Below are 144,179 nucleotides of genomic sequence, written 5' to 3' on the forward strand. Positions count from 1 at the left end.
TAATAGACTCTAACTCATTTGGCAGGAGCTGACTTCATGGGAAATTGATTTATTGTTTTTAATCATTATTATTTTTTTATTTACTTTTATTTTGTTTTTGTACAACTTCTGAAGTGATCTACTGAGCAGCGTTCCATATATTATTTTGTTGAAAATTATTCTAGAGCAGAAATAGTTGCATAATCTTCAAAATACCTACTGGACTAAAAGTATAAATTTACAAGCATCTAAAAAAGTAAAATGAAACAGAAACCCCTGGAAGAACATGGTGATGTCTTAGCCAATATATCTAATGCACAAGATCATGCACAAGAACCTCACATTGACAAAAATTAAGATGAGAAACCCCAACATTTTAGGTGGCCTCACAACCCACTGCACCACAATGCCATGTCAGGTGCCTAAATGAATTCAAGCTCAAGTGTATGAATAGCTATAGAATAAGTTAATTTTTTGTAACAAATATTTTAATGTGATTGAACAGTGCAATTGTGTGTACAGGGTATTTTCTTAACATGCTCCCAACATTGGTTCTCTTGTGGTCCTGGTGTTTAATCCTTAAATCATGAACTTTAAACCATCGTCCATTTTTATTTATAATTATTTTATGTATTTTAGAATGATTCAATTCTACTGATTAAAGCATAAGGTCTTAGCAGCTGCTCAAATCTGGCAACCTTGTACCAATTCAAGAAAAACACCAACATATTAGTAGTGCGCCCCCTGGCCACTGTGTTTCGTACTGCACCATGGCTGATAGATCTTTTGGCTGCTGACTGTTAATGAGGACATGAAGATGAAGTCGTGCTGATTGGTTTCCCATTCAGAGTGATGATTTTGACGGAAATTGGTTCCAGATAAATTACCACCCTCCATGAGGAACAATAGCTTACTAAAAATAAAGGAATGAATGATTCAAGTTACAATCAGACACTAGAGATTTAGGTTATTGAGATGGCATATTGTTATTATTCTTATTAGAATTATTAGTAGTAGTAGTAGTAGAGGTAGTAGTATAACTAGAGGTAATAGTAGTATAATTTATTTGTTTGTTTGTTTGTTTGGTCAACTGAATATTCTATCCTTAACATTATTGTTAGAAAGAAAACACAGATTGAGGTTCACTCAGACTTGAAGCTTTAAAGCAATGCAGTCAGGTATAACATAACATCCCACTAGGTGATAAAAAAAAAAGATCATCCAGCTGCCACATGAACTATATAGACAAATGTATTGGGACACCTGTTTTTTTCCAGCTAAACCCAAACTGTCACCACAAAGTTGAAGGTACATAATTGTATAGGATGTCTCTGGATGCGGTAGCATTACCTTTTCCCTTCACGTGAACTAGGATAACCAAAATTGTTCCAGCCTGACAGTAAGTATGCGCACAAAGCCAGCTCCATGAAGATTTGCTTTACATAAGTTGGAGTGAAAGACCTTGATTGGCCTGCTTTAGAGCTCTGACTTTAACCCTATTGAACTAATTTGCTAAATTTACCACAATTTCCCTAATAATTTAGCAGTATTAGAAAATGCAGACACCCAGGTTGCCACTGTAATAAGCATTTTTTTTTCTAGTAAAATTACACACTTGATTAAACCATCAGCATTAATGATAGAGTGTCTGGGGACACACAGTATATTATTATTAACAAAACAGGGTTCTTACATTTTCTAGCTGCTTCTCTAATTGATGTAAACATTCCATAATCCTGAAATGAAATTTTATGAATGAAAAAAAAAAAAAAAGAACTCACAGAAAGTGTATAATTCTGAAATCAGATAACATTTTACTGACCGATTTACACACGACAGTAGCTCCTCATAACACATTTTTGTCACATCAGTGCCACGCTTCAGCCAACATGCGAGGAAGTGTCGCTAAAACACATTTACAGAACAAATATTCATAAGACAAAAGGACAGAAATGTTGCCGACAATTACAATGTTATGAAATTTTGCCTACATACATTTTCAATTAGTTTATCAATACCATTTTTAGGGCTCATTCTTTATTGGTAAATCACACAACGTACAAGCCAGACTGCTGTATTTTTCTGTTTCACAAACATGCTATGCTAATTTGCATGATACCTAATTTTAACATCTCAGTGCTCTACTAACAAATAGAAATTTAACTGAACTATTGCCATTGCTGTCATTCCTTACGCAGACTTTATTAAGGTCACGCGTGCCTTTATACACATACGATGCAACAAAGAGCTTTCCACACGACTTTACACTATACTGCGAGGTGAGGCGTGTTGAGTTTGAATTCAAATAGCAGCAAATCTTTGAAACGGTTTGGCCAAAAAAATGACATTTAAACATGACAAGATTTTCTTATATATCCCAATGTTGAACGCGTTCGCTTTTTCCGGTTTAGTCTCTGCCCATGCCAGCTGCATAAGTAAATCATTACACATTCAACATAAAATACATTATCTAGCACAATCATCTCATGTTATTTATATATATATATTTTTTTAAGCATTGTCAGAATGAGTCGGTTTAGATTGCACACAAGGCACCTGAAACTATATTATATGAATCACGTCTAATTACATCAGCTTTAAAATGTAAAAAAAAAAGCAAATGATGTTGAGATTTTCCCATAACAGAAAATTCAGTATCAGCTGCTTTTTTATTCCTCATACATGTGAGACAGTTCATCATGGTGTGCAGTCTGCGGTTTTGTATACGCTGTTACTTTTGAGATGATAACATATTAGATTCGATCATTTCAGAATTAATATCAAATCTGTAATTTGCAGTTTCACTGCTGTCAGAGCAGCTCTTATAGAAAATTTATCTGACCAATCACAATTGAGAATTCGGCTGCACCTTTCTATATTGGGTTAAATAATAACCTCTACAACCCTGGTTTTGTGATGATTTAAACACAAAAAAATGAAACAATTATTTTGCCTGTAAATGTGCCAATCATTTTGGAGTTGTCTATAAATTGTCTACTATTTGCTTAAATTCTACTTAGAACTGCAATTCGTTACAAAATAACTGAAAAACAAGGCACTTTGTGGGTAACTGGAGGGGTTGTTGTAAAGAACAGCTATGGAGGATGGAGAGGGTCGGATCATCCGAGAGTCCAATGCAAGTGCATACTTCAGTCCTCCTTTGTGTGCTTGAGGCTTTAGGTGGAGTTCAGGATAGACAGCAGCATGGAGAAGAGAGACAGGGAGAACACGAGTGGGGAGGAGTGTGTTCTGAACGCTGGCGAAAGATTGAAGGGTAATCCTTGTTTTACAGGTCGATATGTAAAGGAAGGGACGACAGGGCCTGTGGAAACAAAGACACACACATGTTCAGTGATGGAAGAGAGAAAAAGAACGATAGTGAGGGAGGGAGAATCAGGCAGGGAAGATGGAAGATAAGAGAGTCAGGGAAAGAGAGAGACTAATCCCAGACGTCCAAGGTGTGGGGTTTATAAAGTGCAGTTACTGTTACCATCCTGTAGTTCATTATTATTCATTATATTAATAACTGCATGTCATGAATTTTCTCATATCAAGTTCACACATTTTTTTCAGTCAACTTATGTGGAACATCTGCTATCCATATCCTCATGAAGGAGTCTACTGTTGAAATGAGAATGAGTGTAGTAATATAAACGAAATTGTTGTAATATAATACGAAAATGTTGCTGCTGCAGAAAATCAATACCTTGTTAATAATCAGAATCAAAAGTTTAAAAATGCTGTGCTATCAAAAGTTTCCTTGTGTTTCTAACATTTTTTTATATTTATAATATTAAATTGTAAATATTAAAAAATATTAAATTAAAGGCAAATGTTTTGCTATATATAATAAGTCACTATGTGGGCAAAAGTATTGAGACCTGACTTTTCCATCCATGTATGGTTCCCCCCAAACTGAATGCGCTAGAATTGAGTTTTCCCTTCACTCAAACTTGGAGATCCAAACCTGTACTAGCATGACAATGCCTCTGTGCACAAAGCCACTTAAAATACAAGTGTGTCGCTTGTTTGGGGTGAAGCATGCTCGGCTCAGCTCTCAAGGGCTCTCTCTGCATTGTGTACGTATGTCTATGCTCCCGGAGAGCGCTCTTCGAGATGGCCACGCTTCTTCTGAGGCAAAGGTCATGATTGTGGGTTTCACAAATGGATCTGGCAGAAAGATCCATCAATCGGCCACATCCCATTCTTTCCTTACCTGCCAGATCCAGCACTTTCTCTCAGGGTTCGGAGGTCTTCTCTCAGGTCTTCCCCCTGTGGAGAGGACGTGCCGTTCCACCTCTCTTCCTGCGAGGAGAGGGATGAGGGGGGCTACGTACTGGACGAACCTGTGGACTTGCCTCAGCAGCCAATCCAGTTTGAGGAACTTTTGGTGGTAACAACTCAAGCTGTTGTTAAGCTAAACATTATTTGGCCAGCTAAAAAGCAGGAATTGCGTCCTCAAAACAAAGTTGATGAGCGCTTCCTGTGAACTAAGTCACTGCCCCCATGCTGGGGCCTGACATTCTTTCCTGATCTGCACACCTCAGTGTCCAGATTATGGAATAATCCTAATTCAGACCAATTCTTCAGCCTCAATGTTATCTTCTACTCTAATGTAGTGGGACTAAAGGAGCGCTGTTATGGAACAATTCCTTTTGTTGAAGAGACGTTTCCCAGGTGGATTGTGGATGCTATGTCCTTCTTTGGCCCCCCCCGCTCCCCGAAGTGTGGCTGCCTCTTTTAAAGTGAAGCTAGGCAAAGGCAATGTTGGAGAAGGGAACAGAAACTATGAGGAGGTAATGGATAGGTATGGCCTACAACATTGAAATCACTGGACAGGCTCTTAAGGTCAAGGAACATTTCACAATTGACAAAGACACTGCTCGTACATAGTTTGGTCTTTTTTGTGGTAACATACAGATGTAAAACCTGGACTATAAAGAAACAAGACAGAAGACGACTTAGCGCCTTCAAAATGTGGTGCTGGAAAAGAATGTTATCAATACCATGGAGGGCCAGAAGAAAAAATGTTAATTTTGATACAAATCAAGCCAGATCAAGGATCATCAAGCTATGACTTGCCTACTTTGAACACATCATAGAGAAGAGGTCAGACAGGGGTTTAGTGGTGGTGAAGAGGTGCTGGATGATTGGGCAACTACTGCAGAAGTGATAATGGAGACAGCTAGAAAGGTTCTTAGTGTAACATCTGTAAAAAGAAAGGAAGACAAAGAGACATAGTGGTGGAATAAGAAAAGTGCAGGAGAGCATAAGGGGAAAGAGGTTGGCAAAACAGAATTGGGATCGAAAGAGTGATGAGAAAAGCAGGCAGGAGTACAAGGAGATGCAGCAGGTGAAGAGGGACGTGGCGAAAGCCAAAAAAACGGCATATGAGGAGCTGTATGGGAAGTTGCACACTAAGGAAGGAGGACCGAAGGATTTGTACCGATTGGTAAAGCAGAAGGACAGAGCTAGGAAGGATGTGATGTAAGATGAAACAATAAAGAATGCAAATGTGTTGACTAGTGATGAGAGTGTGTTGAGAAGGTGGAGGAAGTATTTTGGGCAGTGGATAAATGAGGAAAATGAGAGAGAAAGAAGGTTGGATGATGTGAAGATGGTGAAGCAGGAAGTGGATAAGATTAGTAAGAAAAAAAATGAGAGCAGCTGTAGAATGAAGAAATAAAGAGATAAAAAGGGGAAAGTTGGTTGGACCACATGACGTACCAGTAGAAGCGTGAAGGTGTTTAGGAGAGATGGCAGTGGAGTTTTTAACAAGATTGTTTAACTAAATTTTAAAAGGTGAGAGGATGCCTGAGGAATGGAGAAGGAGTGTGCTTGTACCGGTTTTTGAAAATAAGGGAGATGTGCAGACCTGCAGTAACTACAGGGGTATAAAGTTGATCAGTCACACCATGGGTGTGAATATGGGAAAGAGTAGTGGAAGCCAGGCTGAGAGAAGTGAGTAACTGTATGGTATCATGCGCTACAGATGCAATATTTGCTTTAAGAATGTTGATAGAGAAGTATAGAGAAGGTCAGAAGGAGTTGCATTGTGTGTTTGTGGATCTAGAGAAAGTGTACGACAGGGTGCAGAGAGAGGAGTTGTGGTATTGTATATGTTATATGGGTTGGAGGAGGATTGCTACAACTAATTGATCAAATTGATAATAATTCATAATTAAATTTGTTGTCATAGCGTGACAGCAAGATAAACACAGCCGCTTGCGAAATACGCAACCGGTAGCTGTATTGCTACCGGCAGAGAAAAAACACAGGGCCGGGCAGGAAATTGGAAGCAATGACCAGCAGGAAACAGGAGAGATTGCTGACAGGAACACACGCTAACAGAACAGGATCCTCCTTAAATTGAGAATTAAGTGTTAGTGCCGGCCAGAAAAGTGCTTCACGGACCGGAAGTGCATGCTGGGAAATCCAGGAGAGCCTGACAGGGACAGCGCATTTAGGTTAGGCTCTGTGTTACTCATTAGATCGTCTGGGGTTCAAGCCTCAGGATCTCTCTGCCACTCTTAGGGCCCTTGAGTAAGGCCCTTAACCCTTTGTGCTTCAGGAGCCCTGTTTCATTTCTGACACTGCGCTCTACACCCAGCTTCCTAACATCCTGGGATATGCAAAGAAAGAATTTTACTGTGCTATAATGTACATGTGACCTTTAAAATCTAGCGGAACATCTTCCCAGAAGATTACAATAGCAAATGTGGAATAAATGTGGAATGGTATGTTCAAAGTCAGGGGTACGCTGTTACTTTTAGAAACAATACTATCAGAGAGGCTGTTGTAGAAAATAAATCAATGTCTGACAACAGCTCAGAATTTGTCAGATAATATAAAAGCACTGTGCTATAAAAAAGGTTTAACATGGTGATGCCTTGAACAATTTTCAATCCATTGCCAACATTTTCTTCTTGTTCTTTTTCTTCTATTGGCTGCTCCCATTAGGGTTCACCACAGCGTATCACCCGTCTCCATAACACTCTGTCCTTTACATCTGCCTCTTTTAAATTAACCAACTGCATATCTTCTATCACCATATCCATAAACCTCCTCCTTGGCCTTCCTCTTTTCCTCCTGCCTCCATCCTCAGCATTCTTTTACAAATAAATCTTTTGGCAATATCATGTTTAAAATATGCTCGTTTAGAGACAAAAGTATTGCACTGTGACCTTTTTCAATTCAATTTAAATCAATTCAATTCAATAATTTGAATTTGTAGAGCGCCTTTAACAATGGACATTGTCTCAAAGTAGCTTTACAGAGATAAAGCAGTAATAAAACAATGTATTTTTTTGTTGTTTCTTATAATTGTTTTAGTTTGTCAGTGGTCTGTGTCAAGTGAAAACTCCCTGAGATAGCATTAGGAAGAAACCTTTGGACTTGAAAGACTTAAAGGGAAACCTCATCCTCATCTGGGTGGTCCCGAATATTCATTCATTATAGTTCATCGTTGTTAAGGTGTGCAAAATGATAGTGACAGTGGGAAACTGTCTGTTCTGTTTTGAAGAAACGATCCACAAAGAAACAGAAACTTTGATAAAAAAAAAAGAAAAGAACGATAAAAAAAGCAGGTGGTCTTTTTCTTTTTTATAAACACAGTTCAAGAAGGTGAGAAGATGAGAAGACCTTTTATTAGCATTAGGTACCATTAATGTTTCTTTTTCACAGCCTTAGAATAATGATTCTATGTCTTATTTTAATGGTGGCCATTAAACACGAGTTGCTCAGAACAATACTCTCCTCGTGTCAGAGAAGGGAGTGTGTGGGGGTATCGAATGATAAAGTTAGAAGCAATCAGTGACAGAAAGAGAAAGTGAAAGAGAACAAAAACAGACTGAGATGTATAGGCAGAGAGAAGCCGAACAGAGCTAGAAAAGAAAAGAGCGAGAAACATTGAATTACAGAAGACTGATAGCAATACTAAAAAAGAGAGAATGAAGGGGGAAAAAGAGAGACTGAATAAGAATCCCCATTTTTCATGTGCGGTTGATATATGTGCAGGTGTTGCACAGTGAAATCCCTGAGATTCAGCTCTGCTACATCAGATAAACACACACACACAAACACACACACACACACACACACACACACACACACACACACACACACACACACACACACACACACACACACACACACACACACACACACACCTGTGATGGTTTTATGTGACAGTGTGTTAAAAAAATCTATCATATCCATAATTCACAACAGATGATAAAAACCATACATCATCAGGAGCAAGACAGACACACACACACACACACACACACACACACACACACACACACACAAATAAGAGTGCTGTATCAGAATGTGTCACTGTCTGATAGATGATGGCATTGGTGTCACTATATAGTATGCCGATGAGTTAATATGTCGACGCGCATTTATATATGGCTTGCTGTGTCTTTGTATGTGTGTGTATGTGTCTATCTATGAATCAACCTTAGTATCTTATTTTCACTGCGCCATCTGACTGTGTAATTTATTTCGCCTAATAATCTGCCACTTTTCCGTAGAACTTAAACCTATTTGTTTCCTAGCTTTTGATAACCATGGACACAAATTTCTTGTAATAACTAATTGTGAATTCACCAAAAAAAGCCCAGATTGGTATTGTTTGTGCTGTCAGGCAGGAGCTGCCATTATAACCGGCAGTTAAGAATGGCCTATTAGGCTGGTAGGGTTTTGATCATAAACTGTGCACCAGACCCAAACTTGGACTCGAGCTGCATAATGATGTACATCCGTCTCCTGGAGAAACCACACTGTATGTAAATTTGTGGACAGTAAAAATACCAAGCCCATGTATGCATTGTGAGGAGGTGAGGCAAAGAAGTCTTTCAAGAAAAAAAATATAATGATTAATGATTGGGAGTATAAATTGATTTGGTTGCAGACACACTTACAAGGACGTTTACAAAACAGACTTCTAAAGAAAAGCTGGACATCATGAGGGAAGGTCGGCCAAACCGTTTCTTATAATTTTTATTTCATTTACCTTTGTGTTTTTTTTCCTGTAGAATTTGCACAAAAACACACAATTTGCTTTCATTTCAAATTCACAGTAAAACTGTAATGTATGGAGAAAATGCACAAGAATGCACAAAAATGCCACCTGGGGTCATTGAATAAAGTTCATATTGATGCTACTGCTTAGAGATGATGCATGTAGGCAGTGCAGTTTTGGCTGCAGTGAAAGGAGACTTTGAATTGTGTTCATTTACACCACATACACATAGATACCTGTTTGTGATTAAGCACTGCGTTATACTGCATTTTTGTATCATATTGATGTTTTCTATAGCCATCATAATGATAAATGCATGGCACTGGTATACATGTGCATGTATATGTATATGTATATATTGCTATTAGAACTTTTGGTTTCACGCTAACTATATTTTATTGATTTTGAACTCTGCACTTTTCTTTCTTTCTTCATTTTAATTATATTAAGCTTACTTGAAAGGTCAGGATAAAAAAAAAAAAAATAATGAAATTGTCTGGGAAATTTCCTTAAGAGATTTTGAGTTTTGAATTTGAGCTTTTTCCCCAATATGGTTACTATTGAATATAAACAAGGATTTAAAATCGTCCATGTGTTTTCTAATTTCATATTAGTTAAAATAAATGCTGACTATCAATGTTATTGTGATTGCATTAGCCAGTAAACTATATATTAGTCTAACTGATACAACACTGTGCAACATAGTCTTCACTACTAGATCATAATGTCAGGCTATAATTGTTTAACTTTTGAGATAGTGTGTGTTTATTGATATATATATTTTTTTATTTAAACAAACTCTTTCATATGAGAGGAATTGTATATATATATATATATATATATATATATATATATATATATAATTATTAATTGGAACCGTTATGGCTTTGGTAACATGATTGTCTTGTTTTTTGTTATTTTTTCTTTTATTGCACAAGAAAAACCTCATTCAAGTATTCAATTACGAGCCTTAGACATGTATTAATTTGAGAATGCTGATGGCCTTTTTCGCTGCCCCAACCAGAATTCTTGTACACTTCCTTGTCATGAGCTGATCAGACACAAAGAGGGAAAAAATAGGTAGAGGAAGGCAGACGACAAAGCAGCAGCCACACCTCTACTGTACGAAACACGATTCCAGGCCCTTTTACAAAATAACCACAGAGATATAGTGCACAATGCACAAAGGAGTCATTTATCACCGATCTGGTGCAAGCTGATGAGAACAGAGAGCTCAGCCGATCTGTTTCACACTGAAGGTGAAATGCCTCAGGGGTTCCTTGGTGGTGGAATGAGAAGTGTGGGGAAGATAATAACCTGCACATGTGTGTGTGTGTGTGTGTGTGTGTGTGTGTGTGTGTGTGTGTGTGTTTGTGTGTGTGTGTGTGTGTGTGTGTGTGTTGGTTTACTTCTTGCTAATGCGTGATATGATCAGTGTTTTGTTACTATTAAATCTGCATAACAGCTATGAAATTCTCAGATTGGCTTTGAGAATCACTGCATAAAATGTTTAGTGTGCACCTGTCCACAGTCACAACATTCTCTCTCTCTCTCTCTCTCTCTCTCTCTCTCTCTCTCTCTCTCTCTCTCTCTCTCTCTCTCACACACACACACACACACAAACAAACAAGCACACATTCGCTAACACACAGTATGATAATTTATCACTTCTGAACAAATGTCTGTAATCAGAAGGGACAACGCTGGTGAAGTTCAATTCGATTTTAATTTGTACAGTGTTTTTTTTTTTTACAGTAAACATGGTAACGAAGCGAACTTGCAGCCACTTCCCCAAACTGTTGCCACAAAATTGGTGGCATAAAATTGTATAGGATGTCTCTAGATTTGGTAGCATTACATTTTCCCTCCATTTGAACCAGGAGACCAATATGTTGCTCAAGCACACTCCATAATCTAGTGTAACATCTTCCTCGAAGAGGTTGTTCTAACAGCAAATGGGGACTTAATGCATGGGATGTTGAAGCATCCTATATATCTTATAGTCAGATGTCCACAAGAGACATTTGTCCATATAGTGTATTTAGAAGCCTAAATTTTAAAAACAACACAGAGGTGACAGCAATGATACAAGCCCTGATATGGCATGATGAGGAAACCTTGAGAGAAACCAGACTAAAAAAATTACCTTCTCTTCTAACACCAAGTAGTGAATAAAGTGTGCTTCAAGGATTCAGTATAAGCAAAAAGACATGGTTACATTTTCAATTATAAATCCAGAGTAACCGGGTAATATTTATCCACCAAATGATGACATTCGGGAACAAGCTGCTTTTAGGAAATGCCAGTGGTTACAGTAAAAATGTGGGACCAGCAGAAGGGAAAGTAGAGCATTAGGATACATAAAGTGAGTTTGAAGTGTGAGAGGAACCAAAGCAAGAAAAGTGTGTCAGGATCAGGCACTGGTGTTATGCCAAGGTTCCGATTTTTCCAAACTTGGCATAGCCTAGATCTTGGCTTTCACGTTTCTCAATTACAAGAAGAGAAAACCGTACTTGTATGCTGAGAACATTTTTGCCAAAGATCAAATTGCATTTGCTGTTATTTCTAGCAATATCCAGATTTGATGATCCAGGACTAAGGTATTGTAACATGTCTGACTGGTAAAGCATTTGAATCCATGTGCATAAGGATAAAGGCAAATAAAGTGAAATTGCAATCCAAAAATCAAGACAGGCAACAATAATGCTGACAAAAGGCAACAGTCCAGAAGGGCCAGAACAAAGAAAACAGCATTACCAAAGTGGTAAGAACTTACATAACAAAATGTGTATTAAGACTTTACACTGAATAGATACACAAGAACTTCCAAAAGAGTTTAATTTGTTATATATTGATAGTTAGCTAATTCAAAGAGATTGCATGACTCAACTTGGCTTGAATGCAAACCACATTGTAACAGGCAGTAGTTAAGATTTTGAACTTCTAGAAGGTTTTGACCAAGCTGCTGTTGCTGGGGTACTGATCAATCCTCTTAGCCCTCAACTGCTCAGATGTAGAAATAAGATAATTGTAGGACGCTCTTAAAGAGTAAACATTTGCTGTAAATGCCATTACAAAAGTGTAATAAAATCAACAGTCTACTACAAAGGCACAGGCCCACAGGTTGCACACCTATGGAACTGTAATGAATGGACATTCTGTGCAACCAAGATGAGAATGGGTTCCCTTCGAGACTGGTTCCTCTGAAGGTTTCTTCCTAATGCCATCTTAGGGTGATTAATCTTGCCACAGTCGCCACTGGCTTGCTCATTAGGGACAAACTTAAAATTGAATTGTAAATGGTTTATAGGGATGAACTGATTTATTTGGCACCTGACACCCATTTGCACTACTGTGTTAATGTCTGTTTCTCAGCCTCGTTTTCGTGTGAAGTGAATACACAGACAAGAGCTCAAAAAAGGTTATGAGTGCTGAGTGAGCGAAAAAGAATCCAAAGTTCAGTTGTGTCATTGGTGTGTCACTATAGGAATAAACTAGACAAAAATTAAAGCACACATGCAAAGTGACTGGGTTCTTCAGTAGTGAAAAATTGCAACATACACTGGCCAGTAGTAACTTTATGGCCACTGATCAGGCATAATATAATGACCACCTGCCTAATGTGTTGGTCCCCCATTTGCTGGCAAAACCGTTCTGACCCGTCGAGCATTAACGCCATTAACTTCTTCAGCAATTTGAGCTACAGTTGCTCATCTGTTGAATTGGACCATATGGGCCAGCCTTCAGTGTACATACAGATCTAATATCAGGCGACGTAACCCAGCTGGTGATATAAAGAACTTACCTTATGTAAACCTTTAATTTAAGTAACTGAATCCAAAGACGTGTGCATATGTGAGCAGTAAAGTAAAAAATGTAATTCACATTATTTCTAGTCAATCCTCTAAGCCTGCTTTAAGATCAGTGTTTAAGCTGAAGCTAATACAGGAGCTAAAAGTAAATACACAGCTCTGCACACCGTAGAATAAAGTTCAGACCATATTTGATTGAAGAGGCTCGAGACGAAAGTCAGCAGCAAGGAGTGCCAGACAAAAGGTTTTTTGTTAATGCATCTTCACTGCACACAGATCTAAGCAGGCATGATGGGTTAATAATACACTTTGATGTTCATTAGACGAGACAAAATCTTGTCTCATTTGATCACCCACAGCTACAAAAGAGACAGCAGGTACCAAAAAATGCCGCCGTTTATGTGACCAGGGCGACGGCAATGCGATGCCAGCGCTGTCAGCATGTACCCTCGACAGGGGATCGACAAGCACAGCAGGACATCAAGGAGTAATAATGAATTCAGCTTTCTTTATAATCACGGATACAAAAGAATGACAGACAAAGAAGATCCAAAAAGGAAACAAAGGGAATTCTTAAGGCACCATTTCCACAAATTCAGCATAGACACTTAAAACCGTAGTAATTATTGATATTTTATTTATTATGTTTCAGTAAGGGGCACAAGTGCACATTTGCATAAGGCTATGCAAGATCATGATTGGTGCCCACCTTCCACTACCAAAAAAGTGGGGTAAATACAAGAATAAATACATTACATGCAATGGAGCCCCCACTATGTGCAGAGCCCATATTTTTTATCATATATACTGCATACCCCATTTTTGCACCGCTGGTTTCAGATCATGAGCTGCAAATTGCTTCTATCGTTAAGCTCCATTGTCTTGTTTCTAATGATTGTCTGGTTTTGAAAACAAGAAAAAAGGTGAATTTAAATAAGGCTTGTGCATTGTAATGTAATAAACATTATGCAAACCTGTGCTGACTTTGCGAGGTGCTATGCTGCATCAAAAATGAACTGGTTTAGAAACAGTCGGCTGTTAGGCTGTTAGGCAAACTGTGTGTGTGCCTGGGGGCAGGGTAAGCAGAGACACCCAGATTCCAACACCAACATCCACAATATTACATTCATGGCTCTAGCGCAAGATTCCGATCCTGCACCTGGAGAATATTATGTACTCAGACACGTAACACGGTAATAACAGATAAGGAGCAGAGAAACCAACAGTGCTGATCGACGTGTGGATTCCAAATGACTGTAACATTGAAATGAAAAAAAAAAGACAAGAAACTTGAGGGAACTGAGTAGGAACTGGAATGAGGATACAATTAGGATACTGTCTTATTGTTTAGAGGATTATCTGAAGTCATAGTGGTATCATGTTTTGTAGATGACATTGAGAAAACTGAATAAATAGAGTAGAATACCAACACAGGAATGTTTATATGATATTAAGTAATGTTCCACATGTTTTCTGAACATCTTTTTATCTCTCAAAACAGCGCTTTTTTCATGACATGGGTTCCAAAAGATGAAAAAATTCCATTTGACCTTCTGGTCAATATTGACCATATGACTGTCTCACATAATGCTTTATTGGATTCAGAACGGTGATTGGACCAGCCTTTAAAGAATGCTAAACAATTTTATTTTCACGAAACCAGTTAGAAGCCACTTTTTCTTTGTGGCTTGGTGCATTATTACATTGGAAGCTGTCATTAGAAGAAGGTAAATTGATGCCATGATGTGAGGGACATGGTAAGCAACAATAGTCATTCAGGCTGTGGCATTCAGGCAATGAATGATTGGTTTTAATGTGCACACATGGTGCAAAGAGACCATTCCCTCTATCATTACACAGGTCAGCTTCATGGATTCAAGCTGTTGGCACCAAATTCTAAGCCTCATCAGAGCATCAGCTGTCCAGTTTTGGTGAGTCTGTTCACTCTGCTGTCTCAGCTTCAGATGTGTACAATCCGAGATGCATTTCCACTCACCTTAAGTACATTTACAAAGGTGCTTTGAAGTCTCTATCAATGAATAAATCAATACTGGTTCACTAGGTTCCAATCTGAGGATACCATCACACTAAAATTCCTATGTATTCTGTTGGGAGCACACTTCTTTTTTTCATTTTTTTATTTATTTATTTTACATAGGACACAGAGAAAATAAGGGCTAGTTTAAGTATTTGAAATATAGGTAGGTCTTCGCCTATAGTTTGAAGATGATGCAGCTGTTTGGTCATCTAGAGAAAGTTCATTCCACCACCTCAGTGCCAGAACAGAAAAGAGTCTTGATGTATACCTACCTCTTACCCTAAATAATGGTGGGACCAGTCAAGCAGTGCTAGAAGAGCATGGTGCAGTGCAGAGGTGGCAGAAGTACACACATCCTTCACTTAAGTTAAAGTAAAGAAGTTTGGGCTCTGACATTTACTTAAGTAAAAAGTAGCCATTACAACTACCTGTTTTAGTGTCACGATGGTAACTGGACCTCACATCATATTAATATTAGGGCTGTCAATCGGTTGTTAATATTTAATCACGATTAATCGCATGATTATTGTGGGTTAACTCGTGATTAATCGCAACTTAATCGCACATTTTATCTGCTCTAAATGTAGCATAAATAGATACTTTCCAAGTTTGTAATGCTCTAATCATACATAGAGCATTAAGACAAAGTATTCTTTTAAATGTTTTCAAGTAATAGTGGTGTTTTAAATTTGTAAATCATCAGGACACCAAACAAAAATTTTGCTATGTTTCCACACAGACGTTTAATAAGGTGATACCGGATAAACTGTACCTTTTCTAACCTTCATACGGATTACATAATCATAGAATATTTCGATGTGAATGTGAGTTTATTTAAAAGTAGACATTTCAAACTTTCCATACATATATTTATTATGTCTGTGATGCAAATATTTACTGAGATTCATGTTGTTTTATTTGTGTGTGTGAAGAGTAATGACAGAAATGGCAGAGGGCGCCTCCTGTCTGTTTTCTTCATTTTACAAAAGCACAGCGTTTTGTTGTTGTTATGAGGGTATACAAATAAAAGTAGACCCTTTAGAGATTCAAATTATATATTGCTCTTAGCTATTCAGTTTGCTTCGACATCATGAGGAGAAAATGCCACAAAACGCAACGGTAAAAAGTAAAAAGTAAAAAGTACTTGTGATATTATTTGTGTAAAAATGTAATGAGTGAAAGTAAAAATTTGTCCGAAAAATAAACAGTGAAGTAAAAAACTGATACCAAAAAAAATCTACTTAAGAACAATAACAAAGTTTTTGTACTTCGTTACTTCACACCTCGTGCAGTGGGAGTAGTGATAAGAGCTTTAAGCTAAGAAGGTGCTGGTCCATTTTTGGCTTTCTGGCAAGCATCAGGGTTTTGAATCGGATTCATGAGTGCAGCTACTGGAAGCCAGTGGGGGGAGTGCAGCAGTGGGGTGGTGTGAGAGAACCTACAGTAGGCAGGTATAAAACAAGTCACGCAGCTGCGTTTTGGATCATTTTCAGAGGACGAATTGCATTCAGAGGTAGACCTGCCAGCAGAGAGTTACAGTAGTCCAGTCGCAAAATGACAAGAGACTGAACAAGCACCTAAGCAGCCTGTGTGGATAAAAATGGTTGAATCCTTCTGTAGGATGTAAAGAAAAAGCAGACAAGAGCTTGTCAAATTAGCAACATGTGAGGAAAAGGTCAGCTGAATATCCATGGATAATTTCACAAGCAGAAAGCGATTATTACCTTGAACCAGTGTTTCTGTCTGCAGAAAGGCTGCTTGCCAGAAGATCAGAAGTTCTAGAGATACACGAACCAGCCTGTCTGAAACCTCACCGATGGGTAAAATCATTGATGAAGCTAAATGTAACGATGTGTTAAAGTGTTCTTCACTACCATCATAACAACATCAGAAAAACATTTTGGTCGAATGTTGTAACAATGCAGTCGTACAGCTGCAGGGATCCTCATCTGATCCTGAATATAGGTCAGTGTCTGTTTGGGGTTTCGCTTATTCATTCCATGTTTCTTCCAGGCTAATATTGTTTCAATATAGTAAATATATTGTGAATAAACACTTTAGGCCTCATTTCCCCAAATTCAGCAACGCCATTTAACACAGCCAATCATTAGAAACAAGAAACTGGAGCTTAATGATAGAAGCAATTTGCAGCTCGTGATCTGAAACATTGCACCCTCATAAAGCTAGATGCCAAATAAAATCATAATAATTTCTTCTGTTTTTCTTGCGATATAATAAAAAAAAAAAGGAAAAGGTTGAATTTAAATAAGGCTTGTGCATTGTAATGTAATAAACATTAGGCAAACCTGTGCTGACTTTGTGATGTACATAGTGAATATGCTGAATTAAAACTGAACTAGCTTAGGAACAGACTAGCCATAAGCTCCTAGGTCTGCACGAGAATCGATGTGTGTGTGTGTGTGTGTGTGTGTGTGTGTGTGTGTGTGTGTGTGTGTGTGTGTGTGTGTGTGTGTGTGTGTGCGCATGTGCCTGGGGGCAGGGTAATCAGAGACAGCCCAAACTCACCAACTGTCTGACACTAACCATAACACAATGGTGAAAATCACTGATTTTTTTACTGGTTAAAAGTAGTGACGTGTTGGACAGTGGTTTCACCACCATGATCTCATCATCTACTGAGGGAAAATATTTATAACATGCCAGTTCTACAGCTCCAGCGATCCTTGTTAGAATTGAACCATGGTTTGATGTGGTTTCAATTATTTTTTCCATGTATTATCTGGGTACTACAGTCTACCATGCATGTAGGTGGACTGGCATCTTATATTCCGACCCAATTCTCTTAGAATAACTGCAGATGATTGCAACATTGGATATAGCTGATGTTTTTTTTAATTCTGCGTCACAAAAAAATGCACGTTAAGGGTTTGGAACGTGTCTTCGGCACGTTTCCCGCTCAAACACACCTCACACAGCTTCATAATGATGCTGATAATAAAATGATGATATAACGTGTCAAGCACGGCATGTTAGAGTTGGAAAATGCATGCAAGAGATGAAAACAGCAGGAATGAGAAACACAGAGCTCACATTCGAAACTGTTTTCGCTTGAAAAGGTGGAAAAGAAAGAAGCAGGTGAGTGCTGATGGTGTGTGTTTGGCACAGGGGCTGGAAATGAGGTCACTGTAATCACAGTTTACCAGGCTGTTGAAGCATGCCTGCTAGTGTGTTTGATGCTGGGAAGGTAATCTGGTAATTGACTAGGCAGATACACAGGAATGCCAAAGTCAATACAAGAACAGTCAGTCAGTGAAACATGGCTGGCAAACAGTGCCAAACGCTTTTGTTTCTTTCTTTTTTTTTTATATATATAATGCAGCCTTTTTCCGTGATTTGATATATGCAATATGGAGACAATGGAGCACTGTCTCTTTGCTCTCTCTCTCTCTCTCTCTCTCTCTCTCTCTCTCTCTCTCTCTCTCTCTCTCACACACACACACACACACACACACACACACACACACACACAGTCTTATTGTTTGACCTTCACTCGAGGCTTGAGGTAGGCAATATAAAGCTATCTGTCTCAGTGCAATCCTAGTTGAATTGGTAATGAGTTCTTCATTATCCAGACCACAATTCCCAAGAAAGGAAAAGGAGAAGTGTGTACACACACACACACACACACACACGCATGCAGGCACACATACACACACACACACACACACACACACCTCTAACCGATACCAGCTCACAGAAACACAGTCCAATACCTACGCATTGCAATCAACAACAAATACAAAAGTCAATGTAGACAACCCTCCAACAGCCCTCTGTAATATACAACATACAATATTCATGTTTTTAAGCCTGAAACTTCCCTCTGAGCCTAGAGGGCTGTCTGCAGACGGCAGTTTGAACGATGGCCCCTTCACCCTTATACCCTGAGGAATCCTGATTAATCAAAGAGGAGCCACATTCATGCTAAGGCCTCCTAGTTAAAGGTAGGAAAGTCAAACAGTTACACACAATGCATTTGACACAGTTTGAGAATTTGCAATGTCAACATTGGAAGGTGAACACACATACACCCATAATATGTTGACGGGTGCAAGACAGCAAGGACATTTGCTGAGTTTGCTACTTGACATATAGCATTTCCAGTATATACAACCATGCAGCTTTGAACAAACTGGTTAGTAGGTGAACTATATATTTTGTCATTTTGTCATTTGTCATAGCCTGACACACACACACACACACACACACACACACACACACACACACACACACACAAACTCATTTACACATAGACACACTTCTGTTTGGAGATTTTCTTACACCAGGTTCCAGATTTCAGTCTCAGCAACTACTTATCAGACCCGGCTTCTATAAACTGGGTATATAAAGTTACAGGCTAACTATACCACATCCGCCTTGGGCATTGCAGATTCAGGGGTCTGCCAGAGCAAAGAAAAGGACAAGTAAGGGGACAAAGACAGGAATAAAACACACAGGAAGCGTTTGGTTGGACATAACTCTCATCCCCACTCAACTATAAGGTCAAACAGCTCTAAAGGCCAGTGGAAGCTTCCAGCAAAATGAATGTGAAAAAAGCTTTGGGAGCTTGTGCGCGAATTTAAGAGTATTAGCATTATTGACAGTGAACACAGACTGAAGCAATCAATGTGTAATCCCAGGTCACACCTCAAAACACAAGCATATGGAATCTACAGCCAGAAGATTGAATCAATTGGAAAAACTGATATTGACAAAAAAGACTGTCTTCAGATAGCTTTTTTTTGTTTTTCTGTCATTTATTTCTTCCTGCACAAGCCTGATAATCCAAATCATTCCAAAACCAAACAAAGTGTACAAATGGCATATTGTTTGTTGTCAGTCACTATCAGATCATGGCAGACAGAGCAGAGTGAAAAGGACCTAAACGTGCCCTGATTCAGATGGTCATTTCTTGCAAATGAAGCACATAATTGATTGTGTCAAAAGCTTTGCAGGTGAAACCAATCTTGCATTAGAATCAAGCGTCTATAGTTTTAAATCAACTCTTGTCAATTTTCCATAAAGTCCTCATTTAGGCATGATCCATGTTTGTAGAACCTCTCTTTATCCATTTAAATAACGCAGTCCACAGTGGCTTTACAACTATGATATGTAAATTTCCACTATTCTGATTGGCTGTTTAACTTACAAGAAAAATGAAACACAATGCTCCTGCATGTATCAGGTACAAATCTGCATTAGCAATCTAAGCTATCTAGCTTTTATAAGGATCTGTTACGCTAATAACCATTTCTGAATCTAAGGCATCTAATTCATTTTAATATCAATAATTTGTTTGTTATTTAGCATAGTTAGCCCCCTGAAAAACACTCTCACTCACACACACACACACACACACACACACACACACACACACACACACACACACTTGTGCTTGTTGGCTGCTTTTCTATCAGTCTTTAGTCAAACTCATCCCAAACCATGATGCATCACACAACATCATTCTTCTTCTTGAACAAATAGCTCTTACATAACCTAGGTCCCACTAAGTGCAAACCAGATAGGATAGCATGTTGCCGTAAAATGCTGTGGCAGCCATGCTGGTTCAGTGTGCCTTCAATTTTAACTAAATCACCAACATTGTCACGAACAAAGCACCTTCACACTATTACACCCCCACCTTAGGGCTTTACAGTGGCAGCCACACATTCAGGAACCATCGATTCTCCTTCTGTACAGTGGTTAGAGCCAAAAATGTAAATGTGAACTCTTTAGACCAAAGGACAGTTTTCACTGATCTAATGTCAATTGCTTGTGTTGTCTCTACAACAGCAAGCCTCTATTGCTTGCTGTTTCTCCAAAGTAATGGTTCCTTTGCCACAATTCAACCATGAAGGCCTTCTCTGAACAGTGGATGTTGAAATATGTCTGCCAGTTAAACTCCGAGAAGCATTTATGTAAACTGTCAGTTGCTGAAGCTGGTAATTCTAATAAACCTATCCACTGCAGCAGAGAGACTGACCTTCACTTCTTAATATAATGATGGACTGTCTTTTCTATTTACTAAGTGTTCCTTGTGATATGGATTTGTACAGTAGTTGTGTTAGCACTAATAGGGCTGTTGACTCTGTCCTCAGCCTTTCCTCTGCACAAGACAACTGATGGTCTAAAGCACATTAAGAAGGCAAGAAATTTCACAAATTAACTCATGAATGTGAACTGAAAACATTCCAGGTAACTGCCTCGAGAATCTGATAAAAAAAAATGCGAAATGTAGCTATTTTATATGTAACATGATTGGAACATGTTTTTGGTTGTTTAAAACATATTTTGGTTATCACATAATTCCATATGTGTTCTTTCAAAGTTTGGATTTTTTTTGTTTATGTTAATGTTGAAGGTATAAAAAAACACTGAAGGAGGTCATATACAATATAGCATACATAATAACAAAAATTTATGCACACACCTGTGTGCGTCTATTTGTGTATTTTATATAATAATAATAATAATAATAATAATATTAATAATAATAATAATAATAATAATAATAGTGAGAATAATATTATTATTAATATTATATTATGAATTTTTTTTGTACGTATGTATGTATGTATGTATGTATGTATGTATGTATGTATGTATGTATGTATGTATGTATGTAAGTTTGGGTATAGATAGATTCAAAAGAAAATGCTGATGTAGAATAAAAATGTGCTACGTCAGTCATAGTGATTACTGAAATTGGCGAGTGATTTAGGATAGCCAGCTGGCTCTGAAATTTAACTGTCTCCATCCACAGCCTCTTTGGCCTCGATTGGTGTGAGTTTGGGAGCTGGAAGGGGAGAAAATCCTGCAAATGCTCAGACAGACTGCATTGGCTTAGAAGTGGAAACTAACAGCTTTTAGATTTAATTCTAAGAAGGTATGCACAGCACCATGGAAATATGTTTCTGGTCTCATATTGTAATTGTTGTTTTCATTGTTGCAGTTTTGTGAAGTCCTTAAAATCCCATAATACAACTTTTCTTAAACAGTCAGTGCTCATTTAATATATAATCCTCTCAGAAGCGGCCTTCTACTTCTCCTTTTCCCCAAGGCTACACCTAAGGTAGACAAGTTAGTTAGATGATGCTGTCTAGGACTAATAATATATTTGTTCTGTTTACAGTTTAAATATTAGCATTAAAACAATCAACCTGATTGATCAAACTGATCATATGCTCACTCCTCATATGGACCTATCTCCCACTTGTGCAGTCATAATCCCAAAGTTTTTGCATCTGTTATTATTAGCTAGTTACTTAGTCCCTCTCAGACAATCTCAAACAATATGTTTTCCAGTCAGTAACAAAATTTGTAAATGATTTCTGATGCACAGGTACAAAATGCATCATCAAGGCTAATTTATTTACAATTTTTACCTCAGAAAAATAAATATATTGAAGGAAACACTGCAGCTCCAAGCTTAAAGCCTGGTTAATTATTCATGTGTAGTATTGTTAAGGTTAGGGGTTAAACCTGAAAAGGTCAAGAAAAGGCACAGAACCAATTGCTTAACCTGACCTTCAGAAGATCAATACCAACCATGTTTTTTTTTTTTTTAAACTCATTGATTGTCTATTGACAGCAGTGTACAATAGATTTTCAGGTAACTTATTAGGACTTGATCCTTATTAAACAAACCCGCATCCCTTATACATTCATATCTGTCATTTTACAGTCTATAAATCTAAATTTGACCACCTGATGGAAAACTATGTATAAAATCTAATGAATTTGCTCTTAATGCAAACCCCACTCCAAATTCTAACCTTAACGAATATGTCTTGTTTATGAGTAAATACACAAAAAATGTTTTAACCATCAAGATTAAATAAAAAATGCACCTATTTCTTCCTCATCCTCCCCTGAAGCTTCACACCCATCTTCATCATCGCATTCGCCGCTGGTTTCGGTTCCACTGCCGCTGTCCACGTGCAAGAGGCCATGCTGCCCATCGTCTAGTCCTGTTTCAATCCACATATCCTGTAATACACCACAGACATCAAGGTCAGAATTTTATTCTGTACACTATCAAATCAACATACACAATCATACAGGGTATGACATGTAGTGAAATGCTTTTTTTTTATGACTGTTTAACATGTAGGAGAAACAGAAATAGAATATAAATAAATAAAATTAATTATATATATATATATATATATATATATATATATATATATATATATATATATATATATATATATATATACACTAGCGGAAAGTACCTGTGGAAAGTACATATATATATATATATATATATATATATATATATATATATATATATATATATATATATATATATATATATATACACTAGCGGAAAGTACCCGTGAAAAGTACCCGTGCTTCGCTACGGAAGGCAGAACGCTAAGCAATATGGCAATAAACAGTAAGCACTGAGCAGGACTGGATGATCAGAGATCAGAACGTAACGTCAACAAATAACGTACTACCCCTTTGTAGTACCGATACAGGGCAAACTACTTTGAAATAAATTTTTATCGTGCATCTAACATCTAATAAGAAACAATGTACTAAGTTTCATTAGGATCCGTAATGTTATTTAGAAGAGTTTACAATGCGTGAGAAATCGTGTTTTTCGCGAGTCCAGGCCGAATTTTTCAAAACCCTTTCTTAGTGAGCACCTAAGACCCAAGAGAAAGGTATGTTCCAAATTTCATTGCAATCCGTTCAGTGGTTTTTGAGATTTCGTGATGAGTAAGTGAGTCAGTCAGTGGTATTTGAGCTTTATATATATATATATATATATATATATATATATATATATATGTATATATATATATATATATATATATATATATATATATATATATATATATATATACAGTGAGGAAAATAAGTATTTGAACACCCTGCTATTTTGCAAGTTCTCCCACTTAGAAATCATGGAGGGGTCTGAAATTGTCATCGTAGGTGCATGTCCACTGTGAGAGACATAATCTAAAAAAAAAAAATCCAGAAATCACAATATATGATATTTTAACTGTTTATTTGTATGATACAGCTGCAAATAAGTATTTGAACACCTGAGAAAGTCAATGTTAATATTTGGTACAGTAGCCTTTGTTTGCAATTACAGAGGTCAAAGGTTTCCTGTAGTTTTTTACCAGGTTTGCACACACTACAGGAGGGATTTTGGCCCACTCCTCCACACAGATCTTCTCTAGATCAGTCAGGTTTCAGGCCTGTCGCTAAGAAACACGGAGTTTGAGCTCCCTCCAAAGATTCTCTATTGGGTTTAGGTCTGGAGACTGGCTAGGCCACGCCAGAACCTTGATATGCTTCTTACAGAGCCACTCGTTGGTTATCCTGGCTGTGTGCTTCGGGTCATTGTCATGTTGGAAGACCCAGCCTCGACCCATCTTCAATGCTCTAACTGAGGGAAGGAGGTTGTTCCCCAATATCTCGCAATACATGGCCCCGGTCATCCTCGCCTTAATACAGTGCAGTCGCCCTGTCCCATGTGCAGAAAAACACCCCCAAAGCATGATGCTACCACCCCCATGCTTCACAGTAGGGATGGTGTTCTTGGGATGGTACTCATCATTCTTCTTCCTCCAAACACGTTTAGTGGAATTATGACCCAAAAGTTCTATTTTGGTCTCATCTGACCACATGAATTTCTCCCATGACCCCTCTGGATCATCCAAATGGTCATTGGCAAACTTAAGACGTGCCTGGACATGTGCTGGTTTAAGCAGGGGAACCTTCCGTGCCATGCATGATTTCAAACCATGACGTCTTAGTGTATTACCAACAGTAACCTTGGAAACGGTGGTCCCAGCTCTTTTCAGGTCATTGACCAGCTCCTCCCGTGTAGTTCTTGGCTGATTTCTCACCTTCCTTGGGATCATTGAGACCCCACGATGTGAGATCTTGCATTGAGCCCCAGTCCGAGGGCGATTGACAGTCATGTTTAGCTTCTTCCATTTTCTAATGATTGCTCCAACAGTGGACCTTTTTTCACCAAGCTGCTTGGCAATTTCCCCGTACCCCTTAACAGCCTTGTGGAGGTGTACAATTTTGTCTCTAGTGTCTTTGGAGAGCTCTTTGGTCTTGGCCATGTTAGTAGTTGGATTCTTACTGATTGTATGGGGTGGACAGGTGTCTATATGCAGCTAACGACCTCAAACAGGTGCATCTAATTTAGAATAATAAATGTAGTGGAGGTGGACATTTTAAAGGCAGACTAACAGGTCTTTGAGGGTCAGAATTCTAGCTGATAGACAGGTGTTCAAATACTTATTTGCAGCTGTATCATACAAATAAATAGTTTAAAAATCATATATTGTGATTTCTGGATTTTTTTTTTTAGATTATGTCTCTCACAGTGGACATGCACCTACGATGACAATTTCAGACCCCTCCATGATTTCTAAGTGGGAGAACTTGCAAAATAGCAGGGTGTTCAAATACTTATTTTCCTCACTGTATATATATATATATATAAAGTATATATAAGTATAATACAAGTATAAAGTCTGTAAACAGTTTTAATAAATGAGTCTGTGTCTGTGAACTTTGGTATAATCAAGTATCTCTGAGGCCTTATACTGTCCATCCTCCACTATTGGCACAGCCACATTTAAAACAAAAATGTATGTTATCAAAATGTATTGCAACAAGACACACTTAGTAAAAGAAAATGCAGGACATTTGCCAAACAACAAGAAAACAAACATTGTCAAAATGCTATTATCAGCACGAACTATGCAAACTCAGATGATTACTTTGTTCATTAATTTTAGCTATACACAGCAAAACGGTTTAGTGGGAGCAAATCTAGAAGAAATCTCATGAGGCATTCTTGACATTTTCTGACTGATTCATCCTTTCAACAGAAAAACCCACTCCCTTCTTCAAAGCATATTAAAAAGTTAATAAAATCTAATTCCTTCATCTGTCTTTAGTTTGTTTAAAAAACAGGCTGTTCTTTATAGCCTCACATTCTTTGGCTGAAGTTGATAAAGCACAATTCCTTTTCCGTAGCATCCAGAAGAATGTTTTCTCAGATAAAACTCAGTGGACAGCATGGGATAGTGTATGTTTGTTGGATTTTAGAACAATCTTTATTGCCCACCCAGTGAATCGATTTACTCTTGGCTTATGTTCTAATGCAAATGAATATTTCGTGTTAAAAAAAAAAACAAGAATGGTATTCCAATACGAACCTGTAAATCCTATTTCTTTTCTACAAAATAATTGGTCTACTTCTCAGCCACCTGACAGAAACTGCTCTAAAGGAAAAATTCAACCAAGCAAAACACTTTGAAGCAAGTAAATAAAGCAAACCCACCCACGCAACCCAAATAAACGCCCTGACAATGGCTTCCAGGCCAGGAGTCACAGCTCATAGCTTATAATACCAGCCAAAACAACAACAAACGGTGTATGGCACGCAGAATAGCACATGGACTTGCTCAGGCGTAAATCCCAATTTTATAGAAGGAAAATTTTTAACATATGCAGCACTGGCAAGATGATGAATACTGCATAAACACAGGGCATGTGTATGAGCAATAGAACAATACATTGGCAAAATTTAATAATTTTTCTCTTTCTTTCATATGGGATTGCTCAAGCAAAAAAAAGAATTTGCTAATTTCTTCATTTTCTGATAGAGGGTAAAGGTTTCATTATTATTTATAGAAGGAAAGTTCCTCATATTCAGAATTGGGTTCAGCAGATGTCTAAGTTGGTATTCTGTGCTCTTGATTCAGAATATTATCATCACCAGCATTTAGTAAAAAATCCTCAGACAGATTTTTCTTCAGTAGAAATGGTCAGACCAGTCCTACTGAAGAAAAATCTGTCGGAGAATTTTTTATTATTATATTGGCTGAGAAGTAAAGACCAATTATTTTGTAGAAAAGAAATAGGATTTACAGGTTCGTATTGGAATACCATTTTTGTTTTGTTTTTTAGCACGAAATATTCATTTGCATTAGAACATAAGCCAAGAGTAAATCGATTCACTGGGTGGGCAATAAAGATTGTTCTAAAATCCAACAAACATACACTATCCCATGCTGTCCACTGAGTTTTATCTGAGAAAAACATTCTTTTGGATGCTACGGAAAAGGAATTGTGCTTTATCAACTTCAGCCAAAGAATGTGAGGCTATAAAGAACAGCCTGTTTTTTAAACATTTGAAAAGATTTGAATTACACACCTAGGTACAATTGTCAGTGGTATAATATATATATATATATATATATATATATATATATATATATATATATATATATATATATATATATATATATATATATATATATATATATATATATACAGTGAGGAAAATAAGTTTTTGAACACCCTGCTATTTTGCAAGTTCTCCCACTTAGAAATCATGGAGGGGTCTGAAATTGTCATCGTAGGTGCATGTCCACTGTGAGAGACATAATCTAAAAATAAAAAAATCCAGAAAACACAATGTATGATTTTTGAACTATTTATTTGTATGATACAGCTGCAAATAAGTATTTGAACACCTGAGAAAGTCAATGTAATTATTTGGTACAGTAGCCTTTGTTTGCAATTACAGAGGTCAAATGTTTCCTGTAGTTTTTCACCAGGTTTGCACACACTGCAGGAGGGATTTTGGCCCACTTCTCCACACAGATCTTCTCTAGATCAGTCAGGTTTCTGGCCTGTCTCTGAGAAACACGGAGTCCACCTCCACTACATTTATTATCCTAAATTAGATGCACCTGTTTGAGGTCATTAGCTGCATAAAGACACCTGTCAACCCCATACAATCAGTAGGAATCCAACTACTAACATGGCCAAGACCAAAGAGCTGTCCAAAGACACTAGAGACAAAATTGTACACCTCCACAAGGCTGAAAAGGGCTACGGGGAAATTGCCAAGCAGCTTGGTGAAAAAAAGGTCCACTGTTGGAGCAATCATTAGAAAATGGAAGAAGCTAAACATGACTGTCAATCTCTCTCGGACTGGGGCTCCATGCAAGATCTCACCTCATGGGGTCTCAATGATCCTAAGGAAGGTGAGAAATCAGCCCAGAACTACACGGGAGGAGCTGATCAATGACCTGAAAAGAGCTGGGACCACCGTTTCCAAGGTTACTGTTGGTAATACACTAAGACGTCATGGTTTGAAATCATGCATGGCACGGAAGGTTCCCCTGCTTAAACCAGCACATGTCCAGGCACGTCTTATCAGGTCAGATGAGACCAAAATAGAACTTTTAAGGTTGCCAATGACCATTTGGATGATCCAGAGGAGTCATGGGAGAAAGTCATGTGGTCAGATGAGACCAAAATAGAACTTTTGGGTCATAATTCCACTAAACGTGTTTGGAGGAAGAAGAATGATGAGTACCATCGCAAGAACACCATCCCTACTGTAAAGCATGGGGGTCGTAGCATCATGCTTTGGGGGTGTTTTTCTGCACATGGGACAGGGCGACTGCACTGTATTAAGGAGAGGATGACCGGGGCCATGTATTGCGAGATTTTGGGGAACAACCTCCTTCCCTCAGTTAGAGCATTGAAGATGGGTCGAGGCTGGGTCTTCCAACATGACAATGACCCAAAGCACACAGCCAGGATAACCAAGGAGTGGCTCTGTAAGAAGCATATCAAGGTTCTGGCGTGGCCTAGCCAGTCTCCAGACCTAAACCTAATAGAGAATCTTTGGAGGGAGCTCAAACTCCGTGTTTCTCAGCGACAGGCCAGAAACCTGACTGATCTAGAGAAGATCTGTGTGGAGAAGTGGGCCAAAATCCCTACTGCAGTGTGTGCAAACCTGGTGAAAAACTACAGGAAACATTTGACCTCTGTAATTGCAAACAAAGGCTACTGTACCAAATAATTACATTGACTTTCTCAGGTGTTCAAATACTTATTTGCAGCTGTATCATACAAATAAATAGTTCAAAAATCATACATTGTGTTTTCTGGATTTTTTTATTTTTAGATTATGTCTCTCACAGTGGACATGCACCTACGATGACAATTTCAGACCCCTCCATGATTTCTAAGTGGTAAAACTTGCAAAATAGCAGGGTGTTCAAATACTTATTTTCCTCACTGTATATATATATATATATATATATATATATATATATATATATATATATATATATATATATATATATATATATATATATATATATATTATACCACTGACAATTGTACCTAGGTGTGTAATTCAAATCTGAATGCAGCATTGTGCAGGAAGAACAACAGACACTCATCAGGCCACTGTTCACTACCTGTATTTCATCAACAAAAACACGTGTCCAATTTTTTCTCCCAAACAACCTTCATTGTAGCTGTCTTCCCCAGAGCTTTCGTTAATTAATTGACATGTAATGAATTAGTTACCATGTCAGGCTGATGTGTCTTCTAGAGATGGCATTTCTCTGAAATAGCATGGACGTTCTGCTTTGTACTGGCTTATTTATCATTTAATTACATGGCCACTTCAACTCTGTAGTAGAAGTTCAGTTCTCCAAAATACTGAAAAGTAATATTTGGGTAGAGTGGCGGTGAAACACTTGAGGTGTAGAATTCACTGCAATCCACTGCAATGCAAATGTGAAAGTAAGCAGTCCCATTTAAAAATGTGTTTTATAATTGTATTTATGGAGCAAAAAAATTGTTGATTCTAGACTGAAACTTTTATTGTGATAATGCTAAATACATCACTTATGATGGTAACAACCACAAAGTGCATCCTACAATTGTAAAATTACTAATTTGTATTAATAAGAAGAAACTGTAACCTGCATTTGCATCTTATTCAGACATTGTGGTAGGCATTAAGGAATTAACAACTTATTTCAGTAGCCTGCTGGGTTAAAACAATGACACTGGACCTTTTAAAAACTTTTTTTTAATATATATTTTTCTTCTTTCTGCAAGATATCAGACTCCTCAGTAAAAAAACTGAAATCACACACACACACACACACACACACACACACACACACACACACACACACACACACACACACACACACACACACACACACACACACACAAACCACCTTTTATGCTTAAATGACAGCTGTTAACTAATCACCAATGATGTATTAATTACATGTATATTCTATTATGTATAGTTTTAATATATAGATATTTTATTTACCTATGTTGTTTTCACCATGCACTTTATGGAATGTCCAATGTAGGTGTGTGTTCTAGTTAGTTTTGTGTTATCTTGTGTTAATTTTTGTTGCTTTATGGAGCACCCTAATCACTATGTCCAAGAGTCACTTGACATGAGTTAAAATGGATTATATTTCTTCATTACCTAATTTGATTTCCTCTCCAGTTTATCAACAGACACCTAAAAATTCTGTAATTATTTGCTAGTTAAGAAAACTCTAATAATGGCAATTATCCAATTCCTGAGGCAACAAAATATCTCCACACTGTTACTCTGCCATCACCATGATATGAGTTCTTATTTTAAGATTTTGCTACTAGATGCCAAAAATGCCTGGGGAACACTGGGTGCTTTCATTTCCCAAATCTTACAAAAATTTTGATGTTTCTCTTGGGTTCATCATCATTTCCTTCATTGCTATTTTCCCATGAATGCCATTTTTGGACAGACTGTTTCAAATGCAAAGTCTTGATTAGTGACCCTCACTAAGGCTACATAGCCCTGCAGCTCTTTGGCTGCTCTTTTGGGATTTTTTGACATCTTGGAAGTTTCATTGCTAGGCCCAGTGTTTTCATTTGGCCTAAATGGCTCTCGGTGTAGTTTAAATATTCATCTTGTCTTTTTAACCCTTTTTAGACTGATATACACTATATAAAGAAAATTTTGTGGACACCTGACCATAAGATTCGTATCTGCTTTTTAAAACCTCCCCAACAGCAAATGTAGCCCTCATTTGCTGTTGTAATAACCTCCACTCTCCTGGGAAGATTGTACTAGATTCCACTAGATTTTGGAGTGTGATTGTGTAGATTTGTGCTCACAAGGGTGTTGGTAAAGTCATGTACTGGTGTAGAGTGAAAATACTTGGGGTGCAGTCAGTGATTCAATTCATCCCAAAGGTTGAGGTCAATATGGTTAAGATCAAAGCTCTATAGCAGGCCACTCAAGTTCTTGCACTCCAACCCCTCCAACCCAACTCTAACTATATCTGCATGGAGCAGGTTTTTTGCACGGGGGCATTGTAATGTCGGAACAGGCATTCGGCCCAGGATCTGAAAGGAGGGCATCATGTACTGCTTCGGAATATCACAGTACATATTGGAACCCATGTTTCCCTCAATGAACCACAGCTTCCCAGTACCAGCAGCACTCATGTAGCACCAGACAATGATGCTACCACCACCATGCTTGACTTTAGGCAGTTTTCACCAGGGCATAGCCACACATGCTGGACACCATCTGAGCCAATCAAGTTTATCTCATCAGACCACAGGACATGGTAACAGTAATTAATGCTCTTGGACAGGTTGTCTTCAGCAAACTGTTTGCAGGTTTTCTTGTGAGCCAGCTTCAGGAAAAGCTTTGTTTGGGGATGATGGCCTTGCAAACCGACTTGTTGCAGAGTGCGGCATAAGGTCTGAGCACTGACAAGCGGCTTATCCACTTCTGCAACCTCTAAAGCAATGGTGCTAGCACTCATGCGTCTGTTTTTAAAGCCACCTTCTGCACCGGAGAAACAGCATGAGGACTCAACTTCTTTGGTCGATCCTTCCTTGCCAGGCCTGTTCCAAGTGGAACACGTCTTGAAAAAACCCTCTGTATGACCCTCGCCACTGTTCTGAAACTCAGTTTCAGGGCGTTATCGATCTTCTTATAGCCTTGGCCATCTTTGTGGAGAGCAACCATTATAATTCTCAAATCCTCAGAGTTCTTTGCCATGTTGAACATCCAGTGATCAGTATGAGAGAATTTTTACTCAAAGCACCAAATTTTACACAGATTACTTTATACTCACCTACATTTTGCATAATTAGTCTTTTCTTTTTTTTTTTTTACGAGTGGATAAAAACTTAACTGGTCAAGCACACAGCAATCCACCAATCAGGGTAGAGTGTGCGCACTGTTTTGAACTTTAACTGCAGCTTGGTGGTATCTACAGTACTTACATTTTGAGAGCAATAAATGATGGAAGGAACTTCTGACTCTACATTGCCACAACACCCATGGCCTCATTTGCCTGATTTTTTTTATAGTTAAAAACATGACTTGGGGCTATTGATCAAATAAGTGTTTGACTAATTAATATCATTCTATTAATAGATTGGTGTGTTAAAATAACATTAGAGGCTTTTCACATAAACTATAAATGAAAATAGGAACATTATAGCCATGTACGTTTGAAGGCAAATACTTTTGTAATTTTACTCAAGTGAAAGTTGAAAGGGAACACTTTTACTTTTACTTTGACTAAAGTAATATTTTACTTACTGTATCTCTATTTTAACTCAAGTACATGATCTTTGTACTTCATCCACCACTGAAAGAAACCAGGACTAAATCAGTTATTAGACTTTGATGTGAACATCTGCAATAGTCCCATTCATTAAAGGTTGCTATGGAAACTATAACATATTAGAACTTGAAATAATATCTGATAACTTTGTCAGAGCTGCTGCTTTTAATAAAATAAAAAAAAACCTTCTGCCAAATCATATTCAGGAATTCAGCAGTACTGTAGTTTATTAAACAAATGTGACCTGTAATAATGTGTTCTAACACTTCGCTTAGTTATTTAGCAAATGCATAAAATGCAGTTGAATTTGCACCAAATGAAAAGGATTCGTCAGATGTCTTCACATCTCCCTGAATGTAAGGAATGTGGTGCTCCAAAAAGCAGACTTGAGTGTTGTTTGTGTTGAAGTAGCTACTCACTTTCTGGACACCTTTTCACACACTCGCAGATCGATATGACAGCATGCTGGATGTGAGAAGGTTTTTGTTGCGAAACCCTGTCTCCTTGACAACGGGCCTATTTGGAAAGCCTAACCTCATCAATTGGGTTTTGCCACAACTCCAGTGGTCTGAGGAGATCAGCATGGAGGCTCATTTAGAGAAGGCCAAACAGCAGGCCAGACATATCACTCACTGTGTCTAAAAATGCAGGCTTTACACTTAAACCTCCAATAATACCACACCACCACTGTGTGTACTCCATCCTGACGAAGCCTCTACAACATAAACTCAAAGGAGGAAAGCAATACTGTTCTTAGCTTAGCTTAGCTTAGCTTAGCTTAGCTTAGCTTAGTGTGTGTGTGTGTGTGTATGTGTGTGTGTGTGTGTGTGTGTGTGTGTGTGTGTGTGTGTGTGTGTGTATGTGTGTGTGTGTGTGTGTGTGTGTGTGTGTGTGTGTGTGTGTGTGTTAAGGAACGCATTATTTTCTTTAACAGAATCAGAAACAGAACCAGGATACAACAATATTTAAATAAAACGCATTATAAGTGATAATCAATATACACTGTATGGACAAAATCTTAGTGGACAAATGACTATAAGATTGGTATTTGGGAGGATGTCAGTTCAAATCCCAGCCACACCAAGCTGCCACTCCCTGAGCAAGGTCCTTTACCCCCTAACTGCTCAGTTGAATTATTTAAAGTATGAATCGATGTAAATGCCGAATGCCATAAATGTAAATAAAAACTTTCTAAACCTCCCATTTCACATTTAGTCCTCATTTGCTGTTATAAAAATAACTCTGCTCTTTGGAAAGATGTTCCACTTCATTTTGGAGTCTGGTTGTGGTGATTTGTGATCTTTCAGCAGCAAGGGTTTTAGTAAAATCAGATACTGATGTAAGGTAAAGAGGCCTATGGTATCATTCAAATTTATTCCAAAGTTAGTCAATCGGGTTGAGGTCTAATCTCTATAGCAGGAGATCTTCCACTCCAACCCATATCTTCATGGAGCTGCAACATGTGTCATGCTGCAACAGGATTGAGTCTTATAGCTCAAAAGAAGGGAAAATGTAATGCTTACATTCCCAAGACACGCTATACAATTGTGTGCGTCTAACTTTCCAGTAACAGTTTGGAGAAGAACCACATATGGCTGGAAAAGTCAGGTATTTTTGAGTTTTATACACACACAGACACACAAGCTTGTGCAGTCATAAAGAAAGTAAGAAATGTAATTGCCTTAGCACTGAGACACTAAAAGATTAAATGTGTGGGAGATTTGTGCAGAGTGGCCTTGGGAATGACTGTCAAATTATTCTGCATTCTTCCCACAGCAAGCAATGGCCAGCATACATTCACATGCACCACACAGCCATAGCTGTGCAAGAGATCACCAGTTACAAATCACTTAGGAGAGAATGTGTGAACCCACAACTCCTATAGAGATCAAGAGGACACAATGTGAATGAGTCGCAAGAATAATTATTTTCAACTATCAGACGTTTTTGATAAATCTATAAAAGAGGAGCCATAGGTCTCTTAATTTGGCTTTTCGGTAGGAGGCCTCATAAATAACTTAAATTGCAGTTACATCATATTCTCCACTCATTGTAGGAGAGAGAAAAATAATAGCCTTTTGGTGTAGACTTGTCCTTGCAGGGCATAAATTCTTGTGCAGTCAGAAAAAACATTCACCCTCGGGAATGAGCAGTAACACACCTGTTTCTTAACAGTATTCAGCACATATTGGTGCAATGTGTGAATAAGACCTTTACATAATTCGCATCCAAAATACCTGCTTTTTTTTTTTTTTTTTTTTTTTTTTTAAGTCTGCGTTCTTGGAGGTATGAGCAGCTCTCAGACATGTGAAGAACGTGATCTAGGAGACAGGATGAGAGTTTGTAGATGTGTGACCGGATCACTGAGTGTACGACAAGGCAGTCGGCACAATGCGGCAAACAGTTCCGTAGAACAAAAAGTCAACTTTAAACAACTTCAAAACTCAGCAATGATTAAAGGCCCAACCAAACCACAGAAGATAAAACATGGTTTGTTCATGAAAAAGACATAATTACTAATGAAGTAATACTTAGTGATAATACTAAATATGGAATCATACTTAGTAGAATTCTAAGAAAGGGGAGCGTTGTATTAAGTGTGTGTCTTGTTCATTTTCAGACATTTTTCAAAGCCAAAATTCTTTGGTTTTGCCTGAAAGCAATATTTACATTTATGGCATTTGGCAGATGCCCTTTTCCAGAGTGACTTACATTTATCTCATTCATAAAATTGAGCAGCTATGGGGTTAAGGGCCTTACTCAGGGGCCCAGGAGTGGCAGCTGGGTGTGACTGGGATTTGACCTTATGACCTTCGGATCCAATACCTTAACCAGTTACCACCTCCCAACACAATGACATGATTAATTTCCTTAATGTAATAACCTAGACATTATTTAGAATGATATATAAGTTTCGTAGGTACATATACAGTAGCTGCATGCCAGTTTTATTAAAATGTGTATTTAAATATAAATAATTGTATGATATGTAAATAGAGAGTTTGGGACCTGAGTGTAAGAACTCTTATTAGTAAGAAAGTTTATTAGTAAGCTGTTTTTGAGCAGCTCAAAGTTCAGTTACAAATCACATGTATATATTATCTGGTTTCCTGACAAAATGCTTTGATTTCATCTCCAGTGTCAGCATTTTGCATGTCAGACGGATGTCCTTGGTAGATGTTCTTATCAACTATTGTCATGAATAAAGTCATGATCTATATTTCCCATCATCCACTGCACCTCATGGGACTATGTCATATTTGCGTACTTGAGTCATATTCACAATAAATAGCTTATCACTTAAGTCCACAGCTCTCCTCCCTTATTGGCTCTCGAATGTCATTCACTGTGCTCATGTCCAGGATTTTTTGCTTTCCTCATTTATGTGCTCTTGTTTTGTGTAAATTATTTCCTGTGTATATACTGCAGGTTTGCACTCGAAATGAAATTTCATACACTTTTATCCACTTCCTGAATCCAAATACCTGAATGAGGGTTAATGACAACGGTCAAGCACTATGGAGTGTCAGCTTTCAATCAGAACTACTGAGCTAGCACTTTCCTGATACAAGAGGACTTTGCGCATTGTGGTTTCTCTCTGAGAGCCAAATAGCGAGAAGCTGGTAAGGGAACGACTGTTTATTTAGAATTGATTGTAATCTAAAAGCACAAAAACATCAGGGCATGCTGCTATTTAAAAAAATAAATCAGCATTGGGGTTGGAATAGTAGCTCTACTTCTTTAACACACTCCGTAACACTATCATTTATCAGTGATTACACACAAAACATAACACCTAGCACCAAGAAAGCACTGTAGGCACTGTATATTCAGACAGTTTTGGATAAAAACATAAGGATAAAACATAGGATACACAAAATTAAATTGGACATGTTTCTGGCTTAAAATCCATAAAACAGAAAAAAAAAGAAACTCAATAACACCAGTTATTGACAAAAGCAGGGAAATAGCAGCTATCTGTAAACCATTTATCGAAAAAAATTACAAAATTAAAGTTAACCACCACTTTCTCCAAAATGTTACTAAATCTCATGTAGAAGCAGCAAAGAACTAGCTTTTTAACAGGTATTACAAAAAAGACACATCCCAGGAGACATAGAAATGAGCTACAGCAAGGGTAGGAGCAATTTGGACAGCTGAAAATTATCTGGAAACTCCTCACTCCCATGAAACCTATGTGGCAGAACCTTGAAAAGCAACGTCCAAGAACAGAAAAATGCATGTTCTGGAGAGATAGTTAAATGGGAACAATCAGATATAATAATAAACATGTGTGCCTTGCAAGTCAAAAGATATCCAGCCAACACAATCAGATGGTCATTAAACGGCACAAACATGGTCTGAAAACTCTGTAACTTCCAAAAAGCATGGTTCACTCTGTAACTTCCAAAATCCATTATCCAGAGGGTAAACTTCAGAAAGAAGGGAAATGTTCCAATAGACAAAATACAAAATCTTGCTGTCTAGATCCAAGTCATGTCCATAGCAAATAAGCTGCAAAAACAGCTCATCAAACAGATAGATAGGGGGCAGCATGGAAGCAGAGAAAGATGACCTTTTAAGACCTCTGGGCCCAAACAGATAAATCAGTAATAACAGATAAGGGAAAGCATAAGGGAAAGAATCTGACGAACCAAAAAATATAAGGCAGGGAATATACCTGGCTAAAGAAAAACTAAAAGTAAAACACTAATTAGAAGTTTAAACCCACTAGTGTTAAAAGCACTTGAAATGATGAGTCAAGAAAATCTAGGGGGAAAACAGTTGGACAAGTGGCGACAACAGTTCCAACAATGAAACCGAAGTCTAGAAGTGCATATTGGTGCCAGAAATGCTGCATTGTACATTTACCTTATTTGGCAGATGCCCTTATCCAGAGCGACTTAAATTTATCTCATTCACACAACTAAGCAATGACAGGGCTATGGTCCTTGCTCAGGGGCCCCAGAGTGGCAGCTTGGTGTGACTGGGATTTGAACTCATGATGATCCCAAGTCCAATGCCTTAACCACTAAGCAACCTCCTCCCTGGACCCTCAAATAAACCAAAAATTAATGAATGTGGTCTTTCTTTGTCCCAGGTGGAAGTTAAAACCTCCTGTTTATGCAACCTTTCTTGTTGTTGTGCCTTGCATAATCTCCACTGCAATGCACAACCTCAAGTTGCAAACATTTAACTTGTGACACGTACACATGAGCTTTCTAAAACAAGTGAACATAGGAGTTCCTCCTATATACATGCTATTAACTGTTTGTTCTGAAGAGTACATTTGTATTTGGATGCAAATCCTACATGAAAAAAAATAAATCCTGAATGGTTTACATGCAATAAAACAAGTGTTATGTGTGAAATGTGAAATTTCAGCAAATAAAAAAAAGTATTTCCCTCATTTGAAGTTAATATGGCTTTCTGTCAGGGTATATAAAAGTGATCCAGTGGCTGATATACATGTTAAGATAATACATTTAATTTATATTAATCCTTCATGGGTAAGATAAAATATGATTGTAAAAATAATAAGGAATTATATGAAGAAAGAATTATAATTAATATAATAATTAATATATTATAAAAAGCCCAACTGTCTTGGAATTGGGGTTGTATAATTAGAATATATTGATTATTATATTAATTATAATTTCCTTCTTAAACATTAACTATAATGTCTTCTATTTAAAATAATAAATAAAAACAGAAAAATAGTAAATAAAAACAGAATGCAATGATTTACAAATTTCATAAATCCATATTCTATTTTACAATAAAACAAATAGACATATCAAATCTGTAAACTGAGAATATATACCATTTTAAGGAACAAAATAAGGTCATTTTGAATTTGACTGCAACAGATTTAAAAACGTTGGGACAGGGCCATGTTTACCTCTAAGTTGAAGTTTGAGCAACAATATTCTGAATTTGTTTCACAATTTATAGACATAGTCTTTCACAAATTGGTGAAGCTCTGCCCCCTCTATGTCTGAGAGACTATGCCTATCTAAGATACACTATTTACACCCAATCATCCTTTTGTCCTGTTGTTAATTAACCTGATTAGCTGCAATATTTTTCTTTAACTCTTTAATTTTAACTTTTGTTGCCCTGCTTCCCTGTTTTTTGAGACGTGTTGTAGCAATCAAATTCAAAATTACCTTTTTTCCCCTTAAAATGGTACATTATCTCAGTTTAAGTAATGCATTTGTTTACTAAATTTTATTGTGAAAAAATATAGGTTTATGGAATTTACAAGTCATTGCATTCAGTTGTTATTTACAATTTACACAGCGTCCCAACCGTTTTGCAATTGGGTTTGTATAAAGTAGCAGCCTGATATGTGCAAATATAATCAATACAGAAAATGCTAAATTAAAAGTAGCTGCTTGATCACAATATTTATATATTTAGACAGTATTAAAAGATTAGTCAAGTAAATGTTGTAAGACACTAAACAGGCACATCAGGCTGACTGATTAATTGGAACATATAACTGTCATCTAAGCCAAATAAAATATTTCTTTCAAAGTTTTTCCAGTATTCTGGGAGCAGACACACAATTCATTTATTGTAATGAACATATACATACAACATGACCCCTCACCCATATACTCTGGACTTCCCCAGACTGCTGCCCATTGGTGATGCAAATTCTTTAGACACACACTGGACCACTTGACCAGGGAGGGGCAATGTGGGGTCAATCAGAGCATCTGGTTTTAATGGAGCAATGGAAGACATTACAAAAAAAGGGCTTCAGAGAGCCAAGTGGAACGGCCTGAGTCACCTCCCAAACACAGCTGCTGAGCCAGAGACTTGCTCTTGATGAGCCAAACTCTCTTTAGAGCAATCCAGTGGGACAAGAGAGAGGGATCAGAGCACAAAGTCTGGGTCAGTGAGGGAGGGGTGGGTTTTTAGTGGATTTACAGTCCAGTGGGATAGTTTTGTTGAAACAGCAGCTATGCTGGCTTTAGTAGATAATAAGGAAACAATTACATGTTATCCCAGGAAAGTCCATGTGTACACAGTTTCTCACATCAAGTTTTTTTTTTAGGGTTTTTAAAATATTTTTTTTTATTTTCAATCCATTTGAGCTATTAGGTATTTTTCCGCAGAGATTATGCTGTGCTGAACCATAAAGCATTTTGTATTTGATTTGTATCCTGATTGGGTTTTAAATACATGCATTTTCAACAAACCAATGTGTCTTTGCTTAGCCAGACTGCTGTATCATATCTTAATTTGGATTTCTCCACATTACATGAAACCCCTATCTCCCAGCTTCTAGCTTCAACCTCCAGAACACATTTTGCATTCAGTCCCTGCCAGTGGCATTTTCTTGGTCACAACATACACTATATGCACAAAAGTTTGTGGACACCTAACCATAAGACCCAACATCATAAAATCCACCTGATCATAAGAACATCCATTTCCACATTTGGTTCCTAGTTGTTTTAAAGGCAGATGGTTCTCTACTGATGTAGGTGAGGTGAGGAGGCCAGGGGTGCAGTCCGCATTCTAGTTCATCCCAAAAGTGTTCAGATGAGTTGAGGTCAGAGCTCTATAGTAGGCCATTCAAGATCTTTCACCACAACTCCAAAAATGTCAGGACATTGTACAAATTGTGAATAAAAAAGGAATGCAATAATTTACAAATCTCATAAACCTATATTTTATTCACAATAGAATATAGATAAAATATCAAATGTTGAAAGTGAGACATTTTGAAATGTCATGCCAAATATTGGCTCATTTTGCATTTCATGAGGGCTACACATTTAAAAAAAAGTTGGGACAGGTAGCAATAAGAGGCCGGAAAAGTCAAATGTACATATAAGGAACAGCTGAGGACCAATTTTCAACTTATTAGGTCAATTGGCAACATGATTGGGTATAAAAAGAGCCTCTCAGAGTGGCAGTGTCTCTCATAAGTCAAGATGGGCAGAGGATCACCAATTCCCGCGAAAAATAGTGGAGCAAAATCAGAAAGGAGTTTTTCAGAGAAAAATTGCAAAGAGTTTGAAGTTATCATCATCTAAAGTGCATAATGTCATCTAAAGATTTAAAGAATCTCACACAATCTCTGTGCGTAAGGGTCAAGGCCTGAAAACCATATTGAATGCCCGTGATCTTCGGGCCCTTAGTCGGCACTGCATCACATACAGGAATGCTACTGTAATGGAAATCACAACATGGGTTCAGGAATACTTCCAGAAAACATTGTCGGTGAACACAATTCACTGTGCCATTCGCCGTTGCCGGCTAAAACTCTATAGGTCAAAAGAGAAGCCATATCTAAACATGATCCAGAAGCACAGGTGTTTTCTCTGGGCCAAGGCTCATTTAAAATGGACTGTGGCAAGTTTTCTTTTTGGAAAACTGGGATGCCATGTCATCCGGACTAAAGAGGATAAGGACAACCCAAGTTGTTATCAGCGCTTAGTTTAGACGCCTGCATCTCTGATGGTATGGGGTTGCATGAGTGCGTGTGGCATGGGCAGCTTACACATCTGGAAATGCACCATCGATGCTAAAAGGTATATCCAAGTTCTAGAACAACATATGCTCCCATCCAGACGTCGTCTCTTTCAGGGAAGACCTTGCATCTTCCAACATGACAATGCCAGACCACATACTGCATCAATTGAAACATCATGGCTGCGTAGAAGAAGGATCCGGTTACTGAAATGGCCAGCCTGCAGTCCAGATCTTTCACCCATAGAAAACATTTGGTGCATCATAAAGAGGAAGATGCAACAAAGAAGACCTAATACAGTTGAGCAACTAGAAGCCTGTATTAGACAAGAATGGGACAACATTCCTATTCCTAAACTTGAGCAACTTGTCTCCTCAGTCCCCAGACATTTGCAGACAGGTATAAAAAGAAGAGGGGATGACACACAGTGGTAAACATGGCCTTGTCCCAACTTTTTTGAGATGTGTTGATGCCATGAAATTTAATCAATCAACTTATTTTTCCCTTAAAATGATACATTTTATCAGTTTAAACATTTGATATGTCATCTATGTTGTATTTTAAATATAATATTGAAATTTGAAACTTCCACATCATTGCATTCTGTTTTTATTCACAATTTGTGCAGTGTCCCAACTTTTTTGGAATCGGGTTTGTATATTTTCATAAAGCTTGATTTGTGTATTGTCATGCTGGAACACATTTGAGTCTCCTAGTTCAGCTACCACCTCTAATGACATCCTAAACAATCCTATACTTATACAAAGTCTCCAAATTTGTGGTAACAAGTTAGGTAAGAAACACATATGGATGAAAAAGTCAGGTGTCCCAATACTTTTTTCATATAGTGCAGCTTTCAAATCAAATAAATATATTTTAAGGTCCATTGTTTTTACATTCGGGCCAATCCAGTTGGGGGACAAGCAAGAAAACCAAACATGTAGGACAAATTATCAGTGAGAAAAGAGTCATGCAATTGAGAATTTATAAGATTTTCAATATTTACAAAATAATATGTGCATATAAATATTTTCCAATATTTTAATGACCAACATGGAGTCTGTGTTCATAAATGCACCTGATTTTTCCTTATTCTACAATATGCAATAATATTCTATAAATATAGATTCTACATATAAATAAGATTTTGCAATACTTTTATATTTATGTATTGTACTTGTATGTAAATGTATTTGATGTATTTACAAATTTTCATGTCCATTTGCTATTATAACTTTGCATAACTAATAAATAAATTAATAATCCTTTGTATGCAATACCACTTTAACTTTTTCTGCATACAAGCAGGTTACACAATTACTTGTAATTTACTGCCTCCAAGCTACAGCTAAAACCAACATCGTTCTCATCACTAAGGTTACACCAATTCTTTTTTTGAGATTGTAGCTTAGTGGTAATGCTTTGGCTCTAAAGGTCATGAGTTCAAATCATAGCCACACTTAGCTGCCACTCCTGGGCCCCTGAGAAAGGCCCTTAACCTCGTAATTTCTCAGTTGTATAAATTGTTTTTATATACATATATATATATATATATATATATATATATATATATATATATATATATATATATATATATATATATATATATATATATATATATATAATATAAAATATTATATTTTATTTATTTATTTATTATTTATTTATATTGCTCAACATAAAGTCTGCAACAGTTGAATTTCTTTATTCTTTTATGAGTCTCATGAACATGCTTTATTGTTTTGGTACTAGTGGGAGCTGTGAAATGTTTCTCAACCTGCCACCTGACAAAGAAAAATGTGTACAAAATGAGTTTTCACCTGATTAAATCTCTCCAGTGTCTCTTTGGCCTCGACTAAAACTGGGTCCAGACCTCTGACCTTAATCTCAGGATTTTGTCTTTGGGCCTGGAGGCCGTTCCCCACCACAAAACCTGTGTAACTGAAGAAGAGAAAGAATGATAAATAGTAAATATGGTGCAATCTTCAACATCACACATTCTTTTTTCAAAAATGCTGTTATTGAATTACTAATATTGTTCATTACTTACAGTGTATTGTATAGAAATGTGATTGTATAACATAACATTACCCAAGTACCTTGTATTTCTAAGACAGGGTATAGAACCGAAAAGTCAATTCAAACCATTTCTTTTTGCTTTTATACAATTTTTAATTTTCAGGATTAAAACACATGGCATACATTTAAAGAGAAAAAAATTATCAGAGTTACTGTTACCAATCCAAAGATATTTTTGTTTTATAACAGAATGTCCTATATGTTTTATTCCTTTTTTTCCCCGACAGCAATTTGTCAAAAATTATAGTTTATTTGAATGACACCTCACATTTTATCCATTTGTTGTATACAGTATGTGCAATGTTGTAGAATGACTGCAGTACAAGTACCTGTTATCACTTGTTTTATAACAGCTATATCATGCTGTACTTGCACAACAGCTGCACATTTATAGCTTTTATATATATTTGGCTATACAGTGGAACCCGGTTATGTCGCCGGCCTAGGGGACGCCAAAAAGCGCCAAGATAACCGATGATCGAGGTAAACGAAAACCAATATGGCGGCAATATATTAACGTTCTTGAAATTTCTTTATGTACATAATGTGCGTTATTAAATGAGAATGTGCATGCACGTGTTTTTGGAGTTTTTTTTACACAACAGCGTTGCCGCGATTTGTTTGATTGGTCATGCGAATTGAGATAACCTGTAATGCGGATAAGGAGGCGGAAGCCGAAGTAAACGCAAACAAAGTTTATTGAGAATACTCAGGAGATAATTCACCACTACTTGTAGCGAAGCAGTAATATCCAGCGGTGTGCTCCGAGAGCGCAGTCCACCAAGTTCTGTGAAAGCAGAGACAGTTCGTGTAGAGAATCCACGGATCCGCGCTATGGAAAGCGCAGCGCTGGGCAGCAACGGATAAACGTGGTGCAGACAGCGGGTGTAACAAAGAAAATAGATTTATTTTGAATGGTGCCAAAATACTTTTTTACTGTGAAATAGTTCATTATACAGTATATATATTTTCTGTGTAATTCATTTGTCTTTATATTATACCTGAGAAGAGGGGAATTAGCGACACCTATAGGTGAAGTAAGAAAAGAATAAAACGCAAGTTGCATCGGTCATTTACTCTCAGTTCCACCTGAACTGTTGAGGTAAACGGTAAGCAACAAATGTCCTCTCCGGTAATAATCATACACATGCTGTTAATAAACTTTTTATTTATTTTACAAACGATATGATTTCACTAAAGTGTTTTTTGACAAATTGGAGTAGTTGAGTTTTTCTTATTTCATAATTAAGTGTGCGGGCGCGCTATACGCGTGTGTAATTTGTGTTATCCCTTTTTTATTTTTGTGTACTTATTTTGTTTCCCTTAATTGTATTATTTAACATTTTTGTGACCGGATGAGCTGTGTAACTATGTCACCTGCGTGTCTTTTTATTTTACCCTCAGTAAAACACAACGCATGGATGAACTCTAAAATGGTGTGAAGGTGGTCTTTTTTCGGGCGAATCTGACATGAGAACCAAGAGGGGTTACAATGGTGCCGTGATTCCCGCTCGTGGTCAACGTGGTGCTGATCATCGAGGAAGTGACGTTGCAGGATTCGTCTGGACGGTCGGACCGTGGTTGCCAGATTCTCCGGTTATAGACTCTTTCCTTATTTTTTTTTACTTCACAATATAACCGATGGAAATCGGATTTCTTTCTCATCAGATTTCAAAACAACATTTAACTGTGACAGATCAAGGGTAGCACACTGAGAACCTGCAGAGCTATTATCACTAGAAGTCCTAGCAAATCCACCTCCCGATAAAAGTCTGGCGTTTACTGAATCACCAATCTTCCGACCCAATTCTTCAACCAAGGCACCAAATTCACTGGTGTCATGCCCGCTAGATGCCTTCGGTACACAGGGTTTAGGAGTAGACGTGATAGGGAAAGTCTGATTAATATCATAACCTTCCCCTGATATACAAGTATTGGGCTCATACTTAACACCACCTAACCCTATCTTAGTATCAGAAAACTGCATCAGATATTTTCCCCGCCCAGCCCCAAACAAGGGAGTATCTGTGCCACCCTCAGCCATCTATGATGATATCCATAAAAAGGTTTTCAAATAAAACACTAAGTTAAACAAAAACAACAATTTATATTAAGCAGAAACAAGATTTTCAATTACAACAACATCCACCTGTATTTAGGGGGGATGGTTCGGGGAAATGTAACGTTCAGGAGTGGGTTGATATGATGCAGCGTTATTTACGGAAGAGAAACATCAACGTCGCTGAACAAGCTAACGAGATAATCAGTCATCTCATGGGTAGGGCGAAAGACATAGTGAAGGTAGCTTTGCGTAGTAACTCTACATTGGACAGCAAACATCACCCAGAAATAATCTATAGTATACTTAAGCAACACTTCAGCAAAGTGTCCTATCCTAGTATGCCACTTGCTGATTTTTATAGCACACAACCTAAACATGGTGAGAATCCTGTGGATTACTGGCTTCGTTTAAACAAGGCAGCGGATATTGCCAATGAGTGTCTTGGAGCTCAAGGGAGGAAAATGGACAATCTGAATTCTGAGGTTGCAATGATGTTTGTGAGGAATTGTCCAGATACTGAAAGTGCACGCGTTTTCAAAGTGCGCCCGTTAGAAAGCTGGACGGCAAAGGATGTCCAGGAGCTTTTGGACAGTTTTCAGCATGAACAAAAGTCCAGAGTAAGCGCTAACGTGTATTCCGTTTGTCAAAATGCTCATATATCCTTACAGAAATGTGAAAATGTTGATATTGGTCCCGAGGCTGTACTTTCATGCTTTAAACAGGGAACCAGGAACCTTGTTTCTTTCCATAAAGAACGTTTGTCCTGATTCGCAAAGAGTTGTTTTTCAGAATACACAACGAGTTGCATGTTCAGTTACACTTTTCTACACACCTGTTGTTCTTAAGGACTCCGTTACTGTCAAAGCAGTGTTGGACACTGGCTCAATGGCCTGTACCTTGAGTGATTCAGTTTTCAGTAAGTTAAGAGAACATGGTGTTTTGGAGGCAGTTAATGAGGAGGACACAGATGTTGTTTTGATTGGTTTGATTGGTTGCAAACGGGTGTTCCCAAGAAGTATGCTTGAACTTAAACTGGATGTTTATGGCTGTACTGTTATTGTCCCATGTCTCGTTGTGCCAGGTCAAGGAGATGACCTTATTTTGGGAACGAATGTCATTAAACATATTGTCCATAGACTGAAGAGTTCAGACAGATATTGGGAACTGATTTCTGCACCTAGCGAACGTAATCGAGAGTGTGATGAGTTCTTGTCAATGCTGGCTGGCGTACAACGATGGAAGGGTAGGACAGTTCCTGATGTTGTCGGTACAGTGAAGCTTAACCATGCAATAACACTTTCACCTGGTCAAGAACACTTAGTTTGGGGTAAACTTCCTGCTAAATCCTGTGGCCAACTAGGCAGTACTGTTTTGGTAGAACCTTCTAGACTTTATTCTGCCACTAGGAAAGTTCTGGTGGGTCGTGTTGTCACTCAGCTTTGGGGTGATGGCAGTATACCACTTAAGCTGATCAATCCTAGCGACAAACCAGTGACGCTTAGGCGGAACTCTAAAGTGGCCGACGTTTATCCTTGCATTGCTTCGGAGGATGTGGGTGAAACAGAGAGTGAGTTGCCGCTTCGGTCGACTGTTCAGCAGTCAGTGGTTGAGACGGACATGTCTGAAGATCTACGTTGCAGGCTCAGGCAATGTGGTTTAGAGACTATTGATCTAGATTCCTGTGAGGTTTCTGGATCCTGGAAGACGAAGCTCTGTAATCTCGTTCTTGAATATGAGTAAATTTTTTTAAGACATTCTCTTGATTGCGGCGAAGTCAGCGGTTTTGTACATAGAATACGTCTGTTTGATGAGAGGCCGTTTCGTTTACCCTTCAGACGAGTTCCCCCTTCACAGTACCAGAAGTTGCGTGTTGCTCTGAATGAGATGGAGGAGAGAGGTATAATTCGTAAGTCAGTTAGCGAATATGCGTCTCCTTTGGTACTGTGTTGGAAAAAGAATGGCGATTTGCTGATATGTACAGACTTCCGTTGGCTTAATGCACGTACTGTGAAAGATGCACACCCCCTTCCTCATCAAGAAGACTGTCTTGCAGCACTCGGTGGCAATTCATTGTTCAGTACAATGGATTTGACTTCTGAATTTTACAATATCCCATTACATGAAGACGACAAGAAGTACACTGCTTTCACTACACCAATAGGGTTGCATGAATATAATCGCAAGGCCTTTGTAACTCGCCTGCTAGTTTCATGCGAATGATGACTAGAATATTTGGTGACCAGAATTTCTTGTCATTGTTGTGCTACCTGGATGACATGGTCTTTGCACCTGACAAAAACATTGCATTGCAAAGGCTTGAAATGGTTTTTGGAATGTTGAAAAAACACAATTTAAAGTTGTCACCAAAGAAATGTCATTTCTTTAGGCGCTCTGTGAAGTTTCTTTTGATTTCGGAGGATGGTGTCGCCACCGATCCTAGGAAGGTCGAAGCGATTGCTAAGATTACTTCTGCAGATTTGATGTGCCCTGATGGTGTTACCCCATCAGTTAAGAAAATTCAGTCTTTTCTCGGTCTTGTCGTGTGGTACCAACGTTTCATTGAGAATTGTTTATCCCTTGCACACCCACTCTACGCTTTAACTAGTGGTGTGAAGAAAGGTAGAGGTAGGGGTCGCAAAGGTGTTACATCATTCAGGAAACTTACTCCTGATGATTGGACCCCAGCCTGTGAGGCGGCTTTGCCCGCTTTGAAGACAGCTCTGCTTTCTAATGTAGTCCTCGCACACCCTGACTTTTCCAGGCCCTTTATTCTAGCTACTGATGCTTCATCGGAAGGGTTGGGTGCTGTACTTTCGCAACTACGTCCAGGAGAACGCGAAGCTCGACCCATTGCGTTTGTGAGTAAATCACTTACCAGAGCGCAAGCCAGATATCCAGCACATCACCTTGAGTTCCTTGCTCTTAAGTGGGCTGTATGTGATAAGTTTAGCCATTGGCTTAAAGGGCACCGGTTCACAGCTTGGACGGATAATAATCCCTTGACGCACATCTTGACCAAACCGAGGCTTGACGCCTATGAACAAAGGTGGGTGGCTAAACTAGCCGCCTTTGAATTCGACATCAAATATGTTCCTGGGCCAAAGAACACAATAGCGGACACTTTGAGTAGGCAACCTTTTGTAGATGGTCGTGTTAGCTACCGCATAGCTAGGGAACCCTATGTCGAGCTAGTAGTGGACTCGGAGAACCATACTTGTGCTGCTGTGCAGGATGCTTTCCCGGTTGTCAAATGCCAGTCAGCGAGTGGCTGATAGTGCTGAGGTTTCGGCAGGTGCCTGTGATCGGAAAGGATTTGGGTGTGGATGTGTGTGGTAGTTTGTCAAGTGCAGAAGTGGCTGCTGTCTTTTCTAACCATCTTCACTGGGATGAGGGAGCGAAAGTGGGCTACTCCCCTGTCTGGATTCGTCCAACAGATCACTGACGTTGGGTTTGATTCTCTTCCTTCATACTCTCACCAAGAACTGAGAGACAGACAGCTTGAAGATGAGCATTTAAAGAGGGTGATACACTATGTTGACCTTAAACGTAGGCCCTCGAGACGTGAGCGTGCAGTGAACCCAGTGCTGCATTAAAACTCCTAAAGCAGTGGGATAGGCTGTCTTTGACCAATGGTGTCTTGTATCGTGTTTCAAAAGACCCTTTAACACGTCACAAAAGATTCCAATATGTGGTACCTTTTTCTCTCAGAACCGAAGTTTTGAGGGGTTGTCATGATGAGGCTGGACACCAAGGTCAGTATCGCACCCTTCACCTGTCTCATCAGCGTTTTTACTGGATTGGGATCGAGCGAGATGTCCGTGACTATGTGAAAGTTTGTGGTCGTTGCGTGCTTGCAAAGGCACCAGTACCAGAAGGTCGGGCTTTACTGGAGAGTATTAAGACTTCTGCTCCGCTTGAGTTAGTTTGTATTGATTTTTGGTCAGCCGAAGACTCTCAGAATAGGTCTGTTGACGTTTTGGTGGTTACTGACCATTTTACGAAGCTAGCACACGCTTTTCGTTGTTTGGATCAATCTGCTAAATCGGTGGCTAAGAAGCTTTGGGATAACTATTTCTGTTATTATGGCTTCCCAGAACGCATCCACTCTGACCAGGGTGCAAATTTTTTTAGCGAACTCATCAGACACTTGTTTGACTTTTGTGGGATAAAAGTCACAGACGACCCCATACCACCCAATGGGCAATGGCGCTGTTGAAAGGTTTAACCGGACACTGGGTTATATGATCAGGGCTCTAGAGCCAAGACCAAAGCATGATTGGCCCCAGATGCTTCACACACTGACCTTTCTGTACAATTGTACTGCACATGAGACGACAGGGTTTCCTCCATTTTATTTAATGTATGGTCGTACGCCGAGACTGCCAGTTAATGTGATTTTCAAGAGTGTATTGAGGGACGATTCGAGTGACTCTCTTTCCAAGTATGTAGTATTTTTGGACAGAGATTTGAAGGAGGCTCTTGCTGTTGCTGAGGTTAATACTTGCAGAGAACAGTCTCACCAGGCCAGGATGTACAACCGAAGACATAAGGGCGTGAACATGGAAGTCAGTGACAGGGTTCTGTTAGCCAGTATGAGTAAGCGTGGCAAACGCAAACGTTCAGATAAGTGGGAGGGTGTGGTATATACTGTGGTCGACCGTGATCCCAGGACTCCAGGACAAGATAAAACACCCTGTATCGGGTCAGCTTAAGGTAGTACACAGAAATCTACTTCTTTGTGTGAATTTTCTCCCTTTATGTAATGTTGTAGGAGCTACTGATGATGAGAGCGTGTTTTCTGTGGGCGATGATGTTTCCGATGACGGCTTGTTGGCTTTTGACAATTCGGTGGCTATGAGTGGAAGCCCTGAAGTTTCTGGGTCTGTGGATGCTAGTGGCCCCCATGTAGATAAGTCATGTGATTCTCATGATTTCTCTGTTTTTGCAAATGTGCCGCCACTTAGTGTGATTTCTGGAAATACTCTTTCGGACCATTCAGTTCATCAGGACCATGTACTGGTCAGGTCAATGTCTGCGATCCTAATTGTGCTGTTAGTGGAACGGTGGATGGTGCTGAGTTGTCGGGTCGTAGATCAAGGTTTGGCAGATTCTTGAAACCGGTGAATCGCCTTATTAGTTCTATGAACCGGCAGACCCTGCTCAACACTGGACAACAGAACCATGGCAAATGGTATTTTTCTGTTCTTGGTTTGAAACATTAGAGTACACAGTTTAGGGTGTTTTTGTCAATTTTGGAGTGCATATAGGTATGAGTTGCCGGGATGAAGTGTAGAAGGCACTTTATTTGGGTCTTGATTAAGAAGAAGTGATATGCGCAGCACTTTTTTTCTTATCAGTTCTTTAGATGAACAGTTTTTTTCTGATCAACAGCATTGTGCTAAGAATGGCAATTCTGGGATTTTGTATCTGTGGGAGTTTTGTTTCTTTGTTGATTTCGTGTTTGTTATATTTTGGCACATTTAGTGGGGGTGAATGTAACAAAGAAAATGGATTTATTTTGAATGGTGCCAAAATACTTTTTTTACTGTAAAATAGTTCATTATACAGTATATATATTTTATGATATGATTTCACTAAAGTGTTTTTTGACAACTTGGAGTAGTTGAGATTTTTTTATTTTATAATTAAGTAGCAGGTGTTTCACACGTGTTCCACATGTGTGCGGGCGCGCTATACGAGTGTGTAATTTGTGTTATCCCTTTTATTTTTGTGTCCTTATTTTGTTTCCCTTAATTGTATTATTTAACAGTTTTGTGACCGGATGAGCTGTGTAACTATGCAACCTGCGTGTCTTTTTATTTTACCCTCAGTAAAACACAATGCATGGATGAACTCTAAAATGGTGTGAAGGTGGTCTTTTTTCAGGCGAATCTGACATGAGAACCAAGAGGGGTTACACAGGATCGGGGTAATCCGGGGGGTCGTTGAGAGAATGTGGAGTCCGAGAAGAAGGGTACGTAGCGGGATACGTATACGTGATTACACAGACCGCCATGAACCAACACATACGATCATGCACAAACAATAACGGACCGCGAATGTGTGGAGGTGAGGGGCTTAAATAGGAGATGGGATGAGTGAGTGAATGAGAGTCAGGTGTGTGTGATCAGCATGACTGCGACGAGCTCAGTGCTCAGAGAAGAAGCAGGGTGCTTCAGGGAATGCCGCCACCGAAGGGGGCGTGGCAGGGGGATAACCGATTAAAAAATGCCAAGACAAAGCGAGAATTTGGCGGTTCCACTTCAAAAACGTCGACTTAATAGGGTTGGCGAGTTAACCGAGGTCGAGATAAGTGGGTTTGACTGTATTTACATATATTTGCATATTCATCTGCACTTGTCAGTTTACATTTGCACTTCTGGTAGATCCTAAAAATGCATTTTGTTGCTGTGTACTTGTGCAATGCAATGACAAAATGTGTTCTATCTATCTATATAGCTATCTAGCTAGTCCAACATCCTAACAAGTCCAACATCCTAACAGCTAGCTATTTCAAGAGCTATTTATCTAGCTAAAGTGGTACCTGTTAGGATGTTGGACTTCTGATCAGAAGGTCGTGAGTTCAAATCCTCTCACCACAAAGCTGCTACTACTAGGCCCTTAAATCTCAACTGCTCAACAATTGTATCAATGAGATAATTGTAAGCATAAATGTAAATCGTCATTCCTTCACCAGTCTAATGTTTTTTCACTTGCATGAATTAACAAAAGAAACATAAAGGACAAAATTATCCTACCTGTTGTCATTAAATATGAAGGAAAGCAGATGCAGAAAAGTGCAATAAGGTGCTAATAAATAAAGCAGGGGTCGCCAACTGGCGGACTCCGAAACCTTTTTACATAATGAAATAAATATATGGCAAACGCTATTTTCAAATAAAATAAATGTATATAAGGCACATCAAAGTCAGCTCAGTAGAGCCATTTGGGTCCTACGGCACCACAGGTCACTACTACATTTACTATGTTTACTGTTGCTGCGATCAAGGTCCCCTGGTGGTCTAGTGGTTAAGATGCAGCGCTCCCACCGCTGCGACCCGGGTTCGATTCCCGGTCAGGGAACCATCCCCAGCCACTCTTAGTGCCGGTCCCAAGCCCGGATAAATTGGGGAGGGTTGCGTTAGGAAGGGCATCCAGCGTAAAACATGTGCCAAATCAAACGTGCGGAGGATCCGCTGTGGCGACCCCTAACGGGAGAAGCCGAAAAGAAACTTTACTGTTGCTGCGATCAGACGTGCAGTGAAGACAGCAGAGAGCTATGCGCAAACAGATAAAACTTTCAGTGAGTGAAAAACAATGGCATTCTCAGAAATAAGGAAAGTTGATGCTGAAAACAGAGTTTTACATGATGCTTTCATCTCAGTTCAACTCAGTTCAGCCTAACTGACGATTTATGACATTTTTATTTGAGGTTATTTACATTTTTTAGAACTGTACAAATGAACAGATACAGGGATTCTTGCACCTTTAATTTTTCCAACACTAACACTTTATTTTTGGCTGTTTCTGTTTCTGAATGAATTGCTGATGATATTTTACCCATGCAACTTGAAGCATAGAAGAGAGCAATGTTAAACATTAGATACATTTAGTTAGTTAGAGACAATATGTGTTAAGTTAAAATGTGACAAGATTTCCATTTGTTTTGTTTTTAACCAGTAGGTATGCATTCATTACCTATGATCTGTAATATCAGTTCAGCAAAAACAAAAGAACTTTAGCCTTTTCTTTTCTTTATCTTTTCTTTTTCCTTCTATTTATTCATTTATAATATGTGTCCAATAAAAGTCTATACTCATTTCTTTAGTCTGGCAAAAAGCATCAATTCATGTTTTTATTTAGATAATTGTTTGGACCTCTGCTGTCGAGGAGGGTTCATTTTCTGGGCCTCAAGCAATTTCAGTTGAAGACCCCTGATATAAAGCATGAAGAAAGTAACAAGAAAACCCTAAACTTAGCAAGACAATGAGGACCGTGGACAATAACAACCACCAAAGAAGTAGAGAATATGACAACAAAAGCCAATTGGGTGTGATGTGATATCCTCTTAATTTTGTCCTATCACAGTAAACACACTAGCGGTTTAAAATCCAGTCCGTATTGGGCAGAAATCGATGCAGTTCAGTCTGCTATTTTAGTGACATCAATGATTAATGATGACATTAATGGCTCGCTCACCATGACGCCTGAAAGCACAACAGAGCTGCAAATCTAACTATTGACCTTGTGGCCTGTTCTCGGAGATCGAGTGAGGGAAGGCAAGTTGGATATGTTTGACACGGGTAATAAGACTCATATGAGCTGGTGAACTAAATCGTTACTCAGTAATGTGAAAAGGGAAGAGCAGCTACTCATTAGGCAAGGCCTGGCGGCATCGCTCTCTAATGACCACACCGAATTTACTAAGGCCTGTGAATTAAGGGAGGAGATTGGCATGTAGACACAACTCCAGAGTACCAAATACTTCTCTCATTACTCTTGATAACTTCCCTAGACAGGATTCGGTTGAGATTCACGGTCACCTTCTCATAACTCCCATTAGCTGTGCCGAGGCAACGTAATAGCACAGTGAAATCATGGCGGAATGAGCTCGTCAAAAACAATGATGCAACTGCTCTCAGATGGGAACCAGGCCAGCGCACTGCCGAATGCTGGCGAAACAAATAAGGTCATTGTTGATTTAAAGAGGTGTAAATGGAATGACACTACAAGAATCTTCACTAATTTAGGTTCAGTGGTAATGCAGAGGTCTGAGATACAACCTGTTTAAAGTTAAAGCTCAAAACAGTAGAGTGCCGTTAAACCATTTTCTTTTGCCCAAACAAATTCTATTTCCCAAACAAATTATTTTTTTTACTTGTATATACTTACATCTTAAATGTATTGCATTCCATATTCAAAGATCACTAGAGTTATGATGGTCCAGATGTAGCATGCAGAGGATAAAAACTGAGCACTCAGAAAATGCTATAGCAAATTAAATCAGAATAAAATGGCTGTAAACATGAATCAAGCATAGCTTTCACTGTAGCCAATAACATGTATTAACCTCCACTCTTCTGAATAAATGTTCCACTAGATTTTTGAGTGTGCTTGTGGAGATTTGTGCTTATTCAGCCACAAGAGTAAAGAGTAAAGTCAGGTACTGATGTTGGTGAGGTGAGGAGGACTGGGGTGCAGTTACCATGTTCTACATGAGATTTTTCACTCCAAAAGTGATGCTGGAACAGATTTGGGTGTCCTAGATCAAGTATAGGCGAAATTCAATGATACCGTATCCAAAGGAAATCCTATACAATGGGGTGCCTTCAACTTTGAAGTAACAGTTTGGAGAACAAAGACATATGGCTACAAAAGTCAGGTCCCAATAAAAATCCACTCTCAGATTTTAACTTAGATAATTATTGAAGGCAAAAGTTATAGTTATAGTTTTGTTACTATAACAGTGTGTTACAATAAACCAGGATTCTGGTATATCATATCTTTTCTTATTGTTCTTATTAGGCAGTATTAGTATTTAATATGGCACAAGTACATGATGGGAGAAACCCATCAGATGTCACTGTTGAACAAAAAAAATGCGTTATTCGAAATCAGGTAACAAATTTGACACCTTTAAGAAAGAGAAATATATTTCATCTCAATCACATGGCAAGGTGTCTTATTATTTTAACAGAAAAAGGTGGAAGTGCTTTTTTTGTGTATCTATAGACTTCCTGCCAGCTCAAACCAGTCTGGACATTCTCCTATGATCTTTCATCAACAAGGTGTTACTGCCTGTAGACCCTCTTAGGACACACAAGATGTTTTTTTTTATTTATTGCACCATTCTGTGTGAAATTCCCAGGAGATTAGCAGTTAAAAAATAAAAAACTCAAAGCAGCCCATCTGGTCCCAACAGCCGTGCTATGGTTAAAGTCACAGATATCGCATTTTTACAGCATTTTGTAAAATGGTGCAAACATGAACTGATGCATTTTATCTTTTACGAGCTTGGAGAGAGACCAGACCATCACTGTGTTGAATCATAATTTCTCTACAGCATCTTTTCTTAAGCATCTTAAATACAGACATTTTGCATGGGCAGTAAGAAAATAGAAGTTCAAAAGGGTGCTAGGAAAACTAAAGTTGCAGTATATGGCAGGTTTGATGAAACTGCCTAGATGCTTTCTATGTTTTCTTCACACTTGTCTCCTGCACTTCCTCTCCAGCTAAACTGGACTGGTATTAATTGATTCTGTGTTCAGAGTTAAAGTTGCTCTTATTCATTCTCTATCTACATTGGAAAATACTGGCCATTTGCAATTTACATTCACATGCATTGCAAATATCTTCTAGAAAAGCAGCTGCATTAATCATATTGTTAAACTTTAATTTAATTATGTATTAAGGCATATGCAATTTTCCCCAATGATGTGTTATTTAAATATGTAAATTCTTTCATAAGTAACCAAAAATAGTGTTCTCATTTTATATGAATATGCTACCCAACTACTAAAAAATTATGCCGATTGCCATTCCAACAAGCACTTTTACAATATACGCCACTGTGTAGGAGTATAATGCCTGAGTGTACTGACTATTATAGGACCACTGTTTACGGGATATCATGCTGACTGGATATTATGTGATGGACCTTTCTCAGCACATCAGTTCTGTGTTTTTAAACACCTCTGCTGTGCTAAGAAACCAAACAGAAATATGCAGCCCACAGCAGCTCTGTGGTCAAAAACTTACAACTGATGATGGGGTAGAGGATGACTAACAAATCATGCATGGAAAAACATGAACTAGAGTCTGTTTCGGTACACCCACAAGGGTCATTCAAGGTCTTCTTTCTTTTAAAAGCCCATGTGAAATATGAAACTCAATATTTTCATCAGAGAATGAATTAAAATAATGAAAAGTCTTTCATAAACGTCTCATTAAAGTCTCATTAATTTGCTTTGGATCTAAAGATATGACTCCAGATGGAGACACGATTTGCTAATTGCCCTTTAAGTCTTTAAAACATGAATGTGCCAAGCAAGCAGTCTTTTTACCCTGCTAATGGAATGACTTCTTCCGTTGCATAAGGCTCTCTGGGGCCTTTTTAGATGACTGTTTATCATATCAGGCTCGTTGAAAGGTCAAAGCTTGCCGTAATCCCCAACTCATTGTTTTAGTAAAGCCATCTTTTTCCAATGTAATTTTTTTTATCTTCAGACAAACAAAAACTTGGCTTTAATGTATTAACAAATTTAGGCTAAGATGATGACAATGACAAAATCAAGACTAAACAAAGAAATGATGAACACAGTCTGACAGCAAAGAATTGACATTACAGAGATGGGAAAAAAGGATTGGAACACAAACCAAGATAAACATGAGCACATGTTATTGTTGCAATGCAAACCAGTCTACAAAGAAAGAAAGTGAGATAATCACCAATTGGCCACATGTACAGAAGGAATAACAATATTTCACTTTCTGTATAATAACATGCGCTAGTATCTAACATCTAATTCTAACTATATGCTAGCAAATGGACGGTCTTGTTAAAATTATGCTTCTCATAGAGCTATAAAAATGGCTTAACAATCTTACATATAAGGAGAGAAAGTGTCAGCTCATAGCCCAAACATCAAACGCCTTTTTCTTTGGGCCAAAACCTCGAGACATTATCAAGAGAGAATAAAGACTACAGTTCAGACAAAGTCACTCCTCCCAAGGGTCCTCACATATTTTCCATTGTCTGTACTGAGGCACATAATTAGCTTGTCATACAATGTAGTTAGATTACATTAGCTGCCACTTCTTTCCTTAGTTAATTGGACTACTGGGAGGCATAATATGGAACTGGGCTGCACAATGTATGAAGAGATCCACGTTCACAAGCGGGTAGGCCACAGTCAAGAGTTTTACACAAAATAATTACTCCTCTCTCATGCAGAGACCTGACAAAAAGTGATGTTAGGTGAAGAAGGAAAGAAGCAGGCTAAAATTGGTTCCATAGACACACATTTACACAGCCAGATAACAATAAAGAGCAAACCCGGCGGTTCCTTCAATTAATTTAAAATTATACAAATAATACAGATGTTTCAAGTAAACTGAATGACAAGTGATTGACTTCAGCCACAGCTTCCGCCAGCCTCCTTCTCCATGTTTGGCTCATTAGGAATGCACCAACACCCTCTCCCTTCATTACACATGCACCAACACCTGTTTCCAATTAATTATCCCATGGAAAGCTAAGCATAAATAACACACGCCATTCTTGCATACTAAAACCATGTTTGTTCTTATCACTTATAGCTCTCGGGAACCTCCTGCCTCACACCCTGGTGAGTGTTTAGGATGTTACCTGAGTGTTCTTTTTCTCAGCACTATTGTTCCAGTGTCTTATTCGACAATCTGCAGTGAACTGTATTGTAAAGCAGAAGAAAGAACCACCAAAATGTGCAGTGTTATTACCGTCAAACTAAATTATACTCCTTAAACTGTGCTTCAAGGGTATCTTTTGGTTCTCCTCTATCTGAGCTTCTACAAAGAACCTCCTCAGTAAGGCATTACATAGAGTGACTACATTTGATGAGACCATGCTTTTGCTAGCATATATTTATATTAGATGTTAGATATTAGCACATAATGTTATTATACAAAAAATGAAATATTGTTATTCTTTTTGTAGATTATGTGACCAATTGATGATTATCTCAGTGTCTTTATTTGTGTACTGTTTTGCATTTCAACAATACCATGGACAATATACATATATTAGGGTTGTCAAAAATTACGTGGAAATGAACGCAAATTCATTTTAACGGCATCAATTTTATTAACACACGATTAATGCCGCACTTTTCTGTTTGACCATTTTTTTGAAAAATATAAATAAGTAAATAAACAAATAAGATGTGAAATTTAAATCTTTAACCCAACACACATTTATTCACAATGGCTTTTTTTACTCAGATATATATTTAAAAAATACACCAAAAATATTTTTTTATCATTCACCACATGGGCCAGCCTTCACTCCCCCACATGCATCAATGAGTCTTGTCCACCCATGACACTGTCCCACTTACTTAGAACACTTTTGATAGATACTGACCACTGCAGACCGGGAACACCCCACAAGAGTTGCAGTTTTGGAGATGCTCTGACCCTGTCGTCTAGCCATCACAAATTGGCCCTTGTCAAACTTTCTCAATTCCTTATGCTCGCCCATTTTTCCTGCTTCAAACACATCAACTTTGAGGACAAAATGTTCACTTGCTATTTAATATACACCGCTCATAATGTTATGTCATATTGTTATGCCCGATAAGTGTATATATAATTTTTGGGGACCCACTGGTGACAGACAGAGAGTTACTAAAAAAAAATTATTGTCAGGATACCAACATGAAAATTAGTGACATTTTTAAATAAATGACTCGTTTCAAAATTTCAATCAATTGTTTCTTTTAAACAGTTTCAATGAATTGAGTTGGGTCGGAATCCCTCAAGTACAAATATAGTAACATCTAGCTATAGGAAAAAGTTATATATGTAAAATAACTTCTCTTTGGTCAACGCAACCTCTTCACAAGCATTTTCATGCTTTTTTTCATTATCACCTTCTCAAGCCCACATACAATATATATACACAGGTAAATAAGCATACCTTTCATTACAAATAAGTAAGTATCCAGTGTACATATGATATATGCTTGTTCATATCTCTGTTTTTTCGTAGGTTTTTTTTGCTTTGTTTTGGTGAGGTGTTTGTTTTGTTGCTGTGCAGAGAGCCGTGCACAGCAGGGTCTGTCATCCACAGGGCATTGTGAAAAGGTCAGACAGGTTAAGGGTTTCATTAAGTATGCAGAGTGGATGTTAAATACTTCTGTTGGTGAATAATAAACAAAGGTCAAGGATGGATTTAATTGTCAGCTCTGTTTGCAGTCGGATTATTTTAATCCTTCGGAGATACTGCGAGTCCACATTCTGTACAACAAGGAAAAATATTTGATATTTGTGTGCCGTGTGCTGTTTATTTCAAATAGTTAACGAAGGATCTCACTAATTTGTTTCTAGATTAAGTTAGGGAAAATGTATAGATATATCATGGAGGCAGCACACAGTAGACTAAAATCAATGAAGACAATAATCAACACATTCACTGCTAGTCTGAATGAACAATACTATATCACTATGTGCCATTATGGTGTCTCTATTTCGCACACTGTTTTTAGGGAACAGATTATACCCACTTAGTCATGTATCCTAAAGCATTTGCAATTAATCATTAGAATAGCCTAAGAATGGGTTTGAAGACGTATCAGGTAGGACAGGGTTCCCAAAGTATCACCCAACAGCTTTTCATTTATTCTAATTATGTTGCTTCGATGAATAAAATAAATTGCTGAAAAATGATATTTGATGTTACTCATGTAATGAGTCCCAAATGATTTATGACCTAATAAAACAGCTCTCAATTCTCGATCCATCATTTAACATCAGATTCCAAAGGGAAAAAACTGGGATTTCTCCTTTACCAGCTAGGAAAGGCAAGACTTATATTTTTTTTTCTTTCTTTAACATTACTGATTTTTTTTAACTCTCCACTGTAGTTCATTGAAATTTTTGCTGTAACCTTTTTTATAGTGTAATTAATTAATCTGTAATTATAAGATTGTAATTCTAGCTATAAAAATACAGTTAATACACAAATGCACAATATATGGTATGGATATCATTCTATAAAGTCTCTGCAATATGTATTTTTCAATAAATGTGGAAATCCACGAAAGTTAGGTCCTGTAAAGTTTCTACAATCTATTTGTCTAGTCTTTAAATGTCTCATAATGTTTATGATCTTTTTATTTGGGACAATATTTATTTCCGATTTGGCATAAATATTGTAATCAGGATCAGAATTACTGACTTATATACAGTATACATATTAAAAATGTATATGTATAACATTTTTCCCAGTAGTCTAGTCACTTAATTGCATAGCTTTTCTTTCAGTTGCACTGTCCCCAATAGTGTAGGTGTATGTTAGTTTCTATTCAATCGGATTTTAGCCATTATTTGCTGCTAGGGTCAAATAAATCTGCCTTGAGCAGATTTCAACAGTGCGGATGCATGTAGCTTAAAATACATGAGAATGAAACTGCTGCTTTTACCAATCAGTTGTCAACACCAGGGCAATCAAACAGACCTACAATAACAGCAGCATTTTTACATCCTTTGATTGGGTGGTCAGAGAGGGCACTAGTCAGAGCTCACACACCACATCTGTAGCAAATTGCACAAACTCAAATATATTTGTGTTGACTTTATAGCTGTTTTGTTTTTTTTCCCCACAATGGCTGACAGAGGAGAAGAAATTGATTTGGTTGTAGATATACTTAGAAGGCCATTTTCAAGACAAACTTTTTAACATGAGATGGACATCGTGAGAAAATGTCGGCCAAAATAGTTCAAAACAGTTGGTAAGCTTTTATAATAATTATTACAACATTGGTCTCTAAAATGCATAAAAAGGGGGATGCTGAGTTTAATTATAGAGAAATCCACAAATCCAGATACTGATGAGGCCATGGCTGTCTGTATTTAGAGTCTGACAGTGTAATCGGTCTTGATCTTTGGAGGTAAAGAACAGCCTTTCCATTTAATCAGTGCATTTCTAAGCTCATGTAGACGGAAAAGGGGAAGCAAATTTCTGCAAGTGCATTTATCTGCCCTAGGATGCCCTTTTAATGAATTAGTGGAAACCCAAGATGGTCTTTACCCACCATGGGGAGAACTATCTTGTGGACAGGAATTGCATGGGGATAAATTGGTGGGAATTATTCAAGCACATGTGCTCTCTGGATGGGAGGGGGCACATTTTTATCATCTGTGTAAATCACTATCCAGTCAAGGTATCTGTGAGCTCATGTATTAAAAAGAAGGCAGTTATTAGCTCTGAGTGTTTAGATACATACGTAGCTGAATACATAGCATGTTATGTAGCAAGTGCAGCATATCAAAATGGTAGCTAGCATATGGCGAGTGTGAGGGAATTGGATCACAGCTATGAAGAGCAGGTGTCATAGAAATCTACTAAAATACCTTTTTTTTGTCTATTATGCTATGTGATCTCTGGAGCTATGAAGCACTTCATACATTTTTTGGTAACGACACAGGTGGGCATGCCATGAAGGACTGGAGTGCTTTGTCTCTTCCTCTGAACTCTTATGTCTGAAGCCTGAAAAATGTCCTTGGAAAGAAGAATGTTTTAATTAAAATACCAAGTTAATATTAGCGCAAACAATAATCACAGAAGGGTCAGTGGATTGACATAAAGCTTCAGATCCCCCCCCCCCCCCAAGGTCAAGGCAATCTGAAATGAGAGATTTTATGATCAGAAGTTTCTTGTTCAAATTATTAAAAATCTTTTTTGTATGAAATGCCACTGTAATAAATTAGAAAATGTTAGCATTGCCAATCTGTTGTAATACATGAGGAATATAAGGTATAAGATATAAGATATAATTTTATTAATATTATACACTACAGGAAGTAACAGTAGCTGCATCACCCCATCCTGTTGATCCATTTTCTTACCTCCACATATTCATATCTTAAAACACAACATGGGTGTCAGAAAACCACCAGCCACGCCTCCCTCCAAGGCTCACACTCTCACTCAGCCTCTCCCTGCTACTAATCACCTACACCTGTCCTCCACCTACTAATCACCTACAACTGTTCCCCATTTACCTGTACCCATTATAAGGTCCCTATTCCCCTTCACTTACTGTCTACCAGTTACAACCATAGATTACCTGGATTTCCTACCGCTCTGATTCCCCATGCGTCCAGGCTTCCATGCTTCCATGCTCCTTGTGCTTCCATGCTTTTATGCTTCTGGCTACGCTTCTAAGGAAGCATTCCGTTAAGTGTGCCTATTTGCTACAGTCTCTTCTTAGGCATCATCATGTTTGTATGTTAAAGACAAATAAAGACATTCTGTATTACTCCCGGTTTCTGACGCTTGGTCTGTCCGTGACAATGGGTCAGCGAGTTCATTGTGCTCCAAAAGAGTTAAAAGTCATACTAAAGCTGCAGAGAAGAGTTGGAATGTGATGAGCTTTGCTGCTGCAGTCAGACATTTCTTGCAGCCCCAGCGCTGATCTCAAAGTCAAGGAAAATGACTAAAATTAAACTTAGCATGAAAAAAATGCCCAGACAAATATTTATTCAGCTAGAGACCAAAGAAACTGAACCATTCCTTTAGCTAATGGTGATTTTTTTTTTCCCCCATGGAAAAAACACAGACCTGTACACACACAAGCACACACAATATTTAGGAGCAGCATGGCTACAATTAGATTCATCTGCTCAATTAGATTAGCTCATTTATTTGTTTAGAAGGTTATAGAGCAAAGCTACTTAATGAGTCAGTGAATTCTGTTTTTTGATCTTTCTGATGTTCCATAGGTCTGACAGTGCCCCAGACATTTTCGTTTCAAGGCACAATTACATGCGAATGCAGCTATTCGTCCATCTTAACTTTTTCCAGGCTTTTTTCACGCTGAGATGGCAAAAGAGATTCAGTAGAGCCTCACATTTTTTCCCTTAAAACATCCTACCATCCTCCATATCCTGATATTTACTGATGTCACATAGACTTCCTGATTTGCTTTATGGCACAGTATGACTTTATGTCCTCTATAAACATGAACAAAACTTGATCATGTCTATGAACACTTAAATGTCATAGGGTGGCAATATTGTATAAGTATTCTTTCCTTGCAATATGATTTATTCTCACCCTTAAAAGAACATTGATATCAACCTCCAATTAGGAATTCCAAGTCAGATAATTAGGTGCTTTGTCCATATAAAAGCTACACTATATGGACAAAAGTTTGTGGAAACCTGACTGTAAGTTTCTTATGTGGTTTTTAAACATCCCATTTCACATTTAGTTCCCATTTCCTGTTATATAACCTCCACTATTTTGAGAAGATGTTCCACTACATTTTAGAGTGTTTTTGGGGAAATTTGTGCTCATTCAGCCACAAGGGTGTTAGTAAAACCAGGTACAGAAAAGTAAGCTGATTTTTAAGATAATTCTAGTATCTATAAGTATTTTTTCGAATGCTGTGAAGCTTAGCATACTGAACATCTTTATAAAGCAGATGCAGTAATTCACAAATGGAAAACCACATACACAGATCTAAGCCAATCATGGAGTGGTAGCTCAATGGTTAAGGTGCTCGGCTATTGATTGGAAGGTCAGGGATTCAAGACCCGGTATCGCCAAGCTGCCACTCTTGGGTCCTTGAGCAAGGCCCTTAACCCTCTGTGCTCAAGGGGTGCCGTATCATGGCTGACCCTCCACTCTGATCCCAGCTTCCGAACAAGCTGGGCTTTGCGAAGAAAGAATTTCAATGTGCTTTAATGTATATGTCACAAATAAAGTCTACAACAAAATAAATACAAAATTGGTGAAATTTTAACTTGTGTGTGAGTTATCACAAAGGTTTGTTGACACCAGACTGTTACATTTGTATGTACTTTTTTAAACATCCTATTTAATCCCCATTTGATGTTATAGTAACCTTCAAACTTTTGGGAAGGTGCTTCACTAGTCTTCGAAGAGTGGTTATGGAGATTTATACTCATTCAAATAAAGGGTGTTAGTAAAGTCGGGTGCTCTTGTAAATGAGGTTTGAGGTCAGAGCTCTATTGCAGGACACTAAAGATCTTCCACCATAACCCATGTAAGCCTTATCTTTCTTGAGATTGAGCTTTGTGCACAGGTGCATTGTCATCCTGGAACTGGTTAGGGTCTCCTTGTTCAACAGAAGCAAAAATGTAGTGCTTCTGCATCCAAAGATATCATAGACAATTGTGTGCCTCCAAATCTGTGGTAAGAATTTGAGGGAAGAACCACATATGTCTGGAAAATTCAGGTGTCACAATACATCCAGTCTTTCCCTCATTATTCCCAGGAAAAGATGGAAAATGCATCAAACTGCAAAGTTCTCTGTCCTAAAGGCTCTCATTAGTCAGAAAATGTAGTTAAAGCTTTATCTATGACTGTTACAAAGTCTTTATAATGTAGACTCATTCCATACATGTGAAAGCTCTTGATGCTCACAGTACTGTTATACTATTGTATATTCTACAGACAAATCAGAATAATAGGAGTTATTCACTTATAAGTAAAACTAAGAGCAAAGGTAATTGTTCTGAGAGTGAGAAATGTCTTTCGAGTAATGAGTGATCTACAAGAGACGTGAAGTCGTGCAATAAAGAGCAACAAAGAAGAAACACATGAACTCAAAAATTATAAAAGCATGGGAGATGAGAAAAGAAGATTTTTCAGGAGGGAGGGAAGTGGAAAGTGTTAGTCATTTTGGCTACAGAGGGGAGGAGATTATAACATTGTTATTATACGATGGTTGAGGGTGAGTCAACAGTCATGAGGGCTGGTCAAATGCAAGAACGACACAGAAAAAGTCAAACTGTTTCACCAAAAGCAGCCAAACGTAGAATAACCAGACTGACCACAAACATGAAAACAAAAAACAATATCTCCATGGCAACCATGCCCGTCCAGCCGCCTCCGGAGCAACCACAAAGCTCCAGATAAGACGCGGTTAAAAAGTTCTGCCGACATTTCCTTTGCTTACTGTAACAGCCCACAAAACATACCACATACACATTAAGTCAAGATGAGAACTGCTTCGGCTAAATATTTTTGTGTAAAAAAGAAACGACCCTGATCCATTTGTATCTATGATGTGTTTCATGAGGTGCAATACTCTATAGTTATGTAAATGAAGCATGACTTTAATGCACTACAAATACATGTGCATTTCTGACTAACTGCAATTACCCTGTTTGCACATTTCACTTCTGGGCTGCTGCTGCCGCCAAATAACATGACAAGTAAAATGTATACTGTTGCTGTCTTCTTTCTTTCTTTCTTTCTTTCTTTCTTTCTTTCTTTCTTTCTTTCTTTCTTTCTTTCTTTCTTTCTTTCTTTCTTTCTTTCTTTCTTTCTTTCTTTCTTTCTTTCTTTCTTTCTTTTTCTATGTTTCACTTTTCTATTTCTTCCTCTTTGATTTCTTTTTAATAATATTATTATCATTATCGTGTGTTATAATATTGCATACAATGTTCTAAATACAAAAAAATGTGTCATAAATCAGACAGATCGATCCTAATTTCAATAGAATCGATACCATCATTGGTATTAGTATCAGATCAAGACTAGCCTGATGAAATGGATATTTTAGTTTAAAGTTCTCTAATCTACGGTAAAGTGTTGCTCCTGTATCATCGAAGAGCAGACGTCTTGAACGCACACGTTGCTCCTCTTCTGCTCTGTTCTGCTGCTGTTTATTTCTCTTGCCATCAAGTGACGTGCATCAGTACGAGTGCAAGCAGGCACTTTTTTATGCTGCAAGACCAGCACTATGACTGAGAGATGACAGAAAGAAAGACGAGCATCGTGTGGAGTTATTTTACAGCTATAAATAAAAACGTTGAAAACGGCAGTGTGTGTTGGAAGGCCATTCGCTACTGTGGCAACACCACCAACTTATACAAACACATTAAAAAGAGAACTGCTAAAAAAAACATTAAAGGGAGGAGGATAATCTCTCACAATTCCCAGTAATAAGACACTAGCCTAATATGTAATAAGAGTTCTTTCTGTGGGAAAATTAATATCCACCTAGCTACCGCGGTGAAATATGATATTTTAGTCATATCAGAACTTCAGCATTTGCTAATTTATTATCTTCTTTCGGCTGCTCCCATTAGGGATCGCCACAGCGGATCATCCGTCTCATACTACTCAGTCCTTTACATCTGCCTTTTTTAAACCAAATACCTGAATGTCTTCCCTCACCACATTCATAAACTTTCTCCTCGGTCTTCCTCTTTTCCTCCTTCCTGGCCCCGATCTCAGCATTCTCCTACCGATATACCCCATGTCCCTCCTCTGCCCATGTCCAAACCATCTCTCTCACCTCCCTCACAAATCACAAAATTATTTTTGTGTTCATGAAAATGTGTTCTGATTTAGCATATTGATGAGGCATTCACCTCATAAATCATGACATTGCTCTTCTCAACAGAAAAGTACAGCAACATGTTGCTTCAGGGGCAAGGTTTTAAAAGTATCGGTATCAATATTGGCGATACTGGCCCTGCATTTACTTAGTATCGGACTGATACCAAATTTTGCAGTATCGACCCCTAATTACTACATCTTTTATTTATTTTACATTTTAGAACATAGGAGTTCGCCTGTAGTGTGCAATGTAACCAGAAGGGGGTGCTTTTGTATTGTAGTACGCTTTTTATTGCGTCTCAGCCTTTAATTTCTTTATTTCAGCTGCAACCGAAAGGGTTCCTAATAAATCAGTAACTCGGTGTGTGTGTGTGTGTGTGTGTGTGTGTGTGTGTGTGTGTGTGTGTGTGTGTGTGTGTGTGTGTGTGTGTGTGTGTGCACAGATGTAAAGCAAATTGTGAGGTTAAATATTACAATAAATGTGACCTAAATGTTTCCTATGAATATCCCATTCGGTCACAATTACAGGTGGGAGCTCCTAAAACATTTTTATGCCAAAGTTTGAAACTTGACCATCTGACATATACGGCTTTGGAAGGACAATAATGAAATAAATTGATAGGGGTCAAAAAATGTTAACTAAAACATATTACAAATAATATTAGTTATAACATCCATGAAAAGCTAAATCTGAAATTTTTATTTGGTTTTTTTCCCCTTTTATAATGTCACCAATAGTCAAGCAACACAATTTTATAAATTTGATATTATAAAAAGATTGAACTCATACAAATGTGTGCCAAGTTTGGTAAAGATAGCTCATTCCATGTATGAGTTAGAGCCATTTGAGTAAAAGTGTCCCCACTTATTTTGAATGTTTTGGCAACACTTTGCAATGATGATTCAAAAGTTAAACACTTTTTTTATATAATTATTGATAGTCATTGCCCAGTGAAAATATCTGCACTGGTTTGTTTTAAAAAAACCTAGGACTGGTTAACAAAAGTATGTTTTGGAAATAACTTAATTTTGCAGGCATTTTCTTGGTTTTGACCCAAGGATTGCAATGATATAAAACTTTGAGTCTAGGACAAACGGTGTACAAAGTATGGCTACAAATGTAAGAAATTAGGGTTTTTTTAGACTGTGGCGCCTCCTTTTGGCCAATTTATATTTCCATCTCCTTAAATAGAGTTCTACCATCTGGATAAGTTTCTAGGCCTTACGGTTTGATTTGCATAATCAGTTTTAAGGTGTTATAATAATAATAATCCCAACAATTACAATAGGGTTTCTGCACTAGGTGCGTGAATCCCTAAATATGCCAAATAAATCTGATGTTTTCTGGAGTACAATGTACTCTTGCCACCTGTGGGGCACTGCCATGAACAGCGTCAGACCGCTTATACAGCCAGCATGGGTACAATAGTGGGATTTCAGCAGGGGCACGAGTGAGGGGTCTGAACCCATGAATGCCAAAACTAGAAGCCAGACATGCCAAGCTGGGTCTTTTCACCCTTTTACTTACTAAAACAAGAGGCATGTTGGAGAGTACCGCTGTGCAGGATGTCAGTGTCAGTGCTGTCTTCATCACCCTAAGCACCTAAAGAGGCCAGCCAAGAAAGTTTTACAAGTTTTCCTGGGGTAACCAGCAGCATTAAGGACCATAGAGTGGACAAATGCCAAGTAATCTGATTGTGTGTGTGTCCAAGAGTTTGGCAGTGTGCCGAGACAGAAATAGTACCTATATTCAAATGTTTGTTCAGTTTGTGTGTGTTTTGCAGGGAATCTCATTTGTGTCACAATGACATTCCAGAACTTTCTGAATGAGGCTTCTGTCCCAAAGAAGACTGGGCAAAAGCTTCCAAAAAGCCATGGCAACTGCTGGCCCCTAAAGCCTCAATGCTGTCCATACTTTGTGTTATGATCTTAAAAACTACTTTATTAGTCTTCTGAGGGGGAAAAAATACTAACAATAACAATCTGAATGCAAGTTCATAATTGCTGTGTAAAAAAGGCTAATGAATGAAATGTAAAGTTAAATGAATTCTATTGTTTTATATACAATCATATTATCCCTTTTAACAAATTAATTACAAATCCAGATGTTGAAGTATAAAAGCACAATTATGGTGGTGTGTGATATTTTATTAATCCTATCCCACAAAAATCTGCTAAGGACTACAAATGTTATTTATTAAAGCATGACATATCAAGTTAGTTCCTGTTATTATTTATATTATATTTGCTCTAAACTGCTGTTCCCTCACCAGCCTGTACTATTCTCTCTTGATGTTAATAGAACTAAATAAATTGCAGCTGCTCAACTGCTCCCACCATCTCTATGGGTAAGAGGTAGGTATACATCAAGACTCTTTTCTGTTCTGGCACCGAGGTGGTGGAATAAAGTTCCCCTAGATGTCTAAACTTCATCTTTAATGAACTTCAAATGATGGGTGAATGCGTACATCTTCCTGAAACACTCATACTAGCGCTTATTTTCCCCTGTTTGTTTAATGTATTTATGTATTTAATAAATTCTGCTATAATTCCTCCCAAATGAATTTTAGGCTGATTGCATCCTAAATTGCAAAGTAGTGTACCATTGTTGATGTATTAATAGATTGAAACTTCAAAGCACATTTTGTCCGTCGCACTGGATAAGGTTTCAACTCTGAACGATGCACTAAAACTGGAGTCTCCTTCCATGCATATTAAATAAAGATTTACTTAAAGAAAAATTCTCTATATCAATGATTATACAGTGTCCACCACACAAGTCCCTGTGTCAACTGTTGCTTTAAAACAATAGCATATTACAATAAGTGCATTAATGTGAACCTTTGATTTAACTTTTATATGGAAATACCATCAGAGTTGCTGTTTAAAACCAATCAAGACCTTCGGACCTGTTGTGTCAAAATATATAATGAATATGAGCCATTATGAGCTGGAATTAAGGCGTCACACATCATACCTCTCCACCACATCCTCCCCATTCCAGCAGCTGTATTCGGTCACCATTTCAATGTCACATAGCACTTCTGGCAACATGGCAAAGAACGACTTGTACCGCTGGATGTAGCTCACAAACTCCCTGAAAAGGTGATTTGCTCCATTAAAACAATATACATAAACAATATAACATACAAAATCCTATCCAGATATTATTTATGGTCACTTGCTTTCCTTAGAAATATACACAAACTTACACACAAAGTATTCTGGTAAAAGTGCTTTCCCTGTCAAATGACACTGGACACTTACTTAGAGATCTTCTTTAGACTTCTGGGCTTGTCATGCTTGGAAGGTTTTAGAGGCAATGATCTGAAAATGTCAGAGGTGAGAAAGAGAAAAATAAAAAAGAGGTGAGAAAAATTTGACACAGCAAAGCATCTAAATCTGATGGGTCAAAATCTAATAATAAATGGGCCACATCAATACACCCAAAAACTGTTCATGTGAACCTCTGAGTAGCATTCTGAGAGTTCTAAATTCTATGAACAACAACATTTTAGTTTCTGCTTTATTATTATTATTATTATTATTATTATTATTATTATTATTATTATTATTATTATTATTATTATTATTATTATTAATATTATTATTATTATAAACATTTTCCAAAATTAAGCAATAATGAAACATGCTTGCATATTTATCATGAGCACAAGTATATGGTAACACGAGCTAAAGTAAGAAGAAAATGGCATGTAAATGCTTTTATTAAAATATAAGACTGTGTAATTAAAAAACAAAACAAAAAAAACAAGGTGTAGCAAATTCATTGTCATGGTTAAGAGCAAGATTGGTAAAAATCTTACAATAAAGGGGCTGCACCAATACCTCCAATCACTTATCGTCTATAATAACATGAGCCTAGGTTTCACTTTCTGTGTACAGTTCTGTGTAAGTTAGAGCTGTGATTCATCGATTTAAAAAAGTGCATCAGATACAAGTTTGTAGCGTTTTTTAACAATTTGCATCAGTTAAAAACTATTTATTTATATTTATTTGTCGACGCGCTATACTTTTATTATTTATAAAGTTACCATTAATTTGGGACCAATATTTTATAAGTAGATTGATTTCTCAACCCTAAACTGTTTCTCAAGCAAACTACGGAGACAGAGGTGTGTCATGAGACTAATGTAGAATATAGATTAACATGGCAGAGGTACAGGTGCATCTTCCTGCAGACAGAACAAAAAAGAATGTATGGTTTTATTAAATTTGGAATTATTTGAATTTTTCCTTTTTTTGCACAACAAAGGCCTGTTTGTGAAACGGCCATGCATTAGACATCAGAAGGCACATAAGTAAATGTATGATTTGCTGTCTGTCTAAACCAAAGAAATAAAAGTGCATTATCGGTATTTTGAATTGTATAGCATCATATTTTTCCATTGCATCATACTGCATTTTATCAAATCGAAATCGTATCGCATCACTAGCTGCTTCAAATGTATCTTTTATGTATCATATTGTTGGCTATGTATCGAGATGCGAATTGCATCAACCTCAGTTGTGGAGCTGCACATCCATAGTATACACACATTGTACGAAATAAAGTAAAGACTATACATATGGTTTGCAAGACTGCATGTGGTATGATTGCCTGGAATGAACTAAAAAAAAGTGGTGGTATCAGACTTCTTCAACATACTTACAGAGCAAACTTAACTTCTCACCTTTTCTTCAGTGTAACAAGGCTGTCTCCCTGACCATCAGACTTGTCCAGTACGGCAGGGCTCAAGGACGGGATGGAGGACACTGGCTCCACAATCGAACTCCGGTCCAAGCCTTGAGGAGTTTGTGGTGTTGGAGCTTCTTGAGTGGTCGAGGCAGACTCAGTGAGAGGACCACACACCTTTTCCACCTGAGAGTCAGGAACATGGACAGTTCATTAAGCATCAAGTGATATGTAGTATCATTAATGCCACATCCTCAGACAGTCCGTTTTCCACTTCAACATCAATAAAAGGTTCTTTAAGTGTTCTTTGGATGGTAAATCATTTTTAAAGAACCTTCTGGAAATACTGTTGCCACCCCCAAATTGATCATTTTCCTACAGGAGCATGTTCTTAAATGTTGTAACAGCTATTTGACATTAATTATAATAATAAAAGCTCATTTTTACAAAGAAATGTGTCATTAACTTGACTTCATCAGTGAAAACCGTCTGATTGATGTGTGTGTGTATAAATTGCTCATACTCAGGAGGCTGATATTCTTCTTGAACACTTTATTTATTCAAGGATTACCAAAACTCCCTCACACCCCTCACTGTGGCCCCTCATTTGTTTCCCTGCATTTTGGGAAGGGGTTTGTCCAGCTAGCCAGAGTTGCCTTTGTCCACAGGTGGATTTGCATGCAGGACGTAGAAGTGAAGAAAAAGCTTAAGACGGGAATATTCCACACTTCCACACAGCATTTATTCTAACTGGTATTCATAGATATAAAGTTAGATTCACTTTTTACAATTACATGGCTATTAGTTACAAATATGACATTCTAATAAGTTGTACCACATTCAGATGAATTTAAAAAATGTGAGATAATTATAAGTCATAGATTATACCAAGTAAATCAGTAAGCCAAATATTCATTAATTCATATTTAGAATCTGCTTTATACTGGTCAGTGTGATGATTCTAGGCTCAATGCCACAAAAATATTGAACATGAGGTGAGAATACATTATGGATAGGATACCAGTCTTTCACAAGTCCAATACACACAGTCACATCTAGGAACAATTCAAGGAAGTCAATCTACCTTCTACACTGTTTTTAGGAGGCAGGCAGAATGTAATTAAAACAATCATACATTATATACTGACAACTTAGCTATTTGAATGACAACTTATATCATTAAAAATCAATTGATTGTATAATAATGATGTTAATCAATGATAAAGGAATAATTAATTGAATAAATAATTAAAAGCTGATGTATAGTATTCTAATGGTAGGCTACGAATGGCTAACCAAATAAAATTACAGTGAATGCACTATTTTTATATCTTTCAGTTGAAGAGGAAGACAAATTTTCAAATCTTCTGTATTTTCTAAAAGCTGTTCAGCTTCTGAGTTCAGATTAAAACATAGGTATCGAAATCCCATTTGTTTTTTACGTGTAAACAAGGCAAGCTGGTTAACTGTATTGGGACAGCAGAAGGACATGGTGTGTTTACAAACTGCAAATTTATTGTATTATTGTTTTCAATTACTGTCCCAATCAGTGTGCACTATGGACAGGCATTAAAATGAAAAGAAATATAGTTAGGAAGATTGACTTTAAAAAAAGGTATCTCAAAAGTAATGAAAGAAACTTTGCCTCAACGGATGTACCTAATGTTTTCAAATAAAAAGATAACTGATTCATGAAATAAAAAATATGTTATGTTATCATTCTTACCAGGGGGACCTGGTAGCTCAACAATTAAGGTTAAGGGATCAGAAGGTTACTGATCAGAAGGTCAGGGATTCAACAACACCAAACTGCTGCCACTATTAGGTCCTTGAGCAAGGCCCTTAAATCTTCCTGCTCCTGGGACACTGTATCATGGCTATCCCTGCGCTCTGACCCCAGTTTCCGAAAATGCTGGGATATGCCAAGAAATTATTTCACTGTGCTGTACATGTGACAGATAAATGCATCTACTATATGTGAAGTAGGTCAAAAATGAAAAATAACATGACAGCTAGCGGGTGAACAACAAATTTATAATGCTTAAATATGTTCTAATCTAACAAATACCAATTAACAGAATTTGTAAATTTTCCCCAAATGACACTCTATTTGCTCTATTTCCTGGACTAACGCTAGCATGACTTATCCCTCCTCTTGCCCCTATACCACAATGCAATCCAGACTTTGGGTAACGTGAACTCATAGTTATCTCAGCTACGTGGCAACAGTGACTAAGCAAAACCCATTCCAGGAACCTGGGAGGGAGGCATGGATGTCCGACGCTCAGGGACTTTAAACTAGAAGGAGCTAAGAAGGCCAAAGGGGTCTGAGAGGGGATCGGTAATAATATCTTTCATTCTGACGGGCAGGTCTGCATTCCATTTAGGCAGGCTTGTGAGTATGAGCCTCAAACCTAATCCACTGTCTCACACACACACATACATACATGCAGCTGTCAGCACCAGTGTAGCTGCTCAAAGCCAGGCTTTTACACACCGCCCAATTCTGCTAATCCTTACATAAATACAAATATACAATAGAGCATATATTTATATACAGTAGTGCTCCTTTATGGCAGCAAATTGATATATGGCAACCATGATTATTTTAGTTTCATATTAAAAAACTATATACTTCAAATGCTAATTAGAATCTCCATTTTAAATTAAAAGAAGTAAAAGTGAATAGAATAGTCTAAAGCTTATTTAATGAATCAAATTCCATAAAATTGGTTATAATTAACATATGAGTAATTGTTAAACCTAAATATGAAGCATGGTATGAGGAATATGTGCTTTTTTAGTCTGAAGACCATTTTAGAAACATGATTGTGGAAAGAGAATTTCAATCTGCTTCAACCAGTAAAGCTATCAATGATCTGTGTCTAACCACCCCTATGGCCATCCATAATTTGTTGATTTAATAATGTCTGGCCATAGATCTATTTGTCTGTCTATCTATCGATCGATCTATCCATCTACCTATCTAACTATCTACTACCTATTACCATTTATCTAATCGACTAATGACAGGATGGACAGCAGAAGACACAGAAATATAATCATTGACTCACAGTGTCGCTGACATCTGGTCCATTCAGCTTGGCACTCAGGATGGCATCATTGATCCTCTCACGAATGCCCAGAAGAGTTAGCTCCAACTCATGCCCTCCAGCCAGTGCTGCACTTGTGCCCTCCAGGAGAGCTATGTAGTGACTCCATGGCCCTTGCAGCTCTGCCAGTCCTGCCAGGCAACCCCTCATCACATTAAGGCAGAGCCCCTGGCATGGTTGAATCAGTGTAAGGCCCTTGCAATGTGAGCAGAACTGCATCTTCACTATTGCCCTTCCACATTCTTTTGCCATGGCTGCTGTTTCGGTGGCGTTCAGGACCTCAACGCCCACCGTTAGTGCCTGCATGAGTGATCGACCGACCCCTAACACTCGTGCCAGCCCGTGTGCCAGTGCTTGTGGGTGTGGGCCGAATGGATTGATGTCTTGTCGTGTGGCACGGAGGCATTCAGTACCCTCTGCTGACCAGGTGGAGGATGCCAGTCCTGGGTTCAAAAGGTGTCGATAAACAAGTGGGAACAGCTCGTCGAAAAAGCGGCGCACGGAGCGGACAACAAAGACATCATCGTTGCCACGCAGGAAGAGGGCGAGGTCAGAGAAGAGAGCCGAGACTAAGGGACGGGCCTCGGTGGTGATTGGTTCGTAGGCAAGGTCAAGTAGTGAGAGAGTGTGGTTGAGCGTGAAAGACAGCAGGGAATGGAAGGTGTCTGAACGAGAGGTGAAGAGAAAACTGTCAGCACAGTAAACAGGATAAACAATAAAATCATATTAGATAAAATAGTTTAATGTTTTTTTCCTTTTGTAACAAATATGCTTTTGTAATCCCTACATAGCAAAAACCTGATCATCATCATCATCAACCCACATGTTCCCCAAACTTTTGTCTTGTTTAGCATGTACCTTTAAGATTTTCTTTCACTATTTCTCTCAATCTGCCAGTTCCATCTGACAATTCATACATTTGTACATATTTTTCTATATTCACCCATTCATCATTTCATCTATCTTACACCTTCTGTTACAACATTTGCATTATCTATTTATTCATCTGCTGATCCTTTCTATATCTACTATCAAACCATCCTTGTATTATTTTAGCCTCTTCTCTCTCTCTCTCTCTCTCTCACTCTCTCTCTCTCTCTCTCTCTCTCTCTCTCTCTCTCTCTCTCTCTCTCTCTCTTATACCCATTTGTTTATACTTTTGTCTTTTCACCCATTTGTCTGGCTTGATTTAAAGTCTATCCATTCCTCCCTCCACTCATCTATCTACCCATTATTTATTTAATCTTTCTATATAACCATTTGTCTGTATTTGTCTGTATTTCACTTTATCTTTTTAACATATATCCATTCACCTATGTCTCTGCTGTTTGCAGTCAGTTGTAGAGATAGACAAATGGACACATACGTAGGCAGTAGATCCAACTATACATCACTCTATTATGTTCTTAGTGTGTTTATCTATCCATTCACCCATTCATCCAACCCACCATTCAGCCATATGGCCATCCATCTCTTTATCCTCTATCCAAGCAAACATCCACCCATCCATCCATTTATCCATTCATCCAACCAACCATCCACCCATCTATCTATCCAACCAACTATCTACCTATCCATCCATTCATCAATCTATTCAACCAAGCATCCACCCATCCACCTATCCATCCATCCATACATACAACCAACCAAGCATCCACCCACCCATCCATTCCTCTTCCATGAACAATCCCAAATATTAGAAATGAAAATGTTAAAATATTTTGTGTTCCAGTGATTCTCCATCTCCTGTGTTATTACACTTCTCTTTCCTTTGTCTAGTCCTATTTTCCACTTACAAATCACAGACAATAATCCATGCACCTTTTTTAAGTGTCTGTTTTTGGGCTAAAGTTCTTAGTTCTTAAAAGAGGAATTTGATTATATATTTCACAACCGGTTTTAGCTGTCAGCAGACATTGTCTGAGTTAACTTTGGAGGCACTTTAAAGCTGCAGATAAATTATTTTACTCTTTGATCACTGACTGCAATATATACGGATTTTAGCACCAGATGTCAGAACTCTTTGAAACTCTTAGTTGAGTAAAATATTCTGGCTTGTTTCTATGTAAACGCTTTACACTGTTTGCACACAAACATGATCTAATCAATAAAATTGATGTTCTCAGCTATAAATGGTGTAAACAAGGGGGTGTGGTTTTGAAAGATATAATAGGGTGAATAGATTGAAATGTCATCATCTGCTAGTTGCTATCTGGTGTATTAGCGATGTTTATACAAAATACTATACTGCATTACCACATCACATTCTCACTGTATCTGTACCAGGGTTGAAAAAATCCAGGAATTTTCAAGACGAAATTCCCATGGGAATTAACAGAAAAATATGGGAATTAACGGGAATTACTGAGAATAAACTGTGAATTTACAAAATTGCAGGTTAGCCTATAACAGGGAACTTAAATGTAGTTTAAAAAATCTTGCAGGATACTTTTGGTTAAAACAACCAGATTTTAAGCAATTTCTATTGAATTTCTCCCCCTGCACATTCATCAATCACATGCGAACAGCACATTTACCTCTAGGGCTACTTAGGCCGCACCACCTACATGTCTGCACATTCCTCCATAACATAACACAGATAATTTCTTGAATCCTGCATACAAAATAATGTAAAAAAAAAATCCAGTATTCACGTAAATTACATAAATATTACATAAATGTATGTTTAAAACTTCCTTGGGCTGTGTGCAAACTACTGTGCAACATATTTATACTAACAATTAAAACAAAGTCAAAAATTTTATTTATTTAAAATCTGTATAAGTTTGCATGCATGCCAGCTTATGACCTTATGACCAAAATGTTTATATTTATATTTAACCCTAACCCTAGATAATAGTTTATATACATTTTCCAAATTTTCTAATTAATTCCCATAAACACCCGGTGTCCAAATTTGAATATTTCCCAAAATTCCCATGGAAAGTTTCCGAAAATGTTCCACCCCTTTGCAACCCATCTATAAACACCGTATGTGTTTCTTCTTGATATACTTAAATGCTCTTGTAAATTCTGTATATCTATATAATTATTCTATTGTTATCTTTCATCTATAATGTGAATTGTAAATATCTATCAGTAGTAGACGAAGTACAAACCATGAGTTAAAGTATAGAAACAGTAGGTAAAATATTACTCCAGTAAAAGTAAAAGTGCTCCCTTTAAACTTTTACTTGAGTACTAGTACAAAGGTATTTGCCTTCAAATGTACTTAATGTACCAAAACCTTCTTTTCAACTACTTCAAAGAAACAATGTAAATAAGGTGATAAGGTAGAGTCAGGAGTTTCTTACATCATTTATTACTCTTAAAATGCTTGCTGTTGAACTGATGCTGTACTGTATGTTTGTGCTAAGTAGATACCACTAATCTATTTATCTACCTACCACTTAATTTTTGTTATTCATAAAAGTGTTCATTATAAGAACATTATACTTTATAATAACAATACTAATGAACTCAATTGAACAATGATTTGTTTTTAAATATTCAGTTCTTTCCTCCATGTTGGTCTGTGGACTATGGAAAAAGTCAGATCAAAATTCATTCATTTACACTGCATTCAGTTACACAATTGGTACACAATACTGCACAAAATGCATTTCATGTGTAAGCAGACCAAGGACAGGATTACTGTGTGCATTATTCCATTATCTGTAAAAAAATGCTGACTGAAACAAACTGTTTTAACGATACAATATCATCAGAATATTGTGACCAGGTTTAGATAAAAGCACAAGGACATTTTCAAGACAAAGACAGTGTGACATGTTGGAACTTGGCCATACTGGCATACGACCTGAGGTCAGAATTTCACACAGGATACAGAGGTCAGACAAGAGCCAATGTGATTAACCTTTGGCACGTCAAGGCCCTAGGAAATGTTGTGAGAGTTCAAACTTATTGAAGTCCTAGTGATCAGGTTATGTCCACTTACTGGTGAGATCTCAGTGTGGAATATATTTAAGTGTCGGGAAAACCTCTCAACTTGAACTTGGTCCAAGATTTTATTTAGACCAGGAGGTAGTGTACAGTATTTTTTATTTTTAGTGCCTATTGGGTTGCTAAGGATTGATGTGGCTTGCTAAATGGGGGGGAGAGTAAAATGGCATGTGGCAGAAGGGATACTGCATTTTAAAGTCAAATCATTTCCATGCAATGGTTCTGGCTGCAGGTCAATCAAATACTTTTATATAATGCATCTTTTTTTGCTTGTGAAAATAACAAGCAAATGTTTAGGTGGAATTTTTTTTTTTATTATTTGTTCAGTAGTGACTCGATTTCTGTTATTTCTGGTTACATCTGCAATTTCTTCAGTTGGAGACATTGATACTCTGCCTAACAAATTGTCAGATTCATAGTGTGAAGTCTATGAATTTAACACATAGTGTGAGATTTGAGACACACCCATTACTAGTGGTGGGAATTTTTAGATTGCCTACACTTCAACTATAGAATGCACGAGTTTGAGCAAAAGCTTAGGTTTTCAACCAGAATGTTTTCCACTGAAATTTGCAATTGGCCTGGTAATTCAATCTCACTGTTCCATATGATGGACGACTTGCACAAGTCTTCTCTTTTGACCAGGAACAGTAAAGGAGTCTGGATAGAAACATGGATAGACTGCATTTTCCCAGGATTTTTTTTTTCATTTCCAAAATATTTGCACGTCGACAGACTTTGCACATAGCATGTCTGTTGTCCTGTTTATTTTGTCCTTCAGTTCCAAAATATTCACACACTTGCTTACAACTTCTATATTGCTAACATACACATATTGCAAACACAAGTCTACACCTTTACACCATACAATCAGTTCAGAAGTCATGCCACAAATATACAGCTTTCTGGGAAAAGTCTTTGCAAATTATTTTTATAGCCTGCATCGCATTTTATTTTAACATACATTAAAAATACTTCTCTGTGCACTGATTTCAGCACTAGTACAAAAAACAATATGAACCCCAATTTCACAGGCACCAAAGTATCAGTCAGTAATCCCCTTTGTTTGGTGAATCCTAAACACCTTCACACACAGGGACAAAGTAAATGTTACAGAGTGAAAGAGTGAAATCACAACTGTATAAATCTTACAATTCTCTTCCACAGGGGGAATAAAAGTGCTTTAAGAACTGGCTTTACACTGACCAGGGCACCAGCTACAATCCTGTGAAAAGCACAAAAGGACACAAATGATCTTTTCTGGCCTATTCATCTGTCCTCATTATAGAGCAATATGTTATGTTCAAGGCAGACACATCACTAAGGGATACTCTAAGAATGTTAACATTTCGCCTGTTTAATGTTCACACTGTTGGGAGAGAGATAGAGGACCTCTCTCTCTCTCTCTTTCTCTCTCTCTCTCTCTCTCTCTCTCTCTCTCTCTCTCTCTCTCTCTCTCTCTCTCTCTCTCTCTCTCTCTCTCTAAAAAGATCCAGACAAGCTGGGAAACTAATGAAATAACATTAAGCATACTGATTACACAGATTATAGTCAATTTATAAATTTGTGTGTATATATATATATATATATATATATATATATATATATATATATATATATATATATATATATATATATATATATATATATATATATATATATATATAAGTCTGGTAGAAGCCAAGTGTAAACATCATACATCATGATTTTACAGACATACAGCGAATGTTCTTTGGTCCAAAGCAGAGAACATGAAAATTTCCAGATTAACATAGGATGAGAAATGAGATCAGACTTTTACACTGGTACAGGTTTGGTACCAACAGCATATTGTGTAACAACGAGACCTTTGCTGATCTAATTAGAAAGAAATCATGGATTTTGGTTTTCTGTGGATTGCGGAGAAAATTACTCAAATAAGAATGAATGAGAGTATAAAAGAAGGTAGTAGAACTTACACATATAAGATTTTCATCTGTTCATGTTCAAAATTGTGTGTTAGTATGTGTAAACATGTAAAATAGTCTTAAATAAATCAATAATTCATAAGTCTGGCAGTTGCTCTGAAATACTGCAAATATGCAATGATATTTTAGATTAGCAAAGTAGCAGGTGCTAAATCTCCTGTTCCTGTATTTTTTCTGCTTTTCCATTACAATATAAATGGCCTTACTAATTAGGCACAAATAATGCATACTTCCTAAACCAGAACATTGTGAGTTAATACTGTAGCAAAATGGTTTTCCTTAATGTGTAGCAGCAAAAATGCCTAATTAAAGTGACAGAAATGCTCTTCTTTTAGTCAGTAAGCTTTGAGCACAACAGTGTTATATACTCTATATTGTCATGGCATATAGTTTGAGCATGACAATGCCCCTGTGCCAAAGCCAGATCCATGAAGATATGGTTTACATGGATTGGAGTGAAAGATCTTGATTGGCCTTCTATAGAGCACTGACCTTTACCTTATTAAAAACCTTTGGAATGAATTGGAACACTGATTGCACTCCAAGCCTCCTTAACTTACCTACATCAGTACCTGGCTTTACTAACACCCTTGTGGCTGAATAACCACACAAATCTCCTCAACCACACAACAAAATCTAGTGAAGCATCTTCCCAGAAGAGTGAAGTTTACTATAACTGCAAATGGGGAATAAATAGGATGTTCAAAAATACATACAAATCTTACGATCCAGTGTCCACAAGCTTTTGTCCATATAGGGTAGCAACTGGCTATAAAGTATATATATATATATATATATATATATATATATATATATATATATATATATATATATATATATATATATATATATATATATATATATGCAGTAGAGTGTTTTTAATCCCAATCCCTCCCATACCTGTAAGAATTCTGACCAACCTGATCTTATCCTGCAGTTTTTTATGTTTCTTTTTAATAATAATTTCCAACAACCAGAATATATTACATTTTCAAAATTCCAAAACATAACTGTGAGGTTTGACTCACACAAGTGCAACTTTCCACATTTTTATAAAAACAAAACCATTGGCTAAGATCTGTGCATGTGGTTTGCAATTAGTGAATTATCGCATCTGGTATATAGAGACGTTTAGTATAAGCTTCACCACAACAAAAAAAAATACCTAGAGATACTGAAATTATTTCAAAAACACACAGCTTTTCTAATATTTCTTATTATAATATTATTATAAATGCTTTTAATCAATTCATGCTTTCAATTGTCTTATATTGGCAAATTAATTTGCTTCTTTCTGGAAATATTTGCCTACAATTAACAGAATGATATATATATATATATATATATATATATATATATATATATATATATATATATATATATATATATATATATATATATATATATAAACCATTTAAATCTAGAAATAGATTTAATAATCATAATGTTTGATATTTTTTACTTAATAGGAAGTACTAATTAAAAATATGACTATATTCCAAATATTTTCATGTGATAATTTTCCCAGGTTGTGATGTATATTTTGAAAATGTTTTTATGTTGCTCATCAAAGATACAATCTCACCCTGGACAGCTGCAGCATGGCTAATGATGAGGTACTTCAGCTCAAGGCTGTAGGAGAGAATGTTCTGCATTGTGTCTCTGCGAGCAGCAGCGTGGTAGCTCTCCTCCATTTTGCGTGTGCAGCAGGTCGGACCCTGGTGTTTGCATATTTGAAGCTCCGCATCTACAGAAGAAATATATAAAAATCACTGTTAATACTGAAATTAAGTCTAGATCAGGAACTTTAAACAATGGACATTGTCAGAAAGCTGCTTTATAGAAAGAAAATCATAAATTTGCCCCTATAACTTTATCCCTAATGAGCAAGCCAGTGGTCCTGAGGTTTGAGGTGAAGAAAACTTGAAAGGAACCAGATTCAAAATGGAAACCGTTCTCATCCAAGTGACACTGAACATCCATGTAATACCACTTGAGTGAAAAAGTGTTCACAGCAGTTGTAGTCTCAAACCACTGTAGAAGAATTGTTTTGTTTTGAACATCAAACTATTGATTAATGAAATTAGAAACAGTTATATGTTTTTATCACACTGAAAACGCTTCTGAGTTATAAACATAGGCACATTCATTTAACATACATTTAATGCTGTAGACAGTCAGTTTGATAATGTGATGTGTGACAAAAATAAATGCTTAATTAAAGTGACAGAAAGGCATGGTCAGTTTTTAATGGTCAGTCACAGTGTAGAGTGCAGCACATAATGATATGAACTATACGGACAAAAGTATTTGAACACCTGACCTTTCCAGCCATATGTGGTTCTTCCTAAAACTGTTACTACATATTTATGCCACACAATTTGCTGAAAAGTGCTCTTAATGGAATGGGTTCGGGTGTGTTTTTTTTTTTTTTATATATATATATATATGTTGATTTCTTGTTTTGATATTATCTGTTGTTATCTGAGTTTTTTTTTAGGGTTTATGTTAGCAGTCTGAGTCAAAAGGAGCTCTGTGTCTTTATTTTAAATCTCAACAAAATTGTATAGAATGTCTTTAGCATTACATTTTCCCTTCTTTTGAACTAGGAGACCCAAACCTGTTCCATCATGATGATATACCTTTCTACAAAGCCAGCTCCATGGAGGTTGTAGTGAAAGATCTCCTACTGTAAAGCTCTGACCTGCGAATGCTGACTGCACCCCAGGCCTCCTCACCTCACCTACATCAGTACCTAACGTTACTAACATCTTTGTAGCTGAATGAGCACAAATCTCCACAAGCATGCTCCAAAATCGATCACAGAAGAGTGGAGGTTATTATAACAGAAAATGGCGACTAAATGCAAAATATAATCTTCAAAAAGAACATACTAATCTTATCAAGTGTGCACAAACTTTTGCCATATAGTGTAGCAATAAATATAAAATAGTAGACTATACATATTTATACTATACACAGAATTGTTTGTTTTGATCACAGACATCTACGGTGGCACCATCCACAGCACACTGTATCCACAATCGCTAGCAATAGCTGGTAGTCTAGCATTTAAAGTAAACTTTTTTAAAAATTAAGTTATAATTTATAATAATCACTAGAGTTCATTTTATTATCAGTTGATAGTCAAACACTCAAAAAAAATCAAACACTTTATTAAATAAATATGTATTTTAATCCCAGAACCTCCTTAAAGTTCCTGCTGGCTCATCAGATACCAAAAACCAAGATCTCACCATTCACATAGAATAAATAGATTTGAAATATTCAAAGAAATGTAGAATATAACAAGAGAATAACTAGACATGAGAATAACTAGACATGAATTAGATTTATATATATATATATATATATATATATATATATATATATATATATATATATATATATATATATATATATATATATATATATATACAAGTTCTCCCACTTAGAAATCATAGAGGGGTCTGAAATTGTCATCGTAGGTGCATGTCCACTGTGAGAGACATAAACTAAAAAAAAAAAAAATCCAGAAATCACAATATATGATTTTTTAACTATTTATTTGTATGATACAGCTGCAAATAAGTATTTGAACACCTGAGAAAGTCAATGTTAATATTTGGTACAGTAGCCATTATTTACAATTTCAGAGGTCAAACGTTTCCTGTAGTTTTTCACCAGGTTTGCACACACTGCAGGAGGGATTTTGGCCCACTCCTCCACACAGATCTTCTCTAGATCAGTCAGTTTTCTGGCCTGTCGCTGAGAAACACGGAGTTTGAGCTCCCTCCAAAGATTCTCTATTGGGTTTAGGTCTGGAGACTGGCTAGGCCACGCCAGAACCTTGATATGCTTCTTACAGAGCCACTCCTTGGTTATCCTGGCTGTGTGCTTCGGGTCATTGTCATGTTGGAAGACCCAGCCTCGACCCATCTTCAATGCTCTAACTGAGGGAAGGAGGTTGTTCCCCAAAATCTCGCAATACATGGCCCCGGTCATCCTCTCCTTAATACAGTGCAGTCGCCCTGTCCCATGTGCAGAAAAACACCCCCAAAGCATGATGCTACCACCCCCATGCTTCACAGTAGGAATGGTGTTCTTGGGATGGTACTCATCATTCTTCTTCCTCCAAACACGTTTAATGAAATTATGACCCAAAAGTTCTATTTTGGTCTCAGCTGACCCCATGACTTTCTCCCATGACTCCTCTGGATCATCCAAATGGTCATTGGCAAACTTAAGACGTGCCGGGACATGTGCTGGTTTAAGCAGGGGAACCTTCCGTGCCATGCATGATTTCAAACCATGACATCTTAGTGTATTACCAACAGTAACCTTGGAAACGGTGGTCCCATCTCTTTTCAGGTCATTGACCAGCTTCTCCCGTGTAGTTCTGGGCTGATTTCTCACCTTCCTTAGGATCATTGAGACCCCACGAGGTGAGATCTTGCATGGAGCCCCAGTCCGATTGACAGTCATGTTTATTTTCTTCCATTTTCTAATAATTGCTCCAACAGTGGACCTTTTTCACCAAGCTGCTTGGCAATTTCCCCGTAGCCCTTTCCAGCCTTGTGGAGGTGTACAATTTTGTCTCTATTGTCTTTGAACAGCTTTTTGGTCTTGGCCATGTTAGTAGTTGGATTCTTACTGATTGTATGGGGTGGACAGGTGTCTTTATGCAGCTAACGACCTCAAACAGGTGCATCTAATTTAGGATAATAAATGTAGTGGAGGTGGACATTTTAAAGGCAGAGTAACAGGTCTTTGAGGGTCAGAATTCTAGCTGATAGGCAGGTGTTCAAATACTTATTTGCAGCTGTATCATACAAATAAATAGTTTAAAAATCATATATTGTGATTTCTGAATTTTTTCTTTTTTAGATTATGTCTCTCACAGTGGACATGCACCTACGATGACAATTTCAGACCCCTCCATGATTTCTAAGTGGGAGAACTTGCAAAATAGCAGGGTGTTCAAATACTTATTTTCCTCACTGTATATCAAATCCCCCTTTAAGGCAGTGTTTCAAATTTGTTTTTAAATTTATTATTTCAGTGTAAAGAGATATACTAATGAACACTACAGGGATAAAAAATAATTGTTTATATAAATAATAAATAAAATTAAGAAAAGTACTAAATACTGCATCCTGCATGAGGGCTAGGGTACCTGCCTGTCTAATGTCCTTACTCTGTCCTATGGGAGAATCTGATACAGCCGAGTAAACCACACATTATAACAGCTGACTGGGATCATTGCGTCCTCCCTGACCTTTCACATGCTCGAATCGTTCTCACACACACACACACACACACACACACACACACACACACACACACACACACACACACACACACACACACACACACACACAGGCACACACAGGCACACACAGGCACACAACACACATGCATGCACCTAGGCTGACTCTTCATTTTTAATAAAAAAAAAAAAAAAAAAAAAGAGATGTAAATGAAAGCTTTGCGTAGTTACATATCCAAAAAAACCAAAAAACTGTAGCCATTAGGGAACTCAGTGCCCTATAAATACTTTGACTTCCAATAAATTATAGGTCTAGATTAAAAAAAATTATAATCTAGTTTAACAGAAAGTAGAATGACAAATAGATATTGACCTACAGGTATACAGACAGAATGACAGAAAGCATACAAAAGGACAGAAGTGATTTATGGACAAAAATAGAAATCGACAAACAAACAAAGAAACAGATGTATTAGTTTGACAGACATGCATCGAGGCAAACAGACAGGCTCGTATGCAAATGAACACCGGACAATTTGAGATTAGACACTTCATTTCGATGACCGTAAAGCAATATTAATCTGAAACTCAAAGCCTGAGATTTGTTACAAAGAATCATCTTCTTGCCTGTGAGTACCGTTTTTTTTTTTTTTTTTTTTTTTTTTTGCATATGGATATTTTATGTATCATTTTTTAAATGCCCCCCATAAAAATGTCTTTAGTGAATATCTAAGTGAGGTTTTTGGGAAGCTTGGTTGTCTTCTCCTCGTAGAAATAAAGCAGAGTACAGATATACTAAATTAAACTAGTCTAAACTTTTTTTATTTAATGTTTGATAAGAAAAAAAAATAATTATAATGGTCCTTAATGCCACTTGTAAGCAATTTTACATTTAGTGAAACATAACTGTGACTAAGTTAAGCAAGTTGATTTTTTCACTTTATCACCTATCATAGTAATTTATAAAATTTCTCCTATCACTTGGTAGTGCATCAGATATACCTGTATTATACCTACAATCATTAGTCTATTTTGAATAAGATTATTACCTACTCACAGAAATAAAGCCACTCAATCTATATTGCAAAAACAATCTCGCAAAGATTTCACAGAAGCACAACACATAAGAGATTTTGTGATTTAAAGTTAAATATTCAAACACTTTTTTCCACAACTTAGACACAGACCAACCTGTTGCTGCTGTTTCTGGGACCCATTTCAAAGGGCCAATATGCCGCAGTAGAAACGCTGTTTTAACTTCGTGGCAGCTATGTGCACCTGCGCTCTGAACTTCCCACTGAGGCCCAAAACTCATCAATATCCAACAGATCCAAACTCGCCACACCGTCTCACGGAGCATTGCACCATTTCAATCCATAGTCCTCTCTAGTGACAAAGAAGTGCAAAGCTATTTTGCAGAATGACTCGGGGAGATACCTCCAGGGTCTAGCATTTATGGAGGCAGGGCCTTGTTAATATCCTGAAAGAGAGCTGCGGTGAATTTCACATGGTTATGAAGTCCCAGCAACTCAGAAGACTTACAGGAGCTAAAAGAAGCGCTGCTGCCTAATTCAGAGAGGAGGGGAGTTGGCTGGGACTCTGCAGCCTGTGCCCCCTCTCCGCTTACTTTCCCCTCTCTATAGCTGCATGTGTGCCAAGCAGCACACACACACACACACACACACACACACACACACACACACACACACACACATACTGACTTAATCAGCTATTATAAATGTAGGATAGTTAATCATCAAGACAAAACCAATCTGGATCTGGACAACACAAAAGCAGGGAGTCTACACAAACAGAAATCATTCTGCATTTACTGCGAGAGAACATACACCCTTCAAAAAATGCATGGTGTGTTCAGTTAATTAAAGTTTTTAATAGATATGTAGCTTAAAATTAATTATTAAAATAAAACAAATGTAATTATTATTATTATTATAAAAAAAAAACTATACTGTTTTATTCGTTAAAATAGCCTTAATAGCCTTTTCCCTCAAGCCATCAGGCTCCTCAACACACAGAACTGAACTAAACTCACATACACACTCACTCAGCTGTGTGTTACTGAACTGCACAACCTGAACTCAACACACACTCATTACTCATCTCAGCCCATTCCACCACCCATATTATATTTATATTCAATCATATTATACTGTTTACATGCAGTTTTGCAACATTGTGTTCATGTTTACAAATGCAATTGTTTATAGTTCTCTCTTTTGCACATAACTGTATAACATATAATACAATAGGTTTACTAGTCGATGCGATTTTGTTTATTTGTCCCACACTGTCTTGTGCTGTCTGTCTGCACTGTTTCCTTTTTGTCTGCTCTGTTTGCACCAGGTTGCACACGATGCACATACTTTTTTGGTCTGTGTTCTGTGATGTAGCTTTATGTTGTGTGTTGTCACTTTATGTTACTCAATCTAGCACATGGGTTTTGAAGAAACTTTGTCTTATTTCACCGTGTACTGCATCAGCTATATTTGGTAAAAATTACAATAAAGCTTCTTGACTTGACCTGACTTGACTAATGCAAAATCCATTCAATGATGAAAAATGGATAAAAAAAAATTATGAAATGAAAAATATTTACACCTAAAGTGTTGTTAGGGGGTTGTGAAACCACTGTGAATGGTCATTAATAAACAAAAAATTGTAATAATATAAACTAAACATTACCTTTGTATATTAAATAATTGTATTCTGAATTACAAACTCCGAATTAGGCAACACTGCGGAATGTTCTTCTACCCTAAAAGAACAACTTTTACATACTTGCACATTTAATTCTTTAGAAAATGTGCTTGTTTTAAAATATACAAAATATACATGCATTGTTTTATTTTTGTTTTGCAACTCTACTAGAGATTCCAAAATTATTTTGTTTCATATACTTGGAATAAATTGTAAAATAATCAAGATTTTTTAAATGTTTATCAAATAAATAATATATATGTATTTCAAGCGGCAAAGATATTTCAACATCCCTGTTCAGAGGAGAATGTCACCAGGATTTTATGGTTGAATTTTCGCAAAGAAAGCATTATTTCGGAAGAACAACAAGCAGTAGAGATTTGCTTGGACCAAGAATCACAAGGAATATACATTCGATCTGTGAAAAACTGTCCCTTTGGTCTGATGAGTCCAAATATGAGATTTCTGGTTCTAATCGCTGTGTTTTTATTGATGTACAGATTGAACGTATGGTTCCTGAATGTGTGGTTCACATTGTGAAGCATAAAGGAGGTGTGATGGTGTGTGGTGCTTTGCTGTTGACACTGTTGGTGATTTAGTCCATATTGAACTTTACTAGCATGCCATCCCATCTGGCTTGCACTTAGTGGAACCATTATTTGATTTCCCATTACATAGATTCTTTCTTTCTTTCTTTCTTTCTTTCTTTCTTTCTTTCTTTCTTTCTTTCTTTCTTTCTTTCTTTCTTTCTTTCTTTCTTTCTTTCTTTCTTCATTTGATTATGAAATTATAAATAAAGGGAGCCATGGAAACTTTAATTATAATAATTTTAAAATTGAATTATAAGTTTGAGCCAGAGGAGAGAAGACCAACATGAATCATGACGATTTCTTTGCCCGTGGTCCTCCCGAGATCCAGAGAGCGGACCTTTATCACAAGGGTCTTGTGACCAAAAATAACCTGAGAAATGTATTAGACAGCGTCAAGAATTTCTATGACCTATGTCTACTGACCCAAGTCAAGGGAGCAAGCTCCCACTCATGGGCCCTTGAGAAAGGCCCTTAACCCTATCTGCTCTAGGGGCACTGTATCACTGTAAGCAGAAAATTTGCAAATGTTACGCAAGTACTCAATATACCATGATGACTCATAAGTTCAGTATAAATCTGCGCAGGTTTGGTTTACATGAACTTCTTTAAAAAATGTGAGATCAGATCTAAATTTTTTCAAATGTTTAAGAACTTTTATTAAACTGGTGATTTGAGATATGAGAAGCATGGCCACAAGAGGGCACAATAAAACAAGAGACGGTCTAAACCTGTGACTTTTTTTTATGTGCTGTTCTGAAATGGCTGAGGAATTTATAGATAAAATCTCAAATGAAATTATAAAATCTAAAATCTATATTTTTTTATATACATTTCGCGTGTCATTTTAGTGACTACAATAAAAGCGGATTTTAGTTGGAAAATTAGAAACGAAAAATTTTCTCTGCCCCGTGTGAGGCTCGAACTCACGACCTTCAGATTATGAGACTGACGCGCTGCCTACTGCGCCAACGAGGCTCCTGAATGAATCGGGTCTACTTCTGTATTTATGGAGCGAGCTCGGCAATAAATTGTACGTAATAAATGTTTTAATGTTTTGCATGTATTATGCCTTATTTTGGAGTTTACATTATTTTCCATATCTAATTTTTCTATTTCGAATAGAAATTGAGATATTCGGTTTACAACCGGTCAGAATGACACAAAATCAAAATGCAGCAACCAATATAATTTTGAGGTAAAAAGATTAACCTCTTATTTTCTTGTTTTGTCCAGTTTCGAGACATTTTAACTGTTTTACATGAAAACTATTAGAGCAAACTGTCACTTAGATGTAATATTGACCAAAAGACTGTATTTGTGACTCCAGCACACTGGCTCATTTTCCACATGGCCTTGAAATGGTTAGTTAAGGGGGGGGTTTGGCTCAAGGTGTGCAAAAAGCAAAGGTGGGTAAATCTTTGATAAGGAACTTGCATGTGAGTTTGCCACGTTATCACAGCCCGAGAGTAAATACAGACCTGGGGGAACGAATGTTTCTTTCCTTTTTTTGCAACCTAACCAACGCTGCTCTTGCCTTGTAATGACAGGCCTTAACGTAACCCTGGGTTATTTCATCAGTGTGGCAGTAGGATGTGGATTTGCCAATGCCTTGGTGACACAAAGGAGGCTACGATGGCACTTTCTGTCAGAGTTTATTGCAGCGTTTGCACTCGCGGCATGTCGCCTGGAAGTGCAAACCATTTCCGAGATTGGTCAGTGGGCAGAAGGCCTGGGGCAGGACGTTACTCTCACCATGCTTTTCCTTGCCTTGACTGTCCATGGAGTCATCATGCAAGGAGTCACAGGAAACCCTTCAGTTACTCTAATGGGGTATTTACAAAAAGAGACAGGAGCAGTATCGTCTTCTCTTAGCATAGCAGGTCAGCTCGGAGGGGCCCATCTTGCCCTGCTCTTTGCTGGATGGTACTGGGGGATGGAGCTCACAGACATGCATATGATCAAGGTCATGATGATGACTCAGTGCAGTTCATCACTAAATGTGTCCCTGGTTCAGGGGACCATCACAGAGGCTGTAAGTGCAATGCTTTTTTACCTGGTAGACCTCAGTCTTCGCCGCAGGTCACAGCTGCTACGGATTCCCATCTTGTCCATGCTGCTCACCTTCCTCTATTACACAGGTTAGTTTACATTAAAATTTTACATTTACGGCATTTGGCAGACACCCTTATCCAGAGAAACTTACAACTGAGCAGCCGAGGATTAAGGGCCTTGCTCAAGGGCCCAGCAGTCGTAGCTTGGTGGTGCTGGGATTTGAACTTGTGAACTTCCAAACCTAGTCAGGTCTAATGCCTTAACCGCTGAGCGACCACCTCCCTTTTGAATACAGCAGTGTATATATACAGTCTGGTTTTTGTTTGTTTTGTTTTTTTCACATTTTCTTAAATATTTAGCTCTTTTGCAGTTTTAATGTTTTTTCTATTAAAAATGCTGTAGGACAATTAAAACCTCTTTTCACATGATTCTTATAGCAACAATCAAGTGCAAAGGTTTATACCTCCTACAGGTGGGATCAACAGTATATACAATATATCTCGTGTTATATATATATATATATATATATATATATATATATATATATATATATATATATATAATTTTTTTTTTTACATAGAAATATTTAACAAGGTGTGTCCTTTATGTTCTGTAATTCCAAGGAAACAACTACACTGCTGCCTTTGTGAACCCATCACTTGCTTATGCACTTACATTCAAATGTCCTGGACACACCTTCTGGGAATATGCAGTAGTCTACTGGATTGGGCCTGTCATTGGTAAGATGAACAAGAAAACATCAAGACATTCACTTTTTCATTTACTTAAATGATTTCTAAATGTACTAAAATATTACACATGCATAATTAACAATGCAGACTTATATCCAGTCATATTTCATCATATGCTGAAATCTAGACATAATATTACATGGTTTGGTAAATATTATGATTAATATTTTTTAGGCATGACTCTGGCCTTGCTTGTCTACATGGGTAACATCCCTTTACTTTTCACCAAGAACCTGCTTTACTCAAAAAAGACACAAGTTCGCCTCCCAAAAAGAAAGACAGCAGAAGAGAAAAGTTCATGAGACACTGTGCATTTACTTTGAAACAACATTAAATATTTTTACTTTGATGTAAAATATTGATATGACAAAGACACATGATGTGTTGATTGCCTTATAACATTTATTTACAAGAGGAAAAAAAAAAATAAATCTACCATCAAGAAAATAAAACAGTTTTATATATTTTGCAAGAATAAAATATGCATTTGACATCTTGTTGTATCAGGGTTTTTTCCCCCTCACACGAAATGATACCATTTTCATATGTACTTCATTATATTAAATCTTTCTTCTTTGTAATTCTTTGATTTACTCAACAAAAACTGAACTGCATCCAATGTGAAACCTCAAGCATTGATAATAAAAACCTAATTTACCTTCAAAACACAGAAATCTTTCATATCAAACTTTTCTTATTGTCTAAACTGAATAGTCACTGATAATCTCTCCTAACCTAAAAATCACAGCAAACATCTAATGAGGGTGCTTGTAGTGGTAAAAATAAAACAGGTTTAAAATCAAAAGGCAGAATCCTGGATCACAGGAACCACCGTACTGGCTGTATCAGGTTTATCCTTCTGGGCAGAAGTTTTGCTGGCTTCTGTAAACATACAGAAATAAATGAAATGTGAAAAAATTTAACATTTTCTATACTGATTAATTAAAAAGAAACTTAACTGAAATGTAAAGATAAAACCTGATCAGAAACAGTTACTTGACTGTCATATCTGTCTGAGAGTGTAAAAGTCAAGTCGTTTTTTTTGTGTAATTTCAACCATACAGTTCAGTACACAGTGAAACGAAACAACCTTTCCCCAAGACCAAGGTGCTACAGCAAACAACTTAAATGAACAAAAGGAACACAAAAGTACACATAACTCTAAACTAACAACCCATAGTGCTTATGTGCAACATTTAGTGCAAAAAAGGGGCGGGGCAAAGAAAAAAAAAATATATATATATAATAAAAGACAAAAGACAACATGAGACAAGGAAATAAAGAAACCCAGTAGCGCCAACCAGTGCAGTAGGTTGTGCAAGAAGGATTGTCCATATCCATATCTTCATACATTTCGTATGAATGTTGTGTTTAAAAAGGTTGTGCAAAAATACAGTATAGAGGGTTGTGCAAAGGGGATTGTACATATACAAATCAAAAGATGTATACTGTGCATGTAAACATTTGGCTCTTGACAGAGTCTTAGCCTTACTAAAATGCAGCTAAAATGCAAGGCACCAATTAAAGAACAATATAGTTTGGATTACATTTATGGCATTTGGCTGTATCTTATTTAGGCTCCATCACATTTTCACAGTTTCTAATAGTAACAGATTATTTTTTAAGTATTTTATCCTAGTTACTGGTTTGAATTTGTCTGTTAGCTGTTTTGTTGATTGTAATTACCAATCCTGGGCTTTGTTGCATGTTATAAAAAAAATGTAAAAATACACATGATTAAAAGAATCGCAAAACTTAACTCAGACTATATATTTTTTAAATAAGGGACAAAAAACATGGACATTTTGGTCCATTATAACATTTCTAATTCACACAACACTGCAAACCTACCATTCTACCACACATCACAGAATGTCTTGCAATGTTCATGATACCAGTTAAAGATGACTTTTGCAGAAATCGAGATTCATCAAATAAATAAATAAATAAATAAATAAATAAATAAATAAATAAATAAATAAATAAATAAATAAATAGGGTGGTAAGCTGTACCTGGTTGATGCTGATTCTCTAACTGAGCCTCTGGCTGGTCCACCCATAATTGATGTTTGGGGTTGTTAGGAAACCTTTTGGTTTGGCCACAGCTGAGACATCGTATTATCGTTGCCCGCTGCCGCCGAGAACCTTCTACAGATACAACACAGACACCATATAAAACATATGCAGTTTTTCCATGTATACACACATACAGCACTGTGCAAACATCTTTGGCCAGCACCAGCTTTGTTGTGAAATTATATGACTGTATGTCTTAACTTCTGTGATCTTTGGCATTTTGAATGTAATGCTGTGACTGAAAGTTGGTCTTAGCAAGCTTCCAGTTTCCAGATTTTCTTTTACTGCATAAAAACTTTCTGTATTTTCTGGTTGTATTCTAATAAAGAGACTGAAAATCATGATGTATGATCATTACACTAATGTCGAAACAAAAACACTGTACCACTGAACGTATGAGTCACCTCTTAAAATAAAATAGGAAAAAAAAACTAAGTGCTGCACAGATTTAAACGTCAAAATTCCATTTGAATTTAACTTATTTATTAATATAGCGTTATTATTATTATTATAAGTATTATATAAGATAGCGTTTTCTTAATGCTAAAATGGAACAAAATTTACGCCATTTTGCAGACACCCAACATACAATCATCCCATTTATACAACTGAGCAGTTGAGGGTCTTGCTCAAGGGTGCAGGATTTGAACACACAACCTTTTGATGATCAGAGGCTCCACATCATCACTCATCTACAACGCTCAAATTTCACATTTCCTATAAAATTATTTGACTTCAAATTTACTTAAGTATCCAAAGTACTATGATTTATTTTGGCTATAATGTTATCATTTTTGTCACAAGACTCTTTCTAAATCAACTCAGTTTATGTGAAAAGACTCTAATGTTACTTTAAGCACACCGATCTATTAATAGAATGATGTTAATGAGTCAAACACTGATTGATATCTATTAAAATGAACATGGACACAAAACCTTCTTCTCAATCAAACAAAAAAAAAAAAGTACACAAATAAGGCCACAGGTGTTGTGGCCATGTTAAAGTCAGGACTTTCTTCCATCATTTATTCCTCTCTAAATGTTCTGCTTGCTGTTGATTTACACTGAACTGTATGATGGTTATAATACTTCAGTTAAATACAAATATGCAAAAAAGCTACCTATGTGAAGTAATGAATTATGTTTGCTATGGTTCTCTCCAATACTGATCTACACGTAATAAAATAATAAATACAAATCTAACAATGGAAGTAGTTAAAAAGAAATGCGACCAATCAAATGGATTTTGTTGCATCGATCACAAAACACAGAATCTCATGAATAAAAAATCTTACATTTTGTTTTTAAATAAAGGAGAAAACTTACTTCTTTGCCTGACAGCGACTGTAACCCCGGGTATCAGTAAAGCACAGCATTTCTTACACATTGTCCTCTTCACTGAGGGATCTCTAATGGGGATATATATATATATAATATATACAAGAAAAACAAAAAACAATAAATTTGAAGAAATTCATGGAACTCACTGTCTCAGCACCAGCCGTTTGGCTATGGTCTTCTGGGTAAAGCAGTAAAATCGAGCCAGTTCAATGTTCTCGGGGTTTTGTGCCAATACACAATGTGCAGCCTTAAAGACAAACGTTATATATAAATATGTATTATTTCATTATTATTATTTATCTCTTTTTAAGACACACCATATGATGATAATTAGGGAAAACGTTTGCTGGTTTACTCACTTGATACAGGAAGTTCAGCCTCTGAAAAGCTTCTTTATCTTTGATATGAGCCGCCATTATATCTAATAATAACGTGAAGAAAACCTTAATCTTGTTTAATAATGAAAAAAAAGCACTTTCTTTCACACATCTTCAAAGGTAGTCATGTTTGACTATTTATTCTTCTTCGCAGGTGTGGGCAGCAGAAACTGTCCCTCTCTGGCGCCCTCTATGGAAACGAAAAGTTGGCTGCAGTCTTCAGACTTGAGAATCGAAGCAAATTACTGTATATGCAAAGTACTTCTTGTAACCAAAGGGCATTTTTTTACTTGTTGGAAATAAGAAATAATATTATAAATACTTTTAAAACAGATTCTGGAGGTGATAAATGTTGGTTCAACACTTTCATTTTCAGGATACATTCAGAAAGATAAAGCAGCAGTACAATAGACCTATAGACCAAATATAAATATAATTGATAGTATGGATGACAAGAGGTTTTTCTACTTTCTAAACTGTACTGTAAAAATGCTCAACAGCTGTATTTACCATTGATTATAAAATATTTATTCTGTGAAATTAATCGGTTTCAAATTGTGGAATTGTAACATTATATTCGACCACCAATTACCTATGCCAGTGTAAAAATGGCCCATATTTTAAGGAAATTAAACAGTAATATATAAATATAATAGAATAAATAAAGTAGTAAATAAAAAATAGTGCAGAAATAAAGTACATACATTCACCTGTATCTTTTTCTTATTTTATTATTCTTTAGTTAAAACTGTTAAATCATTTCACATTCACTATAATATTGTGCATAACTACTACAAATATTATTCACTAACAGGCCAAAAGAGTCAACACCTGGATTTAACTAAGCAAAAAGCTAATATTTTGGGTTTTTGGGTAAAATTGGGATCAGTAGTACTATAAACAATATATTATTATAATTGATAGTATGGCTGACCAGACACTAATTATCAATGCCATGATTTTCTAATCTGGTTTAAAATTGCCCTGCATATGCTAAGGAAGGGAAAGAGTAATATGTAAATAAATGTATTAAATTAAATAAATAGTTCAAAGAAAAAGTAAATAAATACATCTCTATCATGTTTCCAACTGGGAAATAAAAACCCAAAATCAAGGACTCTCTATTTAAAACTGTTTTTTTAAATGTTCTCATTCATTCTCTATGTCATTGCTAAACCACTACAGATATTAGAAACTGACTAGGCAAAAAAAAAAAAACTAAGCAAAAAGGTAGGAGCTTTCATTGGATAATTACTGCAGTGAATAATATGTTTTAGCTACAAGTAATTTAACCCTAATGCAGTAAGGAGCTTTTTACTTCTTACTGTAAACAACCAAGTTAGAAAACATATCACATAGTAGTACGAAAGATGTTGCTCTTTTATTATCTATCATCACATTGGTATCTGTCAAGGGTGGCATATATTTAGCAGAATGTAAATATGGAAAAATTGTCAAGCCATATCCTGTGGTCATACAAAAGATGTTGCTCTGTTCTAATAGTCAAATTAGCCTGCATGAAGCTAAGAGTACAACTAAGGACATTTCTGAAATTACTAAAATTGAGTTAAGAATTGTCAAATGCATAATTAAAACCTGAAAAAATAGTGATGAACCATCACGGCTGGAAAAAAATATCTTGATTGATCTTGATTAGAGATCATTTAAACTTTTTATGAAATCAAAAAGTAAAAAAAAACAATAGAACTCACAGCTATGTTTAAAAGTGAAAACAAAGGCATGACAATATGTACAGTGTGAATAGATGTCTTAAATGTACTAGGGAGCATAAAGATTGGATTCTTGAGCAATGGAAAAGGGTCATATGGCCTGGCAAGTCTCTCCAAGTAAGAGGTAAGTATACATCATGACTATTTTCTGTTCTTTCACTGAGGTGGTGGAATAAATTTCGCCTAGATGTCCGAACAGCTGAGTCACTGCCTATGTTTAAATGACGGACGAAGACATACCTCTTCCTGAAACATTTGAACTACCACTTATTTTCTACCACATTTTTTTTATTAGGTTTGTCTTTATGTAAACACCTTTGAGAAATGACAGTTCACTTGCTACCTAATATATCCCACACATTGACAGGTACGAAAGTAATGAAAAAAAGAAGTGGTTTCAATGTTATGCTTGATTTTGTTTTAACAAAGTACAGGAAAAAGAAATCACTGGCCCGTACGGGGATCGAACCCGCGACCTTGGCGTTATTAGCACCACGCTCTAACCAACTGAGCTAACCGGCCACGACGTGTAATAATAAATTGTTATTCTATGAAAACTAAATTATGCTCATAATTATATATTTTTAGCTAGTACATGAAAAAGTGAACGATGGGACATTACCATATTGTATGAGCGGTCAACAAAAGTAACAAAATTGTTTATCCGTATTGGTTTAGTTAAGCTTTGGGTGTCAAAATGCATCACCAAAAAACAAATCACAATGATTTTAAAAGCAAGAGGCGACTTTTCCACCTCCAGCTCCACCTCCTGTCTTTTTTAGTCAATAGCACTGTCTCGAAACACCACAGCAGGTCTCACCACAGTCACAAACTTTTCCCTTTCACTCCTGCAGACACCCATACTTGCTTGTACTGGGTTCGATTCACCGAAGGGGGCACTGTTTTGTAGCTTTCCTTCAAGGTATTTTTCTATTAGACCTGTTATACTTATTTTTTTTAACAAACTGCTCCAGTAACTGAAACATCTGATGTAGCTAAGATTTTTACTACCAGTCAGAAGCTGGGACACACCTTCTTATTCAATGTTTTTCTTTATTTGTATAGTATTCAATGTTGTACATAAAACTGAAGTCAAATCAAGAAGCTTTAATTGTCATTTTTACCATATATAGCTGACGCAGTACGTAGTGAAATGAGACAACCTTCCTTCAGAACCCAAAAAAAAAGTGCACACAGACAACACAAGACTACGGAAGGGCATTGCATTCACAAAGAGAAAAAAAATCACAGAAAGGATCTTATAATTATGACTTAGTATCTCATAATTATGAGATATTAAGTCATAATTCTGACTTAATATCTCATAATTATGACTTACTATCTCATTATTATGACCTACTTACTCATAATTATGACTTAATATTTCATAATGATGAGATCCTGATCTCATAATTATGACTTAGTATCTCATAATTATGACTTAATATCTCATAAATATGACTTAATATCTCATTATTTTGAGATCCTGATCTCATAATTATGACTTACTAACTCATAATTATGACTTAATATTTCATAATTGTGAGATCCTGATCTCACAATTATGACTTAGTATCTCATAATGATGACTTACTAACTCATGATTATGACTTAGTATCTCATAATAACGACTTATTATCTCATAATTATGACTTAATATCTCATAATTACGATATCCTGATCTCATAATTATGACTTACTAACTCATAATTATGACTTAGTATCTCATAATTACGACTTATTATCTCATAATTATAACTTAATATCTCATAATTATGAAATCCTGATTTCATAATTATGACTTAGTATCTCATAATTATGACTTAGTATCTCATAATTACGACTTATTATCTCATAATTATAACTTAATATCTCATAATTATGAAATCCTGATTTCATAATTATGACTTATTATCTCATAATTATGAGATAAATTGGGGTAGTCTGTGGCAGGGGAGCATTTTAGTGCATAACACCGAATCTGACGTTACTTCATTCTTTGCTCGGAAGCGCCTCATTGCGCAACCATGGAGATGTAGCAGCTATAATATGGTTTAGCTTGATGACTGTATATGTTAGTGTTAAGATCACACACTGTTCTCACACTGGTTCTCTAAACACATTTCTGTTATCTGTTCATTGTCTATAGGGTCTTTACGATGTGAGTATGTAAGGTATACATGTCTTGTTGGGAAATTTTCACAAACCTCTGAAGGGCTTTTCGGTCCAAAGCAGTGCAGCTGCTGTACCACACTGAGATGCAGTTAGTGAGGATGCTCTCAATGGTGCAGCAGTAAAAGTTCTCCAGTATCCTATAGCACAGACGGGACTTTTTATGTCTCCTCAGGAAAAAACAGGCGCTGTTGTGCCATCCTGATTAGGATAGAAGAGTTCAGAGACCAGGTGAGACCCTCAGAGATGAGGACTCCAAGAAACTTAAAGCTTGGTACATGCTCAACAGCAGCTCAATTGTTGTGAATGGGATTGTGACTGTAATTGCTGGCTCGTCTAAAATCCACAATGATCTGTTTCGTCTTCTTGGTGTTGAGTTCCAGGTTATTGTCCTCACACCATAGTACTAGGTGCTGGATTTCCTTCCTGTAAGATGTCTCATTGTTACCTTTGATTAGGCGTACCACCGTGGTGTCATCTGCCAACTTGAAAAGGGAGTATAGATGAGGAGACAATACTCATCCCTGAGGAACCCCAGTGCTGAGGGTGAGACTGGAGGAGGTGACAGTGTTCTCTAAGGTGAGGGAAGCAAGATTGAGATGGTTTGGACATGTGCAGAGGAGGGGTACATGGGGATATATTGTTAGGAGAATGCTGAGTGTAAATGACCGTAAATGGTTATGTTATTTAAATTTTTTCTTGAGCATGTTACATGCCTTGTGCAGTAGGAGGAGTAACGAAAAAGTAATTAGATCAGCAGAGAGAAGAGCGAAGATTCATGTTACTCCACAGTCCATGAATATATATGTGTTTTCCAGTGAACCGAGGTAAAAATCTGCTTAATTTCATCTTAGTACCCTTTGGTAAAGCGGAGCGAGGTATGTGATGTCGACATATGTTTGTGTTGTAGTTTATTTCAAAGTCCTATGAGCTTGTTAGCATGTTAATCATTGAGCTCTGCTTGTTAATTTTTATATTTTTTATATTGTCTTCATTCACTTCATTTATATTTCATCTGTTTCTTTGTAAATGTGAACTGTATTTATAGTATTTTTTTGGAAACTCTCTGTGTCTCGTTTATGGATACCAATGGGCAGCTACACTGAGGATGCAGCCACCAGGAAGGAGGAAAAGAGGAAGGCCAAGGAGGCAGTTTATGGATGTGGTGGGGGAATACATGCAGGTAGTTGAATTGAAACAAGCAGATGTAGAGGACAGAGGGGTGTGGAGACGGATGATCCGCTGTGGCGCCCCCCCTAATGGGAGAAGCCAAAAGAAGAAGAAGAAGAAGAAGAAGAAGAAGAAGAAGAAGAAGAAGACAGCAAATCTGGAGAGACGCTGAGTCTGAAAAATAACTGAAATATCACATGTATTTAGACTCTTTAATTAGTATTTAGTTTAAAAGCATTTGAAAGCAATTACACCCATGAGTCGTTAAGTCAGCCTTACAGGCGTACAGCCTTAAGTCGTAATTTGCTTGTAATGTCAGTGTTCATGGAAATACGTTCATAGGTAAAAACGAGGGACTGGTGAAACAAATTACACATCATTGTCAGAAATGAGCCTCATGCATGGTGATGTTTTGCAGGAATCAAATAAAATATTACCTTAATTTTTCCTTTAAATGGTACATTTCCTCAGTTTTAAACCTTTGACCATTGACCTTTCGTCTTGTGTTAAAATTGTTATAACATTGAATAGGATCCACTTATGGGTGTGATGGTTAGGTTATGTTCTTAGTATGTTTTATGTCTGAGAGTGATTTAAATCCAGACTGCAGCAAAATTTTCTTGCATGGGCCGGGAATCAAAGCCGTGCCTCCCGCCTGGCAGGCAAGAAGTCTACCACTGAACCACTAATGCTTATGAAAGAGCTCCACCACCCATTCATTGTGGTGCCATTGAGAGCATCTTGAGCAGCTGCATCACTGCCTGGGAACTGTCTCGAATCGCAAGACACTACAGAGGATAGTGAAGACAGCTGAGAAGATCATTGGAGTCTCTCTCCCCTCTATCATGGACATTAACACCACACGCTGCATCCGCAAAGCCAACAGCATTGTGGATGACCCCACACAGCCGAAGCATTCGGGCTGTCACATCCAGACTGTGTAACAGTTTCTTTCCCCAAGCTATCAGGTTTCAGAACTGAACTGAACTCACACAAACACACACACACACACACACACACACACACACACACACACAAATGTGTGACTGATCTGTACAACCCGGACTCAACACACACTTGAACTCACTTTACACATCCATGTCTTCAGTAGCACTCAAATTACATCACTTCATTACTATAAACTGTTTGCATGCCGTTTTTGCACTTCTTTTCTGGCTTGCTGCTATCGCTCTTTACATTTTTGTTTTGTTGTTACTGTTCACATACGTCTCTTACACACCACAGTGTGCAATATACAACAAGTTTACTGGTGGGGCTATTTTGTGTTTTGTGCATTTGTCTTACACTGTCTTGTGTTGTCTTGCACTTTCCTGTATTATCGTGCACTGTCTTGTGGTGTCTTTTCACTGTTTGAACCAGGTTGCACACGATGCACTTTATATGGGGTGGACACTTCGTAGTCCTTAGCCCTGTGTTTTCCTTGATGTTTCTGGTATGTAGAACCAGGGTTCAGGATGAACGTAGTTTAATTTCACTGTGTAATACGTCAGCTATATATGGTTGAAATGACAATAAAAGCTTCTTGCCTTGAACAAATGGTCATCTTACATTCTTCGTATAGATTATGTCTGAGAGGGCTTTAAATCCAGACTGTAGCAAAAGTTCCCACGCATTGGCTGGGGTTTCGAACCCGGGCCTCCCGCGTGGCAGGCGAGAATTCTACCACTGAACCACCAATGCTTACAAAACAGTGCCACCACAAATTCATTGTGGCGCTGTTGCAACACATAGTTCTTGAAAAATAACAAAAATATCACTTCTTGTAGGAAAGCATTCCCGGTCAGTTATATTTCCACGCTTCACCACTAGAGTGAGATTCAGAACAATGAGCAGCAGAAGTCATATGACATCGTGCAACCTATCGAACAGCAGCTGGCAGATTACACCGAGAATCACACCACACACACCATCAAATCCTAAAACCAGTGATGTTTAAGTGTTCTGAATCCTGTAAGTATGTTTTTATTGACATACTGGGTCAAGTAAAATCTCCTGATCAGCGTACACCAGATAACCTTCCTTACATTTAATTCTTCGAGCCAGATAGCCAAACTTCCTTACATTTTGGTCCTTCAAGCCAGAGGCTCATACTGTGAGGCCACACAAACCTGATGGTTAGCTTATGTTCTAAGTATACATTATGTCTGAGAGGGCTTTAAATCCAGACTGTAGCAAAACTTACTTTGCATTGGCCGGGAATCGAACCCAGGCCTCCCGCGTGGCAGGCGAGAATTCTACCACTGAACCACCAATGCTCACGAAAAGGCTCCACCACACATTCATTGTGGCACTGTTGCAGCACATAGTGCAATTTAGCAACTTCCTTCAAGCCAGAGACTCATACTGTGAGGCCACACAAACCTGATGGTTAGTTTATGTTCTAAGTATACATTATGTCTGAGAGGGCTTTAAATACAGACTGTAGCAAAGCTTACTTTGCATTGGCCGGGAATCGAACCCGGGCCTCCCGCGTGGCAGGCGAGAATTCTACCACTGAACCACCAATGCTCACGAAAAGGCTCCACCGCACATTCATTGTGGCACTGTTGCAGCACATAGTTCCTGAAAAATAACAAATATATCACTTCTTGTAGGAAAGCGTTCCCGTTCGGTTGTATTTCCATGCTTTACCACTAGATTGAGATTCAGAACAATGAGCAGCAGCCGTCATACGACATTGTGCAAACGTATAGAACAGCAGCTGGCAGATGACTGCAAGAATCACACCACACACCATCGAATCCTAAACCCAGTAAAGTTTAAGTGTTCTGAATCCTGTAAGTATGTTTTTTATTGACATGCTGGGTCAAGTACAATCTCCTGAACAGCGTACACCGAAAAACATTCCTTACATTTAATAATTCGAGCCAGATAGCCAAACTTCCTTACATTTTGGTCCTTCGTGCCAGATAGCGATCCTTCCTTACATTTTTGTCCTTTGAACCGGAAAGCGATCGTTCATAACACTTGTATTTAGACCCTTTAATTAGTATTTAGTTGAAACGCATTGAATTTCTTTTGAAATCTTTTGAAATCATGTTTGTATGTTGTTTCCTAAAGCATTCGGACATTGATTTGAATCCAGACTGTAGTGAAACTTGAATCAAACCTGGACCTTCCATATGAAAACCAGCCATTCTACCACTGAAGCACCAATGCCTCTCACATAAAAGTACAGAATGATGATTTTGTAATCAAGACGAGTGAAACAGCAGCGGTTGGAATGAAACTGGGCCTACCTCCTACTTCTTCTTCTTCTTTTTCTGGCTGATCCCTTTAGGCGTTGCTACAGCGAATCATCTGTCTTTAGCCCACCCTGTCCTCTTCATCTGCCTCTTTCAAATCGGACTCGGGCCTCTCGCAAGGCTAAGACTCACAATACTAGCCGAAAGTTTGGGCACACCTTATTATTTAATGGTAGAGTGGGACTCTAGTAGCTCTCTATTCTGGTCTACTACAGAACTTTGGCCTTCCATGTGGAAATTCTCCCTTTGGACCTTCAACGCTTCGGAAGTTATCGCGGACACCGATACCTTGTGGCGCTGTTGCGCCACGTGGTTACTGAAATCACTAAGGATGCAATATTTAATTGCAGCTACCACGCTGTGGGATGGGTATACAATTGGTTGACTATGATTTTCGGTCACAGGAAGTTTGGCAGGTCTCATAATTTGAGGCCACACAAACCCCATTGGTCATCTTACGTTCTTCGCATAGATTAAGTCTGAGAGGGATTTAAATCAAGACTGTAGCTAAAGTTACTTTGCATTGGCCGGGAATCGAACCCGGGCCTCCCGCGTGGCAGGCGAGAATTCTACCACTGAACCACCAATGCTTACGAAGCTAAGCCACCACAATTTCATTGTGGTGCTGTTGCAACACATAGTTCCTGAAAAATAACAAAAATATCACTTTTTGTAGGAAAGCATTACCGGTCAGTTGTATTTCCATGCTTCACCACTAGAGTGAGATTCAGAACAATGAGCAGCAGAAGTCATATGACATCGTGCAACCTATCGAACAGCAGCTGGCAGATTACAGCGAGAATCACACCACACACACCATCAAATCCTAAAACCAGTGATGTTTAAGTGTTCTGAATCCTGTAAGTATGTTTTTATTGACATACTGGGTCAAGTAAAATCTCCTGATCAGCGTACACCAGATAACCTTCCTTACATTTAATTCTTCGAGCCAGATAGCCAAACTTCCTTACATTTTGGTCCTTTAAGCCAGAGGCTCATACTGTGAGGCCACACAAACCTGATGGTTAGCTTATGTTCTAAGTATACATTATGTCTGAGAGGGCTTTAAATCCAGACTGTAGCAAAACTTACTTTGCATTGGCCGGGAATCGAACCCGGGCCTCCCGCGTGGCAGGCGAGAATTCTACCACTGAACCACCAATGCTCATGAAAAGGCTCCACCACACATTCATTGTGGCACTGTTGCAACACATAGTTCCTGAAAAATAACAAAAATATCACTTTTTGTAGGAAAGCATTCCCGGTCAGTTGTATTTCCATGCTTCACCACTAGAGTGAGATTCAGAACAATGAGCAGCAGAAGTCATATGACATCGTGCAACCTATCGAACAGCAGCTGGCAGATTACACCGAGAATCACACCACACACACCATCAAATCCTAAAACCAGTGATGTTTAAGTGTTCTGAATCCTGTAAGTATGTTTTTATTGACATACTGGGTCAAGTAAAATCTCCTGATCAGCGTACACCAGATAACCTTCCTTACATTTAATTCTTCGAGCCAGATAGCCAAACTTTCTTACATTTTGGTCGTTCAAGCCAGAGGCTCATACTGTGAGGCCACACAAACCTGATGGTTAGCTTATGTTCTAAGTATACATTATGTCTGAGAGGGCTTTAAATCCAGACTGTAGCAAAACTTACTTTGCATTGGCCGGGAATCGAACCCGGGCCTCCCGCGTGGCAGGCGAGAATTCTACCACTGAACCACCAATGCTCACGAAAAGGCTACACCACACATTCATTGTGGCACTGTTGCAGCACATAGTGCAATTTAGCAACTTCCTTCAAGCCAGAGACTCATACTGTGAGGCCACACAAACCTGATGGTTAGTTTATGTTCTAAGTATACATTATGTCTGAGAGGGCTTTAAATACAGACTGTAGCAAAGCTTACTTTGCATTGGCCGGGAATCGAACCCGGGCCTCCCGCGTGGCAGGCGAGAAATCTACCACTGAACCACCAATGCTCACGAAAAGGCTCCACCGCACATTCATTGTGGCACTGTTGCAGCACATAGTTCCTGAAAAATAACAAATATATCACTTCTTGTAGGAAAGCGTTCCCGTTCGGTTGTATTTCCATGCTTTACCACTAGATTGAGATTCAGAACAATGAGCAGCAGAAGTCATATGACATCGTGCAACCTATCGAACAGCAGCTGGCAGATTACACCGAGAATCACACCACACACACCATCAAATCCTAAAACCAGTGATGTTTAAGTGTTCTGAATCCTGTAAGTATGTTTTTATTGACATACTGGGTCAAGTAAAATCTCCTGATCAGCGTACACCAGATAACCTTCCTTACATTTAATTCTTCGAGCCAGATAGCCAAACTTCCTTACATTTTGGTCCTTCAAGCCAGAGGCTCATACTGTGAGGCCACACAAACCTGATGGTTAGCTTATGTTCTAAGTATACATTATGTCTGAGAGGGCTTTAAATCCAGACTGTAGCAAAACTTACTTTGCATTGGCCGGGAATCGAACCCAGGCTTCCCGCGTGGCAGGCGAGAATTCTACCACTGAACCACCAATGCTCACGAAAAGGCTCCACCACACATTCATTGTGGCACTGTTGCAGCACATAGTGCAATTTAGCAACTTCCTTCAAGCCAGAGACTCATACTGTGAGGCCACACAAACCTGATGGTTAGTTTATGTTCTAAGTATACATTATGTCTGAGAGGGCTTTAAATACAGACTGTAGCAAAGCTTACTTTGCATTGGCCGGGAATCGAACCCGGGCCTCCCGCGTGGCAGGCGAGAATTCTACCACTGAACCACCAATGCTCACGAAAAGGCTCCACCGCACATTCATTGTGGCACTGTTGCAGCACATAGTTCCTGAAAAATAACAAATATATCACTTCTTGTAGGAAAGCGTTCCCGTTCGGTTGTATTTCCATGCTTTACCACTAGATTGAGATTCAGAACAATGAGCAGCAGCCGTCATACGACATTGTGCAAACGTATAGAACAGCAGCTGGCAGATGACTGCAAGAATCACACCACACACCATCGAATCCTAAACCCAGTAAAGTTTAAGTGTTCTGAATCCTGTAAGTATGTTTTTTATTGACATGCTGGGTCAAGTACAATCTCCTGAACAGCGTACACCGAAAAACATTCCTTACATTTAATAATTCGAGCCAGATAGCCAAACTTCCTTACATTTTGGTCCTTCGTGCCAGATAGCGATCCTTCCTTACATTTTTGTCCTTTGAACCGGAAAGCGATCGTTCATAACACTTGTATTTAGACCCTTTAATTAGTATTTAGTTGAAACGCATTGAATTTCTTTTGAAATCTTTTGAAATCATGTTTGTATGTTGTTTCCTAAAGCATTCGGACATTGATTTGAATCCAGACTGTAGTGAAACTTGAATCAAACCTGGACCTTCCATATGAAAACCAGCCATTCTACCACTGAAGCACCAATGCCTCTCACATAAAAGTACAGAATGATGATTTTGTAATCAAGACGAGTGAAACAGCAGCGGTTGGAATGAAACTGGGCCTACCTCCTACTTCTTCTTCTTCTTTTTCTGGCTGATCCCTTTAGGCGTTGCTACAGCGAATCATCTGTCTTTAGCCCACCCTGTCCTCTTCATCTGCCTCTTTCAAATCGGACTCGGGCCTCTCGCAAGGCTAAGACTCACAATACTAGCCGAAAGTTTGGGCACACCTTATTATTTAATGGTAGAGTGGGACTCTAGTAGCTCTCTATTCTGGTCTACTACAGAACTTTGGCCTTCCATGTGGAAATTCTCCCTTTGGACCTTCAACGCTTCGGAAGTTATCGCGGACACCGATACCTTGTGGCGCTGTTGCGCCACGTGGTTACTGAAATCACTAAGGATGCAATATTTAATTGCAGCTACCACGCTGTGGGATGGGTATACAATTGGTTGACTATGATTTTCGGTCACAGGAAGTTTGGCAGGTCTCATAATTTGAGGCCACACAAACCCCATTGGTCATCTTACGTTCTTCGCATAGATTAAGTCTGAGAGGGATTTAAATCAAGACTGTAGCTAAAGTTACTTTGCATTGGCCGGGAATCGAACCCGGGCCTCCCGCGTGGCAGGCGAGAATTCTACCACTGAACCACCAATGCTTACGAAGCTAAGCCACCACAATTTCATTGTGGTGCTGTTGCAACACATAGTTCCTGAAAAATAACAAAAATATCACTTTTTGTAGGAAAGCATTACCGGTCAGTTGTATTTCCATGCTTCACCACTAGAGTGAGATTCAGAACAATGAGCAGCAGAAGTCATATGACATCGTGCAACCTATCGAACAGCAGCTGGCAGATTACAGCGAGAATCACACCACACACACCATCAAATCCTAAAACCAGTGATGTTTAAGTGTTCTGAATCCTGTAAGTATGTTTTTATTGACATACTGGGTCAAGTAAAATCTCCTGATCAGCGTACACCAGATAACCTTCCTTACATTTAATTCTTCGAGCCAGATAGCCAAACTTCCTTACATTTTGGTCCTTTAAGCCAGAGGCTCATACTGTGAGGCCACACAAACCTGATGGTTAGCTTATGTTCTAAGTATACATTATGTCTGAGAGGGCTTTAAATCCAGACTGTAGCAAAACTTACTTTGCATTGGCCGGGAATCGAACCCGGGCCTCCCGCGTGGCAGGCGAGAATTCTACCACTGAACCACCAATGCTCATGAAAAGGCTCCACCACACATTCATTGTGGCACTGTTGCAACACATAGTTCCTGAAAAATAACAAAAATATCACTTTTTGTAGGAAAGCATTCCCGGTCAGTTGTATTTCCATGCTTCACCACTAGAGTGAGATTCAGAACAATGAGCAGCAGAAGTCATATGACATCGTGCAACCTATCGAACAGCAGCTGGCAGATTACACCGAGAATCACACCACACACACCATCAAATCCTAAAACCAGTGATGTTTAAGTGTTCTGAATCCTGTAAGTATGTTTTTATTGACATACTGGGTCAAGTAAAATCTCCTGATCAGCGTACACCAGATAACCTTCCTTACATTTAATTCTTCGAGCCAGATAGCCAAACTTTCTTACATTTTGGTCGTTCAAGCCAGAGGCTCATACTGTGAGGCCACACAAACCTGATGGTTAGCTTATGTTCTAAGTATACATTATGTCTGAGAGGGCTTTAAATCCAGACTGTAGCAAAACTTACTTTGCATTGGCCGGGAATCGAACCCGGGCCTCCCGCGTGGCAGGCGAGAATTCTACCACTGAACCACCAATGCTCACGAAAAGGCTACACCACACATTCATTGTGGCACTGTTGCAGCACATAGTGCAATTTAGCAACTTCCTTCAAGCCAGAGACTCATACTGTGAGGCCACACAAACCTGATGGTTAGTTTATGTTCTAAGTATACATTATGTCTGAGAGGGCTTTAAATACAGACTGTAGCAAAGCTTACTTTGCATTGGCCGGGAATCGAACCCGGGCCTCCCGCGTGGCAGGCGAGAAATCTACCACTGAACCACCAATGCTCACGAAAAGGCTCCACCGCACATTCATTGTGGCACTGTTGCAGCACATAGTTCCTGAAAAATAACAAATATATCACTTCTTGTAGGAAAGCGTTCCCGTTCGGTTGTATTTCCATGCTTTACCACTAGATTGAGATTCAGAACAATGAGCAGCAGAAGTCATATGACATCGTGCAACCTATCGAACAGCAGCTGGCAGATTACACCGAGAATCACACCACACACACCATCAAATCCTAAAACCAGTGATGTTTAAGTGTTCTGAATCCTGTAAGTATGTTTTTATTGACATACTGGGTCAAGTAAAATCTCCTGATCAGCGTACACCAGATAACCTTCCTTACATTTAATTCTTCGAGCCAGATAGCCAAACTTCCTTACATTTTGGTCCTTCAAGCCAGAGGCTCATACTGTGAGGCCACACAAACCTGATGGTTAGCTTATGTTCTAAGTATACATTATGTCTGAGAGGGCTTTAAATCCAGACTGTAGCAAAACTTACTTTGCATTGGCCGGGAATCGAACCCAGGCTTCCCGCGTGGCAGGCGAGAATTCTACCACTGAACCACCAATGCTCACGAAAAGGCTCCACCACACATTCATTGTGGCACTGTTGCAGCACATAGTGCAATTTAGCAACTTCCTTCAAGCCAGAGACTCATACTGTGAGGCCACACAAACCTGATGGTTAGTTTATGTTCTAAGTATACATTATGTCTGAGAGGGCTTTAAATACAGACTGTAGCAAAGCTTACTTTGCATTGGCCGGGAATCGAACCCGGGCCTCCCGCGTGGCAGGCGAGAATTCTACCACTGAACCACCAATGCTCACGAAAAGGCTCCACCGCACATTCATTGTGGCACTGTTGCAGCACATAGTTCCTGAAAAATAACAAATATATCACTTCTTGTAGGAAAGCGTTCCCGTTCGGTTGTATTTCCATGCTTTACCACTAGATTGAGATTCAGAACAATGAGCAGCAGCCGTCATACGACATTGTGCAAACGTATAGAACAGCAGCTGGCAGATGACTGCAAGAATCACACCACACACCATCGAATCCTAAACCCAGTAAAGTTTAAGTGTTCTGAATCCTGTAAGTATGTTTTTTATTGACATGCTGGGTCAAGTACAATCTCCTGAACAGCGTACACCGAAAAACATTCCTTACATTTAATAATTCGAGCCAGATAGCCAAACTTCCTTACATTTTGGTCCTTCGTGCCAGATAGCGATCCTTCCTTACATTTTTGTCCTTTGAACCGGAAAGCGATCGTTCATAACACTTGTATTTAGACCCTTTAATTAGTATTTAGTTGAAACGCATTGAATTTCTTTTGAAATCTTTTGAAATCATGTTTGTATGTTGTTTCCTAAAGCATTCGGACATTGATTTGAATCCAGACTGTAGTGAAACTTGAATCAAACCTGGACCTTCCATATGAAAACCAGCCATTCTACCACTGAAGCACCAATGCCTCTCACATAAAAGTACAGAATGATGATTTTGTAATCAAGACGAGTGAAACAGCAGCGGTTGGAATGAAACTGGGCCTACCTCCTACTTCTTCTTCTTCTTTTTCTGGCTGATCCCTTTAGGCGTTGCTACAGCGAATCATCTGTCTTTAGCCCACCCTGTCCTCTTCATCTGCCTCTTTCAAATCGGACTCGGGCCTCTCGCAAGGCTAAGACTCACAATACTAGCCGAAAGTTTGGGCACACCTTATTATTTAATGGTAGAGTGGGACTCTAGTAGCTCTCTATTCTGGTCTACTACAGAACTTTGGCCTTCCATGTGGAAATTCTCCCTTTGGACCTTCAACGCTTCGGAAGTTATCGCGGACACCGATACCTTGTGGCGCTGTTGCGCCACGTGGTTACTGAAATCACTAAGGATGCAATATTTAATTGCAGCTACCACGCTGTGGGATGGGTATACAATTGGTTGACTATGATTTTCGGTCACAGGAAGTTTGGCAGGTCTCATAATTTGAGGCCACACAAACCCCATTGGTCATCTTACGTTCTTCGCATAGATTAAGTCTGAGAGGGATTTAAATCAAGACTGTAGCTAAAGTTACTTTGCATTGGCCGGGAATCGAACCCGGGCCTCCCGCGTGGCAGGCGAGAATTCTACCACTGAACCACCAATGCTTACGAAGCTAAGCCACCACAATTTCATTGTGGTGCTGTTGCAACACATAGTTCCTGAAAAATAACAAAAATATCACTTTTTGTAGGAAAGCATTACCGGTCAGTTGTATTTCCATGCTTCACCACTAGAGTGAGATTCAGAACAATGAGCAGCAGAAGTCATATGACATCGTGCAACCTATCGAACAGCAGCTGGCAGATTACAGCGAGAATCACACCACACACACCATCAAATCCTAAAACCAGTGATGTTTAAGTGTTCTGAATCCTGTAAGTATGTTTTTATTGACATACTGGGTCAAGTAAAATCTCCTGATCAGCGTACACCAGATAACCTTCCTTACATTTAATTCTTCGAGCCAGATAGCCAAACTTCCTTACATTTTGGTCCTTCAAGCCAGAGGCTCATACTGTGAGGCCACACAAACCTGATGGTTAGCTTATGTTCTAAGTATACATTATGTCTGAGAGGGCTTTAAATCCAGACTGTAGCAAAACTTACTTTGCATTGGCCGGGAATCGAACCCGGGCCTCCCGCGTGGCAGGCGAGAATTCTACCACTGAACCACCAATGCTCATGAAAAGGCTCCACCACACATTCATTGTGGCACTGTTGCAACACATAGTTCCTGAAAAATAACAAAAATATCACTTTTTGTAGGAAAGCATTCCCGGTCAGTTGTATTTCCATGCTTCACCACTAGAGTGAGATTCAGAACAATGAGCAGCAGAAGTCATATGACATCGTGCAACCTATCGAACAGCAGCTGGCAGATTACACCGAGAATCACACCACACACACCATCAAATCCTAAAACCAGTGATGTTTAAGTGTTCTGAATCCTGTAAGTATGTTTTTATTGACATACTGGGTCAAGTAAAATCTCCTGATCAGCGTACACCAGATAACCTTCCTTACATTTAATTCTTCGAGCCAGATAGCCAAACTTTCTTACATTTTGGTCGTTCAAGCCAGAGGCTCATACTGTGAGGCCACACAAACCTGATGGTTAGCTTATGTTCTAAGTATACATTATGTCTGAGAGGGCTTTAAATCCAGACTGTAGCAAAACTTACTTTGCATTGGCCGGGAATCGAACCCGGGCCTCCCGCGTGGCAGGCGAGAATTCTACCACTGAACCACCAATGCTCACGAAAAGGCTCCACCACACATTCATTGTGGCACTGTTGCAGCACATAGTTCCTGAAAAATAACAAATATATCACTTCTTGTAGGAAAGCGTTCCCGTTCGGTTGTATTTCCATGCTTTACCACTAGATTGAGATTCAGAACAATGAGCAGCAGCCGTCATACGACATTGTGCAAACGTATAGAACAGCAGCTGGCAGATGACTGCAAGAATCACACCACACACCATCGAATCCTAAACCCAGTAAAGTTTAAGTGTTCTGAATCCTGTAAGTATGTTTTTTATTGACATGCTGGGTCAAGTACAATCTCCTGAACAGCGTACACCGAAAAACATTCCTTACATTTAATAATTCGAGCCAGATAGCCAAACTTCCTTACATTTTGGTCCTTCGTGCCAGATAGCGATCCTTCCTTACATTTTTGTCCTTTGAACCGGAAAGCGATCGTTCATAACACTTGTATTTAGACCCTTTAATTAGTATTTAGTTGAAACGCATTGAATTTCTTTTGAAATCTTTTGAAATCATGTTTGTATGTTGTTTCCTAAAGCATTCGGACATTGATTTGAATCCAGACTGTAGTGAAACTTGAATCAAACCTGGACCTTCCATATGAAAACCAGCCATTCTACCACTGAAGCACCAATGCCTCTCACATAAAAGTACAGAATGATGATTTTGTAATCAAGACGAGTGAAACAGCAGCGGTTGGAATGAAACTGGGCCTACCTCCTACTTCTTCTTCTTCTTTTTCTGGCTGATCCCTTTAGGCGTTGCTACAGCGAATCATCTGTCTTTAGCCCACCCTGTCCTCTTCATCTGCCTCTTTCAAATCGGACTCGGGCCTCTCGCAAGGCTAAGACTCACAATACTAGCCGAAAGTTTGGGCACACCTTATTATTTAATGGTAGAGTGGGACTCTAGTAGCTCTCTATTCTGGTCTACTACAGAACTTTGGCCTTCCATGTGGAAATTCTCCCTTTGGACCTTCAACGCTTCGGAAGTTATCGCGGACACCGATACCTTGTGGCGCTGTTGCGCCACGTGGTTACTGAAATCACTAAGGATGCAATATTTAATTGCAGCTACCACGCTGTGGGATGGGTATACAATTGGTTGACTATGATTTTCGGTCACAGGAAGTTTGGCAGGTCTCATAATTTGAGGCCACACAAACCCCATTGGTCATCTTACGTTCTTCGCATAGATTAAGTCTGAGAGGGATTTAAATCAAGACTGTAGCTAAAGTTACTTTGCATTGGCCGGGAATCGAACCCGGGCCTCCCGCGTGGCAGGCGAGAATTCTACCACTGAACCACCAATGCTTACGAAGCTAAGCCACCACAATTTCATTGTGGTGCTGTTGCAACACATAGTTCCTGAAAAATAACAAAAATATCACTTTTTGTAGGAAAGCATTACCGGTCAGTTGTATTTCCATGCTTCACCACTAGAGTGAGATTCAGAACAATGAGCAGCAGAAGTCATATGACATCGTGCAACCTATCGAACAGCAGCTGGCAGATTACAGCGAGAATCACACCACACACACCATCAAATCCTAAAACCAGTGATGTTTAAGTGTTCTGAATCCTGTAAGTATGTTTTTATTGACATACTGGGTCAAGTAAAATCTCCTGATCAGCGTACACCAGATAACCTTCCTTACATTTAATTCTTCGAGCCAGATAGCCAAACTTCCTTACATTTTGGTCCTTCAAGCCAGAGGCTCATACTGTGAGGCCACACAAACCTGATGGTTAGCTTATGTTCTAAGTATACATTATGTCTGAGAGGGCTTTAAATCCAGACTGTAGCAAAACTTACTTTGCATTGGCCGGGAATCGAACCCGGGCCTCCCGCGTGGCAGGCGAGAATTCTACCACTGAACCACCAATGCTCATGAAAAGGCTCCACCACACATTCATTGTGGCACTGTTGCAACACATAGTTCCTGAAAAATAACAAAAATATCACTTTTTGTAGGAAAGCATTCCCGGTCAGTTGTATTTCCATGCTTCACCACTAGAGTGAGATTCAGAACAATGAGCAGCAGAAGTCATATGACATCGTGCAACCTATCGAACAGCAGCTGGCAGATTACACCGAGAATCACACCACACACACCATCAAATCCTAAAACCAGTGATGTTTAAGTGTTCTGAATCCTGTAAGTATGTTTTTATTGACATACTGGGTCAAGTAAAATCTCCTGATCAGCGTACACCAGATAACCTTCCTTACATTTAATTCTTCGAGCCAGATAGCCAAACTTCCTTACATTTTGGTCCTTCAAGCCAGAGGCTCATACTGTGAGGCCACACAAACCTGATGGTTAGCTTATGTTCTAAGTATACATTATGTCTGAGAGGGCTTTAAATCCAGACTGTAGCAAAACTTACTTTGCATTGGCCGGGAATCGAACCCAGGCCTCCCGCGTGGCAGGCGAGAATTCTACCACTGAACCACCAATGCTCACGAAAAGGCTCCACCACACATTCATTGTGGCACTGTTGCAGCACATAGTGCAATTTAGCAACTTCCTTCAAGCCAGAGACTCATACTGTGAGGCCACACAAACCTGATGGTTAGTTTATGTTCTAAGTATACATTATGTCTGAGAGGGCTTTAAATACAGACTGTAGCAAAGCTTACTTTGCATTGGCCGGGAATCGAACCCGGGCCTCCCGCGTGGCAGGCGAGAATTCTACCACTGAACCACCAATGCTCACGAAAAGGCTCCACCGCACATTCATTGTGGCACTGTTGCAGCACATAGTTCCTGAAAAATAACAAATATATCACTTCTTGTAGGAAAGCGTTCCCGTTCGGTTGTATTTCCATGCTTTACCACTAGATTGAGATTCAGAACAATGAGCAGCAGCCGTCATACGACATTGTGCAAACGTATAGAACAGCAGCTGGCAGATGACTGCAAGAATCACACCACACACCATCGAATCCTAAACCCAGTAAAGTTTAAGTGTTCTGAATCCTGTAAGTATGTTTTTTATTGACATGCTGGGTCAAGTACAATCTCCTGAACAGCGTACACCGAAAAACATTCCTTACATTTAATAATTCGAGCCAGATAGCCAAACTTCCTTACATTTTGGTCCTTCGTGCCAGATAGCGATCCTTCCTTACATTTTTGTCCTTTGAACCGGAAAGCGATCGTTCATAACACTTGTATTTAGACCCTTTAATTAGTATTTAGTTGAAACGCATTGAATTTCTTTTGAAATCTTTTGAAATCATGTTTGTATGTTGTTTCCTAAAGCATTCGGACATTGATTTGAATCCAGACTGTAGTGAAACTTGAATCAAACCTGGACCTTCCATATGAAAACCAGCCATTCTACCACTGAAGCACCAATGCCTCTCACATAAAAGTACAGAATGATGATTTTGTAATCAAGACGAGTGAAACAGCAGCGGTTGGAATGAAACTGGGCCTACCTCCTACTTCTTCTTCTTCTTTTTCTGGCTGATCCCTTTAGGCGTTGCTACAGCGAATCATCTGTCTTTAGCCCACCCTGTCCTCTTCATCTGCCTCTTTCAAATCGGACTCGGGCCTCTCGCAAGGCTAAGACTCACAATACTAGCCGAAAGTTTGGGCACACCTTATTATTTAATGGTAGAGTGGGACTCTAGTAGCTCTCTATTCTGGTCTACTACAGAACTTTGGCCTTCCATGTGGAAATTCTCCCTTTGGACCTTCAACGCTTCGGAAGTTATCGCGGACACCGATACCTTGTGGCGCTGTTGCGCCACGTGGTTACTGAAATCACTAAGGATGCAATATTTAATTGCAGCTACCACGCTGTGGGATGGGTATACAATTGGTTGACTATGATTTTCGGTCACAGGAAGTTTGGCAGGTCTCATAATTTGAGGCCACACAAACCCCATTGGTCATCTTACGTTCTTCGCATAGATTAAGTCTGAGAGGGATTTAAATCAAGACTGTAGCTAAAGTTACTTTGCATTGGCCGGGAATCGAACCCGGGCCTCCCGCGTGGCAGGCAAGAATTCTACCACTGAACCACCAAAGCTTACGAAGCTAAGCCACCACAATTTCATTGTGGTGCTGTTGCAACACATAGTTCCTGAAAAATAACAAAAATATCACTTTTTGTAGGAAAGCATTACCGGTCAGTTGTATTTCCATGCTTCACCACTAGAGTGAGATTCAGAACAATGAGCAGCAGAAGTCATATGACATCGTGCAACCTATCGAACAGCAGCTGGCAGATTACAGCGAGAATCACACCACACACACCATCAAATCCTAAAACCAGTGATGTTTAAGTGTTCTGAATCCTGTAAGTATGTTTTTATTGACATACTGGGTCAAGTAAAATCTCCTGATCAGCGTACACCAGATAACCTTCCTTACATTTAATTCTTCGAGCCAGATAGCCAAACTTCCTTACATTTTGGTCCTTCAAGCCAGAGGCTCATACTGTGAGGCCACACAAACCTGATGGTTAGCTTATGTTCTAAGTATACATTATGTCTGAGAGGGCTTTAAATCCAGACTGTAGCAAAACTTACTTTGCATTGGCCGGGAATCGAACCCGGGCCTCCCGCGTGGCAGGCGAGAATTCTACCACTGAACCACCAATGCTCATGAAAAGGCTCCACCACACATTCATTGTGGCACTGTTGCAACACATAGTTCCTGAAAAATAACAAAAATATCACTTTTTGTAGGAAAGCATTCCCGGTCAGTTGTATTTCCATGCTTCACCACTAGAGTGAGATTCAGAACAATGAGCAGCAGAAGTCATATGACATCGTGCAACCTATCGAACAGCAGCTGGCAGATTACACCGAGAATCACACCACACACACCATCAAATCCTAAAACCAGTGATGTTTAAGTGTTCTGAATCCTGTAAGTATGTTTTTATTGACATACTGGGTCAAGTAAAATCTCCTGATCAGCGTACACCAGATAACCTTCCTTACATTTAATTCTTCGAGCCAGATAGCCAAACTTTCTTACATTTTGGTCGTTCAAGCCAGAGGCTCATACTGTGAGGCCACACAAACCTGATGGTTAGCTCATGTTCTAAGTATACATTATGTCTGAGAGGGCTTTAAATCCAGACTGTAGCAAAACTTACTTTGCATTGGCCGGGAATCGAACCCGGGCCTCCCGCGTGGCAGGCGAGAATTCTACCACTGAACCACCAATGCTCACGAAAAGGCTCCACCACACATTCATTGTGGCACTGTTGCAGCACATAGTGCAATTTAGCAACTTCCTTCAAGCCAGAGACTCATACTGTGAGGCCACACAAACCTGATGGTTAGTTTATGTTCTAAGTATACATTATGTCTGAGAGGGCTTTAAATACAGACTGTAGCAAAGCTTACTTTGCATTGGCCGGGAATCGAACCCGGGCCTCCCGCGTGGCAGGCGAGAAATCTACCACTGAACCACCAATGCTCACGAAAAGGCTCCACCGCACATTCATTGTGGCACTGTTGCAGCAAATAGTTCCTGAAAAATAACAAATATATCACTTCTTGTAGGAAAGCGTTCCCGTTCGGTTGTATTTCCATGCTTTACCACTAGATTGAGATTCAGAACAATGAGCAGCAGCCGTCATACGACATTGTGCAAACTTATAGAACAGCAGCTGGCAGATGACTGCAAGAATCACACCACACACCATCGAATCCTAAACCCAGTAAAGTTTAAGTGTTCTGAATCCTGTAAGTATGTTTTTTATTGACATGCTGGGTCAAGTACAATCTCCTGAACAGCGTACACCGAAAAACATTCCTTACATTTAATAATTCGAGCCAGATAGCCAAACTTCCTTACATTTTGGTCCTTCGTGCCAGATAGCGATCCTTCCTTACATTTTTGTCCTTTGAACCGGAAAGCGATCGTTCATAACACTTGTATTTAGACCCTTTAATTAGTATTTAGTTGAAACGCATTGAATTTCTTTTGAAATCTTTTGAAATCATGTTTGTATGTTGTTTCCTAAAGCATTCGGACATTGATTTGAATCCAGACTGTAGTGAAACTTGAATCAAACCTGGACCTTCCATATGAAAACCAGCCATTCTACCACTGAAGCACCAATGCCTCTCACATAAAAGTACAGAATGATGATTTTGTAATCAAGACGAGTGAAACAGCAGCGGTTGGAATGAAACTGGGCCTACCTTCTACTTCTTCTTCTTCTTTTTCTGGCTGATCCCTTTAGGCGTTGCTACAGCGAATCATCTGTCTTTAGCCCACCCTGTCCTCTTCATCTGCCTCTTTCAAATCGGACTCGGGCCTCTCGCAAGGCTAAGACTCACAATACTAGCCGAAAGTTTGGGCACACCTTATTATTCAATGGTAGAGTGGGACTCTAGTAGCTCTCTATTCTGGTCTACTACAGAACTTTGGCCTTCCATGTGGAAATTCTCGCATTGGACCTTCAACGCTTCGGAAGTTATCGCGGACACCGATACCTTGTGGCGCTGTTGCGCCACGTGGTTACTGAAATCATTAAGGATGCAATATTTAATTGCAGCTACCACGCAGTGGGATGGGTATACAATTGGTTGACTATGATTTTCGGTCACAGGAAGTTTGGCAGGTCTCATAATTTGAGGCCACACAAACCCCATTGGTCATCTTACGTTCTTCGCATAGATTAAGTCTGAGAGGGATTTAAATCAAGACTGTAGCTAAAGTTACTTTGCATTGGCCGGGAATCGAACCCGGGCCTCCCGCGTGGCAGGCGAGAATTCTACCACTGAACCACCAATGCTTACAAAGCAGGGCCACCACAATTTCATTGTGGTGCTGTTGCAACACATAGTTCCTGAAAAATAACAAAAATATCACTTTTTGTAGGAAAGCATTCCCGGTCAGTTGTATTTCCATGCTTCACCACTAGAGTGAGATTCAGAACAATGAGCAGCAGAAGTCATATGACATCGTGCAACCTATCGAACAGCAGCTGGCAGATTACACCGAGAATCACACCACACACACCATCAAATCCTAAAACCAGTGATGTTTAAATGTTCTGAATCCTGTAAGTATGTTTTTATTGACATACTGGGTCAAGTAAAATCTCCTGATCAGCGTACACCAGATAACCTTCCTTACATTTAATTCTTCGAGCCAGATAGCCAAACTTCCTTACATTTTGGTCCTTCAAGCCAGAGGCTCATACTGTGAGGCCACACAAACCTGATGGTTAGCTTATGTTCTAAGTATACATTATGTCTGAGAGGGCTTTAAATCCAGACTGTAGCAAAACTTACTTTGCATTGGCCGGGAATCGAACCCGGGCCTCCCGCGTGGCAGGCGAGAATTCTACCACTGAATCACCAATGCTCATGAAAAGGCTCCACCACACATTCATTGTGGCACTGTTGCAACACATAGTTCCTGAAAAATAACAAAAATATCACTTTTTGTAGGAAAGCATTCCCGGTCAGTTGTATTTCCATGCTTCACCACTAGAGTGAGATTCAGAACAATGAGCAGCAGAAGTCATATGACATCGTGCAACCTATCGAACAGCAGCTGGCAGATTACACCGAGAATCACACCACACACACCATCAAATCCTAAAACCAGTGATGTTTAAGTGTTCTGAATCCTGTAAGTATGTTTTTATTGACATACTGGGTCAAGTAAAATCTCCTGATCAGCGTACACCAGATAACCTTCCTTACATTTAATTCTTCGAGCCAGATAGCCAAACTTCCTTACATTTTGGTCCTTCAAGCCAGAGGCTCATACTGTGAGGCCACACAAACCTGATGGTTAGCTTATGTTCTAAGTATACATTATGTCTGAGAGGGCTTTAAATCCAGACTGTAGCAAAACTTACTTTGCATTGGCCGGGAATCGAACCCGGGCCTCCCGCGTGGCAGGCGAGAATTCTACCACTGAACCACCAATGCTCACGAAAAGGCTCCACCACACATTCATTGTGGCACTGTTGCAGCACATAGTGCAATTTAGCAACTTCCTTCAAGCCAGAGACTCATACTGTGAGGCCACACAAACCTGATGGTTAGTTTATGTTCTAAGTATACATTATGTCTGAGAGGGCTTTAAATACAGACTGTAGCAAAGCTTACTTTGCATTGGCCGGGAATCGAACCCGGGCCTCCCGCGTGGCAGGCGAGAATTCTACCACTGAACCACCAAAGCTCACGAAAAGGCTCCACCGCACATTCATTGTGGCACTGTTGCAGCACATAGTTCCTGAAAAATAACAAATATATCACTTCTTGTAGGAAAGCGTTCCCGTTCGGTTGTATTTCCATGCTTTACCACTAGATTGAGATTCAGAACAATGAGCAGCAGCCGTCATACGACATTGTGCAAACGTATAGAACAGCAGCTGGCAGATGACTGCAAGAATCACACCACACACCATCGAATCCTAAACCCAGTAAAGTTTAAGTGTTCTGAATCCTGTAAGTATGTTTTTTATTGACATGCTGGGTCAAGTACAATCTCCTGAACAGCGTACACCGAAAAACATTCCTTACATTTAATAATTCGAGCCAGATAGCCAAACTTCCTTACATTTTGGTCCTTCGTGCCAGATAGCGATCCTTCCTTACATTTTTGTCCTTTGAACTGGAAAGCGATCGTTCATAACACTTGTATTTAGACCCTTTAATTAGTATTTAGTTGAAACGCATTGAATTTCTTTTGAAATCTTTTGAAATCATGTTTGTATGTTGTTTCCTAAAGCATTCGGACATTGATTTGAATCCAGACTGTAGTGAAACTTGAATCAAACCTGGACCTTCCATATAAAAACCAGCCATTCTACCACTGAAGCACCAATGCCTCTCACATAAAAGTACAGAATGATGATTTTGTAATCAAGACGAGTGAAACAGCAGCGGTTGGAATGAAACTGGGCCTACCTTCTACTTCTTCTTCTTCTTTTTCTGGCTGATCCCTTTAGGCGTTGCTACAGCGAATCATCTGTCTTTAGCCCACCCTGTCCTCTTCATCTGCCTCTTTCAAATCGGACTCGGGCCTCTCGCAAGGCTAAGACTCACAATACTAGCCGAAAGTTTGGGCACACCTTATTATTCAATGGTAGAGTGGGACTCTAGTAGCTCTCTATTCTGGTCTACTACAGAACTTTGGCCTTCCATGTGGAAATTCTCGCATTGGACCTTCAACGCTTCGGAAGTTATCGCGGACACCGATACCTTGTGGCGCTGTTGCGCCACGTGGTTACTGAAATCATTAAGGATGCAATATTTAATTGCAGCTACCACGCAGTGGGATGGGTATACAATTGGTTGACTATGATTTTCAGTCACAGGAAGTTTGGCAGGTCTCATAATTTGAGGCCACACAAACCCCATTGGTCATCTTACGTTCTTCGCATAGATTAAGTCTGAGAGGGATTTAAATCAAGACTGTAGCTAAAGTTACTTTGCATTGGCCGGGAATCGAACCCGGGCCTCCCGCATGGCAGGCGAGAATTCTACCACTGAACCACCAATGCTTACAAAGCAGGGCCACCACAATTTCATTGTGGTGCTGTTGCAACACATAGTTCCTGAAAAATAACAAAAATATCACTTTTTGTAGGAAAGCATTCCCGGTCAGTTGTATTTCCATGCTTCACCACTAGAGTGAGATTCAGAACAATGAGCAGCAGAAGTCATATGACATCGTGCAACCTATCGAACAGCAGCTGGCAGATTACACCGAGAATCACACCACACACACCATCAAATCCTAAAACCAGTGATGTTTAAGTGTTCTGAATCCTGTAAGTATGTTTTTATTGACATACTGGGTCAAGTAAAATCTCCTGATCAGCGTACACCAGATAACCTTCCTTACATTTAATTCTTCGAGCCAGATAGCCAAACTTCCTTACATTTTGGTCCTTCAAGCCAGAGGCTCATACTGTGAGGCCACACAAACCTGATGGTTAGCTTATGTTCTAAGTATACATTATGTCTGAGAGGGCTTTAAATCCAGACTGTAGCAAAACTTACTTTGCATTGGCCGGGAATCGAACCCGGGCCTCCCGCGTGGCAGGCGAGAATTCTACCACTGAACCACCAATGCTCATGAAAAGGCTCCACCACACATTCATTGTGGCACTGTTGCAACACATAGTTCCTGAAAAATAACAAAAATATCACTTTTTCTAGGAAAGCATTCCCGGTCAGTTGTATTTCCATGCTTCACCACTAGAGTGAGATTCAGAACAATGAGCAGCAGAAGTCATATGACATCGTGCAACCTATCGAACAGCAGCTGGCAGATTACACCGAGAATCACACCACACACACCATCAAATCCTAAAACCAGTGATGTTTAAGTGTTCTGAATCCTGTAAGTATGTTTTTATTGACATACTGGGTCAAGTAAAATCTCCTGATCAGCGTACACCAGATAACCTTCCTTACATTTAATTCTTCGAGCCAGATAGCCAAACTTCCTTACATTTTGGTCCTTCAAGCCAGAGGCTCATACTGTGAGGCCACACAAACCTGATGGTTAGCTTATGTTCTAAGTATACATTATGTCTGAGAGGGCTTTAAATCCAGACTGTAGCAAAACTTACTTTGCATTGGCCGGGAATCGAACCCGGGCCTCCCGCGTGGCAGGCGAGAATTCTACCACTGAACCACCAATGCTCACGAAAAGGCTCCACCACACATTCATTGTGGCACTGTTGCAGCACATAGTGCAATTTAGCAACTTCCTTCAAGCCAGAGACTCATACTGTGAGGCCACACAAACCTGATGGTTAGTTTATGTTCTAAGTATACATTATGTCTGAGAGGGCTTTAAATACAGACTGTAGCAAAGCTTACTTTGCATTGGCCGGGAATCGAACCCGGGCCTCCCGCGTGGCAGGCGAGAATTCTACCACTGAACCACCAATGCTCACGAAAAGGCTCCACCGCACATTCATTGTGGCACTGTTGCAGCACATAGTTCCTGAAAAATAACAAATATATCACTTCTTGTAGGAAAGCGTTCCCGTTCGGTTGTATTTCCATGCTTTACCACTAGATTGAGATTCAGAACAATGAGCAGCAGCCGTCATACGACATTGTGCAAACGTATAGAACAGCAGCTGGCAGATGACTGCAAGAATCACACCACACACCATCGAATCCTAAACCCAGTAAAGTTTAAGTGTTCTGAATCCTGTAAGTATGTTTTTTATTGACATGCTGGGTCAAGTACAATCTCCTGAACAGCGTACACCGAAAAACATTCCTTACATTTAATAATTCGAGCCAGATAGCCAAACTTCCTTACATTTTGGTCCTTCGTGCCAGATAGCGATCCTTCCTTACATTTTTGTCCTTTGAACCGGAAAGCGATCGTTCATAACACTTGTATTTAGACCCTTTAATTAGTATTTAGTTGAAACGCATTGAATTTCTTTTGAAATCTTTTGAAATCATGTTTGTATGTTGTTTCCTAAAGCATTCGGACATTGATTTGAATCCAGACTGTAGTGAAACTTGAATCAAACCTGGACCTTCCATATGAAAACCAGCCATTCTACCACTGAAGCACCAATGCCTCTCACATAAAAGTACAGAATGATGATTTTGTAATCAAGACGAGTGAAACAGCAGCGGTTGGAATGAAACTGGGCCTACCTTCTACTTCTTCTTCTTCTTTTTCTGGCTGATCCCTTTAGGCGTTGCTACAGCGAATCATCTGTCTTTAGCCCACCCTGTCCTCTTCATCTGCCTCTTTCAAATCGGACTCGGGCCTCTCGCAAGGCTAAGACTCACAATACTAGCCGAAAGTTTGGGCACACCTTATTATTCAATGGTAGAGTGGGACTCTAGTAGCTCTCTATTCTGGTCTACTACAGAACTTTGGCCTTCCATGTGGAAATTCTCGCATTGGACCTTCAACGCTTCGGAAGTTATCGCGGACACCGATACCTTGTGGCGCTGTTGCGCCACGTGGTTACTGAAATCATTAAGGATGCAATATTTAATTGCAGCTACCACGCAGTGGGATGGGTATACAATTGGTTGACTATGATTTTCAGTCACAGGAAGTTTGGCAGGTCTCATAATTTGAGGCCACACAAACCCCATTGGTCATCTTACGTTCTTCGCATAGATTAAGTCTGAGAGGGATTTAAATCAAGACTGTAGCTAAAGTTACTTTGCATTGGCCGGGAATCGAACCCGGGCCTCCCGCATGGCAGGCGAGAATTCTACCACTGAACCACCAATGCTTACAAAGCAGGGCCACCACAATTTCATTGTGGTGCTGTTGCAACACATAGTTCCTGAAAAATAACAAAAATATCACTTTTTGTAGGAAAGCATTCCCGGTCAGTTGTATTTCCATGCTTCACCACTAGAGTGAGATTCAGAACAATGAGCAGCAGAAGTCATATGACATCGTGCAACCTATCGAACAGCAGCTGGCAGATTACACCGAGAATCACACCACACACACCATCAAATCCTAAAACCAGTGATGTTTAAGTGTTCTGAATCCTGTAAGTATGTTTTTATTGACATACTGGGTCAAGTAAAATCTCCTGATCAGCGTACACCAGATAACCTTCCTTACATTTAATTCTTCGAGCCAGATAGCCAAACTTCCTTACATTTTGGTCCTTCAAGCCAGAGGCTCATACTGTGAGGCCACACAAACCTGATGGTTAGCTTATGTTCTAAGTATACATTATGTCTGAGAGGGCTTTAAATCCAGACTGTAGCAAAACTTACTTTGCATTGGCCGGGAATCGAACCCGGGCCTCCCGCGTGGCAGGCGAGAATTCTACCACTGAACCACCAATGCTCACGAAAAGGCTCCACCACACATTCATTGTGGCACTGTTGCAGCACATAGTGCAATTTAGCAACTTCCTTCAAGCCAGAGACTCATACTGTGAGGCCACACAAACCTGATGGTTAGTTTATGTTCTAAGTATACATTATGTCTGAGAGGGCTTTAAATACAGACTGTAGCAAAGCTTACTTTGCATTGGCCGGGAATCGAACCCGGGCCTCCCGCGTGGCAGGCGAGAATTCTACCACTGAACCACCAATGCTCACGAAAAGGCTCCACCGCACATTCATTGTGGCACTGTTGCAGCACATAGTTCCTGAAAAATAACAAATATATCACTTCTTGTAGGAAAGCGTTCCCGTTCGGTTGTATTTCCATGCTTTACCACTAGATTGAGATTCAGAACAATGAGCAGCAGCCGTCATACGACATTGTGCAAACGTATAGAACAGCAGCTGGCAGATGACTGCAAGAATCACACCACACACCATCGAATCCTAAACCCAGTAAAGTTTAAGTGTTCTGAATCCTGTAAGTATGTTTTTTATTGACATGCTGGGTCAAGTACAATCTCCTGAACAGCGTACACCGAAAAACATTCCTTACATTTAATAATTCGAGCCAGATAGCCAAACTTCCTTACATTTTGGTCCTTCGTGCCAGATAGCGATCCTTCCTTACATTTTTGTCCTTTGAACCGGAAAGCGATCGTTCATAACACTTGTATTTAGACCCTTTAATTAGTATTTAGTTGAAACGCATTGAATTTCTTTTGAAATCTTTTGAAATCATGTTTGTATGTTGTTTCCTAAAGCATTCGGACATTGATTTGAATCCAGACTGTAGTGAAACTTGAATCAAACCTGGACCTTCCATATAAAAACCAGCCATTCTACCACTGAAGCACCAATGCCTCTCACATAAAAGTACAGAATGATGATTTTGTAATCAAGACGAGTGAAACAGCAGCGGTTGGAATGAAACTGGGCCTACCTTCTACTTCTTCTTCTTCTTTTTCTGGCTGATCCCTTTAGGCGTTGCTACAGCGAATCATCTGTCTTTAGCCCACCCTGTCCTCTTCATCTGCCTCTTTCAAATCGGACTCGGGCCTCTCGCAAGGCTAAGACTCACAATACTAGCCGAAAGTTTGGGCACACCTTATTATTCAATGGTAGAGTGGGACTCTAGTAGCTCTCTATTCTGGTCTACTACAGAACTTTGGCCTTCCATGTGGAAATTCTCGCATTGGACCTTCAACGCTTCGGAAGTTATCGCGGACACCGATACCTTGTGGCGCTGTTGCGCCACGTGGTTACTGAAATCATTAAGGATGCAATATTTAATTGCAGCTACCACGCAGTGGGATGGGTATACAATTGGTTGACTATGATTTTCGGTCACAGGAAGTTTGGCAGGTCTTATAATTTGAGGCCACACAAACCCCATTGGTCATCTTACGTTCTTCGCATAGATTAAGTCTGAGAGGGATTTAAATCAAGACTGTAGCTAAAGTTACTTTGCATTGGCCGGGAATCGAACCCGGGCCTCCCGCATGGCAGGCGAGAATTCTACCACTGAACCACCAATGCTTACAAAGCAGGGCCACCACAATTTCATTGTGGTGCTGTTGCAACACATAGTTCCTGAAAAATAACAAAAATATCACTTTTTGTAGGAAAGCATTCCCGGTCAGTTGTATTTCCATGCTTCACCACTAGAGTGAGATTCAGAACAATGAGCAGCAGAAGTCATATGACATCGTGCAACCTATCGAACAGCAGCTGGCAGATTACACCGAGAATCACACCACACACACCATCAAATCCTAAAACCAGTGATGTTTAAGTGTTCTGAATCCTGTAAGTATGTTTTTATTGACATACTGGGTCAAGTAAAATCTCCTGATCAGCGTACACCAGATAACCTTCCTTACATTTAATTCTTCGAGCCAGATAGCCAAACTTCCTTACATTTTGGTCCTTCAAGCCAGAGGCTCATACTGTGAGGCCACACAAACCTGATGGTTAGCTTATGTTCTAAGTATACATTATGTCTGAGAGGGCTTTAAATCCAGACTGTAGCAAAACTTACTTTGCATTGGCCGGGAATCGAACCCAGGCCTCCCGCGTGGCAGGCGAGAATTCTACCACTGAACCACCAATGCTCACGAAAAGGCTCCACCACACATTCATTGTGGCACTGTTGCAGCACATAGTGCAATTTAGCAACTTCCTTCAAGCCAGAGACTCATACTGTGAGGCCACACAAACCTGATGGTTAGTTTATGTTCTAAGTATACATTATGTCTGAGAGGGCTTTAAATACAGACTGCAGCAAAGCTTACTTTGCATTGGCCGGGAATCGAACCCAGGCCTCCCGCGTGGCAGGCGAGAATTCTACCACTGAACCACCAATGCTCACGAAAAGGCTCCACCGCACATTCATTGTGGCACTGTTGCAGCACATAGTTCCTGAAAAATAACAAATATATCACTTCTTGTAGGAAAGCGTTCCCGTTCGGTTGTATTTCCATGCTTTACCACTAGATTGAGATTCAGAACAATGAGCAGCAGCCGTCATACGACATTGTGCAAACGTATAGAACAGCAGCTGGCAGATGACTGCAAGAATCACACCACACACCATCGAATCCTAAACCCAGTAAAGTTTAAGTGTTCTGAATCCTGTAAGTATGTTTTTTATTGACATGCTGGGTCAAGTACAATCTCCTGAACAGCGTACACCGAAAAACATTCCTTACATTTAATAATTCGAGCCAGATAGCCAAACTTCCTTACATTTTGGTCCTTTGTGCCAGATAGCGATCCTTCCTTACATTTTTGTCCTTTGAACCGGAAAGCGATCGTTCATAACACTTGTATTTAGACCCTTTAATTAGTATTTAGTTGAAACGCATTGAATTTCTTTTGAAATCTTTTGAAATCATGTTTGTATGTTGTTTCCTAAAGCATTCGGACATTGATTTGAATCCAGACTGTAGTGAAACTTGAATCAAACCTGGACCTTCCATATGAAAACCAGCCATTCTACCACTGAAGCACCAATGCCTCTCACATAAAAGTACAGAATGATGATTTTGTAATCAAGACGAGTGAAACAGCAGCGGTTGGAATGAAACTGGGCCTACCTCCTACTTCTTCTTCTTCTTTTTCTGGCTGATCCCTTTAGGCGTTGCTACAGCGAATCATCTGTCTTTAGCCCACCCTGTCCTCTTCATCTGCCTCTTTCAAATCGGACTCGGGCCTCTCGCAAGGCTAAGACTCACAATACTAGCCGAAAGTTTGGGCACACCTTATTATTTAATGGTAGAGTGGGACTCTAGTAGCTCTCTATTCTGGTCTACTACAGAACTTTGGCCTTCCATGTGGAAATTCTCCCATTGGACCTTCAACGCTTCGGAAGTTATCGCGGACACCGATACCTTGTGGCGTTGTTGCGCCACGTGGTTACTGAAATCACTAAGGATGCAATATTTAATTGCAGCTACCACGCTGTGGGATGGGTATACAATTGGTTGACTATGATTTTCGGTCACAGGAAGTTTGGCAGGTCTCATAATTTGAGGCCACACAAACCCCATTGGTCATCTTACGTTCTTCGCATAGATTAAGTCTGAGAGGGATTTAAATCAAGACTGTAGCTAAAGTTACTTTGCATTGGCCGGGAATCGAACCCGGGCCTCCCGCGTGGCAGGCGAGAATTCTACCACTGAACCACCAATGCTTACGAAGCTAAGCCACCACAATTTCATTGTGGTGCTGTTGCAACACATAGTTCCTGAAAAATAACAAAAATATCACTTTTTGTAGGAAAGCATTCCCGGTCAGTTGTATTTCCATGCTTCACCACTAGAGTGAGATTCAGAACAATGAGCAGCAGAAGTCATATGACATCGTGCAACCTATCGAACAGCAGCTGGCAGATTACAGCGAGAATCACACCACACACACCATCAAATCCTAAAACCAGTGATGTTTAAGTGTTCTGAATCCTGTAAGTATGTTTTTATTGACATACTGGGTCAAGTAAAATCTCCTGATCAGCGTACACCAGATAACCTTCCTTACATTTAATTCTTCGAGCCAGATAGCCAAACTTCCTTACATTTTGGTCCTTCAAGCCAGAGGCTCATACTGTGAGGCCACACAAACCTGATGGTTAGCTTATGTTCTAAGTATACATTATGTCTGAGAGGGCTTTAAATCCAGACTGTAGCAAAACTTACTTTGCATTGGCCGGGAATCGAACCCGGGCCTCCCGCGTGGCAGGCGAGAATTCTACCACTGAACCACCAATGCTCATGAAAAGGCTCCACCACACATTCATTGTGGCACTGTTGCAACACATAGTTCCTGAAAAATAACAAAAATATCACTTTTTGTAGGAAAGCATTCCCGGTCAGTTGTATTTCCATGCTTCACCACTAGAGTGAGATTCAGAACAATGAGCAGCAGAAGTCATATGACATCGTGCAACCTATCGAACAGCAGCTGGCAGATTACACCGAGAATCACACCACACACACCATCAAATCCTAAAACCAGTGATGTTTAAGTGTTCTGAATCCTGTAAGTATGTTTTTATTGACATACTGGGTCAAGTAAAATCTCCTGATCAGCGTACACCAGATAACCTTCCTTACATTTAATTCTTCGAGCCAGATAGCCAAACTTCCTTACATTTTGGTCCTTCAAGCCAGAGGCTCATACTGTGAGGCCACACAAACCTGATGGTTAGCTTATGTTCTAAGTATACATTATGTCTGAGAGGGCTTTAAATCCAGACTGTAGCAAAACTTACTTTGCATTGGCCGGGAATCGAACCCAGGCCTCCCGCGTGGCAGGCGAGAATTCTACCACTGAACCACCAATGCTCACGAAAAGGCTCCACCACACATTCATTGTGGCACTGTTGCAGCACATAGTGCAATTTAGCAACTTCCTTCAAGCCAGAGACTCATACTGTGAGGCCACACAAACCTGATGGTTAGTTTATGTTCTAAGTATACATTATGTCTGAGAGGGCTTTAAATACAGACTGTAGCAAAGCTTACTTTGCATTGGCCGGGAATCGAACCCAGGCCTCCCGCGTGGCAGGCGAGAATTCTACCACTGAACCACCAATGCTCACGAAAAGGCTCCACCGCACATTCATTGTGGCACTGTTGCAGCACATAGTTCCTGAAAAATAACAAATATATCACTTCTTGTAGGAAAGCGTTCCCGTTCGGTTGTATTTCCATGCTTTACCACTAGATTGAGATTCAGAACAATGAGCAGCAGCCGTCATACGACATTGTGCAAACGTATAGAACAGCAGCTGGCAGATGACTGCAAGAATCACACCACACACCATCGAATCCTAAACCCAGTAAAGTTTAAGTGTTCTGAATCCTGTAAGTATGTTTTTTATTGACATGCTGGGTCAAGTACAATCTCCTGAACAGCGTACACCGAAAAACATTCCTTACATTTAATAATTCGAGCCAGATAGCCAAACTTCCTTACATTTTGGTCCTTTGTGCCAGATAGCGATCCTTCCTTACATTTTTGTCCTTTGAACCGGAAAGCGATCGTTCATAACACTTGTATTTAGACCCTTTAATTAGTATTTAGTTGAAACGCATTGAATTTCTTTTGAAATCTTTTGAAATCATGTTTGTATGTTGTTTCCTAAAGCATTCGGACATTGATTTGAATCCAGACTGTAGTGAAACTTGAATCAAACCTGGACCTTCCATATGAAAACCAGCCATTCTACCACTGAAGCACCAATGCCTCTCACATAAAAGTACAGAATGATGATTTTGTAATCAAGACGAGTGAAACAGCAGCGGTTGGAATGAAACTGGGCCTACCTCCTACTTCTTCTTCTTCTTTTTCTGGCTGATCCCTTTAGGCGTTGCTACAGCGAATCATCTGTCTTTAGCCCACCCTGTCCTCTTCATCTGCCTCTTTCAAATCGGACTCGGGCCTCTCGCAAGGCTAAGACTCACAATACTAGCCGAAAGTTTGGGCACACCTTATTATTTAATGGTAGAGTGGGACTCTAGTAGCTCTCTATTCTGGTCTACTACAGAACTTTGGCCTTCCATGTGGAAATTCTCCCATTGGACCTTCAACGCTTCGGAAGTTATCGCGGACACCGATACCTTGTGGCGTTGTTGCGCCACGTGGTTACTGAAATCACTAAGGATGCAATATTTAATTGCAGCTACCACGCTGTGGGATGGGTATACAATTGGTTGACTATGATTTTCGGTCACAGGAAGTTTGGCAGGTCTCATAATTTGAGGCCACACAAACCCCATTGGTCATCTTACGTTCTTCGCATAGATTAAGTCTGAGAGGGATTTAAATCAAGACTGTAGCTAAAGTTACTTTGCATTGGCCGGGAATCGAACCCGGGCCTCCCGCGTGGCAGGCGAGAATTCTACCACTGAACCACCAATGCTTACGAAGCTAAGCCACCACAATTTCATTGTGGTGCTGTTGCAACACATAGTTCCTAAAAAATAACAAAAATATCACTTTTTGTAGGAAAGCATTCCCGGTCAGTTGTATTTCCATGCTTCACCACTAGAGTGAGATTCAGAACAATGAGCAGCAGAAGTCATATGACATCGTGCAACCTATCGAACAGCAGCTGGCAGATTACAGCGAGAATCACACCACACACACCATCAAATCCTAAAACCAGTGATGTTTAAGTGTTCTGAATCCTGTAAGTATGTTTTTATTGACATACTGGGTCAAGTAAAATCTCCTGATCAGCGTACACCAGATAACCTTCCTTACATTTAATTCTTCGAGCCAGATAGCCAAACTTCCTTACATTTTGGTCCTTCAAGCCAGAGGCTCATACTGTGAGGCCACACAAACCTGATGGTTAGCTTATGTTCTAAGTATACATTATGTCTGAGAGGGCTTTAAATCCAGACTGTAGCTAAAGTTACTTTGCATTGGCCGGGAATCGAACCCGGGCCTCCCGCGTGGCAGGCGAGAATTCTACCACTGAACCACCAATGCTCATGAAAAGGCTCCACCACACATTCATTGTGGCACTGTTGCAACACATAGTTCCTGAAAAATAACAAAAATATCACTTTTTGTAGGAAAGCATTCCCGGTCAGTTGTATTTCCATGCTTCACCACTAGAGTGAGATTCAGAACAATGAGCAGCAGAAGTCATATGACATCGTGCAACCTATCGAACAGCAGCTGGCAGATTACACCGAGAATCACACCACACACACCATCAAATCCTAAAACCAGTGATGTTTAAGTGTTCTGAATCCTGTAAGTATGTTTTTATTGACATACTGGGTCAAGTAAAATCTCCTGATCAGCGTACACCAGATAACCTTCCTTACATTTAATTCTTCGAGCCAGATAGCCAAACTTCCTTACATTTTGGTCCTTCAAGCCAGAGGCTCATACTGTGAGGCCACACAAACCTGATGGTTAGCTTATGTTCTAAGTATACATTATGTCTGAGAGGGCTTTAAATCCAGACTGTAGCAAAACTTACTTTGCATTGGCCGGGAATCGAACCCGGGCCTCCCGCGTGGCAGGCGAGAATTCTACCACTGAACCACCAATGCTCACGAAAAGGCTCCACCACACATTCATTGTGGCACTGTTGCAGCACATAGTGCAATTTAGCAACTTCCTTCAAGCCAGAGACTCATACTGTGAGGCCACACAAACCTGATGGTTAGTTTATGTTCTAAGTATACATTATGTCTGAGAGGGCTTTAAATACAGACTGTAGCAAAGCTTACTTTGCATTGGCCGGGAATCGAACCCGGGCCTCCCGCGTGGCAGGCGAGAATTCTACCACTGAACCACCAATGCTCACGAAAAGGCTCCACCGCACATTCATTGTGGCACTGTTGCAGCACATAGTTCCTGAAAAATAACAAATATATCACTTCTTGTAGGAAAGCGTTCCCGTTCGGTTGTATTTCCATGCTTTACCACTAGATTGAGATTCAGAACAATGAGCAGCAGCCGTCATACGACATTGTGCAAACGTATAGAACAGCAGCTGGCAGATGACTGCAAGAATCACACCACACACCATCGAATCCTAAACCCAGTAAAGTTTAAGTGTTCTGAATCCTGTAAGTATGTTTTTTATTGACATGCTGGGTCAAGTACAATCTCCTGAACAGCGTACACCGAAAAACATTCCTTACATTTAATAATTCGAGCCAGATAGCCAAACTTCCTTACATTTTGGTCCTTCGTGCCAGATAGCGATCCTTCCTTACATTTTTGTCCTTTGAACCGGAAAGCGATCGTTCATAACACTTGTATTTAGACCCTTTAATTAGTATTTAGTTGAAACGCATTGAATTTCTTTTGAAATCTTTTGAAATCATGTTTGTATTTTGTTTCCTAAAGCATTCGGACATTGATTTGAATCCAGACTGTAGTGAAACTTGAATCAAACCTGGACCTTCCATATGAAAACCAGCCATTCTACCACTGAAGCACCAATGCCTCTCACATAAAAGTACAGAATGATGATTTTGTAATCAAGACGAGTGAAACAGCAGCGGTTGGAATGAAACTGGGCCTACCTCCTACTTCTTCTTCTTCTTTTTCTGGCTGATCCCTTTAGGCGTTGCTACAGCGAATCATCTGTCTTTAGCCCACCCTGTCCTCTTCATCTGCCTCTTTCAAATCGGACTCGGGCCTCTCGCAAGGCTAAGACTCACAATACTAGCCGAAAGTTTGGGCACACCTTATTATTTAATGGTAGAGTGGGACTCTAGTAGCTCTCTATTCTGGTCTACTACAAAACTTTGGCCTTCCATGTGGAAATTCTCGCATTGGACCTTCAACGCTTCGGAAGTTATCGCGGACACCGATACCTTGTGGCGCTGTTGCGCCACGTGGTTACTGAAATCATTAAGGATGCAATATTTAATTGCAGCTACCACGCAGTGGGATGGGTATACAATTGGTTGACTATGATTTTCGGTCACAGGAAGTTTGGCAGGTCTCATAATTTGAGGCCACACAAACCCCATTGGTCATCTTACGTTCTTCGCATAGATTAAGTCTGAGAGGGATTTAAATCAAGACTGTAGCTAAAGTTACTTTGCATTGGCCGGGAATCGAACCCGGGCCTCCCGCGCGGCAGGCGAGAATTCTACCACTGAACCACCAATGCTTACGAAGCTAAGCCACCACAATTTCATTGTGGTGCTGTTGCAACACATAGTTCCTGAAAAATAACAAAAATATCACTTTTTGTAGGAAAGCATTCCCGGTCAGTTGTATTTCCATGCTTCACCACTAGAGTGAGATTCAGAACAATGAGCAGCAGAAGTCATATGACATCGTGCAACCTATCGAACAGCAGCTGGCAGATTACAGCGAGAATCACACCACACACACCATCAAATCCTAAAACCAGTGATGTTTAAGTGTTCTGAATCCTGTAAGTATGTTTTTATTGACATACTGGGTCAAGTAAAATCTCCTGATCAGCGTACACCAGATAACCTTCCTTACATTTAATTCTTCGAGCCAGATAGCCAAACTTCCTTACATTTTGGTCCTTCAAGCCAGAGGCTCATACTGTGAGGCCACACAAACCTGATGGTTAGCTTATGTTCTAAGTATACATTATGTCTGAGAGGGCTTTAAATCCAGACTGTAGCTAAAGTTACTTTGCATTGGCCGGGAATCGAACCCGGGCCTCCCGCGTGGCAGGCGAGAATTCTACCACTGAACCACCAATGCTCATGAAAAGGCTCCACCACACATTCATTGTGGCACTGTTGCAACACATAGTTCCTGAAAAATAACAAAAATATCACTTTTTGTAGGAAAGCATTCCCGGTCAGTTGTATTTCCATGCTTCACCACTAGAGTGAGATTCAGAACAATGAGCAGCAGAAGTCATATGACATCGTGCAACCTATCGAACAGCAGCTGGCAGATTACACCGAGAATCACACCACACACACCATCAAATCCTAAAACCAGTGATGTTTAAGTGTTCTGAATCCTGTAAGTATGTTTTTATTGACATACTGGGTCAAGTAAAATCTCCTGATCAGCGTACACCAGATAACCTTCCTTACATTTAATTCTTCGAGCCAGATAGCCAAACTTCCTTACATTTTGGTCCTTCAAGCCAGAGGCTCATACTGTGAGGCCACACAAACCTGATGGTTAGCTTATGTTCTAAGTATACATTATGTCTGAGAGGGCTTTAAATCCAGACTGTAGCAAAACTTACTTTGCATTGGCCGGGAATCGAACCCAGGCCTCCCGCGTGGCAGGCGAGAATTCATTGTGGCACTGTTGCAGCACATAGTTCCTGAAAAATAACAAATATATCACTTCTTGTAGGAAAGCGTTCCCGTTCGGTTGTATTTCCATGCTTTACCACTAGATTGAGATTCAGAACAATGAGCAGCAGCCGTCATACGACATTGTGCAAACGTATAGAACAGCAGCTGGCAGATGACTGCAAGAATCACACCACACACCATCGAATCCTAAACCCAGTAAAGTTTAAGTGTTCTGAATCCTGTAAGTATGTTTTTTATTGACATGCTGGGTCAAGTACAATCTCCTGAACAGCGTACACCGAAAAACATTCCTTACATTTAATAATTCGAGCCAGATAGCCAAACTTCCTTACATTTTGGTCCTTCGTGCCAGATAGCGATCCTTCCTTACATTTTTGTCCTTTGAACCGGAAAGCGATCGTTCATAACACTTGTATTTAGACCCTTTAATTAGTATTTAGTTGAAACGCATTGAATTTCTTTTGAAATCTTTTGAAATCATGTTTGTATGTTGTTTCCTAAAGCATTCGGACATTGATTTGAATCCAGACTGTAGTGAAACTTGAATCAAACCTGGACCTTCCATATGAAAACCAGCCATTCTACCACTGAAGCACCAATGCCTCTCACATAAAAGTACAGAATGATGATTTTGTAATCAAGACGAGTGAAACAGCAGCGGTTGGAATGAAACTGGGCCTACCTCCTACTTCTTCTTCTTCTTTTTCTGGCTGATCCCTTTAGGCGTTGCTACAGCGAATCATCTGTCTTTAGCCCACCCTGTCCTCTTCATCTGCCTCTTTCAAATCGGACTCGGGCCTCTCGCAAGGCTAAGACTCACAATACTAGCCGAAAGTTTGGGCACACCTTATTATTTAATGGTAGAGTGGGACTCTAGTAGCTCTCTATTCTGGTCTACTACAGAACTTTGGCCTTCCATGTGGAAATTCTCCCATTGGACCTTCAACGCTTCGGAAGTTATCGCGGACACCGATACCTTGTGGCGTTGTTGCGCCACGTGGTTACTGAAATCACTAAGGATGCAATATTTAATTGCAGCTACCACGCTGTGGGATGGGTATACAATTGGTTGACTATGATTTTCGGTCACAGGAAGTTTGGCAGGTCTCATAATTTGAGGCCACACAAACCCCATTGGTCATCTTACGTTCTTCGCATAGATTAAGTCTGAGAGGGATTTAAATCAAGACTGTAGCTAAAGTTACTTTGCATTGGCCGGGAATCGAACCCGGGCCTCCCGCGTGGCAGGCGAGAATTCTACCACTGAACCACCAATGCTTACGAAGCTAAGCCACCACAATTTCATTGTGGTGCTGTTGCAACACATAGTTCCTAAAAAATAACAAAAATATCACTTTTTGTAGGAAAGCATTCCCGGTCAGTTGTATTTCCATGCTTCACCACTAGAGTGAGATTCAGAACAATGAGCAGCAGAAGTCATATGACATCGTGCAACCTATCGAACAGCAGCTGGCAGATTACAGCGAGAATCACACCACACACACCATCAAATCCTAAAACCAGTGATGTTTAAGTGTTCTGAATCCTGTAAGTATGTTTTTATTGACATACTGGGTCAAGTAAAATCTCCTGATCAGCGTACACCAGATAACCTTCCTTACATTTAATTCTTCGAGCCAGATAGCCAAACTTCCTTACATTTTGGTCCTTCAAGCCAGAGGCTCATACTGTGAGGCCACACAAACCTGATGGTTAGCTTATGTTCTAAGTATACATTATGTCTGAGAGGGCTTTAAATCCAGACTGTAGCAAAACTTACTTTGCATTGGCCGGGAATCGAACCCGGGCCTCCCGCGTGGCAGGCGAGAATTCTACCACTGAACCACCAATGCTCATGAAAAGGCTCCACCACACATTCATTGTGGCACTGTTGCAACACATAGTTCCTGAAAAATAACAAAAATATCACTTTTTGTAGGAAAGCATTCCCGGTCAGTTGTATTTCCATGCTTCACCACTAGAGTGAGATTCAGAACAATGAGCAGCAGAAGTCATATGACATCGTGCAACCTATCGAACAGCAGCTGGCAGATTACACCGAGAATCACACCACACACACCATCAAATCCTAAAACCAGTGATGTTTAAGTGTTCTGAATCCTGTAAGTATGTTTTTATTGACATACTGGGTCAAGTAAAATCTCCTGATCAGCGTACACCAGATAACCTTCCTTACATTTAATTCTTCGAGCCAGATTGCCAAACTTCCTTACATTTTGGTCCTTCAAGCCAGAGGCTCATACTGTGAGGCCACACAAACCTGATGGTTAGCTTATGTTCTAAGTATACATTATGTCTGAGAGGGCTTTAAATCCAGACTGTAGCAAAACTTACTTTGCATTGGCCGGGAATCGAACCCGGGCCTCCCGCGTGGCAGGCGAGAATTCTACCACTGAACCACCAATGCTCACGAAAAGGCTCCACCACACATTCATTGTGGCACTGTTGCAGCACATAGTGCAATTTAGCAACTTCCTTCAAGCCAGAGACTCATACTGTGAGGCCACACAAACCTGATGGTTAGTTTATGTTCTAAGTATACATTATGTCTGAGAGGGCTTTAAATACAGACTGTAGCAAAGCTTACTTTGCATTGGCCGGGAATCGAACCCGGGCCTCCCGCGTGGCAGGCGAGAATTCTACCACTGAACCACCAATGCTCACGAAAAGGCTCCACCGCACATTCATTGTGGCACTGTTGCAGCACATAGTTCCTGAAAAATAACAAATATATCACTTCTTGTAGGAAAGCGTTCCCGTTCGGTTGTATTTCCATGCTTTACCACTAGATTGAGATTCAGAACAATGAGCAGCAGCCGTCATACGACATTGTGCAAACGTATAGAACAGCAGCTGGCAGATGACTGCAAGAATCACACCACACACCATCGAATCCTAAACCCAGTAAAGTTTAAGTGTTCTGAATCCTGTAAGTATGTTTTTTATTGACATGCTGGGTCAAGTACAATCTCCTGAACAGCGTACACCGAAAAACATTCCTTACATTTAATAATTCGAGCCAGATAGCCAAACTTCCTTACATTTTGGTCCTTCGTGCCAGATAGCGATCCTTCCTTACATTTTTGTCCTTTGAACCGGAAAGCGATCGTTCATAACACTTGTATTTAGACCCTTTAATTAGTATTTAGTTGAAACGCATTGAATTTCTTTTGAAATCTTTTGAAATCATGTTTGTATGTTGTTTCCTAAAGCATTCGGACATTGATTTGAATCCAGACTGTAGTGAAACTTGAATCAAACCTGGACCTTCCATATAAAAACCAGCCATTCTACCACTGAAGCACCAATGCCTCTCACATAAAAGTACAGAATGATGATTTTGTAATCAAGACGAGTGAAACAGCAGCGGTTGGAATGAAACTGGGCCTACCTTCTACTTCTTCTTCTTCTTTTTCTGGCTGATCCCTTTAGGCGTTGCTACAGCGAATCATCTGTCTTTAGCCCACCCTGTCCTCTTCATCTGCCTCTTTCAAATCGGACTCGGGCCTCTCGCAAGGCTAAGACTCACAATACTAGCCGAAAGTTTGGGCACACCTTATTATTCAATGGTAGAGTGGGACTCTAGTAGCTCTCTATTCTGGTCTACTACAAAACTTTGGCCTTCCATGTGGAAATTCTCGCATTGGACCTTCAACGCTTCGGAAGTTATCGCGGACACCGATACCTTGTGGCGCTGTTGCGCCACGTGGTTACTGAAATCATTAAGGATGCAATATTTAATTGCAGCTACCACGCAGTGGGATGGGTATACAATTGGTTGACTATGATTTTCGGTCACAGGAAGTTTGGCAGGTCTCATAATTTGAGGCCACACAAACCCCATTGGTCATCTTACGTTCTTCGCATAGATTAAGTCTGAGAGGGATTTAAATCAAGACTGTAGCTAAAGTTACTTTGCATTGGCCGGGAATCGAACCCGGGCCTCCCGCGCGGCAGGCGAGAATTCTACCACTGAACCACCAATGCTTACGAAGCTAAGCCACCACAATTTCATTGTGGTGCTGTTGCAACACATAGTTCCTGAAAAATAACAAAAATATCACTTTTTGTAGGAAAGCATTCCCGGTCAGTTGTATTTCCATGCTTCACCACTAGAGTGAGATTCAGAACAATGAGCAGCAGAAGTCATATGACATCGTGCAACCTATCGAACAGCAGCTGGCAGATTACAGCGAGAATCACACCACACACACCATCAAATCCTAAAACCAGTGATGTTTAAGTGTTCTGAATCCTGTAAGTATGTTTTTATTGACATACTGGGTCAAGTAAAATCTCCTGATCAGCGTACACCAGATAACCTTCCTTACATTTAATTCTTCGAGCCAGATAGCCAAACTTCCTTACATTTTGGTCCTTCAAGCCAGAGGCTCATACTGTGAGGCCACACAAACCTGATGGTTAGCTTATGTTCTAAGTATACATTATGTCTGAGAGGGCTTTAAATCCAGACTGTAGCAAAACTTACTTTGCATTGGCCGGGAATCGAACCCGGGCCTCCCGCGTGGCAGGCGAGAATTCTACCACTGAACCACCAATGCTCATGAAAAGGCTCCACCACACATTCATTGTGGCACTGTTGCAACACATAGTTCCTGAAAAATAACAAAAATATCACTTTTTGTAGGAAAGCATTCCCGGTCAGTTGTATTTCCATGCTTCACCACTAGAGTGAGATTCAGAACAATGAGCAGCAGAAGTCATATGACATCGTGCAACCTATCGAACAGCAGCTGGCAGATTACACCGAGAATCACACCACACACACCATCAAATCCTAAAACCAGTGATGTTTAAGTGTTCTGAATCCTGTAAGTATGTTTTTATTGACATACTGGGTCAAGTAAAATCTCCTGATCAGCGTACACCAGATAACCTTCCTTACATTTAATTCTTCGAGCCAGATTGCCAAACTTCCTTACATTTTGGTCCTTCAAGCCAGAGGCTCATACTGTGAGGCCACACAAACCTGATGGTTAGCTTATGTTCTAAGTATACATTATGTCTGAGAGGGCTTTAAATCCAGACTGTAGCAAAACTTACTTTGCATTGGCCGGGAATCGAACCCGGGCCTCCCGCGTGGCAGGCGAGAATTCTACCACTGAACCACCAATGCTCACGAAAAGGCTCCACCACACATTCATTGTGGCACTGTTGCAGCACATAGTGCAATTTAGCAACTTCCTTCAAGCCAGAGACTCATACTGTGAGGCCACACAAACCTGATGGTTAGTTTATGTTCTAAGTATACATTATGTCTGAGAGGGCTTTAAATACAGACTGTAGCAAAGCTTACTTTGCATTGGCCGGGAATCGAACCCGGGCCTCCCGCGTGGCAGGCGAGAATTCTACCACTGAACCACCAATGCTCACGAAAAGGCTCCACCGCACATTCATTGTGGCACTGTTGCAGCACATAGTTCCTGAAAAATAACAAATATATCACTTCTTGTAGGAAAGCGTTCCCGTTCGGTTGTATTTCCATGCTTTACCACTAGATTGAGATTCAGAACAATGAGCAGCAGCCGTCATACGACATTGTGCAAACGTATAGAACAGCAGCTGGCAGATGACTGCAAGAATCACACCACACACCATCGAATCCTAAACCCAGTAAAGTTTAAGTGTTCTGAATCCTGTAAGTATGTTTTTTATTGACATGCTGGGTCAAGTACAATCTCCTGAACAGCGTACACCGAAAAACATTCCTTACATTTAATAATTCGAGCCAGATAGCCAAACTTCCTTACATTTTGGTCCTTCGTGCCAGATAGCGATCCTTCCTTACATTTTTGTCCTTTGAACCGGAAAGCGATCGTTCATAACACTTGTATTTAGACCCTTTAATTAGTATTTAGTTGAAACGCATTGAATTTCTTTTGAAATCTTTTGAAATCATGTTTGTATTTTGTTTCCTAAAGCATTCGGACATTGATTTGAATCCAGACTGTAGTGAAACTTGAATCAAACCTGGACCTTCCATATGAAAACCAGCCATTCTACCACTGAAGCACCAATGCCTCTCACATAAAAGTACAGAATGATGATTTTGTAATCAAGACGAGTGAAACAGCAGCGGTTGGAATGAAACTGGGCCTACCTCCTACTTCTTCTTCTTCTTTTTCTGGCTGATCCCTTTAGGCGTTGCTACAGCGAATCATCTGTCTTTAGCCCACCCTGTCCTCTTCATCTGCCTCTTTCAAATCGGACTCGGGCCTCTCGCAAGGCTAAGACTCACAATACTAGCCGAAAGTTTGGGCACACCTTATTATTTAATGGTAGAGTGGGACTCTAGTAGCTCTCTATTCTGGTCTACTACAAAACTTTGGCCTTCCATGTGGAAATTCTCGCATTGGACCTTCAACGCTTCGGAAGTTATCGCGGACACCGATACCTTGTGGCGCTGTTGCGCCACGTGGTTACTGAAATCATTAAGGATGCAATATTTAATTGCAGCTACCACGCAGTGGGATGGGTATACAATTGGTTGACTATGATTTTCGGTCACAGGAAGTTTGGCAGGTCTCATAATTTGAGGCCACACAAACCCCATTGGTCATCTTACGTTCTTCGCATAGATTAAGTCTGAGAGGGATTTAAATCAAGACTGTAGCTAAAGTTACTTTGCATTGGCCGGGAATCGAACCCGGGCCTCCCGCGCGGCAGGCGAGAATTCTACCACTGAACCACCAATGCTTACGAAGCTAAGCCACCACAATTTCATTGTGGTGCTGTTGCAACACATAGTTCCTGAAAAATAACAAAAATATCACTTTTTGTAGGAAAGCATTCCCGGTCAGTTGTATTTCCATGCTTCACCACTAGAGTGAGATTCAGAACAATGAGCAGCAGAAGTCATATGACATCGTGCAACCTATCGAACAGCAGCTGGCAGATTACAGCGAGAATCACACCACACACACCATCAAATCCTAAAACCAGTGATGTTTAAGTGTTCTGAATCCTGTAAGTATGTTTTTATTGACATACTGGGTCAAGTAAAATCTCCTGATCAGCGTACACCAGATAACCTTCCTTACATTTAATTCTTCGAGCCAGATAGCCAAACTTCCTTACATTTTGGTCCTTCAAGCCAGAGGCTCATACTGTGAGGCCACACAAACCTGATGGTTAGCTTATGTTCTAAGTATACATTATGTCTGAGAGGGCTTTAAATCCAGACTGTAGCTAAAGTTACTTTGCATTGGCCGGGAATCGAACCCGGGCCTCCCGCGTGGCAGGCGAGAATTCTACCACTGAACCACCAATGCTCATGAAAAGGCTCCACCACACATTCATTGTGGCACTGTTGCAACACATAGTTCCTGAAAAATAACAAAAATATCACTTTTTGTAGGAAAGCATTCCCGGTCAGTTGTATTTCCATGCTTCACCACTAGAGTGAGATTCAGAACAATGAGCAGCAGAAGTCATATGACATCGTGCAACCTATCGAACAGCAGCTGGCAGATTACACCGAGAATCACACCACACACACCATCAAATCCTAAAACCAGTGATGTTTAAGTGTTCTGAATCCTGTAAGTATGTTTTTATTGACATACTGGGTCAAGTAAAATCTCCTGATCAGCGTACACCAGATAACCTTCCTTACATTTAATTCTTCGAGCCAGATAGCCAAACTTCCTTACATTTTGGTCCTTCAAGCCAGAGGCTCATACTGTGAGGCCACACAAACCTGATGGTTAGCTTATGTTCTAAGTATACATTATGTCTGAGAGGGCTTTAAATCCAGACTGTAGCAAAACTTACTTTGCATTGGCCGGGAATCGAACCCAGGCCTCCCGCGTGGCAGGCGAGAATTCTACCACTGAACCACCAATGCTCACGAAAAGGCTCCACCACACATTCATTGTGGCACTGTTGCAGCACATAGTGCAATTTAGCAACTTCCTTCAAGCCAGAGACTCATACTGTGAGGCCACACAAACCTGATGGTTAGTTTATGTTCTAAGTATACATTATGTCTGAGAGGGCTTTAAATACAGACTGTAGCAAAGCTTACTTTGCATTGGCCGGGAATCGAACCCAGGCCTCCCGCGTGGCAGGCGAGAATTCTACCACTGAACCACCAATGCTCACGAAAAGGCTCCACCGCACATTCATTGTGGCACTGTTGCAGCACATAGTTCCTGAAAAATAACAAATATATCACTTCTTGTAGGAAAGCGTTCCCGTTCGGTTGTATTTCCATGCTTTACCACTAGATTGAGATTCAGAACAATGAGCAGCAGCCGTCATACGACATTGTGCAAACGTATAGAACAGCAGCTGGCAGATGACTGCAAGAATCACACCACACACCATCGAATCCTAAACCCAGTAAAGTTTAAGTGTTCTGAATCCTGTAAGTATGTTTTTTATTGACATGCTGGGTCAAGTACAATCTCCTGAACAGCGTACACCGAAAAACATTCCTTACATTTAATAATTCGAGCCAGATAGCCAAACTTCCTTACATTTTGGTCCTTCGTGCCAGATAGCGATCCTTCCTTACATTTTTGTCCTTTGAACCGGAAAGCGATCGTTCATAACACTTGTATTTAGACCCTTTAATTAGTATTTAGTTGAAACGCATTGAATTTCTTTTGAAATCTTTTGAAATCATGTTTGTATGTTGTTTCCTAAAGCATTCGGACATTGATTTGAATCCAGACTGTAGTGAAACTTGAATCAAACCTGGACCTTCCATATGAAAACCAGCCATTCTACCACTGAAGCACCAATGCCTCTCACATAAAAGTACAGAATGATGATTTTGTAATCAAGACGAGTGAAACAGCAGCG

At 39.0% G+C, this 144,179-nt stretch overlaps 3 protein-coding genes across 3 annotated transcripts; 1 reads left to right on the forward strand and 2 right to left on the reverse strand.

Moving 5' to 3' along the window:
- Positions 1–1,773: 1,773 nt before the first annotated feature.
- Positions 1,774–86,756, reverse strand: gpc5b (glypican 5b). Its single transcript, XM_083559213.1, has 9 exons — positions 86,251–86,756; positions 81,376–81,537; positions 73,822–74,525; positions 70,746–70,933; positions 69,319–69,378; positions 69,029–69,148; positions 42,655–42,775; positions 22,729–22,867; positions 1,774–3,301 (listed from the first exon to the last, which is right to left on the reverse strand). Exons 1-9 carry the CDS (start codon positions 86,417–86,419, stop codon positions 3,156–3,158), a joined length of 1,809 nt encoding a protein of 602 aa, XP_083415339.1. The 5' UTR covers positions 86,420–86,756; the 3' UTR covers positions 1,774–3,155.
- Positions 86,757–89,605: 2,849 nt separating this feature from the next.
- On the forward strand, positions 89,606–91,664 carry aqp12 (aquaporin 12). Its single transcript, XM_083559536.1, has 3 exons — positions 89,606–90,505; positions 91,043–91,159; positions 91,346–91,664. The coding sequence occupies exons 1-3, from the start codon at positions 89,908–89,910 to the stop codon at positions 91,471–91,473; spliced, it is 843 nt and encodes a 280-aa protein (XP_083415662.1). The 5' UTR covers positions 89,606–89,907; the 3' UTR covers positions 91,474–91,664.
- rpp21 (ribonuclease P subunit p21) lies at positions 91,556–95,818 on the reverse strand. Its single transcript, XM_083559537.1, has 5 exons — positions 94,948–95,818; positions 94,735–94,835; positions 94,574–94,656; positions 93,185–93,319; positions 91,556–92,053 (listed from the first exon to the last, which is right to left on the reverse strand). The coding sequence occupies exons 1-5, from the start codon at positions 95,002–95,004 to the stop codon at positions 91,971–91,973; spliced, it is 459 nt and encodes a 152-aa protein (XP_083415663.1). The 5' UTR covers positions 95,005–95,818; the 3' UTR covers positions 91,556–91,970.
- Between the last annotated feature and the right edge of the window lie 48,361 nt (positions 95,819–144,179).

The sequence above is a fragment of the Silurus aristotelis genome (assembly GCF_946808225.1).
Source record: "Silurus aristotelis genome assembly, chromosome: 13".
NCBI lineage: Eukaryota > Metazoa > Chordata > Actinopteri > Siluriformes > Siluridae > Silurus > Silurus aristotelis.

What these genes read in the sequence shown, in the direction of transcription:
- gpc5b (XM_083559213.1), bottom strand. Translation starts at nt 86,419, where the DNA reads ATGCTCCGTGAGACGGTGTGGCGAGTTTGGATCTGTTGGATATTGATG. An exon ending in CCATGCTGCAGCTGTCCAGG is followed by an intron (nt 74,526 to 81,375) that starts GTGAGATTGTAT and finishes CCTCTCGTTCAG; the next exon opens with ACACCTTCCATTCCCTGCTG. An exon ending in CTTGTTACACTGAAGAAAAG is followed by an intron (nt 69,379 to 70,745) that starts GTGAGAAGTTAA and finishes TGACATTTTCAG; the next exon opens with ATCATTGCCTCTAAAACCTT.
- aqp12 (XM_083559536.1), top strand. Translation starts at nt 89,908, where the DNA reads ATGACAGGCCTTAACGTAACCCTGGGTTATTTCATCAGTGTGGCAGTA. An exon ending in CACCTTCCTCTATTACACAG is followed by an intron (nt 90,506 to 91,042) that starts GTTAGTTTACAT and finishes TGTAATTCCAAG; the next exon opens with GAAACAACTACACTGCTGCC. An exon ending in CTGGATTGGGCCTGTCATTG is followed by an intron (nt 91,160 to 91,345) that starts GTAAGATGAACA and finishes AATATTTTTTAG; the next exon opens with GCATGACTCTGGCCTTGCTT.
- rpp21 (XM_083559537.1), bottom strand. Translation starts at nt 95,004, where the DNA reads ATGGCGGCTCATATCAAAGATAAAGAAGCTTTTCAGAGGCTGAACTTC. An exon ending in AAACGGCTGGTGCTGAGACA is followed by an intron (nt 94,657 to 94,734) that starts GTGAGTTCCATG and finishes TATCCCCATTAG; the next exon opens with AGATCCCTCAGTGAAGAGGA. An exon ending in AGAGAATCAGCATCAACCAG is followed by an intron (nt 92,054 to 93,184) that starts GTACAGCTTACC and finishes GTATGTTTACAG; the next exon opens with AAGCCAGCAAAACTTCTGCC.